The following is a 143,440-nucleotide window of genomic DNA, read 5'->3' as shown; positions in this document are numbered from 1 at the left end:
ATTATTTGGGGTTACAGGCTGCCCAGATGCCTGGACCCCTTTCTTGGGAGCAGCATCCCTTCCTGAACCTGCAAGAAATGTAGCTATAACCATTCTCTACCCTCTTGCTCTACGCCTTTGGCAGGTCTTTTAAGCGCAGTGGTTTGCCATGTAATAACTATGATCTTTTTTTGTTTTAAGGAACTGGCGCTTTCACTGATTAGTGAAACATTTATTTTTTCTTAGCCATGAAAACCAATGTATTATCTGGCCTAAAACTATGCTAGCTATTTGAACTAGTATTGCTTCTTATACTGTTTAGTTGTTTTTTTGTCGTATCTTGTGCTAATAGAAGGAGGGGAAGGCAGGACTGGGTCCCAAGGGTACCTAAAGGGCAGGCAGGGCGAAAGACTGTTAGTACTAGCCTCTTTGGGGGTAAAGGCTGCCTCAGGAGACTTCCTTGTGAGTAAAACCTACTCACGTGTAGGCCAAGAGTGACGGAGAGTTGGTATGCAAGGAGGAAATGGAATAATAGGCTAAAGCAGGAAGAAGAGACAGGTGAGAACCAGCTGGCCAGAAAGGCCTGAATGGACTAAAAGGGAGAGGGACAGGCTCTCCCATGGACCAGGGAGTTGGCATTCCTGGCAGAAGACCAGCAGGTTCCCCTCTTGGGACCTATATGCCTCACTACCTGTCCCTGTAGTAAGGGTCCAATGGCTAGGGGCAGTAAGTAAGTCCTTTAGGGAGCAGGACCAGAGCTAGGATTGCTAGCCCAAGGCTGGTAACTGGCAAAGACTCACAGGATTGGGGGAGGGGGGCTTGCCAGTGATGTTAACACCATGATGGTGATGCTCTAGCATTTGTCCAAAACTCTGTGGTTTAACTAGGTTGTGCCAGAAGTACATAAAGGTGTCTGGATGATGATTGTCACCCCCACCCCTATTTCTCACCACCATCTAGGGTTGCCAACTGCCAGGTAGTAGCAGGAGATCTCCTGCTAATTCAACTGATCTCCAGCCGATAGAGATCAGACCACCTGGAGAAAAATGGCCGCTTTGGCAATTGAACTCTATGGCATTGAAGTCCCTCCCCTCCCCAAACCCTGCTCTCCTCAGGCTCCGCCCCAAAAATCTCCCACTGGTGGCAAAGAGGGACCTGGCAACCCTACCACCACCCAGATGAGCAGTGGCCGGAAGGACTGGGGCGGGGGAAGGTGTCACACTGAATCTGGAGACCTGGCAAGTCTGACCAGATCCTTAACAGTCAGGTGGAGGCAGTAAGGGTGAGGTGGACCCCCAGGCTATAGTCAGGCAGGTGAACCAAGGAGTTATGTCAAACAAATTGTGCAATAAACGACAGCATTAATGGTTCTCCTGGTGTCTGCCTTTTATTGGAGAGATGGGAAATGATGAAAGGCCTAGGTGAAAAAGGAGTCCCTGACCCAGGGGGCTTCACACTCTTATAAACAGTAACGTATCATGACGAATGGAGTGACTAAAGTTTTAGAAATGGGTCCTAGCAGAATCTTTGAAAAGGTAAAGGTCCCCTGTGCAAGCACCGGGTCATTCCTGACCCATGGGGTGACGTCACATCCCGACGTTTACTAGGCAGACTTTGTTTGCGGGGTGGTTTGCCAGCGCCTTCCCCAGTCATCTTCCCTTTACCCTCAGCAAGCTGGGTCCTCATTTTACCGACCTCGGAAGGATGGAAGGCTGAGTCAACCTTGAGTCGGCTACCCGAAACCAACTTCCGTCGGGATTGAACTCAGGTCGTGAGCAGAGCTTGGACTACAGTACTGCAGTTTACCACTCTGCGCCACAGGGCTCCTATTAGCAGGAAGTTAATGTTCTTGATTGTAATCCTGCACTTGCTTGGGCTACTTAAAATTATACCTCTTGACTCCACTGGAATTTGTTTTTTTATTATTATTTTGAGATATTTGTATCCTGCTTTTCTCCCCAATGGGGACCCAAAGTGGCATACAACTTCACACTCCTGTCCTCCTTCTTTATCCTTACGACAACAATCCTGGGAGGCAGGTTAGGCTACTCAGCCTAGGTCATTTAGTGAGCTCCCATGGCAAAGTGGGGGTTTCTATTAAAGACACCACATAGAAATTGCTGCAATTGTTTGTGGAGCTACAATGACACAATTTCCAAAAGCAAATGACATGCATACAGTATGATGAGCATACAAAAGCACAGCAAATCGTATGGATTTCAGGAGAGCTTTTTCAAAAGGGCTGCCTGTTTCCTCACGCCTTACAGTAAACATCGTATTTTATCTTGGCTCCCAGTTTCGTTCTGGATAAACACTCTTCAAACCTTCCGTCCATTTCTTTGTTCTGGGATTCTGAGAACATGCTTTTCCAATCGCCAACCGATCCTGTAGATGTTTAAAAATATATATTCGTCAAGAGGACATTTGATTAAGTAGGGATATCTGTCCTTTGAATTCTGCAGGTAATGATCAAGGGAGCCAATCTGCATATCGAGAGGAGAACCTGAACAGAGTGTTTCCCATTTGAATATTGCATAGCTATTCCACCAGATTGATTTTGCAGCTATGAAGTTATACACCATTCATCATTCATAACAAAGAAAACTCTCTCATAACTCTGATTAACTATAAAATTATAATATTTTCTAAAGTAGGTGTTATGCTTATTCTCATTTTGTGATCTTTGTTTTGGCCGTTAGTTATGGGAATCTTGTTTTGCAGGAATATTTGAGAGACTGGAAACATGGCAGTCTGGCTCTCCAGGGACAAACTTCACATTAATATTTTCAATGTGTCATCCTGGGATTCCTCAACCTGACTTCAAATCACCCCCCTACATATCAGCTGCAGGCTCCCTGCTGGGAACTCATTTCTTAAGCAACTCAGGCTATCCCACAGATGATGCTGGCAGTATCCCTACTCCTTTCAGGCTAGGGTTGCCAGCCTCCAGGTACTAGCTGGAGATCTCCTGCTATTACAAGTGATCTCCAGCCGATAGTGATCAGTTCACCTGGAGAAAATGGCCGATTTGGCAATTGAACTCTATGGCATTGAAGTCCCTCCCCTCCCCAACCCCACCCTCCTCAGGCTCCACCCCAAAAACCTCCCACCGGTGGCGAAGAGGGACCTGGCAACCCTATTTCAGGCCAGAGGAGAGGCCCTTTAAGGTTGCAGAGGAGGTAGAGTTGCACAAAGGTAAAGCCTGGGCCAGGAATAGAGTTGCCACGTCCTTCTTTGCCTCCAGCGGGGGGTTCTGGGAGTGGAGCCTGAGGAGGATGGGGTTTGGAAAGGGGAGGGACTTCAATGCCCTAGAGTCCAATTGCCAAAGCGGCCATGTTCTCCAGGTGAACTGATCTCTATCAGCTGGAGATCACTTGTAATAGTAGGAGATCTCCAGCTAGTACCTGGAGGTTGGCAACCCTAGCCAGGAATCCAGTCACCTCTGTCACACCCAGCAGGACCACACCCCTTTTCATGGGGCTTTAAATGAGCCCAGAGTTTCCCTGCCTACTGGAAATCCTTTAAAACACAGGAAGCAGAGTTGCTGAGGAGAATGGGCCAGACATCTACCTTACAGTCAGAGGAGAGGAGAGGAACAAGGGACAGAGGGTCTTGGTTGAGATAGAACCCCCTCCTCACCCAAATGACCGAGGCTTTGTCTGTGGCCTGCCAAGAGAGGGTGTAGGAGAGTATAGTGGCCACTTAGGAAAATGGGTGAATTTCTTTCCCCATAAAGATGTACCTTTGCGGAACAAGATGTCACCAAACGTTCCATGGGTTTCTGAGGCTTTCTCTTTCATAGCGGTGAAGGTGCTCTTCTCTACCACACTTTGAATCTCTTCTTCACTCAGAGAAAATCCAAGGAACTGGGCTATTTCTTTCAATCCCACATTCGGATTCTGTACGTCAAAACAAAAGACAGTATGTTAAGCGTATGTGTATTATACCTGGGGGACAACAATATTGCATCTGTTATATTACCATTAAAGTTTTAACTGGGTGCCAGTCCCGCTTCCTTTTGGCTTTGCAAATTTGCCCATACCAACCAACCAAATGTAGATTCAACCATCAGTCTTGCTTCTCTTTCCATATTCCATTGGTAGGGTTGCCAACCTCCAGGTAATTGCTATTACGACTGATCTCCTAAATTAGGCTGCACTCCAGTTTCAGCTGCCTCTGCCTAGAAAATCACAACTCTCCTTCTGGAAACTCTCCATTTCACCCTAAGAATTGGTGCTGATTCCTAACAACATTATAGTGCCAAAGAACGATGTTTAAAACACTGTTACCTGCAGCAAACAGTGCTTTTTGTGTTGGCCTTATAATATCTTGTTTAAAAAAAAAAACACAGGGTGGGCAATAACATCAGCTTTTGATATACTGCATGGAAGAAGCAGGTAACCAGGCAGGAATTTGCAGTTAACAGGAAGTTCCAACTGAAAATGTGCAAAACAGAAATGTTCAGGAAGGCATTTCTGTAAAGGGATTAGAACTGTTTCATAACAGAACTCAGGAGGTTGCTTTTGTAAGCAAATAGGATTATAGTTTATTGCAATGTTTATTGCATGTGTCACCTTGCTTTTACTGCACTGTCTTCTGCTTTTGTAACCAAATCTCTGCATTATAGTATGACATGCCTTGAACAAGTTCTTCTTCTTCTCCTTCTCTTTCTCCTCCTCCTCCTCCTCATTTTTTCCAGTTATGTAAACTTAGTTCTACTGCATTATTTTCTATATGTCTTATGCTGTCTGATGAATTATACAGAGTGAGATGGACAGACAGACAAAGACAGAGACAAAGTTGTACATATAACGATAAAATTATATATAATTATATATAATAATCCACCTTGGGTCTCAGTGAGAAAGATGGGCTATAAATGAAGTAAGTGAGTAAGTAAGCAAATAAATAAATAGTATGGCTTAAACATGCAAACTGTTTTAAAAGGATATCACATGGCAAATATGTATGCCTTTATCACAGATATGAAATGCACAAATAAAGAGCCTTTGTACATATGTTACTTCTTAGTATACTAAGAAACACCATATGAATTCCATACCACAGAACCTTACCTCCTTCAGTTCTTCATAACTGATGGCTATAATGTTTTCATCATCAGTATATTTGTCCCATTCTGCTACATAGTCAAAGTAGGAGCCCCAACCCACTGGAGAAAAATAAAAGGGATATAAATTGTATAATAACACAGAAGCTATAGCTTTAAAGACCAGCATTTTCAAATCACTCAATATTCTCAACAGTGTCCCTCAAGCACAAGTCAGCAGGTGGGGAGGGGAGAGGGGGAAAGAGAGGTGTGGGTCCGGGGGGTGGAAAGGAGCCGCCATTGCCGCTGCTGCTGGGGCTGGGCATTCAGAAACGCAATGGCAAACACCCGCGCCTGCAGTGCAAAAACCATTTAAATCAGGACAAAGTAGGATTGGGGAAACCAGCTTATGTCCCGGAAATGGGCGGGTTGAGCACGCGGTTGGGCAACGACCACGCGTGCTTACAGGGGACATTCACTATATTTTGTGGTAGAAACGGGGGACAAAATGCCCACGCGTTAACGCCCTATGATTCTATGATTCTGGCCAAAAAACAAAACAAAACACAAAAGCCTTCCCTGTGTCCAAGTAAGGCTGGAAGTGAGTAAAGTTTCCTGAGCCGTTGATCAGAAACTGGCCCTACAGTCAACTTTTTACTTCCCATCTTAATGCATCTGCAATGGGTAGGGTTGCCAAACTCCAGGTACTAGCTGAAGATCTTGATATGGTAAAATGGTTCGTGGAGGAGAAGGAGACCCAAAACCGTTGTTTACAAGAAAACAGTTATTTATTTGGAGCAGCTGCTACCCAGAGCACTAGCGAGTAAAAATCTCTGAGCCCCGATTGTACTGAGGAAGGAATATTTATCCAAATTCAAGATATGACAACCCATCAACATTCAGGGTAACGCTGATAGCGCTCCAGACATCGAGGCGGCAATAGAAAAACAGTTTCACCCAGTTCTTGTTATGGTTTACTGTAACCCTCCATGACTCTTGCCCCAATTCCTTAGCACTCAGACCTACAGAGATATTCTGCCCAGCAACAAGCGATTCCCTGGCTGCCCTAATACATTTCAATACATCTTACAGAAAGGAAAGAGATTATTGCAAATTGCTAAATCAGTGGAGCTTCCATAGTCAGGGGAAGTCTACCTGCTGTCACAATCTCCTCCTATCACAACTGATCTCCAGCCGATGGAGATCAATTCACCTGGAGAAAATGGCAGCTTTGGCCATTGGATTCTAGGGCACTGAAGCCCCTCCCCTCTCCAAACCCCGCCCTCCTCAGGCTCCACCCCAAAAACCTCCCACCGGTTGTGAAGATGGACCTGGCAACCCTAGCAATGGGGCAGCAACAAACATTTTCAACAGCTGCTTGAGTTGTTTGATGATGAGCTAAAACAGAACAAGTTACCAAGTTTCAAAAGTCAGAATCAAAAACTTTAAATCTAGTCTCGAACAACACGGCAAGCAGTGCAGTTCATGAAAGATTCCAGCAGCTGACACATGTTCCCAGCCACTAGCACCCAACAAAAGTCTTGGCGTCCCATTCTGGATGAACTGAAATTTTTGCACTATCTTTGAGGGCATCCCCAAATAAGTTAAGTATAGAAGTTGTCACATGGCCAAGGCTTAAGTCTCTAGGAAAGAGTGTAGCTGGCATGTCAGCCAAATCTGATAGAATACACTCTGTTGTAGCCACGGTCACTGCCTAGAGGCCCTGGCCTAGACAAAAAGAAAGGGGGGGGACCCCAGATCTAGGTACAAGAGATTTCCCAAATGGCAAACTTGCCTCTATATTATATTATTAATAATCACTGCAAAGTAGACAAGATACCTTTGCCATCCATAAAACTGGTAAAATAATCATCCCATCCAGAAGGAGGAAAAAACCCCACTTTGTTTTTAAAATGAAAATAAGATACCAGCGTGTCTTTGGGGTTTCGAATCAGCACCAGTATCTGGAAGATTAAGAAACACAACCATGCAGTTACAATTTTGTATCACATAATTATTTCATAGTATAGCTTATTGAGCACATCGCTAAGGATAAATTGGTGTCAACCAAGATCCTCCTTTCAGTTGCCTTTTTAAGGCCCCAAATGACTACCAAAAATATATTGTTGGCAGGTTGACTAGTAACATTGTTTTGGCTATGAACTTGATCTGACTCTTTGGAAAGCTATATTACACAGCCTAGGCCTGAGCAGACGGGGACCGTGTGATGAACAGTTGAAACACCTAAGTTGCATTGGGTCCTTGATAGAATCATCTTTGGTTGTGCATAAGACTCATGTTCACTTACCTTGGCTTTATTTTTAAAAACTGATGTAGGTAGTAAATGAGGAGACAGATGAGTAATGATGATTCTTCTGGAAGGTAATTTCTTCATCCTCTGTAATGAAAGAGGAAACAAGCACAAGTCAAGGTGGTGTTTAGTAAACTCCCACATCTTACCTACACCTTATTTAAACCATATACAACAGAAGCATTTATTTTTACATGATCCCATATCTGATTACATGCTCTTCACAGACATTGCATATGCATTGTGAACACTGTCTTCAAATGTAAACACAACCTCTATGTTATGCCAATTAGAGAGGTCTCCCTTTATTGGGGGAAATTAGCTAGGAGACTGGTAGAGCTTTGCAAGAGGTTGGCTTCGGGAATCTTTAGACCTATTTTTATGTGGATGAGTGCATCAGTGAAAACGGTTCTCAATAAAGAAGCTTTTATAGATTTTAAGGGTTTTATTAAAAATAATCAAATTTGTATACACACTCACAGTGAAACACACAAATCCTGATACATACCAGAACTAGGGCTAGGGACTATATAGGCATATGCCCTCCCTGCAGACAAACACCCTAATTAGAATTGACTGATACATCCTTCAAGAAGCCATTATGTGGAATTCTGAACACAAGTGAGAAGTCCAAGCAGATTGCAATTAAATATGAAGCACAGTAACATGTGATGAATATCCCATTGACCTCTACTGGCCCTTTACCTGATCCATCAGGGCTGCGTGGAAGAACATCGCACATGCAGAGGCGGACTGGAAAGCCAAAACAGTCCAGGAAGAGTTGAGTGGCCCATGTGGGGCATCTCTGCAAAGGCCACTCACTTCAGACCTGGCGTCGGAGAAGGCAGCAGGCAAGCCTAGGCCAGTCATCACCACTGCTGGTGAGTCTGTGCTGAACAGTCAGCTCGACTTGGTCCTGGCTGGTGAAGTCATGGAAGAAGGTGATGCTTGAGGTGACTCCTGACACCACTGGGGCTCAGCTCAAATTGTTCCTTCCTACTAGTGGCCCACAGGGAACTTTCCCAGTAATGTACAGGGCTAGTTCTTCACACAACACATAGTTAAATCATGGAACTCCCTGCCCCAGGATCTGGTGATGTTTGCCATCTTGGAAGGCTTTAATAGGGAAGTGGACATGTTCATGGAGGATAGGGCTATCCATGGCTACTAGTAAAAATGGATACTAGTCATGATGCATACCTATTCTCTCTGGGAATAGAGGAGCATGCCTATTATATTAGGTGCTGTGGAACACAGGCAGGATCATGCTGCTGCAGTTGTCTTGTTTGTGAGCTTCCTAGAGGCACCTGGTTGGCCGCTGTGTGAACAGATTGCTGGACTTCATGGACCTTGGTCTGATCCAGCATGGCTTTCCTTATGTTCTTATGTTCATCCCTGCTCATAGGTTATATGCAAACGTTTGCATGTCTGCAACATTTATCAGCAATATGTAGCAGGAAGTGAAATATGTTGCTCCTTACCTGGCACATTGGCTTTACGGTGCTTTTTTCTGCCAGGGGGAGTGCTCCACAAATCTCCAGAATTTTAGGATGTCATCCTTTGTTATATTAGAATTGGGAGAGCTCTCCTTTGTTTAATTAAATATGACACTGAGCTAGAAATTAGACTTCTAGAAATAGTAAACTTTATTTATAGAACAGTTCGGTTAGTAGGCCGTGGCTCGGTGGTAGAGCCTCTGCTTGGCATGCAGAAGGTCCCAGGTTCAATCCCCGGCATCTCCAGTTCAAGGGACTAGGCAAGGAGGTGATGTGAAAGACCTCGCCGGTCTGAGTAGACAATACTGACTTTGATGGACCAAAGATCTGATTCAGTATACGGCAGCCTCATGTGTGTATGTGTGGGCTAGTTATTACTATGAATGACATCAGCTTTGTTTCAGCTTGTAATCGTATCTGCCTCTGGAATCAAAATGAATAGCCCAAGTAACAAAATGGCTAAACCACTGGCAACAGCACCATCTGCCGACTGGCACTGAAGTTGCACGTTCAGACTACATTCTATGGCTATTCCCTGTCTGTAAGCTTCCAGTGCTAATGTACGCCAGGGCCAATGGTCGAAAGCACATTGGTTGTTTGCCCTCAGCCTCAAGTTCAAAGGGGGGCTCAGATTTAGATACTGTGCTAGGCCAGGTCGTCTCGGGTTACTGCCGGCTACCGGTCTTGAGAGCAGGCTGTTATCTCAGGGATGCAGGAATCCGGGGGAGTCCCGCCAGGAGCTGGAAACCAAGATAAAGTCGGCGTGCAGAGGGGAAGTCAAAAGTCCGGTCTAAGGGTCAGAAGTCCGTTTATCTAAGTCTAGGAGCGTCAGCAACAAAGTCAGAGATCCTTTTGCAGCAATTGCTTTCGCAACGTCTGTCTGTTCCAAGCCTGGGTTTAAGCTGTTTCTCTTTGCCTTAGTTCTCATCCTCAGACGACTCACAGTCTTGGAGCCGTCTCCTTAGAGCACTGGTTCCCAGCCAGGGGTCCGTGGACCCCCAGGGGTCCGCGAGAACTAAATTAAGGTCTGCGAAACAAAGTTATAAACCCATAATTAATTAATATTTTCAATTAAAAGTTCTCTATTATAAAATATATATATTCAAATATTATTCTAAGTTTAATGTTTCGCTAACAGTTCTGATTAAAGTTTATTTTCAAATTGTCGGAATTTTTATTTGGGGTCCCTGCACCGAACAAAAAAAGTCCTAGTGGTCCCTGGTCAAAAAAAGGTTGGGAACCACTGCCTTAGAGCCTGTAGACGCGCACTTCTCCTTTTACTTTGCAACTCCATTCTTCCTTTTTGCCTGTGCTGTTGTTGAGTGGCTTCAGGTGAGCTGGGTGGGTCCTGCTTCTGTGGAGTTACAGCTGCATCTGGTTGTGCCGAAGGAGGTGATTCTGTGTTTACTTCCAAATCCTCAGCAGGGCTGGTGTTTACTCCTACCTGTTGCCCTTCGCCCTGCCCTGCATTCTCAGCTGCCTGAGGTGCAATGCCCAATATTTCTCCCTGCTCAGGCTCTTCCTCTGATGATGCTTCGCCTGTTGAAGCCTGGGCCATGACAGATACTTGCTCATTTTTGGTATGTAATAAGTGTAACAACTTGTTTTTATGTGCATCTTTTCCATGTGCCAACATTTTAATTTTTCCTGTGGCCAGGGGCCTCAAAAACTGGAAATGGATTGGACCTCTCTGGACCTCTGAGAGGGCCCTGATGTGTACTGCTTTTATGATAAGAAGCAAGTCAGCAAAGGGAGGGGAAAGTGCACATAATGGATCCAAAGGGATCATCTTGAAGCAGCAGGAAGCAGCTGCTTTGAAATTTTACCCCACAGTCCCTAAAACCGTACTTTTCTTACAATATAGGAAATCAAATTCCCACTTCTTTTATTCTACAGTTTTGCTCATAATTCAAGGAAGATCACGAAACAACCCCATGTGCAAAAGCCAAATCTTATAGAAGGGAAGTATCACATGGTTCTTCTCATCCTTTCGGACAAGGCATTTCTAACATCAGTAACATTTGTGTCATGCTAACCTTGAATTTATCTGGATCTCCAAACTCAAGGCGCATAGCTACTTCCAATTCTTTTTCAAGATCCGTTATTTTTTTCATCTCTTCTTCTGTATATTTTGCTGCTGTATTTTCCAAGTTGTTTATGATGTGATCGAGCCAGTTAGTGCCTGAGAAATATGAAAAATGTGGAAAGTATGCACTTGGGGCTGGTGAACATGTCCCACCTGCATTTTATGATGCTTTAAAAAATGATAGCACATATCCTTCTTAGCAACATGATCCATGGCTTCCCCCTTGGACCTCTGCTGTTGTTTCCCACCATTTCAGTAACGGCACAGGTTGCTGTGCTTTTGAATCCTAAGACCTACTGAGCAGGGGTGGGGTGCTACTGACCATGGTAATGAAAGTACTACCACAGCAGCTTCTTCATTGGTGATGGAGACTAGTCACAGTTGCCCCAGGACAAGAAAATGGGCAAGTATGGGGCCGTGACTATGCAGGTCTCATGGGCACTTACTAGAGAGTACTTGTGGCGATGGCTTAAGTGATAAATGATACACTCAGTCTGCAACATTAAAGGTAAAGATAAAGGTCCCCTGTGCAAGCACCAGGTCATTCCTGACCCATGGGGTGACGTCACATCTCAACGTTTCCTAGGCAGACTTTGTTTGCTGGGTGGTTTGCCATTGCCTTCCCCAGTCATCTTCCCTTTACCCCCAGCAAGCTGGGTACTCATTTTACCGACCTCAGAACCATTAGGTTGTCTTTCAAAGTTTTTATACATTTTATGGCATTCACCTGAACCTTTGGGGGAGAAGGAAGGTACTTTCTTCTCCACTCCCTCAACAGTTCCTTGCCATTTGGTGAAATTCATGGGAGTTTGTTTTTGGAAATGAATTATTTAGTTCTATGCAATACCATCTACCCCCCCCCCAAAGGTAATGACTAATATTATCGTAGTGTGATCCCTCTAGTGTGCAAGAAACTATCCTTCCACAAGGTGAAATAGACTAAAAATCGATGATGAAATAGACTCCCTTACAAATTGGTCTGATCGGAAACGGGAAGCACAAAAGATAGCTTAATATTGGGGACATATTATCACATGAGGAGGGCAATCGGAGGCAGACAAAAGTAATAACAAGTGACTTCCCCTACCCTTACATTGACTGGGTAAATGTGTGTTCGGGTTGAGAGAAAGACACAAAAGTCCTAAATACTACCAATGATTATGCCCTGGAATATTTAGACAGACAAGAGGAAGGCAATCATGGACAGCAAAAATTCTTAAGGAGATGGACAATTCAGTAGTGATACTATATATAATTAAGGATGCAATTTCTCAATGGCATGCATTTTATATCTGCACAGCTTCTACGGGACATTGTGTCTGAGGAAAAGAGGGAGACTCACCAGTTTTAGGATATCCTGCCAGGATTATATCATCTGTCCTGGCTTCAAAGGATTCAAGAGCTTGGAGAGTGCCCGGGTTGCAAACTGCAGCAGGAAACAACACTCCCTTGTAGGAAAACATCATGTCTTCGGGGGGTATCCTGGCACCCTCAGCTAAAACCTTATTCAGAAATTCAACAGCAAGTTTCCCGTTCTTAGGCATTTTTGTGTCTCTTACAATAGGAATCAGATGCAGCCTCACCTTAAGCTATGATCTTCCTGAACTGGTCAATATCTATATAAAGGTCTTATGCTGGCCAATGGCCGTAACAATAAATGTAAAAATGTAATGTATATAAAAGTCATTCAGAAGATACTAAATCTAAAAGCTGTGTGTGCAGGGAGGCACCGAGGGAGAAAAGTTATTATATAACTGAAATAAACTGAACTAACTGAACTAAAATAAACCTAGCCTTGGCTTTCCTCGCTGCAGATTCACTGTGAACTGGCATTTGCTTAAATCTGGATTGCTGTGCTGTTTCTCTTGGAAGAAACAGTATTATGAAATGCTGACGCAGAGGTTATTTTTTTTTTTTAATAGGAAGTTAAACTTGACTGGAGTCAGAAAAAAAAAAAGATGAGGACAAAGAGACTTCTCATCAACTGTGGCAAAAGTTAATGAAATCCAATAACGGCCGAGGTGAAAAAGTGCAGTATGTGGAGGCACTAGGTGGGGTTCAGGGTTGCCAGCTCACATTTCCGATGGCAGGAGAAAAAAATGCCCATTAGGCCAACAGTGTGATATAACATCTGGTGAACACTCAGAAGTGATGTCAGCCCTCTCTGTTTATCACCAGAAATGCTAGCTTTTACCTTAGTGATTCCTAGAGAGATGTTGTGAGGTTCTCCAGCCAACCTCGGCAATCCCAAAAAGCCACTCGCTCAGACAGGTAGGTCTAAAGCAGGTAAACGTTTATTCAGGATCCGCAGATACAGCATGAGCAATCCACGGGTTCAAAGCTGCTAATGGCAAACCAAACTACAAAGCATAACTTTAAGCATGGAGTCATCCCAAGTGCAAAGCTGAGCGGCCTGGGAATTAAGAGATAACAGTGCCTGGTAAGAAGCAGGGAGCAAGCAAGCCATAATACTGACATTGCCTGCTAGAGACTCAAGGTCAGAGCAGGGGGGAAGGAAAGGAGGGGGAACAGCTTGAACAGTTCAGAGAAACAAAACCAAAGGATAACATATGAACAGGAATGGGCCTAACTGTTGGAAGGAATGGACTGTGCAATGTCGCTTAATGCAAGCACAGGCTCTACTAGGCAGGGCAGTAGAGAGTTAGTTAGTATAGGGGTAGATAGGACCTTTTTTCCTTTTAACCACTCCCACTACTGTCCCTTTGTTACCCAGAATGCTACTCTTAGGGGTTTTCCTCTTCCTTCCATTTCCTTCCTTCTCTCTCTCCTCTTTTGTCCACCATGAGGCCTGGACATGTGCTCTACAATCTCTCTCCATCTTAGCTTAGTTAGTTAGTTAGAAGCCTTTACTCTGTCTTTCCTGTCCAGTATGGAGTTCACCTACAATAAAGAACTTCTATTTCTTCTCTAAAATTATAAGCCTGAGTGTGAACTTATTCCTCAAGCAGCCAAACTATAGACTTCTGCTGTGCACAGACTCAGCTCTGCTTTCACTAACTCATGTTAAAAGCCTGTCTGGACATGACTCCAGACAGCACGACCATTTCAGAGAAACAAAACCATTAGTTACACTTGAACAGTACAACCACTAGATACACAAGAACAGGAATAAGCATGACCCTTGGCATGACTCTTGTGGCATGCCTCTTGACATAGATACACTCGAACAGCATGACTCCTGTGGCAGGACTCTTGGCATGCCTCTTGGCATGATTCTTGACAGATGTGATGTCACATCCTGGTTTTTCTGGAAGTGACCTCACATCATTGCCAACAGCTGCTCCTCATGTCCCCATCTTCCCAGTCTCTCACTGGTGGCCAGACCCTAGAAGGAACATGTACGGTTGCCAACTTTGACTTGGGGAATTCTTGAAGATTTGGGGCGTGCCTGGGGAAGGCAGAATTTCAGAAGGGGAAGGAACTAAGCAGGGATGTGATGCCATGGGGTTCACCTTCACAAGCTACCATTTCTTCCACGGAATCTGGTCTCTGTAGACTTGTAATTCTACAATTCTACAATTACAAGTCACCGATTCTCAACTTAATTTGCCGTTTCGTTTTGCCCGTGTACAGAAGACCGCACGTGCGCAATAAGAACCTAGAGGCCCCGCTCACCGCGCATTATCTTCAGGCCAAACATGCAGACCACGAAATGCAGTTTTTCGTGGCCTGGCAATATCAGTACAAATTACACCAACATCAGGACATTGACAAATTATTATCCCAACAAGAATGTAGATTCATATTTTTATTTGATACTCTGATGCCTAATGGTTTAAATACAGGGTTCGATCTATCCAGTTTCTTATAATCATACAGCATGTTTACTATTGTTGTGCTTGTTGTCTCTTTTCACACTTTGACTTGATGTAATGTAGGACACATGGCTATACTTGCTCTTACACAGAAATTAGCTTCACCTGTTATTAATGAGATGCGTTCCCTTTAAATGTGAGGCAATGCTTCTTGGGTTTAGATGACGCAGATTCGCCATCCACCATTACAAGGGAGCTATGAGCTTGTCCATTTAGGTATGCATTAATTTTATATATTCATTGAATTATATGTTATTAGATGCTAAAAAAAACTCCTTTACTTATTACTTATGAGCACTAATGCAATTTTACAGAACAAAAGTTCTGCGGATATTGTTATAGTGGACTGCCAATGATGACAAAGCGGTCTTGTGAAATAGGAGACTACCGGATACCTATTTTGGTGTTCACCTATACAGCTTTAAGGACTTATTTACAAGCTGCAAGGACTTGTATCCCTTCAATCGGAATTGTGATGTGTACTACTACAGTTAGTGCATTTATGTTTTCTTGCCCTACGTTTATTTCTGCATTTTGTGCGTGTATGTACAATACAGTGATTTAATTATCAATGAAATTGTATTTGTTTTTTGCCGTTAGTGCTTGAGAATTCCAGTAGTACCTGGAGGTTGGCAACCCTATTCATTGTATCCCAGAAGTCTGGTAAAATGATTCTGAACATGTGCCTTATGCTCTTCCTCTTTCCCTAGTCTACATAGGTGTAGAAAAGTCATAGGTGTAGAAAATTCATAGGTGTAGAAAAGTCATTTCCATTCTCATTCTTTCAGAGCCTGTTCCTTTGGAGATTTGGGGCTTTTTAACTGAATCAAAATGACCAGTTTGTCTATCATATCACTATATTTTTGGCAGGGTTTTTGTTTTTGTTTTTTTGCATACAGTGTGGTTGCCGTAATTAGTGAACAGTATGCAGCTTAGGCTGCAACCTGAACCCACCTGTCCTTGGAAGTAAATATCATTTTCTGCCTATAGATCTGGATGTCTGACTGGGTGAGGTGTGGGTAAAAGGTACATGGAAAGAGGCCTCAGTGGTTCATTAAAAGGAAAGTTTATGATACAGGAATGAATTGGGACAAAGACTGCAATTTTGACTATAAAAGCAGCTTGCCACTGGTTTGCTTTGAGAACAACTGTTGGGTGTGGCTTTACTGAAGTGATGGTGGCATCAAAGAGGAACCAAAGTATGGTGGGATGTTATATTCAGTGACTACATCTTTGTAAGAAAGGAGAAACCTGAAGAAGCTATTTTGTGACTCTGTCAGAGCTGCACAATCTAAGAGTAAAGAGGATCCTTTGTTTCACCTGCCAAGTGGGTTCAGCTGCAAATATTATAATTTGGCTTGCCCAGGATCAGTAGTAGATTAGTGTTAAACTTTTTATTCTTGTTTCTCTGGGATGCTTGAAAGAGACCATGGTAGCTTACATTAGGATTGCCAGGTCCCTCTTTGCCACCAGTAGGAGGTTTTTGGGGTGGAGCCTGAGGAGGGTGGGGTTTGGGGAGGGGAGGGACTTCAATGCCATAGAGTCCAATTGCCAAAGCAGCCATTTTCTCCAGGGGAACTGATCTCCATCGGCTGGAGATCAGTAGTAATAGCAGGAGATCTCCTGCCACCACCTGGAGGTTGGCAACCCTAGCTTACATGTAGGCTTGCCAGCTTCCTGGTAGGGGCTATAATTCTCCTGCAATTACAAGTAATGTCCAGAAAGGGTTTAAAGATACCCCTTAGTAACCCACGGGGTGTGGGGAGAGGTGAGGCCTATTCTGGCATTTCGGTCAGGCTGCTGGTAATATGGCAACAATCTGGTATTTCGGCAAAATTCATTGATAGAAGCTATTTTTACCATAGGGTTTTTGCCCAAATACCAGAATGTTGCTGGCAGTGAGATGACATCACTTTCTATAAGTGCCGGAAGTGACATCAGCATGGTGCTGGCAACACTGCCCTAGGGCTCTTTTTGATGAAATGCAGGGCTACGCCTCCCCTACTCACAGTAAGTCGCCCCCGTCGGCCAGCTGATCGGTGGCTGAGGGTGTGGACCAGAGTGGGAGATCCCATGCCCATGGCAGGGGTCTGGCAACCCTATGTCTATTCTACAGTGGTAGAGAAAGTTGGCATATAAAAACCAACTCTTCTTCTTTGTCTTTGTCTTCTTCTTCTTCTTCTTCTTCTTCTTCCTCCTCCAAGCCACATTATGTGTGAACCAGCCCCTGAATACCGTCCAGGACTAAAATGTGTTCCTGGGTAGAAAGTATTGAATAGAGTATATTTTTCACAAGCTGCACCGTCCATATTCCTCTCTTTAAGGAACAGAAATATAGGATACCAATTATACTTAAATAGTTATGATTTACATCTGTGATAGAATTGCTGCTGTGACTACAAGGAAGGGGAGCATTTTCTTTCATTGGTATTTTTAGATGTTGGGGGGGCGGGGGAAGCATAGGAGAGAGTAAAGAGCAAGGCAGTTTGTGAATTTGTCCCATAAACTTGCAAGGAGGTTGCTTGGCTGTACAGAGTTCAATAGCTCATGAGCTGCTGCAACCGCACCCTTGTGTACTAAAGATATGAAGTTCTCAAACTGTTTTCTCCAAGCCCTGTCCTTGAGAAGTTCAGACCCCTGTGGGATCACTCTGGCTATTATTTATCTACAAGCAGAAAGCTTCAAGGACTTGCAGGAGACATCTCATCCCCCCTCCACCATTATTTCATCTTCCCCTTCCTGAAAGCCCCCATAGTCTCTCCCCTTTTCCAGTTTCCTTCTCTCCTTAAGGTTGCCAGCTCCAGGCTAGGAAACTCCTGGAGATTTGGGGGTGGGTGGAGCCTTGGGAGGTAAGGTTTGGGGAGGGAAGCGACCACAGCAGGGTATAATGCCATAGAGTCCATTTTGTCCATCTGTCATCTCTGTCTGAGCAGTTGTAATTCCAGGTGATCTCCAGCCCCCTTCTGTTAGAAAACACAAAAATGTGACTCTTCAGTTAGCATAGCATAGCATACTCAAAACTGAGTTCCACATCTACCCAGTTCCCAGGTGACCCTCAATGTGCAGATTTTTTTTTATCCACACACTTGGGCCAAATTGGCCATCATGTATCTGATAATATCCTGGTGAGTATCCAGATACTATGTGGGTTTTGGAGACCTAAAAACAGAATTATAGGTCAAAGCAGCATCTTGAACTGGGCTCAGTAGCAGACTGGAAGTCAATGTAGATGACACAGAATTCAGTGGTAAGTGATCATTGTAGGTGGTTCTCATCTGAATCTTGACTGCTTCATTGTGGATAGTATAATATTCTGCACTGGATGAAACTTCTGAATATCTTTCAGAGCAACCCCACATGGGTTGCATTACAGTAGTCTAAACTGGATATTACTAGAGCAAGTATAACATTGACTTTACTTTTACATTTTAATTTAAGTCATAGCAAGCCACTTTCCTTTCATGAGCTGTATAGTTCTGAAACTACATAGAATGGAAGTCCCCCCCACATTATATTTATTCAACTTTTATGCTTCTATAATGTTAAAGAGAGTTCATTCAACCTGTCACAATTAAGTTTTATTTTCTCTAGTAATATTCATTGGGATCTTGATATAAATGATAAATGAATTTTCAAACAAATCACCACTCAAATGAACACAGAGACCAAAGTATTCCTTGAAAGACAGAGGTACTCGCCAGTTTTGGGGTATCCCACTAAAATCACATCATCACTCCTGGCTTCAAAGGCGTCAAGAATTTTCAGGGTTTCTGGGCAACAAGTCAAAGCAGGATATAACATTCCATTATGCAAAAACAGCTGATCTGAAGGAGCAAGATTTTTATATTCTGTCCACGACTTTTCAAGAAGTTCATGCATTTTTGACCGAGCCATGATTGTGCTTCTTCCAAATATGAAACTACGGGTATTTGGAGCGGATAGAAATTTTGGCTGAGTATACGAAATGGGCAAATATAATTACAGAACAACTATCTGAGAGAGATGGAAGAAAAAATTATCTACAATCCCAAGGAAAAGAGCTTGTGTTACTAATTAACTGAGTCACTGAACTAGATTTGTGAAAAGTAAATCGAGCTTTTCTTTTTCTTTGCACACATTCAAATCTCTCTCTCCAATGGAGAGGGTAGCCAGTTCTCTATTAGGAACTTTCAGAGAAATATGTGTCTTTAAAGGAAAGAATCTTGGCTTGAATAATAAAAACAAGTTTCTTGAAATGTGTCCAATGTTCCAGAATTACTCAAAAACATAACTAGAGGAGACTTCTCTTGTTTCATTTTATTCCATGAGGGTTCATGGGTAAACTTCCAAAATGTGTGTGTACGGTATGTGTTTTACATTTGGAACTCCAAATCAAAGGGAAATACTTGAAGTTCTGAGAGCACAACAGTTTCCAGGAAACTCAATAGATGCAAGCCTTCCACTTTGAGAGATAGATTATGGATTTTGAATTGATTAATTGTGGACACAGACTGCTTTTGTGGCAGTAATCCCTTAACGAAGGTTGGGTGGAATATATATATGTGTGTGTGTGTGTGTGTGTGTGTGTAAATACTGAAAATATAATTTATTAGAAGCGCTATATAAAGGTTAAAATTATTTAAAAGCATTAAAATAGCACAATGGCATTTCCTGAGGTTGATAACTGTAACCACATACCAAACGCGTTTCAGCCTATAGGGCCTTCATCAGTGGTTAATTAAAACCTTTGTTAAGACTGCACACATTTACAGAAATAAATTAATAAATACATATACAAACAGTTCAAACCTAACCAGGCATGTTCATAGGTTGTAAAATCTATTCCCAATTACTCAATCATCTGGTCAGATAGGTTCTAGTTGTAATACTGGTTAGTATACTGTAACGGGCCCTGATGTAAATGGAGAGTAACATGCCCATGGAATCCCATATAAATCTAAAATGTATAAATAAAGAATAATGTAATGCTGTGATGTATTAATGTATGCTATTCAAGGCTATTCAATGCGTGTTCTCAGTACTTCTCTGAGATAGGCACGGTGCAGCTGCAAGGTTATGAGATGTATAGTTGCCTGCCATGTGAATGTGTAATCATGTAAAAAGATATCAGCACTAATTATCAGAAACGAAGGGTTTCTCTTCCTCTTTTGAGACAAGCTAGTAGTGCGACTTAGTCCACTGTCTTGGAGCAATGTCATTACTTAGGAGGTCACTAGATGAGAAGCAGATGGCTCCTCAGTAAAGTGCTGACTGTGTGAAGTAAAGGGAAAAGAGAAGCCTTGGTTAACTTTTCCTACAGCTGCTTAACTAGAGGAATAAACTATTCTCCTTATTGACAAAGAAGCAGTGCTAAAGTATTATCAAAGACAAGGACGGCATTCTATCAGAACCCTCCATTCCAGGGGTACTGAGGCACCAGAACCCTCCATTCCAAAGGTACCATAACCCTCCTACAGGTGAAGGAACCCAGCACTCCAAGGGTACCCCTACACTTTGTAGGGATAGATGCCCTGCCTCACATTGCAGGAGCATCTAATCCTTAGATCAGATAACCTTGATCTTGAAAGGATATAAGCTGGAGTCAAACAGCCAGTAGGTAGAATAGTTAGTTGAGGACAGCATTGCTGTCTGGCCATTGGCTTTCTCCATCTCTTGCGTGAAGATGTAAAAACTGAGTGAGTTCTTGGAGGACAGCGCTGGCTGTCTGGCCATGGCTCATTCTCTCATTTCATATCTTGTGTGATGTGTGACTCTAACATTTCACAAACTTCTTGTGAGATTGGAAAAGACTCCTTTTTGAGGGAGATTCATTTCAAGATGACTTGCTAAGGCTGGATGTCTGAAATGGATGCTTGCAGACTATTCCTTCCTATGAATAGGATGGAGACTCTTAGAATTCCTACTAACCTTAATGTGGGTCTAAGAGTAATGGGATCTTTCCATATTTGGAATACTGACATCTCATTTATTCTAGCAAGGATTAATGAGTTCTCACTAAAAGATCTAAATAGTCTGGCTTGGCTTTCCTTATAAAACATGGGAGTTTTATAACTGAACCCAGAATCTGTCCCCAAAGTTCATTTCAGTAGCCCCAAATCATTCTCACTTGTGTAGCTATTTAAGACCCCATCTTCCACAATGTATTGTGGTTCTTGCCATCACATGTGGATTATTTGGGGTACAGGCTGCCCAGGTGTCTGGATCCCTTTCTTGGGAGCAGCATCCCTTCCTGAACCTGCAAGAAATGTAGCTATAACAATTCTCTACCCTCTTGCTCTACTCCTTTGGCAGGTCTTTTTCTTCCCCCTCTTGAGTGTAGTACATTGCGCAGTATGTGCAAGTGCATGCATGCATGTTTGTGTGCATATGTTTGGAATAATTGGCTTCTTTTTGTGGGTATTCTATTGCAGGGTATTGGACTGACTTTTTTTTAAAAAATGTATTTTTTGACTGCATGAGTTTGTTAACATGATTATTTTTGTGATGGTACCCTTAAGAAACTTGATATCTGTTCTCACTCTCGAGATTCTCAGTATTCCTTCCAAACATGCAGAACTGTCTTATTACTTTCTTAGCAGATCCATAATAGTCATTTGCATGAATCACTGCCCAGATCAGAGGCATTCCTTTATGCTAGATATAGAACCTAAGCTAGCGAGTCCTTTAGAATAAAGGTAAAGGTAGCTAAAGAAGGGTTGTTTTCCCTTGTCCTCAAACTATTTTAGTGTGTCTTTGGGCAAATGCACACTGACATGATTATTATACATATCTTCATGACCATGGATTGTGGTAATAGCCATGCAACAGCTTTCCTCCTCTTCTTTGGCTGCATTTTACAACATCTGGTATGCTACATCCCCTCCTTTAAAATGTATTTCTGCAGGAATTAGTGGTGGTGGTGTGTTTTCAATATTTCCAATAACTGGGGTGTAACAGTCCCAGCAGTCAGTGGCATAAGCCCTTTTCAGATGTTACCATTTGGGTTCTCCTACTTCACATACTGGGGGAGTGTGAGTCAAACTACAAGTGATAATGCACCCATGTCTGACACAGGGAGGTCACTGCCATTTTGGAGCCTAATGTGGGTGATTTTAAAAAGCCACGAGGTCTGAATCGCAGCAAACCGAGGTGCTCTTGTCCCCCCCCCCAAAAATGCCTTTTCAAGCGCTGAAACAACTGTGGGGCAGAGGGCATTTTGGCACTTGAAGAGGAGTGGTGGTGAGGAAATAAGAGCACCTTATCCTACTGCACTCCCCTCATGGCATTTTTAAATTGCCTGCATTAGGCTTTAAAATGGCAGCGACATCCCCATGTTGGACATATGGACGCCATGGCATCTACTTTGGCTTTGTGCTACCTGTTAATAGGTGCAGCTGCCATTTTGTGTCTTTCTTGTTGTGTTCTGTATAGGATTGCCAAGACAGTATTTTAGGTCTTTGTTACATTTTAGAATTCTCTGTGTACTTCACAATTTTATATTGGGAGACTACCAGCCTGTATCACTAGTGTCCTGATCAGTTTTTTTGTATTGAGATACAGCCTGGCTGTTTTTTTAAGTTTTCTTCAAGCCATTTCTTTCCTTTTGTTCTTTTACTTTTTTGGCCTGTGTGCATCTCTTAAAAGCTGCATATTATTCTTGTCTCTCACCTAAGCATTCACATGTGTAGAGAGGTAGCCTGTCTGCTTTAAGACTGTAGCAACAAAGAAATATCATCTACCCAGAAAGACTCCAGAGCCTCCCAGCATTTTGGGGTATGCCGGACAATGTGACATACAGGGGACCACTATCAACCTTAAGTAAACTGTGGAGTATCATCCTGGATAGCATCCTAACTTTTCATTCCAGTACAAGATACCGTAGTGAGTGCAAACATGCATATGATGGAGGTATGTGGCAGGTTCATACTCCCAGTGTAGTAGAGATTGAAAGGGAAATAATCAGAAGAGGGAGTGGGAGATAGCTTTATAATGCCTTATTCCCTTAGCATGTGTCATGACATGAACACATGAACGCATGAAGCTGCCTTATACTGAATCAGACCTTTGATCCATCAAAGTCAGTATTGTCCACTTAGACCGGCAGCGGCTCTCCAGGGTCTCAGGCAGAGGTCTTCCACATCACCTACTTGCCTAGTTCCTTTAACTAGAGATGCCGGGAATTGAACCTGGGACCTTCTGCATGCCATGATGTCATGTCTAGCTCAATGTCTGAAGCTTGTCACTGTGGTCCTCCTGTCTCCCCTTTTCTCTTTCTTGCTTTCCTTCCAGCAATCCTTGTGGGTTCTCAAATACTACACTGATCAGGCTAACAAGCAGAACGGCATGAAAGAACTGTAGGGGATACTTGCAGTCCACTCTTTGAACTCTTAAGGGATAGAATCAAAGTTATTGGTGATCAACTGGAAATTGGCTTTTCTTCTTGGTGTCTCTGGGGAAGCCTTTGGGGAAACTGGGCTTGATTTTCAATTTTGTACACGTGAAAAAATATGACCCTGGACCTTTTGAAAAACATTAGTGTAACACTTCCACTTCCGTTGCTGATCACCGTGGCAGCACGATTCTCGAGCCCCGATCAAAGTGGCAAGGGAGGGAGGGAATCCCCCCTCCCCCGAACAACAGCCACGGCTCCCCTTGAAGTAGAGGGGAAGCTGAGCAAGCGGCCGGCTCGCGGCTTGCCCTTGATGCGCTCCCTGCCTTGGAAGCGGCGGGGAGCGTTCGGGCGAACCAGCGGAGAAGCAGGCGCCATTGTTCTCAGGCTGATCGGGACGGCGGTTTAAAGGCACGGAAGAAACAACAGGTTTTTTTTTTTTTTTTTTACTCTTTTGATGTACAACTAGTGATTCACGGGGGTGTCTGGTGGTATAACTCATAGGGAGAAGCAAGCTGGTTTTTTTTTCTATACTTGCTAACGAATACAAAAAGAAACTTGGCTTTTTGCCAGACTGTGGCGCAGTTGAATTTCCTGCTCTGTTGACTCTGACAGTTTTAAGAGATATCCAGCAGATTTATGATCACTGAGCTGGCTCTTCAAGATTGACTTTACCAGTTAAATGCTCCATTACTGAGATTCTTTGAACTGATGTTGTGAGACTGTCATCTCTCCCCCCCCCCCTCTCCTCTCCTTTGGATTACAAATGTTGCATTTTTGAGCCCTTCAATGGGAGATAAAGAAGGAAAAAATAAAAAGGACTCAGAAAAGCACCCTAAAGTACTTATTAAAGACCCCAAGACCCTTCAGACTCAATTATCTATGCAAACAAAAAGAAGACCATCTCTCACTAGTCCAGCTATTTCTCCAGATTCCTCCCCAGTAACAGGATCAACTTCTTTGGCAAAAATGACTAAGAAAGCTGATGCCACGCTGAATTCTTTGCAAGAGCTGCTAACAAAAACACTTCAGGAAGTGACATCAGTTAAAACTGAAGTGGTTGAAGTCAAAAAAGAAGTGACAGAAGTAAAATCTGAAGTTGTCTCAATGAAGCAAGATATGGACTATGTAAAGCAAGGTCTTAACCAGAATACTGCAGCTATCTCAACATTGCAGGACTCTATCTCAGCTTTGACTGTGAAGCAAGACAAGTTGGAGGCGAAACAGCAAAAACAAGCAAAGGAAAATAAAGAAACCAGAAAAAAGGTTGATACTATGGAACTTGTACTGGAGGCCCGCCAGGAACGTGAAGAACGGCAAGAGGATAATGTGGCGATGTTAGAAATGCGGATAAAGGAGAGCTGGATTCGTATTCGCGGATTTAAAGAACGGACTGAAGGTTCTGACCTGAAAGAATATTTGAAAGTGCTCCTGGCTGATTTTTTGCAAGAAGAAGAAGCAATAGTGGAAGGGATGATAATTACAGCTTATAGAGTCAACTCTGCTTATGCAGCCAGAAACAAAGTTCCAAGGGATTGCTTGGTACAGCTTTTTTCAAGATCTCACCGGGACCTGATACTAAATAAACATTACAACAATCCTTTAACAATAGAAGGTCAACCAGTGAGACTAATGAAGGAGATACCAGGGAGACTACTGAGAAAAAGAAAGGAGTTTGCAGAATTGGTGGCAAGGCTGAGATATAATGGAATACAACATAGATGGGAATACCCTCAAGGAGTCTCATTTATATTCAAAACAAAGAGGTTCAAACTTACTGACATGGCTAAAGTTGATCAGTTCTTTCGGAGATATGAAGGAGAATTAAGTAAACCACCACAACAACCAATTAAAGAACTGGTTGAAAAGAATCTTACAGAGAATGAGAAGGCTGCAGAAGCTTCAGGAGGAAAATCTCTGACGGAAGAAGAGGACACAGACTGAATTAGGGTCTGAGGATTTATGAGAAGGAGATGGGGATACTATTGGGGGAGGAGGGGGGGAAGGGGTATTATACCTGGGGGAAAATTTGAGTTACTAACCAACAAATGATGAAGATACTATCATGGAATGTTAATGGTTTAAACTCTCCAAATAAGAGGAGAAAAATATTCTATCATCTACAGAAATCAAAAGCTAACATTTTTTGTTTACAGGAGACACATATTTTAACAAAAGAGGTTTTAAGATTAGAACAAAATAAATTAGGTAAACTGTTTACTTCATGTAATGATAAGAAAAAGGTTAATGGAATAGCTATGTACATTCCTTTAATATTTGAACCAAAGATGTTGTATAAAGACAGGGAAGGGAGGATTTTGATGGTAGAGGTTCTGTGTGGTTACCAAAAAATAGTATTAGTCGGTATATATGCACCTAATAATAACCAAAAATTATTTTATATGGATCTAATATCGACATTGGCTGAATATGCTACGGAAAATATGTTATGGATGGGTGATTTTAATGGAGTAACAGATCCTCGTTTAGACAGATCAGCAAAAAAAAAAACAGGGGAAATTTGAAGGTAAAATACCTGGTATTTTTGATCATTTAACAGAACAATGGGAAATGTTTGATGCGTGGAGAATGAAAAAAGGTAATAAAAAGGGATATACTTTTTACTCTTCAAGACATAACTCTCACTCTAGAATAGATATGATTTGGCTATCTAAAGATATTATATGCAAACTAGATGACCTTGAAATTTTACCGAAGGTTCTTTCAGATCATAATGCACTGTTGTTGCAAATGAATTTGGGAATTAAGAAAAACAAATCTTGGCATATTAATGAATATTTATTAAAAAATAAGAAAATTACAGACAAAATAAAAGTAGAAATACAACATTATTTTCAAGATAACATAAATAAAGGCACATCTGAAGATGTTGTCTGGGATGCGGGGAAAGCAGTGATAAGAGGCATTTTAATACAACAAAACTCGCGGTGGTTTAGAGAAAGAGAGTCAAAAAAGAAAAAAATACTGGAGGAAATTAAACAGGCGGAAATACAGTTAAGAAAAGCACAAACCAAATTACTTAAACAAGAACAGATTGATAAAATAAAAACTTGGCAACAACAATATGAGATTTTATTAACTACCGATATAGAAAGAAAAATATTATATAATAGACAAAGATTTTTTGAACATTCAAATAAACCAGGCAAAATGTTAGCATGGCAACTTAAACATAAAGAGAGGAGAAAGCCAATATTGAAAATAAGGAAGGATGGAAAAATTTTATTAGATAAACAAAAAATTACAGAAACTTTTATAGATTATTATTCTAATCTTTATACACAGGGAATAGTTTTAGAAAAAGAGATAGAAAAATATTTAACACAATTTGTATGGGATAAAATCTCACAGGAACAGAAAGAATTATTAGATGCAGAAATAACATTAGAGGAGTTAAAATCAGTAATAAAGAAAAGTAAATTAAACAAAGCACCAGGAGAAGATGGCTTCACAAATCTTTATTACAAAACTTTTATGGATCAACTATCACCAAATTTATTGAGAGTTATGAATAATTGTATACAGGGAGGATCCATTCCAAATACCTGGAAGAAAGCAAATATAGTTTTAATACCTAAACCAAACGCTGATTTAATGGAAGTTAAAAACTATAGACCAATATCATTATTAAACAATGATTATAAAATGTTTGTGATGATTTTAGCGAATAGATTGAAGAAAATTCTTAATAGTATTATACATGAAGACCAAGCAGGATTCCTTCCGGGGAGGTTAATCAATCAAAATGTTAGAGTTGTGTTAGACTTACTAGAATATGCAGAATTTGATAATACACCTTTTGCAATGATATTTTTAGATGCAGAAAAAGCGTTTGACAATGTAAATTGGAATTTTATGAGGAAAGTGTTAGAATATATGGGTTTTGGTGATAAATTTCAAAAGGTTATTGGAAATATTTATACTTGTCAAACTGCTAAGCTAATAATTAATGGAGAATTATCATCACAATTTGAAATACAAAAGGGCACCAGACAAGGGTGCCCCCTTTCACCACTGTTGTTTATTATTATTTTAGAGGTATTGATGAGAAAAATTAGAATGAATGCAGAGATTGTAGGTTATAAAATAGGGAGAAATCATTATAAAGTTAAGGCATATGCAGATGATTTAGTGTGTTTTTTAACTGATCCTATTACTCAGATAGCTGAATGGAGCAAAATGATTGAGGTTTACGGAAAACTTGCAGGCTTTAAAATAAACAAAAATAAAACTAAAATATTGGTCAAAAATATTACACTCTTGCAGCAGCAGGAATTAGCGAGAGTAACAGGTTTTGGTATAGAACATAAAGTAAAATATCTGGGAATATGGTTAACTCCTAACAATTTTAACCTATTTAAAAATAATTATGAAAAAACATGGCAACAAATAAATACCGATTTGACAAATTGGGAAAAAATACCCTTATCATTGTGGGGTAGAGTATCGGTGATTAAAATGATGGTATTACCCAGGATGCTTTTTTTATTTCAAAATTTACCGATTATTAAGGGGTTCAAAGTTTTTAAAATTTGGAAGAAGGATATTCAAAAATTTTTGTGGGGAAAAGGAAAACATAGAATAGCGTATAAAAATTTGATTCAATTAAGAGAAACAGGAGGATTAGGTTTACCTGACTTGCAACAATATTATGAGGCTTCCTGCTTTCTCTGGTTAAAAACCTGGATTAAATTAGAAAATTATCGATTATTAGAGTTAGAAGGGTATAATCTTCGATATGGCTGGCATGCATATCTGTGGTATGAAAAGGAAAAGGTAAACAGAGATTTTAAAATTCATATTATTAGAGCTGGGTTATTTCAAATTTGGACAAAATATAAGAAGACTTTAGAAAATACGACCCCGGGGTGGATTAATCCAATAGAAGCTTATATGAAGAGGGGAAAACAATTAAACTTAGATATAGAGATATATAGGGGTATTATTGAATGGAAGGAGAGTAAATGGGCTTTAAAAAGCAGGGAAGAATTAAATATAAAAGACTGGTTTTTATATTATAAACTACAAGATATTTTTAATAAAGATAGTAAACTTGGATTCAGTAAAAATAAATCCGAGTTAGAAAAGATATTAGATAAAGGAAATAAAGGATTGATTGGTAGGATGTATAAATTATTGATGACTATTAATTTAGAACAAGAAAGAATTAAACCAGTCATGATCAAATGGATGCAGGATTTAGGATTCAATATAGACCTGGATAAATGGGAAAATTTATGGAAGAGGGAGTTTAAATTTACAATAACTAATGAAATTAGAGAAAATCTCTATAAAATGTTTTATAGATGGCATATAACCCCATTTATGATATCTAAAATGAACAGTCAAGATAAAGGAATCTGTTGGAAATGTGGAAAAGAAAGAGGAACTTATATGCATGTCTGGTGGACTTGTAAAAAAATCAAAAATTTTTGGAAAAAAATAATAAAAGAAACAAATAATTTGATTAATAGTAAAGTGAAAAGAAAACCATTATTTTGTTTATTGGGAATACCCACAAACGATATTCATGATCGGGATAGGATTATTTGTCAATATAGTTTTGCTGCTGCAAGGATTGTGATAGCGAGAGTATGGAAACAAACAAGTAAACCCTCAATTACAGAATGGAGAGAGAAAGTGTGGTTATATATGAGGATGGCCAGATTAACAGAAATTCTGCATGGAAATGATTTGGAAGAATTTAAGTTAACATGGTTTAAGGCTACCTCATATTGGGATAAGTTGGCAAAAATGGATTTTACTTTGTTATTTAGTGAGCTATAGAAAATTATTCTTTAAGCAATATTAGAATTTAGATAAATAAATAAAGCTACCGGACACTTCTATGGAAGTCATGGTGATGGGTCACTTTTGGTGGGTGGGGGGAAAGGGTATTTTTCTTTTGATGAATGTATTAAAAAATGAAATGTATTCAATATGTTATGTGAATACCCTTTTATATCTATATATGTATTTTTTTTCTTTTTTTTCTTGTTTCTTTTTTCTTTTCTTTTTTTTTATATTGTAAAATTCAATAAAAAATTAAAAAAAAAAAAAAAAAAAAAAAAAAAAACATTAGTGTAAGAAGCGAGACTAGAGGCATGCAACAGATGCCCCGCTGGAGGAGGAGAGTCTCCACACTATAGATGTTACTGGTTTGGAAGAGTTGGGGACTGAGGGATGTCATCTGAACCTTTGGAGAGAGAGAAAAGTACCTCCTTCCACACTCCCTCAATAATGCCTTGCCATTTTGTGAAATTCATGTGAGTTTGTTCTTGAATTATTTAGGTCATTCAGAAGATACTAAATCCAAACATTGTGGCTTTTATATGTGTGCAGGGAGGTGCCGAGGGAGAAAAGTTATTATTTAACTGAAAGATCCATCAGAAAGTAACCCTGGCCTTTGCTTTCTTCACTGCAGATTCACTGTGAGCTGGCAGTTGCTTACATCTGAATTGCTGTGCTGTTTCTCCGGGAGGAAACAGAATTACGAAACTCCGAAGCAGAGTTTATTTGTTTTCTCCAGGAATTTAAACTTGCCTGGAGACAGAACTTGAATTTTTTTTTATTTCAATTTCTACCGATAGTTCTTAGGGACAATGCCCTAAAAAACTGGCAACAAAGAATCAATAAATTTGTATGGGATGCGAAGAAACCAAGAGTAAGATTTAAAGTGTTACAAGTGTTGCAGCTCTTTTGTGCTGCTCACAGCAAGGGCAGTAAAGAGTTATTTTCTCAGTGTTATTTTCGGATGTTCCTCTAACGTATTATCTGGAATGGTGTGCTTGCAACCCTCCTACGCAATTTTTGCACTGCCTCAGTTGGAGCCACTACAGATAGCCAGTTTAACATGTGGTTCCTTGGTCTGTATGGCCTTTTCCACCATTTATTTGCTTCAGGTTTAGTGCTGTTGGGAAGTATTTTTCCCTGCCGGCCCACAGCATCGTGGTGCATTTGTGTATCTCCCAGGTTTCCCTCCACTTTGGCCTTTAACAAACAAATCTGCTTTGCTGCGAGGTTTGGGGAAAGATTGCAACAAATCCTGGAAAAGTCCTGCCCAAACAGCAGCAATTTCCCCTGATCCTGGTAGCCATTTTCTCTCCCTGCCACTATTTTTTTTTTAAAAAGGTTTATTTTTATAATTAAGGGGATACAGAAGGGAAAAAAAAGGGAAAGGTAAAAACCGTTTGATATACAAAAACAATAAAGCAGATTCAATGGAAAAATAAACTTAGTCGAATACAATACCATATGACAAGCATGAATAATAATCAAGTAAAATAAAATATATCTAAATATGTAATTGTAAAAGTATAAAAATCAATCAGATTATCTACCTATCACATAATAAAAGTGTATTATGCCGTTTGAAAACCCAGGAGTTACATGACGGACGGTTGGAACATAGTGAATAAAATATTTTTTTATTTTTATAATTGGCAAGTGAACATTAGAACCATGTGTGTATCATGCTCTGTAAATTCCCAGCCTTTTTAAAAAAAAAGCCTCTAGGCCCTTTTCCTTATGGAAATATGAGGGGAAAGGCATACCTCTGCAATGAAAGAGGCTAGAGACTTACCCCTTTAAAGATGAAAGGAATTCAGAGAAGCTGATACACAGATTGTTATAACATCATAATGATATAACGGTAGTCAATTGCCATTAAAAAAAAAACCCCAGAAAAGCCCCAGTGGGAGAAGGTAATAGCTGCTGCCAGGGGGCTGGGGCAGGAAAACTATAGGGAAACCTGTCATGGGGAAGCCTCACTTCCACTATGTTGTATTGGCAGCTGTAGCAGCAACAGGGAAACTACACAAACCTGTGTGTTGTTTATACTTTGAAAGATTTGAAAACTCGCAGTTTTCAAAAAAAAATTGTTTGGTTTTTTTTTGTAGGAGTGGTTTTATTCATGGTTTGATGTTTTAGGGGATTTTTTTAATTTACTGCAAAACTACTGTGCTCTCTTTGAAGTTTTTTTTCATGTTTTGTGTTATGAGAATATTGCGTGTTTGTAGGCTTAATTTTAATCCTAATGTATTAAGTGAACCTTTCGGGGGATTGCATTCCCCTCTTTTTTTATGTCTTGGGGGAACTGTACGTACATGCATGCAGATACACGATAGTGGCACCCTTAAATAAGCAAAATGGACATGAGTAAAGAACACATGTAGTCAGGGCCAGCCCAAGAGGTTTTGGCATCCTTGGTGAACAATTATTTTGGCATATCTTCCCCTCCCGTCAATATTTGATATTTTAAGATAAGAGATAAAATTAGAGAGAGGGGGAAAGGAGAGAGAGAGAGACTCTATATGTAAGTAGAACATTTTATTAACATTTGCAAAATTCTTCAACTTTTAAAAAATACATTGAATTAGCACTGTAAAAGGAGGCAATAGGCCAGAAAAAATTGCACTTAACAAAATTGGTTCAGGTTTATTTATTGATGATAGCCAAAGGCAATCTTAACATAAGAAATCACAGAAATTTTAAAAACACTTAACAAAGCTGATTCTGTCCTAGGTGAACAATTACTTTGGAATATATATCCTCCCCCTCCCCCAGTCAATATTTGATATTTTCATTTATAAGAGATAAATTTAGAGAGGGGGGAGAGGGAGAGAGAGAGTCTATATGTAAATAGAGCATTTTATTAACATTTGCAAAATTCTTCAACTTTAAAAAAATACGTTGAATTAGCAATGTAAAAGGAGGTGATAGGCTTAAAAACTGTATTCAACTAAATTGGTTCAGGTTTATTTATTGCTGATAGCCAAAGGCAATCTTAACATAAGAAAGCACAGACATTTAAAAAATACAAACAAAACTGATTCTGATTGATTCAAATTAATCTATTACCGTCCTGCCACGAGAAATCTAGAACATGGTTGTCCTCAGCCCTTACAATACACATCGTACTTTATCATCTTCCCCAGCTTTGTCCTCGCTACAATCTCTTCGAATTTTCTATCCATTTCTTCATTTTGGGCTTCTGAGAAGACATTCTTCCAGTCACCCACTATACCTGCAAATATAAAGTATAATAACTATGATGGTGAAAGACAGAAATGTCTCTTCCTTGAATAAGTACTATTATCGTGTCATGGCTAGGGCAGTTTTCTCTTCATACCCATCCAGTGCCGGATTTACGTATAAGCTAAACAAGCTGTAGCTTAGGGCCCCACTCTCTTGGGGGCCCCAAAAAAATTTAAAGGGAAAAAAACTTGATGTACATTTCCAAAATATAAGATAAAAAACAAATAAAATAAAACCTACATACAGCAACAGTGTTTTGTGTTGTGTAGGCTCCTATGATGTAAGTAATGGGCCCTGCCTGCTAGCCTGCTCCCTAAAATATCACTGGTTTGCTCATTTCTATATATAGGGTGCCTACATTCTGCATAACATATTTGTTATGTGTGAATGGCTTTAGATACCTATTAGGTCCATAAATTACCATATAGCATATATTCAACACAAAAAACAGTGACAATTTGTTGTTGACAAAGGACAGCTGGACATATAAAGGGCCCCATTACCTTCAATAGCTTAGGGCCTCATCAAACCTAAATCCGGCCCTGTACCCACCCCATCACTTTGTTTCCTCTTTTGACTGGATCTTGTTTTATATGTGCTCTGCAATATAATGTAACACACCCTTCTGATGAAAACCTAGTCTTTCTGACTTTTTTTTGCAACAACTTCCTCTTCCCATCCCCTTGCCTTTGCTGTTTATAAGTTTGTGCTAACAGAGGTTAACTTGTCTCAAGAAAGTGGGTTGGCAAGTGTGCCTACAATCATTTCTTCCTTAGGATAGTATTGTAACTCAACAAGCCCTTTCTTACTAGGTGATGTGTCACATCCATATGTTTAGTTCTTGAGTTGATCTTCTCAATCTGTGCAAGTTTTATGCATCTTTGGTTGTCTTCAAAGAGTTGTACTGGTTTGGGTTTGGGTATCCCAAAGTCTTGCATTAGTCGCAGTATCCATTTAAGTTGTCTGCATGCTTCTGCTGTGGATACTGTTATGCCAGTTAGAGGGGTCTCCTTATATTGGGGGAAATTAGCTAGGAGACTGGTAGCACTTTGCAAGAGGTTGGCGCTGGGAATCTTTAGATCTATTTTTACGTGGATGAGTTCATCAGTGGAAAAGGTTCCAACAACAAAGCTTTTATAAATTTTAAACAGCTCTGAAATGAATGGGGTATTCTTCCCATCATTCAAGGGAGTCTCTATCTGCAAATATTTTGAAAGAATTACAGGGTCGTCCTATGTGGTGTTACACCCTTCTAAATCCATGGAAGTCAATGGGCTTAGAAAGGTACATCTCTACTTAGGATGGAATAGCCAGTTCTTCATTAGGCCCAAGAGAGTCCAGGAAAAGTTGTACCATGCAGATTTGATTCACATGTATGTCTACCCTGATTATTTTTAGCTAGTAGACTTACTTTGTGTATGTGTGTGTAAAATACCATCAAGTCACAGTCAATTTACGGCTACCCCAGCAAAGGGCATTCAAGACAAATGAGGAGCAGAGGGTGTCTTCCTCTGCAGAGTCTTCCTTCCAAGTATTGATACAGCTTAGCTTACGAGATCTGACCAGATCAGGCTATTCCCTACCTGGTTTACTTCATACTATAAGATATGTATGAACAGAGCAACCTAAGATGGACAACAAGCTATAGACAACTGATCAGTCCCATCATGTATATAAGAATTTACCTTTACGGAAAAGAATATTCCCAATTCCTTCATTAGTTTCTGCAGCTTGATCTTTCATGGCTTTGAAAGTGGTTTTCTCCACAATGGACTGAATCTCTTGTTTACTCACAGAAAAATCAAAGAATTCAGCCATCCGTTTCATTTCCAGAGCTGGATTCTGAATAAAGGAAAACAAACAAGTGCATTGCTATTGAATGGAGTTCACCTTCATTCAGAAGACATGTTTATTTGTATTTTAAAATTAAAGCAATAAGTTGCTTTAGGAGCTGTTGAATCTTTTGTCATTTCCAGATATGAACTTGCATACAAATGAGTATGATGTAGTTCACAAAGGCATTCTAAAGGTCAACAGGCTGAAATTGTTTGATTATTTATTAATAACTGATCCTGATTACACAAAGGAAAAGAGAGAAAGGCTGAGCTAATAGATCCAGAGGTTGAATGTTAAAAGTCGACATTTCTGATATTTAGGAAGCACGCAAAAACCATCAAGCAGAAATCCTGGTTTAAATCCTCTTAGTATTATTTCTGGGATAGCATTTGATTAACATGATGTGTCCAAAGTAAAAAAATAATAATGCTCACCTCTTTTATTTCCTCGTAGGTCATAAACATGACATTTTTGTCATCCAGATACTTGTTCCACTCAATGATATGGTTCAAATAAAGACCGTAGGGCACTAAAAGGGAAACAGGTCAAGGATTTCCATAAAATCTTAATAAACTTTCCAATATTAGGCCTTAGTTTTAAAAGTCATGTCCTTCATGCACAAAATCATGAAGCAGTTTCACATGTGATGTGGAATCACCTACAATGGAGTTGTATAAATCATGCTTCTGGTGTAAATTCTGCATGAATAACCAAAGATTCTGCATGAACAACCAACACATCATTGCCCATAGGAGAGGTGTGCAAATCTTCCTTGCACATTCCACCCAAAGTTTAAAGAACTGAGCTTCTTTTGAGTCAAAAGGGGATTCTTTCGATGGTTTTTCCATATGGCCTCTTAAACTACCCAGAGGGTGGGAGAGAATGGGGAGATGTTAGAGGTAAAAAGCAGGGAATGTCCTAAGAAAGTGTATTGACAGCTATATGAAGTTAAATCACAGTGGGTAGCCGTGTTAGTCTGTCTGCAGTAGTAGAAAAGAGCAAGAGTCCAGTAGCACCTTAAAGACTAACAAAAATATTTTCTTGCAGGGTATGAGCTTTCGTGAGCCACAGCTCACTTCTTCAGATACAGCTAGAATCTGAAGAAGTGAGCTGTGGCTCACGAAAGCTAATACCCTGCCAGAAAATATTTGTGTTAGTCTTTAAGGTGCTACTGGACTCTTGCTCTTTTCTACTACATATGAAGTTAAAAACAGACATGTTTTTCTTCTGCTTTGTAACACTGCCTCTGTATGCATGAAGCTGAGAGGAGTGGTGCTACAAAACCCAGCTGGAGTTTCTACATTCAGGCATCACAACAAACCACAAGCTCTCAACAAACTGAGGTTCACAGCCCATTCCTGAACTCCAAGGACAAAAGTCCTCAGGAGGCCAGGAAGGAACTGCACCGGTGTTGGGGGCCCCCGCACCGGCACCCAGGCTACTTACACCGCCATGAGTAGCCCCAACGTCAGCAGGGAGGCCTGGATGCCAGTCTCCCATGCTGCCATGGCAGCGCTTGCCCAGGGACACTGGCTGGGCCTTCTGCTGGCATCCCACCAGCATAAAGGCCTGTGCCGGTATTCCGGAGAGTGTCCTGGCATCCCAGGAGGCATTCCTTGGGTGTGCCGGGGGCAGAGATACCTGTCCCTTTTCTGCCCTGGACTCCGGCACTGAGAATGGCGGTGCTGTGACTGCTATTTTTCAGGCACAGCCTCGCTATTCTCTATGGGCCATTTTGCCCCATTTAAACATTAAAAAGCATATAAAAGGCTTTTTAAAGAATTTTGGTGGCCAGGAAACGGGTTAGGAAGCGCCACCGCGGCACCTTGTCCATGCCGTCTCCTGCCACTGAAAGCTTAGGAATGGGCTGTCAGAATCTCAGTTTCTAAACTTGGAACCCATTAAAAAAATACACTGAATGTGGGTGAGCGATTATGTGTGTCACCATAATGTGCATTTAGTATGGGGCTATTAAGCTACTACGGATAGCCAAAATAGGATTTACAATAGGAGAGCAACCAATGAGGTGCACATACACACAAACACACACATTCACACAAAGGTCATCCTATTTTCCAGGTTTTCTATAGAAACCTAGAAACTTCAGACACTTCTGCTAGGTTTTCTTTAACTTTCGTTATAAAATCATTGCAAATTGCAGTAGAAAGTCTATGAAATTACACAGTAAAAAAGAATGAGACCCTTTGTGTTCTTACTGCAGTTGCATTTATCCCAGAATTGACCGGAAAGGTTAAAAGAAGACGCAAACACACCTTTTCCACTGATAAAGTCTGAAAAGAATTCATCCCAGGATTTTTGGGTTGGAAACAACTTCATGCCATTTGCAAAATGTAAGTAAGAGACAGCTGTGTCCTTTGGATTCCGAAACAAAACCAATATCTATAAAACACAAGCACACATGTTAAAATGCGTTCCAAGAAACAGCCAGTCGAGAGCAGGGTTTTAAAAGATTCATTTGGGGCCAACGCGTCCGTGTGCTCTGTTCTCGATCTCCTTCCGTTCTCCTCAAACGCAGCGTGCTCAGGAATACTTCCCGGGCTGGTGGGTCATCCCTGTGATAGGACAGAATGCCAATTGCCGAACAACCTGAGGGATCTTTCACATAAAATCTTCCCACCCACCCCCCGTTTTTGCGCCAAACTGCAGTGTTTTCCCTCCAAGCTTCCTTGTGACATGATTTGCCATTTGTCATCTTTCTGTGGTTGCAGGAACAAAATCTGCATGAACAAAATCTTAAACAGAGCACTTACCTTTGCCTTCTTTTGATAAATTGATTTGGGTAGTTTTTGAGGAGCGAGATGGGTTTTTACCACTCTTCTGGAAGGCAGTTTCTTCATCCGCTTTAAGAGTTTGGCAAAAATATGTCAGTAAACATCTCTGTGTGAATACTATTATTTATTTATTTATTAAAACATTTATAGTTCCGTTCCTGTAGATTCCCAAAGTGGTTCACATAGTGCCATCAATTAATAATACAACTTAATCCCAAATTAACCAACATATAACCCAAAAATATTTACATCTCAATGTTACAGATGGTTTAAAGCTAATATGTCAAAACTAGAAAAGTTAAACATATTGAAGCAAGGGGGGGGGTCAAATTTGCTATCTCAGTGTAAAAGCTTTCCAAAACACAGCAGTCTTCACACGTTCTTGGAAATTGGACTAAGAGGGTATCAAAATGACAGTTTGTTGCATTGCCACTATGAGTAAAATCCCATCACTTATACCATTTCATACTCCTTTGCCACCGCTACAAGCAGGATTGATTACATAGATGGAAATTAGATAGATTACATAGATTACATAGATGATCATGTAAAACTTGGGGAGGGCTGACATTAAGAAACTTGAAGAACATCCTATACAGACTGTACACATCTGCTTGTTCTTCCTCACTACTGCCGAACTTGGCTCATTGTGTATAATTTTGTTGTCTTCAGGCAGCCCTCCTACAGGGGTCGAAGCCAGCATGTCCATTCACAGCACAGTGCCAACCTTCTTCAGAGACTACAGCAGCAGCAGCAGCTGCAGTGACCAGTGTGTATTTTGATGCTCTGCTGTGCAGTTGCTAACTCTCTTTTCCTTTTTTGGTTTCTACACCTTTGCAGGCAACTTAACAAGTAGTTGTTTGACCATCACAGTTATACCTATCATGGGTGTGCTGTGACAGCTCTACCTGTGATTCTGTAGTCTGTTTGTTAGGGATACCAGCAGGCAGCAGTCCTGAAACTGAAGAATGCATTCGTGGGTGGTTCAGTATGGACAAGATAACTACCGGGCATGCTACAGTCCTCCCTGTTCCAAAGGTGAATGTGTTCCTCCCTTGTTGCGTTCTGCATTTGAGTAGGGCCATACTGATGTCAGAGAGGCCTTTTGGCATCTTTATCCATATATGGCTGACCATGGGCATCACTGGGATTGGTGAGGTTTGGAAGAAGTGAATTCCAGTGCAGTTGCTATGCACTGGAAATTGTGGAACCCCCTGCCGCAGGATGTAGTAACGGCTGCCAGCTTAGAAGGCTTTAAGATGGAGTGGACATGTTCATGGAGAAGAGGACTATTCATGGCTACTAGTAAAAATGGTTACTAGTCATGATGCATACCTATTCTCGATAGTATCAGAGAAGCATGCCTATCATATTAGAAGCTATGGAACACAGGCAGGATGGTGCTGCTGCAGTCATCTTGTTTGGGGGCTTCCTAGCAGCACCTGGTTGGCTGCTGTGTGAACAGACTGCTGGACTTGGACTGATCCAGCATAGCTTTTCTTATGTTCTTATGTTCCCTGCAGGAAGAGCATAGGATACTATTGGGTTGGACCCAAAAATCCCTTGCTTTAGTATATTTCTGCAGATACTGACCTCAAATTTTGCTGGATCTCCAAATTCTAAATATGGAAATAGTAATAATTCCTTTTCGTTTTGCCCTGTGCATCTCTTTTTCCTTTCTTCTTCATCATATTTTCCAGATGCAGCTTCCAACTCAACTAAAATCTGACCAACCCAATTAGTACCTGGGGCAATGCAGAAAATATTGTTAGAAAACACAAACATGTGACTTTTCATATATGCAGCCATAGCAGACTCAAAATTGAGGTCCACAGCACAGTATCTGTGAGTTCTGATGGCATGTATATGGGATGAACGCAGCTCTAATTTAGTGGGCGTTGGATCCTTATAACCAGAAGACTTCAAAATGGGGTTGTTTGCAATTAAGTATATATTTGGTTTAGAAGGTTTAGTTGCATTTGAAACTGTCGAGTGTATCTTCACCATAGACAGACTGCGTCATAGCAAAGTAGAGTAAGAACTGTGCTACAACCATTGTGTTCTAAATATGTGAAAGATGCCTATTGCTTCACTAACAGGCCCAGGCCCATAGCAGATGCAGTATTCCATTATTTGTTCCCTGCAACAGTGTGTAAACTCCCCCAGGTTGGCAGAAACATCTACCCAGTTCCCAAGTGGCCCTCACTGTGCAGATTTTTTTGATCCACACACTTGGGACAAATCGGCCATTATGTATATGATAATGCCCTGGTGGACATTCAGACAATGTTGAGGGTTTTGGAGACCTAAATACAGAATTATAGGTCAAAACAGTATCTTGAACTTGGCTTAGTAGCAGACTGGAAGCCAATGCAGATGACACAGAATTCAGTGGTAAGAGATCGTTGTTGGTGGCTCCCATCAGAATCCTGACTGCTTCATTGTGGATAGTATAATATTCTGCACTGGATGAAGCTTCTGAGTAGTCTTTCAGAGCAACCCCACATGGATTGCATTACAGTAGTCTAAACTGGATATTACTAGAGCAAATATAACATTGATCTTATTTTTACATTTAAGTCATAGCAAGCAACCCTCCTTTCATGAGCTGTATAGTTCTGAAACTACATAAAATGGAAGCCCCCAACCCCGTTATATTTATTCAATTTTTATGCTGCTATGATGTAGTAGTAGTAGTAGTACATTAATTGCGGCATTGCGCCAATAAAGATTAAGAACATAACAGCAATGTTACCACGGGTACATTGATATTATTTAAAAGTTATGTTATATTAAATTGAAAGAATAAATATAATTAAAATAATTTACAGTTAGGTAAAAAATAAACATTTTGACACATATTTTTTTAAAAATCCCTCTCTTCTTCGTTTTCCGTAATTTCTTTGGATTTTATAATAAAAGACTTTGACAAAGTTTATAGATTGCTGCACAGAATTTGGCGACCTCACTGATTTGGTGGGGATTTTCCTCCAAGAGGAGCTTCCTAACCTGAAATTTATCAGAATATCCTGAAATTTTCTCAGACATTGATCGAATCAGCTTAGAACGGGCAACCTTGTGGAATGGGCATCTAAGAAACATGTGATGCAGTGTTTCACTTCCCCAGAATTGCATGGACAAAATCTCTCTGAGCTTGGGATCTTATTATACCTTCCCTGTAAGACCGCAGAAGGTAGGGCTGAACACCTGACTAGAGTGAATGCCCTTCTGTGGGTGTGGATTTCCAAAATGGAAAGGTAGGCAGCTGGGGCCAAAATGTATCTAGTCATAGGGGCGGACATAAATCCAGGTGCCCTCAGCAAGTCAGACTGCCTTTCAATATCATTAACTCTCTGGGTTATAATTCTCTTTGTTTGGTCTCTACCCAACTTCAGCAAAGCCTGGGGGGAGAGACCCAGACTCTCCAATTTGCTTTTCACAGCCTTTTGCCATTTGGATTCAAATGTTGCTATGAAATTAAACAGAACTCATTCAACCTGTCACAATTGAAGTTTTATTTTCTCTAGTAATATTCATTGGGACCTTGATATAAATGATAAATGAATTTTCACATGAATCCCCATCCATACGAACACAGAGACCAAAGTATTCCTTGAAAGACAGAGGTACTCACCAGTTTTGGGGTATCCCACTAAAATCACATCATCACTCCTGGCTTCAAAGGTGTCGAGAATTTTCAGTGTTTCTGGGCAACAAATCATAGTAGTATACAACTCTCCATCATGCAAAAACATCTTATCTGAAGGAGTGACATCTTTACTTTCTGCCAACGACTTTTCAAGAAGTTCACGCATTCCTGCCAGAGCCATGATTGTGCTTCTTCCGAGTCTGAAACTACTGGTATGAGAGTGGATAGAAATCTGAGATGGAAGAAAAAATGATCTACAATCCCAAGGGAAAGTGCTTCTGTTACTAATTAACTGAGTCACTGAACTAGATTTGTGAAAAGTAAATCTAACTTTTCTTTCTCTTTGCACAGATTCGAATCTCTCCAGTGGAGTGGGTAAGGTAGCCAATTCTTTATTACGCAGGAAATTTCAGAGAAATGTGTGTCTTCAAAGGAGAGAATATTGGCTTGAATAATAAAAACAAGTTTCTTGAAATGTGTCCAATGTTCCAGAATGACTCGAAAACATAACTAGAGGAGACGTCTCTTGTTTCATTTTGATCCATGAGGGTTCCTGGGTAAACTTCCAAAATGTATGTGTGTGTTTTACATTTAAAACTCCAAATCACTGAGAAATACTTGCAGTTCTGAGAGCACAACAATATATGCAAGCTTTTCACTTTGAGAGAGAGATTATGGATTTTGAAATGATTAATTGTGGACACAGACTATCTTCTTTCTTTTGATTGTCGTTAGTCAAAGTACCACAATATGTTGAGCCTGAAGTTGGTTTTCACAATATGTCCAGTTTTTCCTATAAACTTGGTTATCACTAAATCAACAGCTGTATGTTATTTTTTTCTGGACTAAACCAATGAAAGCAAGCACTGCAGGTAATAAATAAGCATAGTGGATATAAACCCTGACCTGGGTAGCCCAGTCTCATCAGAACTCAGAAGCTAAGCAAAGCCTGGCAAGTATTTGGATGGGAGACCTCCAGGGTGGTGCTGCAGAGGTAGGCTATGGTAAACTGCCTCTGAACGTATCTTGCCTTGAAAACCTTACAGGCTCGCTGTAAGTCAGCTGTGACTTGATGACCCCCAAAAAAGTGGTTATAAGCAAAGCAGACTAAAAGACCTCTGCATCACAGGCTAGGTAAATTAATAACAGTCAAAAATAGTTAGCAAACAGAGACTGAGCTCCCATTGGCAACTGACAGGGCTTAACCTCATATTACACTGCTTCCAGGGCCATCCTGACTCTGCCCCAGTCCTATCAGGCTAGATGGGTGCCAGGACTTCTGTATTCACAAGTTCCAGTGAGCTGTGAAACTTAATTCTCAAGTGCAGAAGGGTCTTGATTTGGGTTGGGACCATGACATACAAGGAGAGGGGGTTTGAATATCTATATGTCATTTCCTCACCTGAAAAGATCCTGGGGAGCCACTGGGGGTTACCGCACTTGTATTCCCAGTGATGTATTAAGAGTTTGAAAATGTTATAAAAAATACTGTTCGCATTTTCTATGTATTCCCAACGATGTATTAAGAGTTTGAAAACATTATAAAAAATACCGTTCGCACTTTGTTTGGCCCCTTTAGCTGTGAAGACGTCTTCCAACCATTTGTAAGCCGTGGTATCCAAAAACCCTTTTAAAGCGATGTCTTTTACAACATTTTCAAACTCTTAATACATCGCTGGGAATACAAAGTGAGGTAACCCCCACTGTTTGCTCCATTGGATGAAATGTATGTGAGCTGGTGGATTACATGTAAATTTCCCCAACAGGGAAAGGAGCAGCATTCCAAGATCAGGTCATTTTAGGTCAGGAAGATAGTGTGAGGGAGGGCATATTCCTCCTTTCCCCATCTGCATTGGGCCCCATGTATCTTACAGTTTCAGAAATTGCTGGGAGAACACAGAATTCCCAGAGCCATCTATTTTGGCAGGACCAGGAAAAAAGGGTAATGTGTGGTTAAGATGAGCAGGTTGACTTTTCTGGGAGGCAAGACAGTGCCTTCTGAGCATTACCCTGGAAAGTGAGTATAGAGATTGGTCTAAAGTGCTCTATGTCTGGTTTGCTAGATAAAGGCATCCTAATAGGGAAATGCACTTAATTATATCCAGTCTGAATCTATACCCTAAAATACTTTATCAGTATTTTTTCAGATGTACTTGGGACCTGGATAGATATTCAAGAATTTCAGCAGTACCAATATCCTAATCCTGAATATTCCTGGACACATTCTGCCTTGCTCATGACTTTGGCTGGCTCCAATATAATCCCCCCACCCCCGTAAACCTGCTCTCAAACTGAAGGTCATCCCAAGTAGAGGCTTCATTTCCCACACTATGACCATCTCTTGAAATCAGATTTTTGATGACCATAATAAAGGACTGTTCACAGGATGTCATTTGCCACCAAAATAAATGTTTTCTGTGCCTTATTTTTCTTGCATTTAAGCTGTTATCCTCAGTTTGGAAGCTAATTTGCATAGGCATCATGCTATGTGCCTCCATATATGAAGAGAGCTCCCAGGCTTTGAAGTGCCAGCCTGCCAATCAGCTCTTCTGCCAGTCCTCAGCAACTTCTGAACCTGAAAACTGATGGACAGCTCGGCTCGCAAACGCCTGGAGGATGGGGGCGACCCCTTTGCTGGCCCATAATGTTGGACCCCCTGTCCCAAGGTTCACCAAACTTTGGCAACCATCTAAGAAAAGTCCCTTGCAGCCATGCGGCAAATTTGGTGACTCTATCTCCAAAAATGCCCCCATAGGAGCTTTGAAAAAATTCCCATAGACTATAATGGGCCTGAATTTTTTCAGTAAACTTGAAAATAAGCCAAATACCCATATTTACTGGTATAGGTATTTGGCTTATTCCAGGTTTACCCCCCCCAAAAAAAAAAATTGGGCTCAATAAACTTGAACCTAAAATTTACTGTATTTTTTTTTTGCATGACCATAATTGTGTCCTTTCTCTTGCTTCCCGTGGTTCTTTGGGTATTCTCTGGTTTGACATAGGTTCTGTTGGGCTTTTTGGTTATTTATTGCATTGGAAGGCTTTTGCCCAATGGTTGCTTGCTCTTGTGTGTTTGGCTAGTCTTTGCCCTGGAGAAAGCATGGCATTTTCCCCCCTTAGGAAAAATGCAGGCTGGTTGCGGGCTCCTTGGTCCAATTCACTCTTCTAAACTGAAGATGGCATGACTTCACAAGCAAACAACTGCAGTCCCCACAGGGTTGGGCTGTGCAACCCATCATAAAAACTTAATCTAATGTTTACCTTTGTCACTTTACTTTTTATTGGTATGGCCTGAATCACCAGAGGATATAGCTTGAAACACCCCAGGACCACCATATTCCTCCAATGAAATCCTTCCTTCTTTTATCTCTTTAGCCCCCTCAAGGTGATTCTGGAGAGGCAGGGTGCAAATGACCAATAAATCACCTAAATAAATCACTTAAATAAATAACAAGCAAATATACAAACAAACCAGAGCAATCTTCATAGCAGAATAAGTTTCTACCTATTGACTAGAAATGAAATCATTACCAAGCATATTTTAACAGTCTGATTACTGTGATGCAATTAATTAACACTTCGAATATGTTAATAACATGTGAGCGGCTCAACAGAATGCTGAAATGACAGCAAAGCGCATGGGCGTTATAATATAGCAGAATCAGTAGAGCACATTCTTCTATATTGCCTCCTGTGTTATAAACAACGTCTAGAACTAATTAACCCTCACATTATGCCCTTAAAAAATCCAGCATATGATGGCATCACATTTTTATTAGCAGACACGGCACCTGTTGTTTCCGAACATGTGGCAGAGTTTCTGACAATTGTTATTAAAAATAAATAAAAAAGGGTAAGGAAATAAATAAAACCAACTGAGTCAATTTATAGATACTGGGTACCAATAAATAAAAGAGCACTGGTGCTTGTGATGTTTTATTGTTTGAAATAATGTTGCCAGCTATACAGCATATTGCAGAGGCAAAGACAGAAAGGTTTCTAAACTGTTTCCTTCAGACAGCCATGATGCCAGCAGATCCGAGTACTTCTTTCCCCATAGTTTCTCATCTGAGAAGGGTAACCCAAACTTTACTTCTGGCTATCTTTCATAAGGTGTGGGGATCAAATTTCTTCAGACAGCTGGACACACAGTTGATTTATAAAATATTTTGTACATGTATTATACTAGAGACTGGGAAGCAAAGCAATGTTGATGAGGTAGGATATTTTCGACTCTGGATTATATAGTGAAGTAGTAACGCTTGGCACATGCTGGCTGGAGATGGTTCAGTTGTCCAGCAGGTGGAGATACAAAACAAGGAAAGCAAATTTTGGAAACATTTATTTATTTTATCGATTGGTTCTTTACATAGTTCAGCAGGCCTAATAATATGGCAGCAAATCAAAATTTCAACTTCTGGAATTTTGTGAATAGTGTTACAACATGCTGGTCAGAAACAATATCTATTTGCAGTGCCTAAAATGTTTTTGCTTGAAATCTACTTTAACAGTTGTTTTAACTACAGATATGCATATGCCTGTGTGTCTGTTGCTATAGTCTACCTTTAATTCTAAGGCTTGCATATATGCAAGAGACTAATCAAATGAAAGTGTCACCTACATTGTATTTCTGAAAGAATATAGAATGACAGTCTCAGTATATATGTATAGCTGAATCATGCTGGAAGTTTTAATAGGAAAAGGTAGATATAGTTTCTACTGCCCTTTCACACAGAAATTATTATTATTAAATGCATTCCAAGAAGGTCTAGCTCTTGCTGCCTTCTGAGACAACGTATGATCATTTCTGAGTTCCCTCCAAGATGCTGTGGGTCTTCCTCGATCTTCAAGGCTTGCAGTAAATGTCGTACTTTATCTTTTCCCCCACTTTGGTTCCTCCTAAACGCTCTTTAAATATTGTGTCCATTTCCTGATTGTTTTCTTCATTGAAAAGTGTCTTCCAGTCACTTACACCGCCTGAAAATCAAGGAAATATATTAAGGTGACTGAATATTTATGAATTTATCCATCTGATTTGAGAGTCATGAATTTGTTACTACAAAGTGTCCCCATCAAGTCTACCGTATTATCCTTGGCTCTGTGAAGAAGGCAATAACTGATTGTACAAACTGCACTACAAACGCCTCAGATATGCTTTTGCTGATAACTGACCCAAGCATGCAATGCCAACATAAAGACAATAAATAATACCAATAATAATGACAATAATAAAGTGACAGGGTTCAAACATCCTTAAAACAGGTGCACATTAGAGATGGTATTGAATTTCATAGGGTTGCTTGCTTGATTGGAATTGCCCCAGTTCAGTCTTGTTCCTGATTTATGTTGGATTTCCTCTCAAAACTATATGCATTTTTCAATATTATTTAGGCATCAATAAATCAGCATTATATATAAACAAGTGGGGGGGCAGCAAAAACTTGCAGGGGGCATCTCATTTTCTCCTTCCCCACTATTTAATCTTTCCCTTATCTGAAATCCCTCTTAGCCTGTTCCTGCCTTCTTCTCTCCTTCCCACCCCCTATCCAACCAACCTACCTTTAACTGCCTTTCTGTCTTCACCTTTCCTTCCCTCCTGTTGGCAGCCTCTCCCCCAAAAACTCTGGCCAAGTTACGCAGTACCATCTGAGCTTGGCCCAGCTGTGTGGCAGGGAACCTGCAAGGACTTATGGGGGGGGCACCTCACTTTCCCCTCTATAACCTGCCACACAGCCCCCATATTCTCACTTTTCTCTGCTTCCTTCTCTCCTTCCCACCCACCAACTAACCTACCTTTTATCTGCCCCCCATCTTCAGCTCTATTTCTTATTTATTTACCTCATTTATATCCCACTTTTCCCCACAATGTGGACTCAAAGAAGCTTACATCATTCTCCTCTCCTCCAATTCATTATCACAACAACTCTGCAAGGTAGCTTAACTGGAGAAAGTTTATCCAGTAAGCTTCCACAGAAGAGTGGGGATACAAACCTGGTACTCCAGATCCTAGTCTGAAATTCTAACCATTGCATCACACTTGCTTTTGTGGGGTGGCTGCTGTTGAACAGTAGCAAGCATCCAGTCCTCAGTGAGTCATGCAAGTCACATTATATCAAGTCACCAATGGTTGCAGCCATGCCTGGCCTCAAAGGCCAGAAAAGCCCTGGAAAGGGTCCTACCCCCTGTCTTTTATGGACAGAAACCGAGGCTTGAAAGCTAGCAATACAGTTGTAGTTGCTTAGCAACCCTCACAATTGCCACTGAGAAGGCATTTCTTAAAGCAACAGGGGCTGCTTCTATCATTTTGGTGTTTTTTTTTAAGCTGCTCCATTCCCCCCCCACACACACACACACAAACCTAGGGCTTTTTTCAGGTTGATAGAAAGATCTGTGTTATCCGTTTATGGTTATCTGAATTTAAAAATCCATGAGAAATAGATATACAAGCAGGGACTCACAAGAAACTTGCAGGAGCAGTCATCTTATTCCCCGGCCTTTGTTTGCTTCTTCCCCTCTGCCCTCTTCTCTCACTTTCTCTTTCCATCTGACTCTCTTTTTCCTTCCCCCCAACACTTACTGTAACTCTTTCTATCTCCCCTCAATGGCTACTCTTTCTCTCTCACACTTTCTCCTTCCCCAATACACCAGCTTGGTGTAGTGGTTAAAAGTGGTGGTTTGGAGCAGTGGACTCTGATCTGGAGAGCCGGGTTTGATTCCCCACTCCTCCACGTGAGCGGCGGAGGCTAATCTGGTGAACCACGGGCAAGTCATGCTCTCTCAGCCTCACCCATCTCACAGGGTGTCTGTTGTGGGGAGGGGAAGGGAAGGTGATTGTAAGCTGGTTTGAGTCTCCCTTAAGCGGTAGAGAAAGTCGGCATATAAAAACCAACTCTTCTTCTTCTTCTACCTACTGTCAATCTTTCTCTCATTCCCCCTCCCCCAACACCTTCTGCCACTCTCACACAAGCACTCTCTCTCCTCTTCTCCATTCCCCATCTCTCTTGCTTCCCTGCCGAACTACTGCTTTCTGCTCCTTCTCCCCTGTGCACAGCACCACTGCTGGAAAGGCAGCGATGTCAGGCCAGGTGACAGCAGCAATCCCCCCTCCCTGCAGCAATGGTGGGCTTGGTGGTGGTGGCAACAACCTTTCTTCCTCCCCCCTCCCACAGCATCACCACCAGAGAGGCAGAGATGGCAGACCTGGCAACAGCTCTCCCTTCCTATGTGTGGCGCTGCTGCAGTCTCCCCCTAGGGTTGCCAACCTCCGGGTACTAGCTGGAGATCTCCTGCTATTACAACTGATCTCCAGCTGATAGAGATCAGTTCACCTGGAGAAAATGGCCGCTTTGGCAATTGGACCCTATGGCATTGAAGTCCCTCCCCAAACCCCACCCTCCTCAGGCTCCGCCCCAAAAATCTCCAGGTATTTCCCAACCTGGAGCCAGCAACCCTACCTCCCCCTCACACATTGTCACAGCTGATGAGATGCAGTGGTGATTCTGTGCAAGCACAGGGAAGTGCCTCTTGGGAGGTTTAATCCTCCCTGTCCATTTTGGACTGAGGGTAGGTCCCCTGAGCATGTGGGGAAATGTCCATTCTTTCCACCTGTCCCTCATACACAGACCTAAGTACCCACAAATGGGGCCACGTTGAGAATTAGATTTATTTATAATAACATACTCGTCTACTTTAAGAAAAAATCGTCATTATCAACAATAAAAACACACAGTCCGTAATGGCACTGTATGGAAACAAAGAACAGGTCCTAACAATAAGCTACATACTCCCTCTGTCTCAGTGACCTTTTCAATTTCTTCTCATTCTTTGAAAATGTTGTATTCCTTTGGTATATACTGCATAAAATACACAACACACACACACACATACTCAGCTGGACAGCTTTGTAGTGTCTTCTCTGATTTTGACTGAATCCTTGATTTTTAGGCAATTAAAAATGTTCAAAAGCCATTGATTCAGGTTTCTAATTAATAGTCCTCGTTGATTTGCCCAACCTAGGAGAAGAATTGAGATATTCATCGGTTCTTGTAGGCTGTCCGGGCTGTGGGACTGTGGTCGTGGTATTTTCTTTCCTGATGTTTCGCCCGCAGCAGTGGCAGGCATCTTCAGAGGAGTAACACTCCTCTGAAGATGCCTGCCACAGCTACGGGTGAAACGTCAGGAAAGAAAATACCAAGACCACAGTCACACAGCCCGGATAGCCTACAAGAACCGATGAACTCTGACCGTGAAAGCCTTCGACAATAAATTGAGATATTGATTTGATAAAAACAGGATTGGAGATTTCCCAGTTGTCTCAGTGGCACTTTCAGAACATTACCTTTACGGAACAGGACATCTCCAAATTCACCATGAGTGGTTTTGGAATTATCCTTCATAGCCTTGAAAGTGCTCCTTTCTGCAACACCATGAATATCTTCGTCATCTAGGTTCAGGCCTACGAATTCGGCTATCTTTTTGGCTTCCCTAGCTGTGTTCTGCAATAAGAAAAGAAAAGCAATATTTATAAACATTTTATGCGTTCGTTGAAGTAAGCTATGTCATGTAAATTTATATTCCAACAAAAGGAAAATCTGGCTTGCTTAGGCAAGGTGATGATGCAGAACTTGTTGGCTTCATTTGCAACTGCTGTGCTGATTAGCGTAGTTTGACGACGCTGCAGTTTGACCAAAGCAGAGAGGCGTACTTTTAGGTATCTTGAATGTAAGAACATAAGTGTAGCCATGTGGATCAGAACAACAGTCCATCTAGTCTAGCATCCTTTTCCTAATAGTGACCAGTTAGATGCTAGAGGGAAGCTCACAAGCAGGGCCCACCTTCAACAGCCCTTGCCTGCGGACTGCTCCCTAGTATATGACCATCTAGCATTATGGAAGAGGGGGGGAAACTTTTCTCTCTATCCAGTCCATCTCCACCATGCAAAATTTTTGTAGACCATTTTGTATGTCAACACTCAGCTACCATTTTTTGTAAACCAGAAAGCCCCAAACGCTTTAGTTTTGCCTTGTTGGGCAGATGATGCAACCCTATAATCATTTTGGTTGCCCTTTTTGGCATTTTCCTCCCAGCTCTTCAATGTCTTTTTTGAGATGTGGTGACCAGAATTGTACGCTGTATGAGTTTATACCACCAACTTGAATAAGGGCTTTGCTAAACAGGCAGTTTTATTCTCAGCCCCTTTCCTGATGATCCCTAGAACAGAATTTGCCTTTTTATAATTGCTACACTATAGTGATTATAATTTGCCTTTTTATAATCACTACAGTATAATCAGTCAATATTGTCAGCAAGCTCACTACCACAAGCCCAAGGTCATTTTCTTGCCCTGTCTTGATGCACCTTGAGTCTCAGGGAGAATGGGGCAGTATGGGATTAGCTGGTATCTTTAATAGGTCTGAGCAGGATTGGAGGTGGTTGCCAGATTGGATGAGGGCAAAGCTGTTTTTTTCACCTGCTCCATGCTGTCTCTGTGAACAGAGTAGGGTTGCCAGGTCCCTCTTCGCCATTGGTGGGAGGTGTTTGGGGCAAAGCCTGAGGAGGGCGGGGTTTGGGGAAGGGAGAGGCTTCAATGCCATTGAGTCCAATTGCCAAAGTGGCCATTTTCTCCAGGTGAACTGATCTCTATCAACTGGAGATGAGATGTAATAGCAGACCTCCAGCTAGTACCTGGAGGTTGGCAACCCTAGACAATCAGGACCCCCCAATATAATTGATAAGATGAAAACAGGCCAAAAGGGGAGGGAAGGGAGACTAGCCATACTATAAACCATTGCTGCCCTCAACCATAGGCTGGCAGAACATCTTGGTCTTACAGGCCCTGCTGAACTTTATCAAGTCCCATTTAATTAGTATAATTGTAGCAAACGTTGCCTGAACATCATGGTAACTTGGATCCACCAGAGCATTTCTGTAGGCAGCAGGATTTCTGCTTGTGGAGCATGACTTTCTTACCTCCCCCTTCTTCTGCAGCTCAAAGTGACCCTGAAATGCTCTTTCTGGCAGCAGGGGATGCCCAGGAACATATCAGGGAGCATTTGGGGCAGCAGTAAAAGGCAGGAGCCAAGACAGCTGTGCTCCACAGGCAGAAACCCTTCTATCCACATAAACACTCTGGTGGATCCAGCTTGGCATCTATAAACTGTACTAACCCTACCTCTTTAATTTCTTCATACGTTACTGCCATGACATTCTCTTTATCAATATACTTGCTCCACACACAAAGATATTCAATGTAGCTTCCCCAGGGCACTAGTGGAAATCAGAAAGCATGAAGCAGTGGTTAGAACAAGACCAGTACAGGCTTTTAAACATTCAATATCTTCACAACAGTTCCAGACTTACCCATCTCCCAAACAGCATGGCGAAGCACAGCAAAAACTGTTAAACTGTGAGTCACAATTTATGATGGTGCTCTTGCGGGGGGGATGTAATATTTCCTCCTAAATGTTACCTGTTCCTCATTTTTAGGAGTTGCTTGAAATTATCTGTTTCACCCTAAATTCTTCATTGCCAAATATCTTCTCATCTTGCAGAATTATAATTAAACTAGGGACAAATATATGAGTTAAAAAAAACCCAACAACAATATTGTCGAAGGCTTTTATGGTCAGAGTTCATTGGTTCTTGTAGGTTATCTGGGCTGTGTAACTGTGGTCTTGGTATTTTCTTTCCTGACTTTTCGCCAGCAGCTGTGGCAGGCATCTTCAGAGGAGTAACACTGAAGGACAGACACTGAAGAAGAGACACTGTCCTTCAGTGTTACTCCTCTGAAGCTGCCTGCCACAGCTGCTTGCGAAACGTCAGGAAAGAAAATACCAAGACCACGGTTACACAGCCCAGATAACCTACAAGAACCAACCAACAACAATATTGCTAAGTATTTAGACTGCCTAGCTATAATAATTCATTTTTGCATTGTGTGTGTGTGTGTAAAATGCCTTCAAGTCGCAGCCGACTTATGGTGACCCCTTTTGGGGGGTTTTTCATGGCAAGAGACTAACAGAGGTGGTTTGCCAGTGCCTTCCTTTGCACAGCAACCCTGGTATTCCTTGGTGGTCTCCCATCCAAATACTAACCAGGGCTGATCCTGCTTAGCTTCTGAGATCTGACGAGATCAGGCTAGTTACCAGTCTATAAGTAACACAACTGATTGTGACTGTCTACTGAATTTGCATTAACTGGATTGTATAGGCTAGTGATTCCCAATTAGTGTGTCACAAGGGGCTGAAACCCTCCTTGAAAAACGTACAGTGCAATTCTAAAGACAGTTACTCCAGTCTAAGCCCATTCTTTTCAACTGGCTTAGACTGGAGTAATTCTGCATAGGATTGCACTGTAAGCCACCATGGATGCATCTACCATTCTGTGCACCCCAGTGTGGGAAGGCCTTGCGTAGCATCATTTCTTTAGAGGTTCTCAGTACAAGAGGATATGGTATCTAGAACAAATGGGTTCAACCGTAACACTAAATGTTTGGCTCTGGGGAGAAGCTACAGATAATATACAAAAATTGCTAAACAAAGCCTTGCAAGGTTCTCTATCTATTCTATATGGAAGAAATTCAGGTTGTTACTTATAATCGACTTCTCACCCCTTATGAGCTTGGATGCACAGCTTAATGTGGTGAGGGGGTTTGTGTGAGTCAGCGAAGCTGAGAGCAATATTGTAAGGAGTTTAGACACTGTCAAGAGGCAAAACTCCTAGCAGAGTCACTCAAGGAGGAATGGTCACAGCTGCGTCATCAGATTAGGATGCATCTACCCCGTTCAGCAATCAATGGCCACATGCGTAGAAGAGAACAGATGGTTCCAATGATGATGATGGTGGTGGGGTGTGTGTGTGTGTGTAAAGTGCCGTCAAGTCGCAGCCAACTCATGGCGACCCCTTTTTGGGGTTTTCATGGCAAGAGACTAACAGAGGTGGTTTGCCAGTGCCTTCCTCCGCACAGCAACCCTGGTATTCCTTGGTGGTCTCCCATCCAAATACTAACCAGGGCTGACCCTGCTTAGCTTCTGAGATCTGACGAGATCAGGCTAGCCTGGGCCATCCAGGTCAGGGCTCCAATGATGATAGAGGTGGACAAATCCTAAAGGGTAACTATGGGGCAGCAGCAATAATGGAAAATGACAATGGAGGAGCATCTTTCATAGACAATGGCAGTACCACTTCACCTAACCCTAGTTAGCATTGCACAGAAGAAGGCAATGGTAACCACTTCTGATCATCTCTTACCTCAAAAACCCTATGATGAGACAATCCAAAACAAAACAGATATAATGCTAGAAGATGAAACCCCCTGGTGGGAGAGCACTCAATCAGCTCCTGGGGAAGAGCTGAGGACAACTATGAATGCCACTATTCTTAATTATGCAACTGGACTAAAGCTTAGAAGATGTTCAGTTGTTAACATGAATGGATGCAAAAGGAAAGTCTAACCCAACAGTTTGACATATGTAATAGGAACATGGAATGTGAGAAGTATGAAACGAGGTAAGTGGGAAATTGTGAAACAAGAAATTGAATGTTTAAATTTTGCAATCTTGAAAGTGAGTGAACTAAAGTGGACTGGATTAGGACATTTTCAGTGAGAAAATTACTAAATTTTTCACTCTGGGAATGACAAACAAGAAATGGAGCAGAAGAAAAGAGCTGCTGTAATTGTAAGGTGAGATGTAGCACATGCAATTCACAGGCTATAATGCAAAATCTGACCTAATAATATCAATCGCACTTCATGGAAAGCCTATCATCATAACTATCATTCAAGTTTTTGCCCCAACTACACATGATGATGTGAAAGAAATGGAAAGCTTTTATGCAAGTGTCCAGTAAGAAATTCATCACACACCTAAACAAGATGTGCTGATAATCATAGATGACCGGAATGCAAAAGTAGGAAACAACGCAGAATCATATATTGTCAGAAAATTTGGGCCAGGAGCACAAAATGAAGCAGGAGAGGGACTCATAGAAGACAGCAAAATGGTCAGAAATTAACAGTGGCATTATACCCCTGTTAATTTAGGAAAGTGTATGATAATGTATCTGACCAATGTTGCTAATGCCTTCATGATAAAGATTCATTCTACCACATATGGTGAACCTGCCCTGTTATAAAACATTTCTGGAAGAGAATATGTAAAGTATTGTGAAATCATAGCCTGTAGAGTAGTTTTGGAACAGAATTAAACCTGAAGAACAGACCAAGCTTGTGATTCTCAATAGTATGTGAAGGAATCGGCTGGAATAAATGTGGTAATTTACTTAATTACTATGTAATTAGAAAGTTAGAAATGGACATACTTTTTTATGAAGAATGGGACATATATTGCAAAAATTTATATTGTTTAATGTTTTTCTTTTTCCTATTTATTTATTTATTTATTTATTTACTTATTTATTTATTTTTGCAGCCACACTGTGTGTAAAAAGGTAAAGGCCCCCTGTACAAGTGCCGGGTCATTCCTGACCCATGGGGTGATGTCACATCCCGATGTTTACTAGGCAGACTGTGTTTACAGGATGGTTTGCCAGTGCCTTCCCCAGTCATCTTCCCTTTACCCCCAGCAAGCTGGGTACTCATTTTACTGATCTCGGAAGGATGGAAGGCTGAGTCAACCTCGAGCCAGCTACCTGAAACCGACTTTTGTCGGGATCGAACTCAGGTCATGAGCAGAGCTTTTGACTGCAGTACTGCAGCTTACCACTCTGCACCACGGGGCTGCGTGTAGAGGATTATTATTCAAGGAGTAATTTGATTATGTTAAGTTTTGTCTTATGTTGTTTAATTTAAAAAAATTAAAAAGAAAGAAAGTCACCATAGATGCATCTACCACTCTGTGTATCCTAGTGTGGAAAGGCCTTGTTTAGCATCATTTCTTCATTTATTCCTTTGCTAATATATGGGATGTCACATTTCCCCAAGGAAGAATGTGTGTGTTGTGCATTAAGTGCTGTCAAGTCTCTTCCGACTCATGGTGATCCTATGAATCAATGTCCTCCAAAATGTCCTATCTTTGACAGCCTTGCTCAGGTCTTGCATATTGCGGGCTGTGACTTCCTTTACTGAGTCAAGGAAATCCTACGCTGCAACTGATGAGGATGGGAGAATCCCAGGAACAGCCTGACTTTCTGAGGCAAACGGTAGACAATATTAACTGGGCTCTTTTGCAACTGCGGAGAGCATGTTTTTCCATTATGCTAGAGAGGACCGAAAACATGGATCTATACCTCCAGTGCTTCCATTTAGTTTTCATTTAAAAACCCATCTGTCCTACATATCAGAATTTTGAAGAATCCACATTTCATTTAGAAATACACATTTCATCTAGAATAACTACAAAAAGTCAGTGCAGACTGAATATTAGGGCCAGCCCTTTAGATGCCCTGGCAGTGCCTTGTTATGAGTAAAAAGAGAAAAAAGTTCAGTCCATTTTGCTCAAGAGCTGCGTCATTAACATCTCAAGCTTCCTTGCCCATGAACTGGAGTCCTGGGCATTGGCCAGTTCTTATGCAGAGCTTAAGCAGTCTCTCCAATTAATTTCTCTTGGTCCCTTTAATTGGAAAAAGTGAGCATCAGCAAAGAAGATATGGGCATCTCCAAGGAACTGCTGAATCAGAATCTATCTATCTCTAGAATAATTCTAGTCAATATACTTTCTCCCCTCTTCCCCTAAGATGTTTATGAGACAGCCACACATTTGTTCATTGAAACACTGCCCATTTTCTTTTCATTCAACATTAGTTGACCACAAGGATGATCTATTGTCGAAGGCTTTCACGGTCAGAGTTCATTGGTTCTTGTAGGTTATCCGGGCTGTGTAACCGTGGTCTTGGTATTTTCTTTCCTGACGTTTCACCAGCAGCTGTGGCAGGCATCTTCAGAGGAGTAACACTGAAGGACAGACACTGTCCTTCAGTGTTACTCCTCTGAAGATGCCTGCCACAGCTGCTGGCGAAACGTCAGGAAAGAAAATACCAAGACCACGGTTACACAGCCCGGATAACCTACAAGAACCAACAAGGATGATCTGTTTGGACTGTTTATATATGTATATGTGTGTGCATGTGTGTTAAACATGGATAGAAAAAAGAATTTCTACTTTGTCCTTCCATTAAAGCTCGGAAGTAGTCGTTGAAGTTGTCGTAAGGGGGATACGGAGAAAAATTGTTTGAAAAATGGAAAAAAGAAGCAGCTACATCTTTTGGATTCCGGAGCAGCAGCAGAATCTAAAAAACAAATAAATAAATGACATTGAAATAAAGTGTGAGAAAGGATGGAACCATGGTTGTCTATATGAGATCCTATTGACTTTATCCCAAACAACACATTTTCCCCAGTCCTTTTACTGTCTTCTCTGGGAGTAAATCACATTAGATTCAGTGTGACTTACTTCTAAGTAATGCATAGAATTCAACTGCATTGCTGATGATGGATGAGCCTCTCATATTAGAATAAAAGCCCAATGGTGGCTGATTTGCAAGACCCACCCTGCCTCTGAATCCCCAATCTCACTATTTTTTTGTGATGGCAGCTACACTATACCAATGGTCATTGCTGCAGCAGCAGCAATATAGAAGTTAGATAGGAAAGTCAGCACTAAGTCTAAAAGGAGAAACATCCCCTTACCTTACCCCAGTGCTGGTACTGACACTGAATCCTATGGGAATTCTATACCGACAAATATATGCCCAAGCCCTTAAAGGCAGTTGTACATATTACAAGAACATACTGGCAGAGGAATTATGAGTGACATCTGAATCTTCTGTTTGCACTTGCTTATGATGAAATATATATATACACACACACATTAAAAACCTGAAAATGATAAAAGAAATACTTGTAGCTTTAAGCAACAGATTCCTTCAGCAGCTATTGCTAGGCATCCACAAAGTTCCAATGGTTAGTTCTCTCAGTAAAAGGCAGGGGCAGGGGCAGAGTCCTTCCCAGGTCTATTTTGGCATTTGAGGAAGGACTCATTGGGGCCAGGCCTGATTAGGGTCCAGGTTGGGAAATTCCTGGAGGTTTTGTGGTAGAATCCGAGGAGGACAGGTTTTGGGGAGGGAAGAGGCCCCAGCCAAATCATTTTCTTTAGAGGGAAAAATATCTGTCCTCTGGAGTTTAATTGTAATTCTGGGAGATCTCCAGGTCCCACCTGGAGGTTGGCATCCCACCTGGAGGTTGGCATCCCTAGGCCTGGAAGCAATCTCCAGGTGCGTTGATGCCACCTAATTTGTATTACTCAACTAGACCTAGCTGCTTGCTACTGTTTAATAGCAGCCAATAGCAGCCATCCTATGAAAGTCAGTGCAATATAGCAGTTAGAGCTTCAAAGTAGGTTCTGGGAGACCCATGTTCAATTTCCCACCTTGCTGTGGAAGCTCACTGGGTGATTTTGAACCAGTCACATATTTTCAGTTTAACCTGCCTCACAGGGTTGTGGAGTGAACAAAAATAAGGAGAGGAGAATAATGTAAGGTGCTTTAGTACTCACGGCTTTAGTACCCACAGTGGAGATAGGTGGGGTAGAAATGAAGTAAATAAATAATCAATATAGCTGAAGATGGGAGGTAGATAAAAGTGGGTTTGGGAATGGCTGAGAAGGAGAGAATGAGGCAGGGAAAGGGGAGAGGATATGGGGTTGCCAGGAGGAGGGACAGAGGAAATAATGGGGGATAGGGAAAGTGAAGTGCCCCCCACAAGTACTTGAGGCCCAGTGACTGGCACCACACAACTGGATCCCAGTCTTCCTAGGCTGAGGCTGCTGGGGTGGGGGCGGGGAGAGGGAAAGCTCAAGGCAGATAAAGGTAGGTTGGCTGTTAGGTGGGAAGGAGATAGGAAAATGGCTGCTATGGAGGGTGGAAGGGTTGATAGGTTGGGAAATACCTGGAGATTTTGGGGGCTGAGCCTTAGGAGGGTGGAGTTTGGAGAGGGGAGGGACTTAAATGGGTATAATACCATGGAGTCCACATTCGAAAGTGGCCATTTTCTCCAGGTGAACTGATCTCCGTCACCTGGAGATCCGTTGTAAGAGCGGGAGATCTCCAGCTACCATTTGGAGGCTGGCTACCCAAGGTGACTTTATGGTATTGTACCCTGCTGAGGTTCCTCCATTCTCCAAACTTCCTCCCTCTTCAGGTTTAATTCCCAAGTCTCCAAGAATTTGCTGCCAAACCTAACCCCATAAGTCCTGCCTCAAAGGCCGAAACTGCTCTGGAAAATGGCCTGCCCTTCCCTCTGCCTTTTACTGATAAGAATAAGGCTTGGAAAGCTGTTCTGGTGGCTTAGCAAAGACCATTGAGGACATTCATTTCTTAAAACTATAGGTGCTACTTCAGTCATGTTGGAGGGTTTAATCCCCCTCAACACATTTTTTAGATTTCAGATTTTTCTGCAGAACTGTTTTTTCCCCTCCCCTTAAGTCTGTAGCGGGGTCTGTCCCGTCTGTCCATGGCTCCAGGCTCTGGATTTATGTATACACAGTCCATGTTGAAAATTAGATACATTAGATGTTTTGATATATCCGCCCTGACCTGGATGGCCCAGGCTAGCCTGATCTCATCAGATCTCAGAAGCTAAGCAGGGTCAGCCCTGGTTAGTATTTGGATGGGAGACCACCAAGGAAGTCCAGGGTTGCTGTGCAGAGGAAGGCTGTTGTGAATTGAGGCGATGGATTCTGGTTTGAGTTTGCATGAGTCAGATAAAATTGCACAGAACAAAACAGACTGATACTTTCTGTTTAAAATAATCAAAAACTTTACTAATAGGATAGGGATACATAAAAAAGGGATACATACTGGGATACATAAAATAAGAAATCCTTTCTACATTGTTAGTTACCTACAAACTTGCTAGATTTCTCCAGCAGGAATCTATAGCAGGAAACTCGCTTCCTATACCCAACAAAGGTACTGGCAAACCACCTCTGTTAGTCTCTTGCCTTGAAAACCCCATAAGGAGTCGCCATAAGTCGGGTGTGACTTGATGGCACTTTACACACACACACATTGATATATCCAGCTTCAGATAGTAACTGGACAATAAATGGTTATAAACAATTGTGGCAGCCACTCGGTCATCATTGTGTGTCATGATGTAATGATGATGGTTGCAAACCTGGCTTTGTGGGGGGGTTTATGATGATGATTTATTGGTCATGGGCCATGTGAATTGACCACTGAAAGTATTAGCAACGATTTGAATTACTACAAAATGTAATACAAGGGTCACTTACTTTGGCTTTATTCTCAAAGACAGATGTTGGAAGCTTATCGGCACGGAGGTGAGTAAACATAACTCTTCTTGAGGGATAGGTGTTCATCCTCTTTAAGAGCCAAAATAAATAGGCAGAATATGAAAAGCAAACAATCGATTAGAGAAAGCACAGACTTTTCTTTACTCTTTGTTCACAATGTCCCTTTGGCTGTCTGCCGCTGGCAACACTGATTAGGCAATATGGGCCTTTAATCCTACCTTTTGAAAATTCTTTTTAACTCCTTCAACTTGTCAATTAATACGTTTCTTTCTAGATGGCAAACCTTAATACTTTGGGGGTAAACATTTGCTTTCTATCACAATATTTAAAGGTTATGGATGGCTCACTAAAAGCTTCCAAATGTTTTCTTTTAAAAGTTCTAGTTAGCTGAGGAGATGGGAATCATCTGTTGTGCCATCACTACTAAAAAGTTCTACCAGATTGAAATTTTTTTGGTGAATCTTACAGATGGCTTTACACATTCATACGTATATATAGGGTTGCCATGTCCCTCTTTGCCACCGGTAGGAGGTTTTGGGGGCGGAGCATGAGGAGGGCAGGGTTTGGGGAGGGGAAGGTCTTCAATGCCATAAAGTCCAATTGCCAAAGCGGCCATTTTCTCCAGGTGAACTGATCTCTATCGGCTGGAGATCAGTTATAAAAGCAGGAAATCTCCAGCTATTACCTGGAGGTTGGCATCCCTATGTATATATGTCAGAGCCAAAGTGAGAAGCAAATTAATTAAAGATTCTGTGGCTTAAAAAACATTGGTAGACCTGGGCTCTGAGTCCAGACTCAGAGACCAGGTCTACCAATGTTTTTTAAGCCACAGAAGCTAGTAGACCTGGCCTCCTGGCATTGCCAGGGGAGGGTGAGATATAAATAAAAGTTGTTGTTGTTGTTATTATTATTATTATTACTACTACCACCACCACCACCTTGGGCTCCAACATGCTTTCTTCTTTCTTCCCATGCTTACCAATTCTCTCTCTGAATTTTCTGGTTTGTAATTAATTGTAGTTTTCTGTGTCATCTATACTGACCAAACTCCAGTTAATGCAAGCCATAGATGCTTGCAAGCTAGAACTGTGAGCCATAACAACTCAATCAGTCCATTGAGAATCATTCTATGATAGTTGGCCTCACCAAATTAAGTACAATAGTGATATGGAAACACTTCTAAGGAAGTAATAAGGAGCAAGGGGAAGAGAATGAATGAAAGACAGGGTTATACAGGGTTTGTATAACCGTTTTGTTTTACAGTCTTTAAAATCTTTGCAAACTATTCAGTGCTAACCTTATATTTTTCAGTATCTCCAATTTCAAGATAGGGAAACTCTGCCAGCAGCAGTTCTTCATTCAACTTGTGCGGTTCATGTTTCTTTGCAGATGTTATTACTAAATCTGTAACTATCTGGCCAACCCAGTTAGTACCTGGAAAAACAAAATGAAGAAAAAAAAACTGGAAATGGAACATTGTTGAGCTGATGACCTTTAAAGATACTTGAAGAACCTGCTTATTAGTGACAAAAGGGTCAGTATGTTTCAAGAAATTCTGGTTTTGAGTGGCTCGTGTGAGGGTAAAATGTAGGAGAGGACAATGGTATAAGCCAATTTCGGGGCCCATTTGGGAGAAAGGTGGTGTAGAGATGAATGAATGAATGAATGAATAATTGAATTTTTTTAAATTGTTAAATAAACCCAAGGTGGTGTAGAGATGAATGAATGAATGAATAATTGAGTTTTTTAAATTGTTAAACAAATCTTTACCGCAGTGGGAAAGGCCCAACAGGCATTCTAACAAGCTTTCTAACTAGAAAGTGGACCGATTCTGAGAGCCCATCTTGCCCTCATGAAAGTTAGAAAAAGAATGCAAAAACAGGAAAAGAGGGAAGGCAGCCGGAAGGAAGGATGTTCCAAGTAGCAGCCAACTCATAGGGTTTTCAAGTCAAGAGATCAACAGAGGTGGTTTGCCATTGCCTGCCTCTGCCTAGCAAACCTAGACTTCCTTGGTGATCTCCCATCCAAATACTGACCAGGGCTGGCCCTGCTTAGCTTCCAAGATCTAACAAGATTGAGCTATCCTGGGCTATCCAGGTCAGGGCTCACTTGTGAATAATGGTCCTTAAGATCCTAGGAAATTCTTGGCAAGAAGCAAATTAATTAATTGAACTCTTTTTGCTTTTTAGCTTTCACAGACTTCAGGCCAAACCACACATGAAATCAGAAATCTCAATACATGGACTACAGCTGTAAAAAGCAGCCATGAGGGGCCTTAATGTAGATGAGGAATGCTGCACTTGGGAAGGGGGGGGTAACTTTTCACCCCTGCCTGTTTCTTAGAAATTACCTCCCTAAGCTGCTTTGAGCTCCAGGAGAGAACAGGCACAACACGGATATGTAGGGTTGCCAACCTCCAGGTAATGGGAGAGGGAAAACGACACTTCTGTACAATTATCGGGAGGATAAGAAACTCAGTACAGGAGCGAATAATATTAGAAAATGGCAAAATATATTGCAGCTATACACTTAATTCACAATAGTAGTCTCAATGACCATTCACACATATAAATTGTGTATAATGCAAAAAATCAGTGATAAGACAAGGTAAGTACACATCAATTCACAATTCTTCTATTTTTGTCTTTTTATCACAGAAGCAGATGTATGCAGACGTGAGGATGTCAATGGATACGAGTTCATCAAGAGGATACGATGGTTTCGAAGTCAAAAAGTTCGAATCTTCATCAGTCCTTCCTACACATTACAATAAATATATCCAATAATTGCTGTTTCTTACAAAATCATTTAAAACAATTCATTTGTAATAAATAAATAAATATTATACTTACATCACAATAGTCTCATAATTTCCTATTACAACTGATCTCCAGCCGATAGAGATCAGTTCACCTGGAGAAAATGGCCGCTTTGGCCATTGGACTGTATGGCATTTAAGTCCCTCCCCTCCCAAACCCCTCCCTCCTCAGGCTCCTCCCCAAAAATCTCCCACCAATAGCGGAGAGGCACCTGGCAACCCTACGGGTATGTCCTCCTTCCCTCCCAGCAGGGCTGGATCTAGGGGGACCAAGGGGGTGCCTGCCCCGGGTGGCACACAGGTTTTATTTTAGAAGTATATAATACATGAAGGGTGTAAGTTTGAACTTTTGCCCCCCTTCAAAAAAAAATGTGGATCCGGTCCTGCCCCCCAGTGCTTAGAGCAGTCCAAGACGGTTATTTCCAATGATGATAATAGTGCAGGGGGAACCAAACAACACATCCTGCTCCTCAGTGCCACGGCCCAATCCATATTGTGTCCTCCCCCAGGTGCTTTTTTGCAGCTGAAATACACATGTGCAGATCTGATCATGGATCTCCAGCATCATGTGTTGCTCATAGGATGGCCAGTCTCCAGGTACACGTCCGTGCGTATCAAGATCATACACAGAAACCAATATGCACAAGGAGTATAACAAAATGCAAAAATGTATTGCATGCCAAAAAGCAAAATTTAAATCAACTATGTACAAACAATAAGATACAATAAATGTAATTATGAAAGTCCCATGTCTGACACTCTCTCAAATCCTCTTGTTTTACAAGTGCAGGTCAGAGACTTTTCTATTGAATATGTTCTGGTGTAAAATATTGTCGAAGGCTTTCACGGTCAGAGTTCATCGGTTCTTGTAGGCTATCCGGGCTGTGTGACCGTGGTCTTGGTATTTTCTTTCCTGATGTTTCACCAGCAGCTGTGGCAGGCATCTTCAGAGGAGTAACACTGAAGGACAGTGTCTCAGTGTTACTCCTCTGAAGATGCTTACCACAGCTGCTGGTGAAACATCAGGAAAGAAAATACCATGACCACGGTCACACAGCCCGGATAGCCTACAAGAACCGATATTCTGGTGTGCTCCCCTTGTCAGGGAGGAAGAGGAAGACGGCCGGGCCGTTTCTAGTTCTTCATCAGTCCCTCTTCATATTCATTTTGTATCTCATGTTACAAATTCCAATCCCTTCCTAGGACAACTCTCAAAGGTTCCCAGCTGGATACAATCAAGTTGGCAAAGGTTCCAAGATGGATATTGGTGGCAAAGAGGGATCTGGCAACCCTAGTTGCTCAGCTCTGAATAACTGGATATATTTTAGTAGGATGGGCATTGATTGCCTGTCATTAAACTTTGTTCTAGCAAGCAACACTTATTCCCAAACATCCAGTAATACAATCATGAAAAACAAACTTCTGCTACCACCAAAATTCAGAATGGGTGGTAGAATCCATAACTTTGGCTTCTAAGAAACAGATTGGCTTACAAAAGAAAAAAAGTTATACACATTTTTCTCTCACACACACATATACGTGCAAAACTTGGGATCCATCTTTGGACTGCTTTGATTAAGCATTCAGAAGCTAAGCAGGGTCAGCCCTGGTTAGTTTTTGGATGGGAGACCACCAAGGAATACCAGGGTTGCTGTGCAGAGGAAGGCACTGGCAAACCACCTCTGTTAGTCTCTTGCCATGAAAACCCCCAAAAGGGGTCGCCATCAGTCGGCTGCAACTTGATGGCAATTTACACACACACACACACACACACACACACACACACACACAATTATATCTTTATTGGCTGCTAAGATTCTCTCTTATCTTCTCTTTGTGTGTGTGGCCTTGGGGGATTGGACATAGCTTACCTCCCTCAAGCACTAAAAAAAAAGCTTGGAAAGGAGGAGCATAAGCCATAATGACAGCTCAGGGCTTGGAGCCGGGGTGGCCTTGCCCATAAGTTCAGGGATGTGCAAAGAAGATCATGGCAGATGCACTTGCCAGAGGCATGGACAGACTGCAGTTCAGCCGCGTTGCATTTGGGCCTGGTGTGGCCACTTTGCTGATTTGGCTGGCATGTCCTGGTATGGAGCTTGTCAGAGGCACTGAAAGAGGCATAGAGTGCCTGTTGGCGTCATCCAGATTGAGGAGCCTGGTACAGCTACCTTTCTTGTTTGGGCTGGCAAGGTCTCTCATGGATGTGGGCCACAATGCTTTCAGGGGAACCTATGGCATGGACTCTATTGGGGACTGGTGGGGTAAGCAGCGAGATGGCCCCCCCTTGTGGCAGTATTAGTGTGAGTCATAAACTCAGGGGTGCGCAAAACAAGAGGGGTGCCTGACTCTTCTGCATCCCACCAATCGCCCACACTGCAAATGGGTTTGGAATGGGGTTTTGACCTGCGAGCTCTCCTTATTCTGCATCTATAGGCCAATTTATTGGCTACTGGGATTTTCTCTTGATCTTCCAGTTTCTTCTCTTTGGGTGAGTGGGTTATGTGTGTGTATCCATGTGCACATCCTCGTTTTTTGTGTGTGAATATGTATCCTCTTTTGCTTTCTTTTCCTTTTATCAGTGTGCATCTGTGATACAAATTATGTCATTGTACAAACAAAAGATAACCACAGATAAATTATTTAGATGTACAGATACTATAAATGAATATCCTGGGGAAAGGGTTGTTTTTTTAATGGAGTGGGAGGGGATAAAAGGTGGTTATTTTTGCTTACTTTTGATGTATTTTAATTTTAAAAGTATCAAAATAAAAAAGAGGAAACCCTCCTTTAGAAAGTGCTGGAGTTGGCTGATGTGTCTATATGATCAACATTCTGCTGAAACGTTTTAAGTCCGTCTTTGCAACTCTAGAGCTTTAATTTTCCTGTTATTTTTTCAAAGAGCAATCTTGAGTAGCTTGAATGTTACTCTGCCCCTGTCATATCAGCTGCAAACTTTGGACTTGCAACATTGTCACTTAAATTGTGACTTGTTAAAAACCCTTGCACTATGTTTTGTCATAATGATATGCATGTGTTGAACAAAAAGTACCTTTTTGTTTGATTGTTCTCTAAATCTGTTCTAGTACATAGTCCCAGTGTTATCATGCCTATACAGTTGATTCCCAAGCTTTCCATAGAGTGCAATCAGAGGAGTGTGTATTAGCTATGCTAAGATGGAATAATTAATAATTAAGAACAATTGTGCAAAGTTATCTGTGGTTTAGTTGGTTATTGACTGATAGACTTTGGAGAGTTTGTTTTTTCTTTTTCACAGCAGTTCTAGCAGCTTCTTATGTCTCTGCATATTCCAATAAAGTAGCAAGGAAGCCCATAGAAGCTGATAATGGGGGCATTGGTCACTGGGGCAAAAGTCAGCCTGAGCAAACTGACCCACTGAATCAACTGTCACACCCTCACATGCGGGAGCCTGAGAGAGGTGACAGCCCTACCAGACCATTGGCATCTCTTAATCAGCATGGCATCCATCTTTCGTGAACTGATTCTTAGGGCTGCCGACTTCCATGTGAGGCATGGAGTTCTCCTGGAAATACAACTTATCTCCAGACTACAAAGATCAGTTCTCCTGGAGGGAATGGCATCTTTGGGGTATAGACTCTGTGGTTTCACTGTCCCACTGTGCTCCCTCCCAACTACCACCCCAAAATCTTCGGGAATTTCACAAGCCAGAGATGTCAACCCTTGTCCAGACAGATCTACCAGAGCTCGTCAGGCAACAGGCAGATACTTATACCTCAACAATCAATCTGTATAAACAAAGGTGGAAAGGTGGCAACAGAAAATGGATGAATTTGCGGTGATGGCCAGATTGACCAGTCTAATGAAACAGAAGACGACTGAAGAATTTCAACGAAAATGGGAAGGCTATTTGGATTATGTTAAACAAAAGGGATGGATTATTAGAAGTAAAATTTAGACCACAAAAAACAGTTAGAATAGATGGAATTTAGATTATAATGCTAATGCAGGAGATTTTTGAGATGTATGTTGAAACAGACTCCCCGAAGGAGTATAAATTGTGTGTGAATGTATGTGTAATTGTATGTTTGTTTGTATATTTTGAAAATTTTAATAAAACATTTATTTAAAAAAATCTGTATAAACAGTATAGGGCTGAACTCAATAATCACCTCTGAATTCTCAGTTCTGTTCACATACTGCAAAAGCCTCCCTTTTGACAATGTTTTGGGAGGAGTGAAGTTTGCCCATATTGAGGGAGAAGGAATTTGCCCTTTGGATATCTCAGATTAGCTTTTGTCCTAGTGACCAGTCCCCCCCCCCCAAGTATGCATAGCTGTAACGTTCATGTGTGTGTGTGTGTGGGGGGGGTAGATCTAGAAGACTAGGAGTGGATACTATGGCAAACAGTGCAAGATCTGATCTAGAAATGAATTTTAGAGATTCTCGTAGTTACACTGGAATAAAGGAGAACTGGACAACAGCACAGGATAAATTTTGGAAGATAATATACCTGGAAGCCCTTACAGCCCCACTAAAGCCTTCTCAGTTATACTTCACCATTTTATGCAGTGCCATCCTAAGCAGACTTATGCCCTTCTATGCTCATTGATTTCAATGGACTGTGACTTTGCTTAGGATGGAACTGGCAATGTTAAAAACCAAAAAAATTCAGTTATAGAGTATGGCTATGTAGTATGGATGCAAAAGGTGAAAGTGAGAACCACAAATTTTCCCACCTTAAACAATTACAACGCTAGTTCCAGGTATACAGACTATATACAGGTATATAGAGCCAGTTATACAGACAGTTTTCCCCACACTATTGTCAGTTTCTGTTGTATTTGGTCCTCTCCAGAATTACTGCCACTATTATTATTATTTTTTAAAAAACCTTCTAAATTATCTCCACCAGCCAATTAAATCAAGCCTAATACAACATGCTAATTCTTTTTATACAAAACAAATTATACTCACCAGATTTACAATATCCAGCCAGCATGACATCATCACTCCTTGCTTTGAAGGACTCGAGAGCCTTGAAGACCTCCAGACTGCAAAGAGCAGTAGGGTACATCACCCCATCATAAGTAAACAGCATCTCCTCTCGAGTCATCTTTTCACCCTCTTCCATTGCCTTTTCCAGGATCTCAATAAACTTCTTTCTGACAGGTGGCATTTTGTCTTTTTTTGCTGCTTTCTCTTCTGCTGGTCGAGTGATTCTGGGAAGAAAAATAGAGACGTAGCTTAACTTAAGAATACTTTCTGTAACTCAATGATTTCTTCTTTTAAGCATGAGCAAACAGTTTCGCCAGTCCCACAAACCCCTTGACCTGCCTCAGTGCCTGTTGCTCCTCCCACTCCCTCATCCCTGTAGGGCCCAAACTTTTGGAACTCCTTCACTCTTTGAATGTATCTCTGGGGTGTTTGAAAGAGCTGCTCCTTTCACAATATGTTGGCTTTTATAGATAGATGCTCGTTCAAAGTATAATTTCAATCGGACTGTTGTGAGGGTTGCTCATTTTGCAATAGTATTGTTTGGGCCTCCATCCAATGTACCATTTTGTCCAGAATCACAAAAAAATTCACACTCTGTGTCAGACATTGAAGGGGAAAGGGGGAGATGTTACTGTGGAATTACCAGCTTTTCATTTCATGCCTTACTGGTTCAGGGAATCTGCAGCAGGAGCCAAGGAGGGAGAGCCAGGCAGAAGCCCCTAGACAAGTTAGTCCCAATTGCTTGCTGGATGAAACTCTCAACAACCCCTCTTTTTGCGGTAGCAACATAAACAGTCAGCCACAAGTAAATATCCCACAGCTCTTATTCCTCCCTTCCCCTCTCCTTCCCCTTTCTCCTTCAGTTCTGTTTCCCAATACCAGTGTACCTCTTTCCTCTCTCTCTTCTTCCACCTTCTCTCCCCTTCTTAATTTTGTGTTCCTAGTCCCTTGCCTGTGTTGTTTTCATTTATTTGCCTTCGCCTTCCATTCCTCGCACAACTGCAGACCAAACGCTACGTGTAATCTCTTGGTCCATTAGTTTCATTCATACGTGGATGTTCTGTCTCTTGACACACTGCAGACTGCAGGTGAGAATGGTGACATTTTTAATGTCCCCCATGTAAAAACTCCCTACAGATAAAACATTAGCACCGCGTAAAAGCTCACTGCAGATAAAACATTAGCAGATCATGGAGAAAGATTATAGCCTAATCTTCTGCAGACTGTATGTGTCTTAATTCTTTTAGCAGTTTCACAGTGACTGAATTAAGCAGTAAAATTTGCACAAGTTTGAGGGGAAAACGCTAGATGTAATATGAACATGGGTCTTTTGGATTACTTTTACACATTCTCTCTGTCCCTCGCTGAGGGGTTCCGCCGGACTCCCACAAGCGGAGGCACCTACCTGCGGGCAGGAGTCTGTGGGGCATGGCAGGCACAGCGCCAGCAGCCCCAGCCCAATCAAAGCCCGTCTCCCCTCTCTCCCTGCAGGAGCCGACGGAAGGAAAGCCGGCCGCAGCCCAGCAACCGCGCCAGGACGCACGGAGGAAGTCGCCACCCACGCCCGAAGCTCCCAGCCCTGACAAACAGCTGAGCTGCGGGCGAGCAAGGGTGGGGCAGGTGTGAGCTGCACGGCTGGCTAGGAAGGGAAGTAATGCAACGGGGAAGGAGAGCTCCTTTCATGGACGTCCGGGGGTAGGGCAGAGGGTGGAAGGGGCGGAGCTTCTCTGGCCTGAAGAGTATAAAAGGCCAGAGGAGAGCTGTAGCCGGGGAGGAAGCAGGCTGTGACCCAGGCTGGCTGAGCATAGAGCCACCCGGGTAGCCTCTGAGGGAGAGGAAAGCTCAGACTCTCCCTCGGACTGGTCTGAGGCTGAAGAGGCGCCTCAGGCCCTGACCCTGTCCAGGCCAGACAGTTGACCCTCTCCAGGCCCGACCCTCTCCAGGCCTCCCCACCCCCCCGACCAGCCCTGCAGGGGGGGTGCTTCACACTCTCAGCTATGTGGAAGCCACATATGCACAATAATATGTGCCCTGCCGGGGTTCTCCAAACATAGTCTTGCTTGGCTAGGAAAACATTTATAATACCAACCACATCGGGAAGACTGATTGTCCCTTTGGCTCTGCATTAAGAGGCTGTGAGTGTTGCTTCGCCGAGCAATTCAGCTTGTTCTTCTGCAGTGATGAGGTGGCCTTTCTGAGTAGAAAAAAAAACGCCAGCTCAGTACTGAGGCTGCTCTGTGGGTGCCAAAAATGAGACACAAAGTAAACACATCCGTGACTGTTTGAATTAGATTGTGGAGGGTGTGATGGAAAGGACACTGTCCTGTCCCTGAAGGGAAAATCAGCCACTCAGATGAGCCCATGCTCCAGCATCCAGTCGCCTTCGAGAAGGGGGATACGTAAGAGGGAACACACGAGAAGGGGGAGTTGAGTTCTGTCTCAGGCAGAGAGCAGTGACCGCTCAGTTCTGGCTCAGGAAAAAGAGCAGACAGAGGGCGAAAACGCACGGTCGCTTTAGCCTCCTTTATTCCCCATTTCACTGGAAAAGACAGTCATGCTAGGAAAAGTTGAGGGCAGCAGGAAAAGAGGAAGACCCAACAAGAGATAGATTGACTCAATAAAGGAAGCCACAGCCTTCAATTTGCAAGATCTGAGCAAGGCTGTCAAAGATAGGACATTTTGGAGGACTTCCATTCATAGGGTCGCCATGAGTCGGAAGCGACTTGATGGCACTTAACATACACACATTCCCTGTTTCAGCCAGGATTCAGCCAGGATCGAACGCATGCGTTTCACCCAACGTGCGTTTGATCCTGGCTAAATCCTGCCTGAAACAGGGAATAAAGGAGGCTAAAGCGACCGTGCGTTTTCGCCCGGAGTGAAGGGTCGCTTTGCCTGGTAGTGTGGCAGAGCGGTTTAGCTCTATCTCTGGGAGAGAAGAGAGTGCTCAATCCTTAGGCCTGTCTCTGGTGATGAGCCGACCTTGTACAATTCAGACTGAGTCTGGGGAAAGGGCAGGCTGGTGTGGGTGGAATCCGGTGCGAGAGAGAGAATCCAACCTAGTGGCTAGTCAAGAAAAGTCTGTTTGTGCCTGAAAGCCTTGTAGAAAAGTCTAACTGCTCTCTGAAGTCATAACGAATTTAAATTTTTGTGCCTCGGCCAGGTTTCTGCTCTGTCTACCTGGAGACCTGTGTGGATGGCTTGTTCCTTTAAAACCAACCAGTAAATCGATACATCTTCTTAGTTGTTTATATAATCCAGCCTCAGTCATCTCAGTCATCTCCTTGTGCACCAGAAAATTTGCCACACGGCAGCGAACCCAAAGCCTATACAATTGCTACCTGTAGAACACTTGGAAACTGAAGGAAAGGTTTATAGTTCAAAACGAACTTAGATCCCAAAAACCGAACCTAGATCCCAAAAATTGAACCTAGATTCCAAAAATCTTAAAAGGCTGTGTGCATCCCCTCAGTAGGGAAAAAAAGGCTTGACAAAGTAAACATGTTCGTACCTGTTTGAATCAGATTATGGTGGGTAAACAAAACCTTTAAAGAAAGAATGTTTAGCAAGGGTCAAGAGAACTACTGGTTGAATTGAGGAGAACAAAACATGTGAGGCACACCTTAAGGAAGAGAATCAGTCTAAACCAGAATAGGCAAAGCAAGAAGGGAGAGCGAGCCCATTTATCTTGCTGCGTCGCTGTTAAACTGCACCTTTTCATCAGTGGTCGGGTCACACTGGCAATGTAGACTTGAAGTGGAAAAACAGTAGATAGGAAAAGGGATAAGGATCCCCCAGACTGCTTCTTCTCACAAATCACTAGGCTTGCCAGGCCCTGCAGCTCCACCGGCGGGACTTTTGCAAAGCTGTGGTGGATGTGTGTGGTGCGCGCGTGCGCGCACCCCATGCAATGCGCCTATGTCACTTCTGGGTTTACCCGGAAGTGACATGGATGCTCTAGTGATCCCGGCCGAAACTCTATGGTTTCCATAGAGTTTCAGCCGAGGTTGCCAGAGCGTCCGCGTCACTTGCTGGCCAGCAGGCAACCCAGTGGATTGGTGGGATTTTACCCACCACCACCAGGCACATGGCAACCCTACAAATCACCCCCTTCTCAACAGCTTTTGTTTACAAAAAAGCTTCTGCTGTGGCTTCTTTACCTGTCAACCAGTGAGACAGGGCTTTCCTTACAGTCAGCTATGTTTAAAATACTGGGTTCAGACTGAAAATAATAGTGTCTTAAGTCAGTGAAGCCTGGATGGCCCAGGCTAGCCTGATCTCGTCAGATCTCAGAAGCTAAGCAGGGTTCAGCCCTGGTTAGCATTTGGATGGGAGACCACCAAGGAATATCAGGGTTGCTGTGCAGAGGAAGGCACTGGCAAACCACCTCTGTTAGTCTCTTGCCATGAAAACCCCAAAAAAGGGGTCGCCATAAGTCAGCTGTGACTTGACGGCACTTTACACACATACACAAGTCAGTGACACAGGTTATGAGATTGAGCCAAAGCAGGTCTGCTCGAAAGTCCCATTTTATTTACTATTGCTAGATGTTTGCTATTGAAAATGCAGCTGTTTTTAAGGTATTTTTTGGTTTTTTTCTCAGTTTGGTTTTAGCCAAAGGCACACCCCCTAGTAAGGACCAATTCAACATAACTGTTTCACCCAGTGGCCATAACAGTTTTAGTCAGTCTGTGTTGAATTCAAGGCACCTCAGCTGGCTAAGTCAATGACATACATATAGAGTTTCTAAGTGCCTGAAGAGAAAAAAAAATGTCCTGCCTCTTTAACCAAGGCTTAATGGGATGTTATTTAACTGGTGATGTGTTTACCTCCATGCCATAAAAAGCTTCAGCTGCCAATTTCTACACAATGAAAAAGAGCAAGCGTCCAGTAGCACCTTATATCTGGCCAAGTATGAGCTTTCGTGAGTCACAGCTCACTTCTTCACATTAAGCCTCTACACATTAAGCTTCTACACAATAAGCCTATATTAAAAGTCAGGGCATTTTTCTCCAGGCCTGTTGGCAACCCTACATACAAATTACAGAAATTTGTGTTTAAATCCATCCCATATCAGTGCATACATTCAACAAACACTTGAATAAAAGTAACATGACACACTACAGTAAATCAATATTTGATAGACTGTTGCTAGATGTTTGCTATTGAAAATACCGCTGTTTTTAAAAGACTACATTGTCATTGTAACTATGTTACAAGAACGTTAGCAGTAATCTATAAACTAGGTTAAGCAGAGTATCTGGATTAAAGCTGATTTGTCCGTCGTCTTCAACAGGTTAGTGCGTGTGTAATAATCTGCCATTGCCATAGATATTTCTTTTGGCAATACCGCACATTTGACACTTCTTCCTGTCAATCTTGCCATATTCAAGATTCTCAGATGCCTCTGTGTCTACTGCATACACAGGTTAAGGGAAATTTCTAGCCAAATGAAAAGTGGCTCATTGACTGCTTTAAAGCTTCCCTTCTTCCTATGGCAATGTTAGGATCCTAAACAACCCTGGCCCTAAGGTAAATTGTGTTAATCTTTAAGGTTCTACTGGACTCTTGCTCTTTTCTACTGCTAATTCTTGAACACTAGCAGAGGAATGAGCAAGAAGAGGGTTGGTGGTAGTAATACTCAAAAGGCCATTGGGGAACTATGCAAGGGAGGTATGGATTACACATTCTTGGGCTGAAAGCCTTGCTTGCTGGGTGGAGGAAAGTGACAGAACTGAAAAAGAAACAATACTTAGACCTAGCTGGTCTCTTTGCTTTATGAAAATCCAAATGAGAAATGAAAGCAATGAACAAATTCCACAAAATTCCATTATTTCCCCCCCGTTTATTGCTCATTAACAACAAAGTCATAAGCATATACATATGACACATAGATGCCTAGAATTTATAAAAATACATGAAGTGTAAAAAGCTTATAATAAATTTATACATGTTCAACAAAATCTCTTAGGCTACATGCCAATGGGTGAAAACACGTGGTCGCTTTAGTCTCCTTTATTCCCTGTTTCAGACAGGATTCAGTCAGGATCGAACGCATGCGTTTCGCCAAACATGCATTTGATCCTGGCTGAATCCTGGCTGAAACAGGGAATAAAGGAGGCTAAAGTGACCATGCGTTTTCGCCCAGTGTCATTTACCAGGATAGTTTTGAAACCATTACCTGGGTTAAATATTTGGCGACCTGATGGATTTTCTCGCTATCTACCTCTAGGTCTGATAGGAGAAAGGGAAGATTGTACTTTGTTAAGATAGGTGTGATCCACATCGTAAAATTCCATTCTAGAATTAAGGTGGCTGCCAGAAGTTGGGTTTTAGCCCAACAAGATGAGGACTCTTTCGATGTTCCAATGTGGAGAGGAGACAGGTACAGTCACTGGCCAAGGAGAATTTGAACAGTGAAAGATATAATCCACTTCTCATCACAGTCATCGTCTGCTATTTACCTTATATCACATTAAGGAATTGATGGGTATGCCCTATACTTTGTACTTCTTTGTGGTGCAGCAACTGTGATAGGACTAGGACCTAACTGGTGTTTTCTGGTGTACATAAAGCAAAAGACTAGATAGTATACTACGGGGAGATTGTGTTTCAATCCTTGACTTGATCAAGATCACCAACGCATGTTTAGCTGAACTGAAATGAAAGAACTAAGTTATGTTCTCATGAGCCTTTCAAGCCTTGCAATACACCCCATACTTTATTTTTTCTCCTAATTTGGTCCCCCCCAAACGCTCTTCAAATGTTGTGTCCATTTCCTGGTTGTGATCTTCATTGAAAAGGTTCTTCCAGTCACTAACTCCACCTGCACAGAGTATCTGTGTTATTAACCACAATATTCTCAATACATTTTGATCAATCTTTCTACAGTTGTTCCAGATGTATCCTGATCCCAACATGTGTTCATTACAACGAAATCTTGCTGTTGCTACCACAGCCACTTTTATAAAATAAAATCAGATTGCTCAGGGCTATTTTTCAAAAAATGAGGGGAAAAGAAGCTACAAGACTTCGGTACAAAATGGAAAAAAATTGTTAATGGAATAAGCCAGTTGTGGCCAGCTATTTATCTAGTCTCAACAACTGAACACCACTTCTAATGCTACCATGATGCCATTCAATCTCTCCATTGCTTAGATCTAGAGACATCTTCCACGGACATTGGAGCATCACACCCCAAACAGTGGCCCCATTTGTTTTAATAGAAGCAGCAGCCCCATAGACCAGTGGGAATATGCAGTCACCTATGCAAGAGCTCCCTTTGCATAGCAGTGTGGATCAGGATGCATGTCTGAACATCTGTAAGAATGTAAGGTCTGAACTGTATCATACACAAATTGATGTATACATTATGTATACATTTTACCACTCTGCATGAAAATTGGTGGTTCATGGATCAATGGATTTAGAAGGGTGTACATCTGTTGGCATTGCATGGGGGTCGCTCATGGGTGATCATGGGAGTCATCCTATGTTTAGATGAGCAGTTATTTTTCAAACCTAATGTAAACATTGATTTTTGACTTTGGAGCTCTTTGGGAAATTACCTTTGCGGAAAAGGACTTTGCCCAATTCACCGTGGGTTTTCTGGCAATTTTCTTTCATAGCTTGGAAACTGCTTTTGTCTACAATTTCTTGAATCTCTTGCTCAGTTAGGTTAAACTCAAAGAATTCACTTATCCGTTTCACTCCCAAAGCTCTATTCTGAAATGAGGAAGAGAGGGGGAAAGACTGCTAAAACGGTAGGTGAGTTTAGTTTCAGAAGGCAGCTGCCTTGGGCTGCAGTAAAACAGATTTGAGTCCAGTCCCACTTTAGAGACCAACAAGAGTTTCAGGATGCTAATTTTCTGCCACAGGCATTTCCCCTCTGCTCTAATCTAGTTGATTACAGTATGCATGGTACCTTTGCATCCTTTACAAGCATTCATTACAGCACCTGCCCCACCCTCTGACTAGACTCCAAGATCTCCATTTCTACTCATGTCTGATGAAGGGAGATTTGACTCTCAGAAGCTTATATTCGTGTTGATCTCTAAGGTGCTACTGGACTCAAATTTAACCATATGAAATATTGTCGAAGGCTTTCACGGTCAGAGTTCATAGGTTCTTGTGGGTTATCCGGGCTGTGTAACCATGGTCTTGGTATTTTCTTTCCTGACGTTTCGCCAGCAGCTGTGGCAGGCATCTTCAGAGGAGTAACACTGAAGGACAGTGTCTGTCCTTCAGTGTTACTCCTCTGAAGCTGCCTGCCACAGCTGCTGGCGAAACGTCAGGAAAGAAAATACCAAGACCACGGTTACACAGCCCGGATAACCCACAAGAACCAATTAACCATGTGAGTTTAAATGAATGTCAATAAAACCCCACATAAACCTACCGCTCACTAATCTTTGGGACATCTTACAAAAGAAGAGCAGCACATTTCTATACTCAAATAGATGTATCTTATACATTTAAGAAATGTATAATGGGAGACAATAGAGAGAGAAAGAAAAACACAATGTAAGAAACAAAGCACCCCACACACGCGATAAATCTTAACCAATAAACAAAAAAGGGGAAAGGGAGGACTTGCCGTCATATGACTTTATTTGCTTTAAACACTCCAAAAAGTAAGAAAGGTGATTCAAACCTAAATTGAAAAAGTTAAGCAATAAGTAGAGATCTGGAAAACAGGTATTTTATATTATTAATAATAGTCTTGTTGATTTAGCACATTTCCTGTAATTTTCATTCTCTCTCCCTAAAGCCAGACCCTATGGCTGAAAACACCATTTCTGGAGCATCTGGAATGAGACTTAAAATTTCTTAATTGGCACTGCATTATAGCTGTGGGAGTTGCCTAAATATTGGTGGAGGAATTGTTTTAGTGGAGCCATGCTTACTGCATACCATGTTCTGGTACTGTTCTGGAAGCACAACAAAGAAATTTACAAGAGGGTCTTTTCTACTTTCCATGGGCAACAAGGTGGAACCCATCACAATGAACACTAGGCATTTCATCAGTAGAGGATGATACAGAGATTGGTTAGCTTCTACCCTGAGATGATATGATGTCTACAGAACCCAGTTATACAAAGTGTCAAGGAACTTTGCTGACATTTCTCCAGCATATACTAGCTTTACTGGCTGTGTAGTCCAGGATCTTCATCATTGCTTGAGATCGAAACAAAGGAAGAAGCTTGTGCATTGTAATATTTGATGCGCAGTGCAAGGAATTTGGGTGCTGTGAGTACACAACATGATTAACCTTCATCTCAAATCAGTGCTTACATTACCTCATTATCCCAGTTCCTTAGCAAATCTTCACAAAAGTGCAGCGTGTCTTCCACACAGCATTACACTCACCTCTTTCAGTTCCTCATAAGTGATTGTCATGATATTTTCATCGTCAGCATGCTCGTTCCATTCAGAGACGTAGTCAAAATAAGAGCCCCAGGGCACTGGAAGTATTCAAAAGGAAGTAGCGTTGAGGATTAGAGTATTCTTTTGCAATTGGAATGCAATGGGGTTTGCTAATAAAGCATAACGTATTTCTGTGAAGATGCAGCTGCAATTCAACCCTCTCCTCTTCCTTATCCATTCCACCCCTTCTATTTCCACCTGCTCAGAGTCTATCCAGGCCCTCTTCAATGTGGGAAAAATTTCAAACTTGGCCATTCTGAACTGGAGACAAAAAGCAGCAATTGGTGCAAGGGAAAAATATTTAATAATTAAATTTGCCTTACACATCTAGCATACGCTTCCTCGGGGGGATCTTTCTTAACTCAATCATATCCAAGCAAGCAATGATTGTTTCAACTGCTGCCTTTTGTCTCCGTTTGGTTGGGTGCGGCCCTCTTTTCTTTTGGTTCATTCGGAATTGGATCTATGTGAGCAGAGATGCCCTCTGTTTCGATGTACCGGGGACTGGGATCACCCAAGTCAGGGAGCAAATTTGATTGCTTTGAAAGAATTTGAAATTTGGGCAACTGGTACAGGTATAATCGTCTTAGTCTCTGGTACAGTGATTGATGTCATTGTTGAATCTTTAGAGAGATGACATTTAATCTATTGTACTTCATTGTTATTGTTTTTTGTGTGGTTTTGCTGGCATGAAGCTGCTTCTGTTCAATACATTTCTCCAATGCTCTGATTGCAAGCAACAATAAAACACAGTAACAGGCTAAAATTAAAAGAGTAAGAACAGTATTGTTGATATTTTAGTTGAATTTGAAATTGATGTTCTAAAGCCTTTTTTCTGCAGTCAACTGCCAGTTACATAACTGGAGGGGTATCTATATCTATATCTGTAATTGAGGGGTAGCTGCTACTGACAAGATAAGTAAAGTGCTAGTTTTGACCAAGTTATATTGTTCAAGCTTTCAGATTGGTCTAAATTAGTTCTTTTAGCTTCATGGTACCCAGTGCCTTTTGGTGGCACTGGTATTCATGGAAGTTCATGCATTTATGGTGCCACCCTAAACAATGTTACACCCTTCTAAACCCTTATACTTCCACAGACCTAGATGGGTGTAAATCAGCTTAGAACTGCACTGTTAACTATGGGAAAAAAGAAAACATACTTTGTCCACTCATAAAACTGTTGAAGTACTCATCCAAGGAGGGGTAAGAGGGAAGTGGAGCCAATCCATTGGAAAAGTGGTAAAAAGATGTAGCTACATCTTTTGGATTTCGAATGAGCAGCAGAATCTAAAGTAAAAAAATACATATATAATATTTCAAGAGATGATGAAGATAAAATGGTAGTAGTAAATTACTGCCAGAAAATGAGTATAGGAGTAACAATCTGATCTCCTACATCTTCAAATATTTCATCTTCTCCTTTTATTCTTAATCACACAACTATCAACCAGATTTAAAATCTCTGATGTTGGCTTTTCTTAGCCACTCAATATTCATTTCAAATCTGTTTATCAGAACAATCACAAAAATCCCCCGCCCAATTCCTTTTTTTTTTTTTTTTTTTTGTGAATGGATATTCTCTAACATACAGTTTCAAAAGCAAAAGATTCAAAAGGAGAAGATCGCAGTGTGGTCTGTTCATAAATCCCATTGATGACAATGACACAATTGGGCTGCTTCCCCAAGAGGAGTCTTGTTGCCATAATGGTCATGTTGCCGATGTGATTGTTGGACAGCATCTAAAAAGAGCACTTGTGAAAATCTGCATCAGATAAACTTAATATGCAAAATGGTTATATAAGAATTTGACTTGGAACAGACCAAAGAAATCCATAACCCATTTTGTAATTCCATGTTTCACAAATCTATCCATGAGTGAGAAAAGCCATTAATTCATTCAGTCTAGAACTTCACGTTGATTGAGATATGTACATGAAGATCCCACACGTGCATATTAAGCTATTCTCTTCAACAAAAAAGGCGTTTGGTTGTGCTCTTCCACTTTTGTGCAAACTTTCCTCACTTTATTGAGGTAAGGCTCCTTCCTCAGCAGACAATGGGTAGGATCCCACAGAAGATTCTTTTGTGTAGAGACAGATTTCACGGTTATTCACAGCAGTTAGATTTTTGATGAAGGGAGCTTTAACTCTCGAAAGCTTACACACTGAAAATTCTGTTCATCTCTAAGGTGCTACTATTGGAAATGGCAATAACGTGTGAACTGGCAAACAGAACACTGGAAACTAACTTAATGCAGCAGATCTTGGAAGGAACTGATGTTCCATCATACACAGGGAGACACCCTTTGCTGCTCCTCCCTTCTCTGAAGTTTGCTGTATGTACTGGAAAGCACACAGAGCTTTCAATCTAGGATACAGTATGAAATAACTTAACATTTTATAGCATGTCATTTTGATGAGGCAGCAGTGCTGAGAACAGGGGCTAGCATCCAGCATGAGGGAATTTTAGGCTGCAGATGGAGTGGAGAGAGATGAGAAAGTTGCGCTCTACAGGTGGAAATCCTTCTGCCTACAGAGATACTGGTTGGAGCCAAGCTGAGCAGTGGAAATGCTTTTGCTTCTCGTTCCCCCATAAAATGTTGACATCTCCTGAAGAGACAGCTTATGCCTTTCTGTTTTTATGTGAAGAGATACAAGCATCCCCTTTCAGATGTAATGGAAATGCAAGGAATGGGAAGCGAAGCAAATTGCACAAGTAGTACACATTTCCTCAATTTTGGGATGATAAAGCTCCGGTTCAAAGTCTGTATGTGCATGTGTCCTGGTTGTCATAGGCAAGTCTGATAACATGCAGTGAAACTGCTATATTGTAACAGAAGCTCAAACCTTAAGTATATCTTCTACAGTGACTTCAGCACTGCAGTTCTCACCTTGGCCTTGTTCTTGAAGACAGATGTGGGTAGATTACGAGGAACAAGATGGGTAAACATGACTCTTCTGGAAGGTAAATTTGCCATCCTCTTTAATAAATGGAATGGTGGAAAGAAAAAGAGAACTTAAACAATAGTTGAATGATTCATCTGTATTATTATCCTGTACAATAATGGCTATTTGGTGTTAGAAGAGCTGGTTACAAAGTAGATCTTTTCTATCAAGGAAAACATCATTTGAAGGCTATTCAAAACAGAAAGTCCAATATAACATAGATTTTTATGTACATGATCAAGAAAATTACATGTTATGTTGAGAGCTCCATGAATGGCCACCTGAGGTCTTTTATTTTAACAAGTCATGTTTGGTGGAGCAATGGTGTCAGATCTGGAAGACTCAGGCTCAAATCCTCACTCTGCCACGGAAGCTCACTGGATGACCTCGGCCCAGTCCCTCTCTTCAGGTTTATCAACAATACACAAAGAGTAGCCATAAACATTTCTTAGCATGCAGAGCACCATCAGTTCTAGTCTGTGGGACCCTGTTGTATTTATCTTACTTGAAACCTTGGTTTGGCCATAATAGACAACAACAATCACTAAAGTCCAAGAAATGCCAACAGGGGCTCTTGCTTTGTACATGTTTTCATTGTTCTAAGAGTCTATCTTGGTATGAGAACTCTGTATTCATACGTTCAGCAGATTCATAATGAGACATTAGAAACTATTGTTTAAGATTATATATGCTTCAGTGTACCCATCCCAGTGTGCCCATGCCAGTGGATGAAAGTTCTTGACAATAGAGAGAAGCAACTAAAGTTGCCTTCAGCTGACCTTGGCTAAGTATGTGGTTCAAGCCTTTCCATTATCTACTGGGTTCCTTGGACTAAGATATTTTGACACCATGTCTAGAAAGGTCTCCGGCTGTAGCTCTGGTGAACAACTCATTGTGGAGAGTGAATGGGAGGACACGGAAACTTTTCCTCTTCTCTCTGTCTTAACATACTTCTCCCCATATACTGCCTCCTAGAGTGTCACTTTTGATTTAACAAGTGTGAGAACCTTAAGATTAATTCAGATTTATGTGTCTCTGTTTCACACAGTGGCTCATGGAGATTTTGTCCTAAGCAAAGGAAAGTCACTGAAATAATTTAGAGCTTCTCTGCATGGTTTCAGACAGTGTTCACCTGATATTTCTCAGGATCTCCAACTTCAAGGTATGGAAATTCTTCCGCTTCATCATCTGCACTGTTTGTGTCTTCATTATTCTTTGCAGCTGCATCTACCAAATCAGTTAAAATCTGGCCAACCCAGTTTGTACCTGAAGAAAGATGGGTAACATGGATTCAGGTAGAAGGATATAAGCGTGCCAAGGAGCACAGAAGTAATAATTCAAAAAGCTATTAAAAGAATGCACTGGTGAATTATCTCTAATACAAAACATCACAATTTGTAGCAAGTCTATGAATATTATTATCAGCAGCTAACACCTCTCCCTGGATGATGAATCCACATGCCAGTTAAGATCCAATCAGCACTGACACTTTCACCTCTGTGTCAGGGTAAGTCAAAATGTGCCTAGTCAGCAACCCACCTATTGATGTATGGCTTAGGAAGTGCTGGTTTATGATAATTTTGGACCAAATAGTGGTATGTAAACAATTGAGATGGGGGGATGTCCACAGGATCCTTTCTTCCCAAGATGGTCTCTATTCATAAATTATTGAAATAGAGTCAAACCAGAAGAGATTATCAAATTTACAATCTTGAGTTACCTCTAACAGCGCATTCCTGATCCTCCAGGGCAAAAGCCCTTAGGAGGCCAGGAAGGCATTACACTGGCATCTGGGCCTCCCACGCCGGCATCCAGGCAGCCAAAGCTGGCATAAGTGGCCTGTACATTGGTTGCGGGCCACTGCCATGGCAGTGCCACCCCAGGACACCGACGATGCCTTCCACCAGCGTCCAAACGCCGGCAAAGGCCATGCCAGCATCCCGGGAGGCGTTCCCAGGGCATAAAGGCCTCCCGGGAGGCATTGCCGGGGCGTTACGGTGCTGGGCGGGGGCGTATCTTTTAGGTGGCGTATCTCCTTTGGAGGCAGCGCAGCCGCATTGCCTCCTAAGCCCAGCGCAGGCATTCCGCTCAGGAACGCACTATCTGGTACTTTTGTAAATTATCTGATTCCCAGAAGGTGGGATTCTCGTACATGCTATATATTTAAACTAAGCTTATTTACTTCGATTATTTATATTTAGGGGGGAAGAGAAAAGTGGCACACTAGGTTGAATGAACATGTGGCTTGTCAAATATAATTGCAATAGTTTGGAATAAAAAAAAATTCCCTTAATCCCTCTCAGCTTCTGCCGCTTGAGCTTGTGGACAAGAGTATAGGATCACACATTCATATCATGATGAAAAATGAGAAAGAAATTGTTGGGACCCTCCTTGGTTTCACTGATTTTGTCAGTATGGTACTAGAAGATGTTACAGAGTTTGAGATCATACCTGAAGGAAGAATAATCACAAAATTAGATCAGATTTGGCTAAATGGCAATAACATAACAATGTTGGTTCCTGGAGGAGAAGGACTAGAAGTGTAAATATGTTCATGTTCCTCTTGGTGAACTTAAATATTCTGCGGGAATATTTTCAGAAAACAATGGTGTTTTTGTTTTTACATTTAAAGTTGATATTTGGATGTAAGTAAAACTTTCCTTTTCAGGGAAAACACATCTTTAATGATGACTTTGTAAGTTAAAATCATGACTTTGTTGTAAAGCAAAATATGCTGTTTGGAGTTTTGGAATAAAGACTTTTAAAAAATGTTTTAAAGTGTGCCTTTTCAGGAGCTTTTTTTAAAAAATGGATCCCTTTCAGTGGAAGTTAAATGGGCCAATTATTGGTAAAATTTTACCATGGGTGCAGGACAGTTCTTTTTACACATGCTTTTAACTGATTTATTTTTATCTATCCTGCCAAGAGAGCCCCCGTCTCCTTTATTAATATAGTATTGTGTTTTAAAAAATATTTTACTGTTAGGATTTCCAGGTACTGTGGATTGTCTGACATGCTGTAAAATACCTTGAATTTAAGAAAGACGGGATTTAACCTGTTCAAATAACAGAAAACAAACCTTTGCAGCAAACATATCTCTAATTCTCAACACAACAGTAGTTTGACTTCAAATGTGGCCGGCCAACAAAATGCCCTTCTGAGTTCTGGTCTGAATCATTCTATCCATAACTGATCAGATATGAGCAAATATTGAGCTAAATCCTCTACGTCTTTTGTAGCTTCCTGGATGACCCTAAAGTCCTGCTGTACTACGTACTGTTGTGCCAGGTAACGCTATTCCAGGTATTGTTGTACCAGGTAATGCTTGCTTAAAAGAGTCCCAGACACAGCCGAGTTTTTGCACCAAACAGTTACATGGGGTGGCCCACTCATGGTGTTTGGCTGCCTCACAGTACAATCATTTTTGCTTGGCAACCCTCCCGCAATGTTCTTTTCCCTCTTGCACTCATGGGGTTCACCCCTACCACTCAAAAGTGGGGGGATCAGAATAATCAATGACAACAATGAACATGGGGTGAAGGAAACCAATGACAACATGCAAAAAAAACCCAAAAACAAATGCAAACAGCCATATGAGATCACTCCTAGCAACTATACAGAGCATCTTCTCTTCCTTTCCTTTCCTTTCCTTTCCTTTCCTTTCCTTTCCTTTCCTTTCCTTTCCTTTCCTTTCCTTTATCCCCTAGAAGCTTCTTGATCCATTGATCTTGAGCAGCGCAACTTTAAATCTAATGTTTGAGGGATATAAGGACTGAAATAATTCTTGCCACTGACAATGTAGCCTTGGGATCCCTGTCACTTAATTAAAAAAGGCATTATGTCAGACACAGAGGCATTAGATTTATATATTAAAAGGGGAGAGATATAACGTGATCGAAATTGCTCATAAAAGCGGCATTCCAAAAGGGCATGAGCTAATGAATCAATAGAGCCAGAAGAGCAAGGACAGGTCCTTTCTGGGTGTGGTTTGTTCAAAATTCCTCCTTGCATAACTATAGAGGAGTAGCCATTTCAGATGCTGGTGGGACCCATCACAATTCCATAAAGTCCTTCCACAATCTCAAATCCTCTCATTCAGCCTGATGGATTACTTAGATTTTCTTATTCCTTTAAAGTGGAGGAATGGTCCCTGTGAAGCATGTGTTCTACCACTGAGTTGACCCACTTCACCTTTTAGTATTTAGAATTACCTGGAACATTCATAGGAATCAAAAGGTATTTACCAGATTTGGGGTATCCGGCTAGAATCACATCATCACTTCTTGCTTCAAAGGATTCAAGGGCTTTGAAGATTTCTGGGCTGCAAACAGTAGCTGGATACAAAATCCCCTTGTAAGTGAACATCAGTTCTTCTGGTGCCATCTTTTCACCTTCAGCCATTGCTTTCTCTACAAGGGCAATGAACGTCTTCCTGTTCTTTGACATTTTTCTGTCCTCTACACCCTCACTTCACAATAGATGGAAAGAACTGTGGAGATGGCTCCCGGTCACCTTTTAATAAGGCTTGTGAGCATGAGAAAAAAAATCTGGCCCTGCTACACGTTTATATATAGGGATATAGCTACAAAGAGCCCCCATTCAGAGTAATTTAACATAATCTCTTCAACTTTACTTGGAAAGGATCAGACTCAAAAGGGGAGGAAACAAAGAATGTAATAGCTTATGTAGTCAAGACACCTATTTGATTTCAAAATATAACACTTTTAAAAACTGCATTTGAATCTGCTATGGTTCTCCTGTATCTAATATTGAACTGACTTTCATATGTGGATCATTAAATCCATACACCGGGGTCAGGTACAGAGTAGGGGGATGTCTGGACAAACCTGGTCAGCCCTCAGATATGCACAGGAATCCAAAAAGGGGAGGGGAAAAGAAAAACCAAGATCTCACAGAGCTATGTTGCAAAGTTTCAGCTGCCTTTTAGAGGGAATAAAAGGGAGAGGGATCTGTTGCTGGAGCCAGGTAGGTGGTGCCAGTGCATAGTTGGGCAGGAACTGGAGCCACTGCACACCAGGAAAAGCAGGAGCCACCGCCACTACCCATGCTGCCACATGAGCCACTCAGGTGGAGGCAGCAGTGCTGCAGGCGGATGAACTGGCTGATGAGTGGGAGACCCAACAAGGGAGTGGGGGGGATGAGATTTCTTCCCCCCCATACACACGTCTTATGTGTCCCCTGCTTGTCTTGATTGTAATTCCCAAGTATGCTTCTGTTGCTTATGTAATATCTTGGTTGTTCTCATTTCTGTTCTGTCTTTCATTGTGGTCTTTTCAAGTTCCCATCCCTTGCAATCAATGCCGATATTTTTTAAGACTGTTTGTTCCCCTAGAGCCATATCGAATGTCTCTTTAAATACTTTCTCAATCCTTGCTTGGGTTGACTAACTTCCATGGAACTCCAAAATCCTATTATTTATTGAACTGAACAATATGCCTGGAACCCTCTTCGTAAGGAGCTTTAAGGTGAGGCCAGATTTCAAACCGGTCAAATCCTGTTTCTCGGTTCCACACCAGACTTTCTCTGTCTAGCCCACACAGCCTATCGTTCTTTCCTTCCGGTTCCCATCACCAGATCTGATCAGCAACATAATATTTGCTTCAGTTTGATACTCATTGTTTGTTTGTTTGATTTTACATTGTGTGCACATCAGCAATTAGAAACAGAGCTGGAAGGAGCCTCAAGGGTCATCTAGTCCAACCCCCTGCACAACTCAGGAAATTTACAACTACCTCCCACCCACTCCCCCAGTGACCCCTGCTCTATGGCCAGAGGAAGGCAAAAAAACCAAAACACCCCTCTAGGATCCCTGGCCAATGTGGCCTAGAGGAAAATTCCTTTCTGACCCCAAAGCGGCATGTAAGAAGAGGCCACGAGAGCCGAATACTGACATCCCTTCCTGCCCGTCCTCTCATGATATGCTTAAGTTCACAGTTAATGCGAATACTGGTACTTGTCCACCAGGAAATAGCAGAAGCATAAGGGACTCAGTGTAGGTTAGGGTTGCCAGGTCCCTCTTCACCACCGCCGGGAGGATTTTGAGGAGGAGCCTGAGGAGGGCGGGGTTTGGGGAGGGGAGAGACTTCAATGCCATAGAGTCCAATTGCCAAAGCGGCCATGTTCTCCAGGTGAACTGATCTGTATTGGCTGGAGATCAGTTGTAATAGCAGGAGATCTCCAGCTAGTAGGGCTGTCAAAAAAAAAAAAAATTCGGTACAGTTCGGATTCGGCCGAATTTGACCCTTGTGGGCTCGGTACGTGCCGAAGTCCGAACTCCCCCGCTTCGGATCCCCGGTAATTCGGGGGGATCCGGAGTTCGGGGGAAAATTCGGCCGAAGCGCGCCTTCAGGGATTCCCTGAAGGCGCGCGGGGCCCCTTTAAACTGATCTGAGCCTCCCAGCTGGGAGGCTCAGATCAGTTTAAAGGGCAGCCCGCGCCTTTCAGCGGGCTCCCCTGAAGGGGGGCCAAATTGGCCGAATTTATTCGCGAACTCCCGAACTCGCTGAATTCGGCCCCCCCGGTTGCCCGCCAGTTTTGTGTTCGGATCCGTCCTAACAGAAAATCACCGAATCAGGGGAAATTCAGTTGATTTTCAGTTCGGACCGAACCGAATTGACAGCCCTACCAGCTAGTACCTGGAGGTTGGCAACCCTCGTGTAGGTATTGTGGGCACACTATATAGCAGCCTTTCAGAAGCTAAGCAAGTCAGTGCTTGAATGGGGGCCTACTTGGGAAACTGCCTTGATTTCTATGAGGGAATAAATGGGAGCTATAAATGCAGTTTTAATAACAGTCTTGGGTTTATCTATCAAAGGTGGCAGACCTTATAGCTGGATTCTGAAGACAGAGAGAATCTTAAGCTTAGCTTGAACCCAAATTTTAGGCATTCACGTGGTCATGTGCTTCAATGAGCATTCTTTTTTCATTGTCGTTATGGGAGGATTTTCTCACACACTGCAGCTGTAGAAGTGAAAATCTCCCCAACATTTCAGCCCTGTTACATCACTGTGGTATTAATCCTCTGTGGAGAAACAGTAGAGGATGGTGTCAGATTTTTGAAAGTTACATAATGAGCAGCAAGATAATAATTTATGGCTCATTATTCCAGAGATGCCCCAGCTGCAGTCAAAGTCAGTCCAGTCATAAGCCAAGGTAAAGATTTTGCCCGAAGCGGTGACTTGGAGTGCCATTTAGGCAAAGATTGTCCGAATTATGCCATGGCTGAACTCTCTAGTTCTAATTATTCACTAGCTCTAGTTCCTTGATGCATCAGTAGCCCCTAATATGCTCTAGGCATAGGGTTGCCAGGTCCCTGTTCACTACCGGCAGGAGGTTTTGGGGGTGGAGCCTGAGGAGGGCGTGGTTTGGGGAGGGGAGGGACTTCAATGCCATAGAGTCCAATTGCCAAAACGGCCATTTTCTCCAGGTGAACCGATCTCTATCGGCTGGAGATCAGTTGTAATAGCAGGAGATCTCCAGCTAGTACCTGGAGGTTGGCAACCCTGTCTAGGCATGACCATTTCTGCACGTTGCTTAGGGCAATATTCCACTGCAGCTTTATCTTTATCTTGGTATCTGAAGAAGTGAGCTGTGGCTCACGAAAGCTCATACCCTACCAGAAAATATTTTTGTTAGTCTTTAAGGTACTACTGGACTCTTGCCCTTTTCTACTACTGCAGACAGACTAACACGGCTACCCACTGTGAATTAGCTTTATCTTGTTCAGAATGGTCTGCCACCCCAGTTGGGTTGTCAGGTCCCTTTTCGCCACCGGTGGGAGGTTTTTGGGGCAGAGCCTGAGGATGGCAGGGTTTGGGGAACAGAGGGACTTCAATGCCAGAGAGTCGAATTTTCTCCAGGTAAACTGATCTCTGATGCCATTTTCTCCAGGTGAACTGATCTCTGTCGGCTGGAGACCAGTTGTAATAGCAGGAACTCTCCAGCTAATACCTGGAGGTTGGCAACCCTACACTTTAGGCAGCCTGCATGCAGTATGCGTTCCTCATGCTGTTTTGGAGATACCTCACTAATTCTTCATCCAGCCTCCCGAGACTGTTAACCTGGTATATGAGGAAATAGTGAGGAAGGAGGAGAAACCACTGTAACTTTTCAAAAAGCAGTGTTTCCAATTGTGTACCAAATATCTGGGGCAGGCGCAGATAACAAGTTTGCCAGCAGCAGGGAAATGATGTTGACAAGCCTTTACCCGCAGGCGGTGGCGGACCGGGTCTAAAAATATTGGTTGCCAGGAGATAAAGGGGTCCCACCCACAACTATAAGGCTATCATTTAATTTTTTATTAATTTTTATTTTTAACGTATTGTGTAATGTTTAAGGGGCCCCCGCTTCATCAGGGGCCCACAAGGCCCACTTGCCATCGGGCAAGCTAACACAATGACCAGTCCGCCACTGCCTGCAGGCCCATACGATGGAGAGGTGATGAAAGGAACTCCCAGATATTTAACGTTGGTCTTTAAGATTGCCTTAGGGTGTTTACAAAAACATTTGAGGGTGAAGATTAATTAAATTCACTATTCCCGTAACCTTTACAACTAGCGCTGAGAGATGGCTGGAGCGACAGCTATTTCACCCGAAATCATTGCCTAACGACCAGCGCAAAATTTGGCATGCTAGCACCAATGGGAATACAGGGCCAATGAAAAATTTTCCTCTAGAAGGAAACTCCATAATCAAAAAGTAGTTATGCATGGGTACTTTCACTCACGTTCGCTCCCGGTCTGTTTCGGTTGTTCTTTGGAGTTATGCATGCGTTTTCCATCCATTAGAGATGACCTCAGGCCCAGCCCTTGCAATGTCCAGGTTTTCCTATTCCTCTGTTAACCTTTGCTTCCAGCAAAGCCTGGGTGAAATCCCCATGCATAAGGCAAAGGACACCCAAGCTTGATTTCTCTCACAGCCAATTACAAAGCAGCGTGTCCAGAGGCGGGGATTCAAATACTTCCTGCTTCTTGCTTCCTCTGAGCTCTTTCTGAGCAAAAGAAAATCTTTTTAAAACCGAGGCTCAGATCCCCCCCCCACTTTCTTTTCAGATTGTCCTTTTTGTTGTTGTTGTTGTTCTTAAAATGCTTTTTTATGTGACAATTGAATTTGAGGGGAATTTTCTCTCACAGTAAGTTCTACAAAGTACGCCAATTACAAAGCAGCATTTCAAGGAGTGGGTGCTTGCTTTGAGCTTGGAGACTGCTGGTGCATAGATTCCTAACAGGGAAGTGTGGGTCCAGCAAGCAACGAACCTCAGGTAAAACTCCCATGCATAAATGATAATCGAGAGGTATGCTCTCTTTGGTCTTGGTTAATGAACTTTCAAAGTAATAAAAGGACAGTTTAGTGAAAGTAAAGTTCTATTTTATGTAGGTTGTAGGACAGGTTAAGTCAAATTCTGGGGGATCCCCAGGTCCCACCTGAAGGCTGAAATCCCTAGTTCCACCTCCAATAAATGTCCTTATTCTTGCCCAGATAGAACCCTTCCTTAGTTGTTGCTGTTGTTTTAAGTTTATTTAAAAGGAGCTAGGTGGGGTGGCTTTTAAGAACTGCCTTAATCCTTTCTTGGATTGATGAACTTCCAAGGGGAGCTTTCTGTACATCTGCTGCTTTCATTGACATATGAGTGCAGTGACTTCTTCTGAAGAAGATCTTCATAGCTCTGCTTTAGAAAGAGGAGGGAGGGAAGGCCAATCAACCTCCAAAGGTAAAAACCTTGTTCCCCAATGAGAAGTAAGCCAACCTCCACGTACTAGCTGGAGATCTCCTGCTATTACAACTGCTCTCCAGCCTATAGAGATCAATTCCCCTGGAGAAAATGGCCACTTTGGCAATTGGGCTCTATGGCATTGAAGTCCCTCACCTCCCCAAACCCCGCCCTCCTCAGGCTGCGCCCCAAAACCCTCCCGCCGGTGGCAAAGAGGGACCTGGCAACCCTAATGAGAACACTGCGGGCTGCAACAGGACTAGCTTACTCAGTTTATGGTTCTTTCCTTCCTGCTTTCATGGCATCTGCACTGGACAGGAGACCTTTTAATGCCATTAAAGCATATAAATAAACAGAAGAGAGAAGTATTTCCACACACACACACACACACACACACACAAAGACAGCATTTAAAAATCACCGCATTTGAGCCCTGTTGTATAACCATTTGCTGAGAACTGTGAGAGAATGCCATCCTGCTTTGCAAAAGCTTCATAAACAACGCAGAGAAGAAAGATGATACCATGTACACTACCAAAGATTTGGATTTTCAAAGCGTAAAATATATATATATATATCACATGGGCTGGTTCACCTTTAAACCATTTGATGGCCCTGAACATGCAGTGAGATGTTGGCTACCAATTTCTCACCGTGTGGCTACTTTCTTCACTCTGCTTCAGACTTTTTTGGAGCCGTTTATGGTATGGAGAGAAAGCAATTATTTGTTGCAAATTAGGGTTGGCAATATCCAGGTACTAGCTGGAGATCTCCTGCTATTACAACTGATCTCCAGCCGATGGGGATCAGGTCACCTGGAGAAAATGGCCGCTTTGGCAATTGGACTCTATGGCATTGAAGTCCCTCCCCTCCCCAAACCCTGTCCTCCTCAGGATCCGCCCAAAAAACCTTCCGCCGGTGGTGAAGAGGGACCTGGCAAAACTATTGCAAATATATGTTAATCTTTTGTAGCCAAACGGCTCCCATCTCCCGAACTGGATGCATGGCAACCCCGGAGTGATGTGTCGACACCGTTCCAGATTTGCAGCAAGCCCCAAACACTATGGAAAGGGCTCCCGCAAGGAACCACGGGCAGAACGACCCTCCGAGTGAACCAGAGGGAATCCATTTTCCTGTAATCCCGTTCGAGTGTCCAGCAGATGCCATTTTGCAAGGAACAACTAGTCACGTAGCCAGCCCCCCCTCCATCTGCATGACTAACGATCCATCAGAAGCCCCTGAGGTATCAGCACCAAAGAGATCGCACCTCAGGCAACCAGGAAGTGACTCACCCAGACACAGCTTTTTGCTTCTTTGGGTCAAACCCAATAAACCCATCCCGGGTCTCCCGGATCTCCCAGAATTGCACAAGTCCATAGGTTCAAGTTAGCCCATCTAAATCACCCATCACCCCACCCTAGCAGCTGACCATTAATGCTAGTGTCTGCCTCCAGGGTCTCCCGGGTCTCCCGGAATTGCACAAGTCCATAGGTTCAAGTTAGCCAGTGTAAATCACCCATCACCCCTCCCTAGCAGCCGACCATTAATGCTAGTGTCTGCCTTTGTTTGCCATGGGAACCACGAGGGGGTAAGCCCATCACCCCCCACCCCCAAAAGAGTATAACTGGGGTCGCTTTCAGCCATAAGCTATCCTTCCTTTCCCCCTCTCATACTTGCTGTCACTTTGTTAGTGTAGGCAGCGATGCTCGAACACGCAGGGGACCCCCCCGCCCCCTTTTCATTCCTCCCTGCTGCACGGAATCTAGGATGCTGTCTTCAGGATCAGGTGATTATTGCCCCTCTTCAAAGGGAAACATGCAACATTGGCGAACGTCTCTATTTTACCATCTTTATTCCATAGGCTCTGAATGTATGTTGTGTATATTCTTGTGTGTGTGTGTACATATTATTAAGTAAACCTTTTAAAAGAAAAACCACTGCTTCTGCCTTATTCATTGAAACATGGAATGGGCTCTGGTATACACAGGCTAGATCCTGAAGTTAAGCCTGTTGCCGGTTATTGATTTGCTAATTCCCCCATATAAATTTTCATAACCGAGCAATTTGGCTAATACTTTAACATAATTTCACTGCAAAAGCTGTGTGTCAGTTGTGCCTCTGGGAAGAGAATGCGGCTAATAACTATAAACAAATAACTATAAAACTATAAACCTAAAAAATAAATAATAAATACATAATTGTGGTGGATATTATTATTTTTAAGTGTTGGCTACTGCAGCTAGCCAAATCTACAGGTCTATTTGTTTGTTTGTTCGTTTGTTTGGTGCCGTCAAGTCACAATCAGCTTAAATCAGGCAAAACTGCACAGAAATGACATTTTGTATGTTCATCTACAGTTCTAAAGGCTGCATTTACACAGTAACCCTTTTAAATGGGAAAAATAGCCACTCTGAGAGTGATGCTTGCAATTCTTTATTGTTTACCTGTTCTTATATGCCACAAGACAGGACAAAATTATAGAAACTAGAATATGTGATGAAGTTGCATCTGTTTTGCAGCCAAGGGGGACATGTTTGCCAGAGACCAGCAACTTCATGAATTCATCATTTTGGGCTGAGAGTCTTACGTAAAGAAAAAGAATCACATTTGTGCACTTTAGGTCATAGTGTGGTTCAAATAAGCTTTGCCAGATTATCTCTGTATCCAAACATTTTCAGCCATTTTAGGACCAGAGCTTAGTATGCTTTGACTCCGAGGATCAGTAAACATACCAATATACTTTTTTTAAAAAAAAACTCTGGTTATTTGTTTCATTAAAGGTAGTCCCCTGTGCAAGCCTTGGGTCATTCCTGACCCAAGGGGTGACATCACATCACAACGTTTACAAGGCAGACTATGTTTATGGAGTGTTTTGCCACTGCTGATTTTACATTCATTCTTGCTTTTTTATTTAGCTCCTGATGGCTCATGTATACCTGGTCAAGAGTAATAACAATGTCAGAAGTACATCTAGCTAGGAGCTTTTGGCTACAGGCACGCTGCTCTTCAGAAGCAAGAAAAGGAGCACAGCCCTATCTGGTATTCCTTGTTTCAGCTACCTCATGTCTGCCTAGTAGCCTACAGCATGCCACCTTGTGGCTGCCAAGAATAATTGCACATTACACAATTGCACATTGTAACTAGCGGCATCATTTCTTTTCATGGACAAACTAGACTATATAAGCAGGAACCCATGAGGAAATTGTGGGGAAAGGGCATTACTTTCCTCCTGCCCTTTTTTCTTCCCCTCTCCCCATTCCCTCTCTTTCCGTCCCACCAAACCATCAGTCCCCACATTCACTAAGAGACCTGCAGAGGGGATTTCTCCCTCCTATGTCTAGGGTTGCCAACCTCCAAGTACTATACACACATAATATAACTCCTAAGCTGTCTAACTACCTAAATAATCTTATAACTACGAATTAGAAAACACAAACACAAACAGAACATAGAATTTCCTCAAGTAGGCTCTATAAGAATCCAACACGTACACAGGAAAACGCTAGACCCAGTAAACATAAAAAGAATTCAGTTCAACAGGTAGAGTTGGCCATTCAGAGATCAATTCAACAGGTAGAGTTGGCCATTTAAAGTCCACAGAAGTAGGACAGATCACTGCCTCCATTCATCATCGAATATGACTGATTGTTGGTTCCACACGAATTCCAGATGTGTATCAAATAAATTCCAAGCAAAGGACGTGAAATCCAGATATAATCACATTTCGAATGCTTCATCAGCCTGTGATAGACAACCGTGTATTCACAACTTGTTTGTTATAGCCCACCAACGCGATCGCGTCACTTCCAGTTTACATCCAGAAGCGCCACATCACAATGAGCCTTTTACCACTCAAACTGGGAGTTTGAGAGGTAAAAGGCCCATTGCAATGTGGCGCTTCTGGGTGTAAACCGGAAGTGATGCAATCACATCGGCGTGGTCACGTGCGCATGTGATCCACACTTGCAAGCCGGACACTGGATTGGCGGGCAATTGCCCACCAATCTAAGCGACCTGGCAATCCTCCAGGTGGAGCCTGGCGATCTTCTGGAATTACAAGTAATCTCCAGGCTATAGAGATTAGTTACCCTGGAGAAACTGGCTATTTCCCAGTGCAAAATGTTTGGCATTATAGCTGGCCTATAGTTGAGGGCAGCTACAGTCCATCAACAGAGCTGGCCTCCCTACCCCCTCCATGCTGTTACCAACTCAAATCAGGGGCCCTGACTGTTCCTCCAAGCCCACTGAGGCCCTATGCTCTTGCGATGAGCACCACTTGTTTTAATTATTCAATTGATTAACAAATGGGAACTGGCTTTTAATATTTTTAAGGTTTATTGTATACTATGGTTTTATTATATTGTATGTTGTCTTGATGATGTTAGCTGCCCTGAGCCTGGCCTTGGCTGGAGATTGAGGGTGGGATACAAATTGAATCATAAATAAAATAAATTATACCCTGCTGAGGTCCCTCCCCTCCCCAAACCAAGCCCTCTATAGGCTCCACCTCCAAAATCACCAGGAATTCCCCGAATCAGAGATGCCAATCCTATCTATGCACCTCAAATTAAAAAAAAGAACTGATTTTTCTTTAGTGAAATGTCAATGGGTGTAATATAGACCGAACATTATTTATATGTCTGCACAGTTAAAAGCATATTGAAAGCAGTTTTACTTTGTGGTGACAACCTACTTGAATACAAACACATACAAAGCAAGAAATTGTATTTGAGAAACTGAAATTTCTTTATTTTTCTTGATTCCTCAAAACCGGCAGTAAATGTCATACTTCATCATCTCACAAAGCTTAGTTCCTCTTAAGCACTCTTCAATTTTTTGGTCCATTTCTTGGCTCTGAGCTTCCGAGAAAATGCTCTTCCAGTCTCCGATATCTCCTGCATGCGTATTATTAACATAAAAGAATTAATTAAGAACTTGATGAACAAAAGAAATCTTTCCATTTTTAACTCTTTCAGGGTGTGGTGGGAGTGTGAAACCAACCATTCTAATATTATAAGCAAAGTATGGAACTGTGTGTAAAGTGTGCCATACTTGCCAGCGTAGTGTAGTGGTTAAGAGCGGTGGTTTGGAGCGGTGGAGTCTGATCTGGAGAACCGGGCTTGATTCCCCACTCCTCCAATGAGCAGCGAAGGCTAATCTGGTGAACTGGATTTGTTTCCCCACTCCTACACATGAAGCCAACTGGGTGACCTTGGGCAAGTCGCGCTCTCTCAGCCTCACCCACCTCACAGGATGTCTGTTGTGGGGAGGGGAAGGGAAGGTGATTGTAAGCCAGTTTGAGTCTCCCTTAAGTGGTAGAGAAAGTCTGCATATAAAAACCAACTCTTCTTCTTCTTCAGTCTTATAGGTTATAAGCAGAAGAGCCTCATGTGTTGCTGGAGGGCTCAATGTACCAGAGGAAGGCAACGTTATCCCCAAACAGCAAGGGCAATAGCCCTTTCAAGTGAATATGTGGAGATAGTGTCCTCTGTTCTCATTCCATGAGTTCAACATATTTATCTATACAAAGACTACACACATGTGTCTATACAAAGACTATACATATACAACATGTAAGGCTCTGTACAGATAACCAGTTGAACACCTCTGCAGATGAGATCCTGATTTTCCTTCTCTACAACTTCATTGAATGCCTCTAAAAGGTTTCTGAGAATATATAGATGTGATTATATTTTCTGTTAAAAAAGCAGCTACCAACTAAAACGTAATTTTAAAAAAAGTTTCCTTTCCTGAATTTGGGGAAACGTTTTGAAACTTTTAATAGCAAAGAAAAGAGTAAGAAACTCATCTGCAGAACATTTCTTGAAAGAAATCAGCAATCAAAGAGAAGACATCAGGCCTACTGGGTCCACAACAATGATTGCTAATGGAAATCTTTACGGAAGAGTATTTTTCCAAAAACGCCATGGGTACACTCAGAGTTCTTCTTCATTTCCTGGAAATTGTTCTGGTCTACAATCATTTGGATTTCTTCCTCATTAATAAAGAATCCCAAGAAGTCAGCCATTTTCTTCACTCCCATCTCTGGCTCCTGCAAAAGGGGAGGTATCTATTGGTGTCTTTCACCAGCAGGTGAAGGCCTTTTTGTTTCGTCTGGCATCCCCCCCAGAAACGTTTTTTGGCTCTCCTTCTGGTGTTGTTTCTTTATGTGTTTTTCACTGAATATTAACATTTTTCACTGTATTGTAATTGTTGAAATGTTTTAATGCTCTTATGTTCACTGTCTTGTGGACCCTGATTGGATGGAAAGGCGGCATAAAATGTTTTAAATAAATAAATGACTGATTGATTGAGTCAGTGGTCCTCAAACAAAATTTGTCATTGTGACATTGCTGTGAGTCTTGGGAATAAATATAATTGTTCGTCAAGCAACTGTCCCTCCAATGGCCCAGCAGGGGAAATTATAGCCATGAAGATCAAGAAAAAGAAAATAGCTGATATGGGCAGAACCTTGGATAATACTCACCCTCCTGTCCAGACTACCTGATAATATGCTTGGACTGCAATTGTCTTAAAAAGAAAAGTAGATTTGAGAAAGGGGATATTGAGGATGGGGAATCAAAGTTTTGAGCTTGATTAGACCATAACATAGTGTAGATGTTCTAAAAAAAAAAAGCATTGCAAATTGGTAACCAAAGCAGCCTTGGTTTAAGCAAATGTTTAAATGTTCGCTACAGATAATATTGATGTCAAACATCATGGTAAAAACCCTGCTGCTTACCATTTTCACTTCTTCGTAGGTTATGAACGTAATGTTCTTGTCATCAATGTATTTGTTCCATTCCATCAGATAATCAAAGTATGAGCCCCTGGCCACTAAAACAAAAAGGCCACATATCAATATAACTACAAAGATAAAAGGCAGTAATGAAAAAATAGCTTAGTTGCATTAATTCAATGAGTTAATCAAGCCTGCCAACATTTCTAGTGAAGAGTAACAAAGTCAAAATTGAATAATGAAATGAAACGTTAGTGATGGATCTTGAGTTTCATTGTTTGAAACCGAGCATAAAACTTGTGTTTTGCAATCAAAATAGTGAATAGATTTTGATACACATCTGTGGCATCTGACTGCAGCCATTGCTCTTAAGTAATAATGGTTATGTATTACTGACAGGATAGGGATCATCTCGTGTAATTACAAGACGAAGGGAAGGCAAGTTTGAAATCTTGTACACACTTACTTTGGAGTAAAACTACTGAACAAAATGGGATTTCCTTCCAAGTAAACATACCTAGAATTATCCTAATATCTAATTGCTGGTGGCACTATGGGATATAATTACTAATTTAGAAAAAGTTATAACAATGACTGCAATAGAATCATATGAACCAAATCCAGGCAGAAGAGAGAGGGATCTCAGCATTCTATATAATTATCATCTGAACAAAGACAAAATGCTGGCTGAAGGGGAAACTGTGGAGTGAAACTTAACTACTGGTTAGCCATACATAAAGTATCTAAATCAAGTGAAATCTCCTACCTTTGCCTTCTATAAAATCTCTGAAGAACTCATCCCATGTCCTGAATGAAGGAAGGGTGGGCATCCTGTTACTGAAATGGAAATAAGACACAGCCACATCCTTTGGATTTCTAATCAGCACCAGAACCTAAGGAAGAGAGAAGAACAACTCTTCTTGAAGTGAAAATAATCAATTTTAGTATTTTATAAGCTTGGGTATCTTGAGTGTTGTGAAAGGGCCTGTCAGTGGAAAGTTAATGGGTAGTCAAAGTTTCAGCAAAAGAAAATGTAGGTTCCTTGATAGTTGGGACATCTCATTCTTCCAAAGATGACGCCATTCAGCTACTGGGAAAGGAAATCAAACAGTCTGTACAGACTGGAGCGTGAATGTGAACAAAAAGAAAGGCAGCTAGCAGAGCATTGTTAGCAAAAATTGTCTTGCAGTGAATGAAATCAATGGGTTTAGACTACAGTAACTGTGTAGGATTTCATTGTGACACACCTTTGGAATGGAATTGCTCATTGAAAATCCTGAACTAGAATTGATAACTGTACTGCCTGTCTTCAGAATCAAATTGCTCCCATGATGCCCTAGTTGAACGATAGTAAAAGAACAGATATTACAAAGATCCCATGAGTGTTCAGGGCCTTCCGCCTGCTCCACAGGAAGCCAGTGAGAGCTTTTCACCACTCAGGAAAAATGAGATGTGCGTGACCAAACTGGACAACAGAACTCAGCAGTTCATGAGTTATAGTATGTGCCTTCCTAGCATAAAAGAAACCAATAGGAGGAAATGAATTTAGACTGCACATGCCAAGCAGTCCATTGGGTTTCAACTCTTCTTCAGCCTGAGTAAAGAGAAAATGATGAAGATAGGAAGGATTTTCAAGCTAACGTTATTGTAAGTATGTGAAAGAGTGGGACTCAAAGCGGGTTTTCCAGATTCGAGTCAGCTGCTCATGTGGAGGAACAGGAAATAAAACCTGGTTCTTCAGATTAGAGTCCACCGCTCTTAAACACTAAACCATGATGGCTCTCATTTATATGGATTGATGCATGCCAGTCCCACTGGACATAGGGCTCCCTTATCAAAACTGCCCTAATTCTTCAGTTGGCCACATGGCAGAGATGAAGAGTTTTATCCTGCACACAGGCTGAGCAAGTGGGTCAGAAAGTGTCCTATTCTATGTCAAGTATTTTTCAACTGATACCATTTCTGCTTTCTTTCTTTCTTTCTTTCTTTCTTTCTTTCTTTCTTTCTTTCTTTCTTTCTTTCTTTCTTTCTTTCTTTCTTTCTTTCTTTCTTTTTGGCTAAACAAGGAAATTTTCCTTTGTAGCATCACCTTACTCTGTAAGTCTTGAGGAACAATTGAGATAATTCCTTCACTGGTTCCTGAGAGTTTAAGAAAGCCTAACCATTTTTCCTGAGTGGAGAAAAGCTCTCGCTGGCTTCCTTTGGAGCCAACTCTCTTCTTTAAGGTAAGTCAATATTTTGCATTCAATATATTTCAGGAAGGTGAATGTCAAAGAAAATGACATCACCAAGTTGAGTGCATGTTCACTCAACCAGTCATTCCCAAACTGTGTGCTAGAACCCAACAGTATTCTGGGAGAGGGCACCTAGTGTGGCATGAGAAACAGAGGTTCCTGTAAACTAGAGTACCCACCACAATGACTCTCTCCATCTCTGCATGATTCACAGATAATTTATGTTTGTGACACATGAGTGCACTATTTGGGTTAATATGAAAGTTAGAAGGATGATATGAGGAAGGTTCCATCTTTTTCTAGATATTTCAGCTCAATGGCCTTTTTAGGATATCTGACTCAATTAATTTTCCACAAGTGTCTTTCATCTCTGACAATGTCTTGATTAGAACAACACTTACTTTGGCTTTGTTCTTAAAAATGGACTCAGGCAACATATGTGGAAGAAGGTGTGTTCCTAATACCCGTCTGGATGGTAAGTTCTTCATTCTCTACTTAAAAGAAATGAAAAATATCCCAATTAGAGGATATTTATCTTTCCCTGCACAATTAAAGTATATTTCACGGGTCATGAAGGAGTGACTGATTCAGAAGAGGAAAATGGTAAGACCAAAGAATGCATCAGGTTTCTGCAGTGTGACCATCTTCAGTCTTCTGGCTCCAACAGTTGGGAAGCAAAATTTGAAGGCAAGTTTACGGTGGTAAAGAGTGCTGTCAAGTCACAACCAACTAATGGAGACCTTGTTTGCCATTGCCTTTCATCACATAGGAATTTCTTGGGTGGTCTTCCATTAAACCCTATTGAAGTCCCTTTCCTCCCCAATACCCACCCTTCTTAGGCTCCATCCCCAAAATCTCCTGACATTTCCCAACCTGGAACTGTGGCAGCCCTGACGGTGATCCCGCTTTCCACATTCTGTATAGAGATTACAAGCTCTGATCAGAGATGATTTGATGTTTGCAAAACATTGTTCAAAATGCCTGTTTGCTGTTGAGTCAAGTGCCTTGCATATGATTGCCTTAACAATTTGCTCACTGTTACTTAAAAAGCAACATTGCAAATAGTTTTGCCTGTGAGCAGTGGCAGCATTCAGCATGGTGGTTTGTCTAGGGAACAACTACTGATACATGCTCATGGTCAACTCTACTAACATGCTGCATTTGCACAGGTGGCAGTATTCATCACAAGGCCCCAAGCTCGGTGTGCGAATGCATAAATGTTTTGTGATCAAACATGCCTCACACTAATAATCAGGCAGGCAAAATGAGCAAGGCTGAAGCATTACAGAGAAACATCACACAGCTTCCTCCCCACCATCACACAAACATAACTAAAACACCTCTTTGTATTTTATAATTTTTAGCATGTTTTAAAGACAACCGCAGACCTACAGGGTACAACGAAAGAGCTATGGGAATTTGCATGCCACCACACTGTTCTTCTGTACCTTACAGAGTGTCTCCATGTTAGCATCAACTACCACCAACTGAGACTCTTCACTTGATATGGCAGAGCAAAGTGGTGCATTACTATAACCAATTATGAAGGTGCCATCAAAAATATTCACACAACCCCCCCAACTCCTGCTACTTTTCTGCTGATAGGGAAGCTGTTTTGAGCTGTTCTGATGTTGCAAAGTTCTTGGGTCAGTGATACTCTCTAAGGTGGTGACTATATTTATTGTACAAGAAAACAAAGACAAAATTTAACCAACCTCAAATTTTCCTGGATCTCCAAATTCTAGGTATAGCAATTCATCACTTCCTTTATTCATTTCACATTGACTCTTCTTTATGGTTCTTACTAAGTCACGTAGAATATGGACAAACCAGTTGGAACCTGGGACAAAATTAATAATGTTGTGGGGGATTTACATCTGCACTTGCATGTTTGAGAAGTGGTGCATTTGTAAACACATAAAGTTATCCAGCTGGGACATGTCATATCTTGAGGGCCAGAAGTATATCAAGTGATTAGGTCTCTGCTGCTGAGACTTGTCAGATCTCATGTGTATCATTAGTTCCCATTGTCTTAAGGATATTTCTCATTATACATTTTATATTGTGGTTCAAAACTCAAACATAAAATATCTGTGCCAAATGAGAAATTCTGCATGCGTGTTCCAATTGCCACCTTTCTTAAAAATTCTCAGAAGTACTGACCAGGAAAAATTCAGGCCCTGTATATCCATGTATTTTGTTGGGAGGGGGGAACAGTGTCAACAGAACTGTACTATTTCCAATCGATGGAAGTCATCTGCATTTGGGAATTTATACACAACGTCAAAATATAAACTGAGAAGCAGCCCTGAGTTTCCAACCGTTTCCCTGTCCTTGGCTGAGATCACACTGGCATTTAACCAACAGAACAATCCCACAGACTTATGGGCACTTAAGTCTTCAGAAGGGAGAGTGGCATTTTCCCTCTGTTCTCTATCCCGCCCCCAAAGAAATACACTTTGCCCACAATGCTGTTCCAGAGAGTCCAAAATTTCAGATAACTCAGTGCGAAGGGGTAGTGGGAAAGCCCTGCTCCACAAATCACTATATACCAACAGAGTTTTTTTAAAAAAAAAGTTTTTTAGTGCTCAAGAGACTGTTCGCACAAGAGGAAAGGGAGGCAAATTTGCTCAATTCACTTCTTGGGTCTCTTAGTCACAGTATGGCCTTTCTGTTGGTCACTGTGAAGTAGGAAACTGGGGAAACTCCTCTTCAGCATAGGCCATTCACAGGATCCAGCCCACTGTTTTGGAGAACTCCTGTTACACTGAAAGAGCTTCAGTTACCACTTAATGTAAAAGAAAGCTGCATATTCACCAGTTTTAGGATACCCAGCTAGGATAATATCATCATTCCTGGCTTCAAAGGACTCAAGAGCCTTGAAAGTTTCTGGGCTGCAGAATACTGTAGGAAACAGAACAGATTTATAGGAAAACAGCTTATCCTTTGGGAGAATATCTTCAGCCTTGGCAATAGCTTTGTCTACAATTTCAGTGAATGTCTTCTGATCCGAAGTCATCTTGCCTTCTTGAATTCCCGATTCTCTCTAGGAAGACTCAAACAGGCTCTCCTTCAAGATATTAAAACTGGTGAAGAAAACAAAGAAAGTGATTCCTCTTCAGTAGCTAACTGCTGTCCCAAGAAAGGTGAAGCCTTTTAATCAAATATTTCCACTTTAAGGAAAGTGTCCTGTGCTTAATATGTCACATTTGGATTTCAGAAAGTAAACATTGTTTTGCTAGTCTAGCCTAGTCTACAGCATGGTGTAGTGGTTAAGAGCAGTGGACTCTAATCTGGAGAACCGGGTTGATTTCCCCATTCCTACACATGAAGCTTGCTGGATGACCTTGGGCTAGTCACAGTTCTTTCCAAACTCTCTCAGCTCACCCCACCTCACAAGGTGTCTGTTGTGTGGGGAGAGGAAAGGAAAATGATTGTAAGCCAATTTGAGACTCCTTAATAGGTAGGAAAAAATCAGGGTATAAAAACCAACTCTGCTTCTTCTTCAGTTCTACTTCTTTCATTAAATTGGGGTCATCAAAGAACTCAGCCCACCATAGCAGCAGATGACATCGCTAGTCAAGGTTTCATGGTGAATGATGGGAGCAACAACATGAGGAAAACTGTGGGAGATGGGGAGTTGACTTCACCCACATACTTCCCTTGGCAGTCAGGGATGTTCTGGGCCTGCATCCTGGACAATGTGATTGACAGAGGCAGGAAGATGAGAAGGTGAAAAATACCAGAGACAACAACCAATAGAAGCAATTGTGTGGGTAAGGTGCCAAATTGCAAGTATTATTTTTTATATTTTGTTTTGCAAATGTGGAAGGTTATTATTTTTATTTATTTATTACATTTCTACCCTGCTCTCCCCAACCCAAAGGTCGGGTTCAGAGCAGTTTACAGTCTAAAAACACAATAAAACAATAACCCATTAAAATAATTTAAGATAATTTAAAATAGCCCAGTAATGCTAAGTAAGGTTTTATCTTGCGATCACAGAATATCCATATGAAAATCCCTGATAGTATATACTGTTACCCTAAATAGGCAGTCTCCACTTTAGCTGGGGAAATTAGCTGGAGGCAGAGAACAAGAGGGGATAGTCCTGTGTGAAAACTCTCAAATGAGCAGGCAGTTGTATACCGGTAATTAAAATATGGTTTTAATAAAGAATAAACATAGTAAAACAAGAAATATATTTTAATCAATGAGCATATGCACACAAAGCATATAAGAGCTGACTAAGAGAAAAGGGAGGAAGTTGGATAGGGTTTCAGTGATGGGGGATAGCTACCAGTCTTGAAGGGACATCCGGGGAAGGCAGCTCTGAAGAGGAAAACAACCAGCGTTTCCAGGAGCAAAGGAAAAAAGGGGTGTATGCACGGATCCAGAATGTAGACACACTATGAATGGCTAAAGGACCAATATATATACCCCAAAATGGGTCCTGAGGTGATATGAGGTTAGCTCGCTGGAAAGCCAGAGACAAAGAATTTATTGCTTTTCAAGCGTTCCAACAAAAAGATAGGGGAGAGCCTTGATGTGGTGTCAGGACCCAAGAGAAAGCCTCTTGAATACTGATTGATTGGTGGGATGGGTGCACATAAGGTAAGTAATGGTCGGGTTGGAGTACTAATTGGATCACCTTAGGGCAAGGGTGGGCAACCTTTTTTCCGCCAAGGGCCATTTGGATATTTATAACATCATTCGCGGGCCATACAAAATTATCAACTTAAAAATTAGCCTGCTATATTTGGTCAAACATTTAGCCAAGAGGCACGACCGGAGACAGCTCCGAGTGTCTGCCATGTTTCTTCACGGCCCGGGTGGGAAAGGGTTAACACAGTTTCTTGGGCGGTCCTAGCAGCTCCATAGCTAACAACTCTTCTGCAAGGGGAGGGAAAGGTTCCTTTTCTCAGCAAAACAAACTCACATACTCCTTGAATAGAGGCTATTCCTGTCCGCGGGAGGGGGCCGATCGCCAGTCTTAGATCCTTCTGAGCTAGAGAACTGCCAGGACCCACAAAGGGCCAGACCAAATGATTTCGCGGGCCTTATATGGCCCCCGGGCCTTACGTTCCCCACCCCTGCCTTAGGGTGACACAATGGAGATTTGCTAGCCCCATTGTCCAGCCAGGCACATCTTAGGGCCAGGAGGAAAGTTCAGCGGCCAACAGCTTTCCTGGCCAGGTTTGGCACTCAAGATGGATCCCAAAACTCTCAGAGAGGCATCCATTTTGTGGGGAGCAGTGTCTTGCTCTTATCCCAGCCTTTGGCCCCCGTGTCTTTGTGGTACCCCTTAGCAGGAAGAGGGATCTGGCTGCTTACAACACTGCGAAATAACAGATAGATCTGGAAGTCCACAAGATTAAGTAAAGACCTAACTCAGTAGCAGAACAGCTGATGGGGAGGGAGTCACTGGACCTGTTTCTATGAAATAGTAATCAGGAGCCAAATGAAAGTGAACCATGGTAGTCTATATAAATTCTTCACATGCCGGTATGTTATTAAACAAACTCAATAACAATCCTACAGTAAATGCAATGATAGCAACCTCTTTAAGTGACCATTTTAATACTAAAACCAGTTCAAAAGCTGCAGAAGTATTAGTTAAAATGTTTGTCAAGGTGAGGAGCCATAATATAAGAGAGAAAATAAGTCCCCTTTAAAAAACCTATGCTAATAAAACAAGGGGGGTTACCGCACTTTGTATTCCCAGCGATGTATTAAGAGTTTGAAAATGTTGTAAAAAACATCGCTTTAAAAGGGTTTTTGGATACCACGGCTTAATACTCTTAATACATCGGTGGGAATACATGGAATACATGGAAAGTGCGAACAGTATATTTTATAATGTTTTCAAACTCTTAATACATCACTGGGAATATAAGTGCGGTAACCCCCAAGGATAGCCAAACCAAGTGGAGGTTTAAGGCTTAAAAATTCTCTCACTTCCTGCATGAACATGGGAGCAAGCCAAAGGAATTTTATTCAGAAGTCAGTTTCATTTTATTCAATGCAGCTTTACTCCCAGGAAAGTGGTCTTAGAAGTGCAGTCTTTGAGGCCCATTGAGCCGGCACAAGGCTGCAGTTTGCATTTTATGGGCATATGAACTTTGTCATATCTTGGTTCCTTATACCATGCGACCTTCAGGGTTCAAAAGAGTTTACAATGTGAAAAATCATGTCGTAAAATAATAACATACTGTAAAAACTAACTTAAGATAATTTGAAACATTGAGTAACAATAAAAAAACAACTTAAATAGGTAAAAACTATGAAAACTACCTTGAACGGAAAAGCCTTTCACAAACTTGGAACGGCAATGCAAAGCTTCCTCCAAGAACCAAGCTTCATGTGAGAAAATGGAGCCGATAAAATCGTATAACCTCAGGCCCAGAGAAATCTTAAATCTGGCAAGATTCAGACTCTGAATAATAAAAAGCTGCCAGCTATTAACAATACATAAAAGCAACCTAATACGAAAAAACACACCTAAGATGGCAAAAACCATGGTCATGTGTTCATGCCAATTGTTCCACCTGGGAAAGGCCAGGAAACATGAACTACAAAGCACTGAAACAAAATCAGTCATCAGATTAGGAATGCAATATTAGAATACGTTCTGGATTATGGGCACACTTTATAGCATTTCAGGTTCGTTGCTCTGGAAAGTATTAAGCTTCATGGATCAGTACAGAAAATACACTCTTATGTAAAGAGATATATTCTGATTTACCCATTGAACAATATGCACCCTTATCGATTAAACTGATAGGTTAGGAAGGCAGTCCTGAGGAGAGGGGGTGAAAGCTCTCAGGGAGCTGCATGACTGCTATGCCAGCATGCCTTGGAGAGACGAGGGCATAAACTGGAGAAATGCTGACTCAGCACCACAGCGCCCCACTGGCGCACTGCCAACACAATCCCCTGTGCCGGTGGGAGAGGTAGCAAAAAACCGCAGCACTGTGGCTATATAAATAAATAAACAGTACAGTGTGGTACAATCACTCCCTTAGCTAATCTCTATCATTACACATCAAAGGAGCCACACATTAACAAATCCTATTATAGATTTTTTATTGTTGCACAAAGCTCGAGTTACTGTTACATAACACCCAGTTACTACTTATTACACCTCACGAGTTATACATGACTTAACTTTGGATCTACAAGTCCAGAATAAACTGCAGCACAGCGCTAAATTGTGCAAAAATGAGAATGACAAGACAGGCAATCGGTTAAAGACCTATTTCACATCCAAGTTTCTTCAGTTGCCATTATGCTCGCAGGGGAGGTGGCAGCGGGGCTGTAACTGTGGGGGGTGCGAGGACGACAGCCGCCACCTCTGTGGCATGCAGAAGGGGTGGCATAACTGCCTCTCCTACCCGGCACAGAGGTGCCTTCTGCTGCCCTCTCTGTGTGCCACAGGGGCTGTGGCTGCCCTCCTATTCCGTGCTAGTTACAGCCATCAGTGGCAGTGCAGGGGTATGGCAGATTTTAATTGTCTCTCTAAGCCACCCCGGTCTGGGAACGTCCCCTAGAACTGGTGGAAGTAAAACCAGCAAAACCCATAGCCCATAGGTGCTCATGGAGTCCAAAAAATACATCCTTCCCCCCCCCCACAGCCACCATGCCTGGTGCCCTGGGAAGCACAAGATGCCAATTGGTGCCATGTCCAGCGTGAATTGGCCCCCAGTTGAGCCAATGGTGGCACCTGGCAGGCAATATAAACCCCAGTCAATGCACACTCAGGCTGTAGAAGTGGTATTAGTTACGGTAGACTCCATTAGTTGTGGTCCCTCCCAGGAGTGATAAGGGCAATGTGGGTATTGGCAATGGTTCCCACTATATTTGGAAAGCCTGTGAATAATGCTATCGCTTTACTCTGCTCTGGTTAGACCTCAGCTAGAGTACTGTGTTCAGTTTTGGGCACCACAATTTAAGAAAGATGTAGACAAGCTGGAACATGTCCAGAGAAGGGCAACAAAGATGGTGAGGGGTCTGGAGACCAAGTCCTATGAGGAAAGGTTGAAGGAACTGGGTATGTTTAGCCTGAAGAGGAGAAGACTGAGAGGGGACATGATAACCATGTTCAAGTACTTGAAGGGCTGTCATATAGAGGAGGGTGCCAAGTTGTTTTCTGTTGCTCAAGAAGGTCGGACCAGAACCAACGGGTTGAAATTAAATCAAAAGAGTTTCCGTCTAGACATTAGGAAGAAATTTCTAACAGTTAGAGCGGTTCCTCAGTGGAACAGGCTTCCTCGGGAGGTGGTGGGATCTCCTTCCCTGGAGGTTTTTAAGAAGAGGTTAGATGGCCATCTGTCAGCAATGCTGATTCTGTGACCTTAGGCAGATAATGAGAGGGAGGGCATCTTGGCCATCTACTGGTCACTAAGGGTGTGGAGGGGGGAGGTAGTTGTGAATTTCCTGCATTGTGCAGGGGGTTGCAGTTGATGGCCCTGGTGGTCCCTTCCAACTCTATGATTCTATGATTCTATGTATTGAATCCAGCATGGATGGGGGCCAGCTTGGCCTCCTCTATGGAGAAGTGCACATGCTCTTGCAGGCACAGCAGCATAGTAACCAGGAAGCTGTGAAGCCAGTGGCTTGCCAATATGTGGGACACCTCCACTACCTTGGCCACAACATCCTGGAATGAGCTTGTGTGAGGAAGTTGAGGAAAGGCAACACCTGCAGGACAGGGATAGCCCTGGGGAAGGGTTGCCACCTCTGGGTTGGGAAATTACTGGAGATTTGGGGGGTGGAGCCTGGGGAGGCAGGGTTTGGGGAGGGGCCTCAGTGGAGTATAATGCCATAGAGTCCACCTTTCCAAAGGGGAAAAGATCTCTGTAACCTGGAGACTAGCTATAATTCCAGGAGATCTTCAGCCCCCACATGGAAACTGGCAACCCTAGGGGGCAGGGACATGGGCCTGCGGTGCTAAGCCAAGCTCCCTGCAGAGGGCTCAAATGGCCATCCTGTCCAGGTGGAACCACTCCAGGCAGGTGCCATCAAGTAGCTGCACAGTGTACTTGGGCTCATGGTAGCGTCTGTCAATGGCACCTTTTGTGGCATCACTGTGGGAAGGCAGGAGGTTGACCAGCCAGATCAGGGACGGAGTTCATTCCCTTGAGGCTAAGTAACCTGGAATAATGAATGGAAACAGAAAACCAATTTGCATTTTTAGCTTTTTGTTTTAAATCTTCCTGCTTTGAAATTCCAGTGCAGAAACAGAGGTGTAACATTTCCATTCCTTGTTCATACTTTAATTTCAGGTTAAGCATATACCTATGCTTACAAAAAATTAAAAGGCTGCAAAGTCACTAAATACATTTCAGTAGCAAGGCTATGCCTTCCTCCAAGTTGCACCCGCCACATCACATGAGAGAAGAATACTGTATAACTCGATTGAGGGCAGCACTAGTACACAGCAGGGTTTTTAAAAAATGTTTTGTGTTTTCTGAGTCTGGAAAGGCCCTTGGACTTCTCTGAAAGAAAATAGTTTTCACTTACATCCCAAGCCTTAGCTAACATTAAGCTCCGTTCAAATAAATGTGACTTATTGCCTCCAAAATATCTTTACGATAAGGCACAACTGCATCTTTTTCATGTCCAGATTGACCCGATTCCCATGTTCAGTTTGTGGCTTAGTTAGTCCCGCCAATAGAACCCTGTGACGGTTGCGTCACTTGGAAAGGCAGCTCTATGAATTTCTATGGAGCCATTTCCCAGGCGGTTGGTGGGTTTCAAACACAGCAATGAAACGCTTTATTCTCTGTGCACTGGCATGATTTATATCCTTGGAAGAGAGTGAAGTTGCTTCTCATATAGCTTTGTGGCTCTTTATGCAATGGTATAAATCCACAAATACAGTATCTAAATGGGCCTTGACAAAAACTAGGAATATTTCAAAGCAGACCTTAATTTCTTGCAGTAGAAAAGAGCAAGAGTCCAGTAGCACCTTAAAGGCTAACAAAATTTCTGGCAGTATATGAGCTTTCGTAAGCCGCAGCTCACTTCTTCAGTTACCCGAAGAAGTGAGCTGCGGCTCACAAAAGCTCATACCCTGCCAGAAATTTTGTTAGTCTTTAAGGTGCTACTAGACCAGTGGGTGCAAACCTATGGCATGCGTGCCAGAGGGGGCACTCAGAGCCCTCTCTGTGGGCACGCGCGCCGTCGCCCCAGCACAGAGTTCGCCTGAGTTTGTTACTAGAAAGCCAGAGGGACGCGGGGTCGGGCTGCTCCCGTCCCCCTCTCCACGCATGCCTGAGGGCATTTCTCCCATCACCCACCCCTCTGCCCAGCAGCCCAATGGGAGCGCTTCCTCCCTCCCCTGTCACATGCAGCGTGAGGGTGCGGCGCAGACGGCAGCCTGTTGAGTCTGTGGCGAAGGTGATTCCCGTGGTGGGGTTGGAGAGGAGCTAGATTGGAGGGGAGTATAGCTCACAGCGTGGCATAGTGTCAGCGACATAGCTGGAGGGGAGCAGAGCACTCGGGCCACAGCACGGGCTTTGCAGCGCTTCCCACCTTTCAGTGAAATCCCCTACTAAAAGAGGAACACCCACTTACCCAGCATGTAATTAACCTGTGGAACTCCTTGCCACAGGACGTGGTGATGGCAACTAGCCTAGATGCCTTTAAGAGGGGATAACCTCAGTACTCAGGTTAAATTGCCTTGTTGGCACTTTGCAATAAATAAGTGGGTTTTGGGTTGCAGTTTGGGCACTCGGTCTCTAAAAGGTTTGCCATCACTGTACTAGACTCTTTCTCTTTTCTACTGCTACAGACTAACACGGCTACCCATCATGATCTATCTTAATTTCCTTGTTTCGTTTAACATCTTCCTGGTTCTTATTCCAAGGCAATTATTACATTTTTTATTACTTATTTATTATCATTTGCATACCATGCTGTCTGGTGGTCAACTCTTTGGGTCTACTCTGAGTAACAAAAACGTTTTGTCAGTTGCATGCCTACAAACGGGGTGCGTGTGTGTAAAGTGCCGTCAAGTCGCAGCCGACTTATGGTAGTCATCCAAAAATGTATCAAGCTATCCATCCATACCTAAAGGGCAGTCTGACAACATACCACTGGGTGTCACTGTGGACCGAATAAAAGAGCTCTTCACTATATTTTGAAAATTGCTGTTCTTTTTATACAAGGATGGAATACAGCGCCTAAACTCAGTGTCTGAGTCATGTTCAAAAAACTGTGCATTCACCTTTTTGCAGTTAAGATGCCATTCTTTGTGACCCATTACTCACTCTGTGGGTAGAAAGCGTGTTTTGCACGGGACTGCTATGGTCAGCTGCTGTTCAAACACACGTTATTAAAAGAAAGTGAGACGTGCATCCATCACTTTATTTTTGCAGATAATCTGGGACATAGAAAAGAACTGTTTATTTTTGTAACTTTAAGGGACACATTCCCTGTCAGAATCCATGAAGATTTCTGAAAATAGTTGGTAAGTATCTGTTCGTATATATTCATGCATACTCATATAAAAACTTTATATATACTCAGAAAATTAAGTGATCTGGTCAACTGCCATTAAAATCAATTCTTTTTGTACATTGAAAAGAATTCTAACACCAAACAACTCTGGGATTAGAAGCTATGTTTTTAATGGCTAAAATCTGATAGAATTGATTGTTCCCTTTCATGAAATTGATCCCCCTTTCGTTTTCCTTCATCCCTCTCACCAATTTGATCGCATTTTCCTTAAAGTCCTCAAACCATACACAAGGTTTTCATATAAACCAGTAAAACAGCTTCTTGCAGATGCTTTAGAAATCATGAGCACTTAAATTGAATAAAACTGATTCACGGTGCAAAGCCCTGTGGGGTGTCTCTAGTCCAAGGCCACTGAAATCAATGGGCTTAGAGTGACTCTACATAGGATTGCACTGTCCAGATTGCCAATTTGTCTAGTATGAAATTTCACTTTCTGGAGAGAAGTGGTAAAGAGCTGTGATCAGATACATAGTCTGTGATGTATACATAATAGTTACATGTGCAAACCCTGTGGGCTATTTTGTCACTTTCGTAAAGGTTATTGAAGGTATCAGTTCAGTCCAGATCCCACGGCTTTAGCTGCTTGGACTGTGGATGTGTTCACCTATTAAATTGTGGCTCGCCCTTTTATTTAACTAGAGGAAAGCCTCAAGAAATGATGGGTTTATTGCTATTGTTATGCTGCGCCTATTAATTCAGTTCCATCTCTCCAGCTGCTGGGGTGGGCATATTTGAAGTTGCTTTGTAATCCAATCAAGTTCATTTCTTTTGGGGAGACCGCCTCATGTGTCACAGCAAGAGTAAACAAGATTAGTCCCTTTAGTCGCTTAAAATGAAACTAAGGAGAGGCTTACAAAGGAAACGGTTGTCCGTTCTGCTCTATGATTGCTATTGAAGCCCACTGCAGGCAAACCCCCACCCACAGAATCCTTCTGCAACCCAAAACACTAAACTGGAGTAGAGGACACATTTCCCTTTTCTTTGTGTTTAGTAGAAGAAAAGGTACCTTTTACAGCCATGCCACGGCAGCTGTTCTTCTATATGTTTACCTTCGGGTTGACAACCTCCAGGCACTAGCTGGAGATCTCCTGCGATTACAACTGATCTCCAGACGATAGAGATCAGTTCACCTGGAGAAAAGGGCCGCTTTGGCAATTGGGCAATATGGCATTGAGGTCCCTCCCCTCCCCAAACCCTGCCCTCCTCGGGCTCTGCCCCCAAAACCTCCCGCCAGTGGCAAAGAGGGACCTGGCAACCCTAGTTTATCTCCTAGTACAATGATAATGTTTCATGGGGATGGAACATGAAATTGTTGCCTGTTGTGGGGTGACAGAGCCTATGTGATTTTCAGGTGGTTGCAGACCTTTGTCGCAGCCATACATGGAAACATGACCCCTGGGAAAGCTGTTCCCTCTACACAGTTGTAATACTTAGACAGTCCCTGTGAGATATATGAATGGGTCTTTCCTCTGGAACCTACATTATCCAAAGTAAAGTTAGTTAGGGCACACCAGAAGGATTGCTCTGCTCCTCCTTCCAAAAGGATGAATTCCCATTCTCCCTTGAGGAGTTTCAGACTAAGCAGAAGACCTTGTTATTTCTGGAAGGCCTTGGAGATAAATTGACTGAGGGCCTATTGGGGGCATTGTGCCTGAAGTTGTATGCATTGGTGGTTTTTAATTTGATGCTGGCTTCTAATTGAATTATATTGTTTGGTTTTTATGTGTGCTAAATGCCTCAAAAGATTTACTGAGAGATCTGATACCTTTTGGATTTCTTGTTTGGTCAAGACCAGGGGTGTTGAACTTGTTTGATACAACGGCCGGATATGACATAAATGTCACTTGGTCGGGTCGGGCCATGTGTACCATAAAATGTAATGCAGGGTACCAGACATACAAACTCGAGCCTTATGTTTTGTTTTGTAATATTTTTATTGATAAATTTTTAGGGTACAGAAATAAAAAGGGAACTGGGGAAAAGAAAAAGGAAAGTGACTAAATTTCGATATCCCAAGTTCAGTCAATAAGAACTTTACATATCCCAAAGACAAATTAATCTATTATATGCTCAATCAAATAGTGTACCATCTGATGATCATTACATAATCCTACACAAGTATTTACACTGGTGATATACGTTCTTTTAGGTTTTAGTTTCTGATTAAATCTAATTGCCCTATTAAATACAATTAACTGGTTTCAGACACCATGCATAGAATCATAGAATAGAATCATAGAGTTGGAAGGGACCACCAGGGTCATCAAGTCTAACCCCTGCACAATGCAGGAAATTCACTACTACCTCCCCACCCACACACACCCCTAGTGACCAGAAGATGGCCAAGATGCCCTCCCTCTCATCATCTGCCCAAGGTCACAGAATCAGCATTGCTGACAGATGGCCATCTAACTTCTTCTTAAAAACCTCCGTGGAAGGAGAGCTTACCACCTCCCAAGGAAGCCTGTTCCACTGAGGAACTGCTCTAACTGTTAGAAAATTCTTCCTAATGTCTAGACGGAAATTCTTTTGATTTAATTTCAACCCGTTGTTTCTGGTCCGACCTTCTTGGGCAATAGAAAACAACTTGGCACCATCCTCTATATGACAGCCCTTCAAGTACTTGAACATGGTTATCATATCCCCTCTCATTAGTCTTCTCCTCTTCAGGCTAAACATACCCAGCTCCTTCAACCTTTCCTCACAGGACTTGGTCTCCAGACCCCTCACCATATTTATCATAAAAGGGTTGCCATTTACGCCTTTGTTTGACACCCTTGATCTAGACAGTACAATCCACTGAAAAGGCAACCTGAAAAAAGAATCTTAATGCCTCCAGTCTAGAAACAAAAGATCCCAGATGGTAGGCTTTACACAGAACCAATCTGATTATGATAGCAAAAAGAAAGCAAGAGAGAGAGCTTTTCAAAGTATCCTGTTCAAAATCCTATCCACTATCTCTCTTCTTCAGTTTCACCACGTCAGAAATATTGAGATGATAATAAAGTTGCTTCAAGATTTACTAAAATAAAATGTGTGAATATTCCTAAAGCACTACACAAGAACTAAATTTTCCTATTAAGATCTTCTGGCCCAGCAATTAACTCAATATAACCATGAACCTTTACATTTCATGATGATCACAAATTTTCCAGCTTGGGGGGTGGGGAGAAGATTCAAAGGGCCAGAAATCTGGGTTTAAAACCCAGGCCAGCTATCGGTTCCATGGGACAAGTCAGTATCATTGAAACAGTCTGTAAAATGGGAATAACAACCAAACTCCGAATTAAACTATGAATTACCCATGAGAGCCATAAATGGATCACCAGATTAAAAGCAGCTACATGGAAGGGGATGAACCTACAGCAGTGCTTAGTGGTATGGGGATGAACCACCATTACAGCAGTTCTGTTTCTGTGCTAACCTGCTGTCCGACTGGCTGTCCAAGAAGAGGCTACATTAATGCATAGTTTGTTGTTCAAGCCACTGTGTGCAAATGCACATGCACCTGCACAACTGCAACTGAGAAATAATGCTGCATGGCTAACACAAGAATATTTTTGCTGACAAGCAATGTTCCACACCTCTAATTGGGTTTTTTTTTGGAGGGGGGGGGTTTAAAGCACCACTAAGACAAGATTCTTCAGACACATATTTTTGCAAGTAGGTCCATGTCTGCCCTTAATCTTTGCTGCTAATAATACAACATCATTGTATAACCATAAACAATATCCATCAAGTTAGCTTTAAACTAAAGTTGATGACTCAGGCGATAATCCTAAACCTGTTTACCAGGAAATAAGTCCTACTGAAGTGAGTGGGCTTTTTCCCCAAGTAATAGATCAGTAGCTTATTTCTGAGTAAATATATTGAGGATGAAACTAGTAGTCCTTGGTCTTAAATGGGTGATACTTTAAACAAAACTTATTAGGAATGGAGGATGAACTCTGAATGTGGAGCTGAGGAAGCTGCCATGTAGCTATGCCACCATATTGTACTTTGGGTGGCTGACAGTGCATTCCTGAGCAGAATGCCTGCGCCAGGCTTAGGAGGCAACATGGCTGTGCTGCCTCCAAAGGAGGTTTTGGCCCCACCAAAACCTCCTCCTGGTGCAAAAAATCCGTGCAACCCTCATAGGGGTTCGCTTTGGCCTCGCCACCATTAAAAAAGCCAGTGCAGAATTCAGCTGTCTCTGCATGAGTTTAAGAGGTGGCAGGCAAAGAAGAACTAAACTGAACCCATGTAGAGTTCAGAGGTGGCATGGGATTTTTGGTGTTTCATAGACCCGAAAATTTCCAGAAAAAGCAAAACAACAACAACAACAACAAACATACCTGTACAGGGATTTGGCTTTTGTCAGATTTTTTGGAAAAAAATTGGGTGTATTAAACCCAAACTTAAAAAATACCATCAAAAAGTGGTGCACACCCCTACTTAGCCTCCTCACTGGGAAGGTTTCTCCCTGACCTATCCTTAGGGTTTCCAACTGCCAGGAAATAGCAGGAGATCTCCTGCTAATTCAACTGATCTCCAGCCGATAGAGATCAGTTCACCTGGAGAAAAATGGCTGTTTTGGCAATTGAACTCTATGGCATTGAAGTCCCTCCCCAAACCCCACCCTCTTCAGGCTCTGCCCCCAAAATCTCCCACCGGTTGCGAAGAGGGACCTGGCAACCCTACCTATCCTGGAACTGGGCTTGAGTTCCCATGTGTGCTCAGGGTTACCAGGTCCCTCTTTGCCACAGGCGGGAGGTTTTTTGGGCAGAGCCTGAAGAAAGCGGGGTTTGGGGAGGGGAGGGACTTCAATGCCGTAGAGTCCAATTGCCAAAGCGGCCATTTTCTCCAGGGGAACTGATCTCTGTCGGCTGGAGATCAGTTGTAATAGCGGGAGCTCTCCAGCTAGTACCTGGAGGTTGGCAACCCTGCGTGTGCTGCTGTGCAAAGTTATCCAGTCATACCAAGGTGCATGTCTCCAAAACATTTATGGTCCGACTCCAGGTGACCCAAAAGGAATCTGTCTTGCCCCTTCCTGACAGATGGGCAAGTGGTTCTGTTGACCTGGCTCTTTGTCCCCATAAACGGGAAGCCAGCCTCTTCCCTGCCTGAAACCCAAGGCATTGATGGCTTTGCAGGGCCTCGCAGATGTTGATCCAAGCACCCTGCCTTCCCTCGCCATAACAGCTTCCACCCGACAATCATTCTCCATGGAGGTCTCATTGCTGCTGCCTGTGCAGAGGCAGCTGCAGTGACAACATAGTGTCTGCTCTAAACAGTGGTTTTGCACTGCACTTTGCTTGCCCCCGCCTCCCCCTGGGGCCATTCCCACCCCCAGCACCCCCACCCTAATGATTTTTCAGGGGGTTATTTTTAAATGGTAATTGACTTATTGCTCTAGTGTTAAGCTACAGGTATTCCTTTTTTTCAGCCATACCAATTTTCAGCCATAGCAATATGTCTAGGGTTGCCGGGTCCCTCTCAGTGGAAGGTTTTTGGGGCGGAGCCTGAGGAGGGTGGGGTTTGGGGAGGGGAGGAATTTCTTTTTCTTTTTTGCCTGTTTCTGAATTTGTTTATTTTTAATCCTCGAGGCTGCCCCAAGCAATATTTATCTCCTCAACTCTGTGAAGCTGGGAAGTTTTTCTTTTTCTTTTCTTTTTTTTATTTGAGGATTTTTTGGGTACAGAATAAAGGGGGAAAGCGGGAAGGATAAAAAGGGTACAGAAAAAAACATGCATAAGGCAATATTCTCATATCTCGAACATTCTCCCTACCACCCACCACTGCTGTTTCTTCCCAGTTCTCTTGATCTATAAGGAATACTTCTTAGTCTACAATGTTCTTAATTGAACAACTATTGTTATGCTGTTCCCTCATTTATTGTCTCTTTGTTCACTCCATTTTTACAGGGAGGGGAGGAATTTCAATGCCATAGAGTCCAATTGCCAAAGCTGCCATTGTCTCCAGGTGAACCGATCTCTATCGGCTGGAGATCAGTTGTAATAGCGGGAGATCTCCAGCTAGCACCTGGAGGTTGGCAACCCTAAATAGCAGCTACCAAATGTAATTCCACATGGATTTATTTGATAGGTTTATTCACCACTTCCTCAACACAAACTCATCCAAAGCGGTTTATATAAGAAGTCATAAGAGCAACAATCCCTGAATAACATAGCAGGAGACACGTCATAAAACACAAGCAGCACAGCCTAGGAGAAGAAAACCCTCATCAAATCGCCAAACCAGAAGATTGCAAAACCCACGAACAGGAAAAAACACAGGTGAGACTAGACAAGAGAGGGAGAAAGAGAGTACATAATAGAAACTAACAAAGCTATGCAAAAACTGTGAAGATTACAGCACTTCTCTTCACCTGGAATTTGGATTGCTTAGAAGCATCATTTTACTCTCCCCCTGCCCCTGCTCACCATTGAGTAAACAGAGTCCCTGGTTCTTTAAACTTGGCTAAAGACAAGGAAGAAATAGACATTTGGCACTCTATTTGAACTAGGAGCTCTCGAAACTAATTCCCACAGAAAAGAATATGAGCTGATAGGAAATCTGGTGGGTCTCGAGTTAGCACAGAACTAAAACAGAAAGTCCCTGGAGTTTATGAATAATTAGGGGAAACGGATAAACTTAAGCTGAATTATAATAATAATAACACTTCACCTTAGGAGCAGTGCTTCCAGGGGCTCAAAGCACTTCACACAGATCTTCCCAACAACCCTATGAGGTAGGAAATACACTTGGCAGTATTATAAACAATACATTATTCTCCAGCATCAAAATACTTTTTGGATATAAAAGCTGTACACAATGTAGCTTGCTGTGTTTTTTTTAAAAAACATAAAATACTTGCAAAGGTAGAGTTACATAAAGAGAGGAGGGAAAGTACCGAAGCTCATTAAGCACTCACATTCCAAGAAAGCTTATTTTCTTTTTCTTTTTAAAAAAAAGAGGTGCTCTATTGATCATCGGAAATGTTTGCACATCTTCCATTTTAAAGCAAAATGCACAACACAAATTCCAGTTTTATTCCAGCCCTTCCTTTAAGGAGCTCAGGTCAATGCACATGAAGCTCCCCCCCCCTCTTTTAAAGAAGAACTGTGAGAGATAGAATGGAAACATACAAACCTCCCTTCCTCCTCTCTCTCTTTTATTCCATGATAGATAGCCGCGTTTGTCTGTAGCAGTAGAAAAGAGCAAGAGTCCAGTGGCACCTTAAAGACTAACAAAATTTCTGGCAGGGTAGGAGCATTCGTGAGTCACAGCTCACTATATTCCAGACATTCTTTCAAAGAGCTTGGGGCATCAGGTATGAACCCGCCCCCACCCCCAGATGAACTCAGACACACATATTTTCTAAATCAGCCCCAAGGACCCCCGAGATTTATTCTGCCCACTGAGATTTTTAAAAGGCAGGAAGCACTTGTGTGAAACACAAAGAAACTATTTTAGGGGTGGGAAAATACATTTTAATTTGGTTTCCTCTTCGTACTCCAAAAACCTGAAGAAAGGAAGTTGATTTCTCCTACTCAATGCCTTATGGTTAGGGTTGCCAGGTCCCTCTTCACCACTGGTGAGAGGTTTTTGGCATGGAGCTTGAGGAGAGAGGGGTTTGGGGAGGGGAGGGACTTCAATGCATAGAGTCCAATTGCCAAAGTGGCCATTTTCTCCAGGTGAACTGATCTCTATCGGCTGGATATCAGTTGTAATAACAGGAAACCTCCAGCTAGTACCTGGAGGTTGGCAACCTTACTTATGGTACAGCAAAACTTGATTCAGTGAAGTCTCTTAGGAAATACCACTAAATCTTTGACAAAGCAAAACCCTTCCGTGGGCAGATGGCTCCCGAAAATGTCACATGTAGAACACTAAGACAAGAATTTTTGAACATTTTTGAATATTGTGATAGTAATCACGTGTGCCCTGTACACTTGTTGGATATAATGTCAGGATTATTCAATGCATGTAAGAAGGTGTACATTGCACACAGGTTGTACCTGTATTCAGCGTAACCTGTGAACAGGGCAGCTTGTTTTGAAGACATCCAATGAGCCAGATGCTAAGGAGCTCTTCTGCTCGAGGAGAAATCTTCCATTCCAAATGAGTTTTCGGTTCGCAAAAGGACTCTTTCCATTTACAGCAGGAGCCGTTCCATAGAACTTAGACTCTTTCCTCTCGAAATGGAAGGGCATCTTTGGATCCGATCCAGTGTTTTTTAACAATCCATAAGTGCGTCGCAGTAAGGAAGACTTCTTGTGAAGTGTTTACCCTTTGCTGATATTGGAAAAGTGTATAGATTTGCTTCCTTGAGATGGAAGCCTCTGAAGGTAACGGAAGTGGCTCTGAGCTGCAGCAGTAACCATGGTTTTATCGACTAACTCACTAGATAAAAGCAGAAAATCCATGCTAATTGTGAGCACATGAATATCACTCTGCCTCAGGATAGCAACAGCTAATACATTCTCTTAATGGAAACTTTCAGACAATTAGCATACAGAAATGTGACAAATGTAGCCCTTTTTGACCTCCCAGCTCATCCATTAGGCACGTCAAACAACATTTATTACAACAGTTTAGCCTTGTGCCATTACACAGTACACAACATCCAAGGAAAAAGGCTAAATTGTTAAGAAAACTAGTATACTTGCAGAATTAATACAATAATAAGCCCAGTCTTTAAAATTTAAAAAGCCAAAGTGTAGGAAAAGGCAGTTATGGCATTGGTCTCCACCATTTGTAGCTTTTTGGCTTTCATATTTCTTTAGTCCCCTTGGCCATTGACATGTAACCCTTGGCCTTACATGTCCCTTACACACAACAAATTTAGGGCGGTTCACATAAATCAACTGATTGCGCGACTTGCCGTTTAAAATGTGAAGTTGAAAAGCATTGCATGTGAGGTGATATGGAAGTTCTCTCTGTGATGTTGATCTGTGATGGTTCCTTAGGGGTTGAACAGGCATGTATCAAGAAGCTTGTACTATTTGCCTTTCTAACTTCAATAACAACAACAATAACAATAACAGTGATACATCAATGTGCTTTAAAAAAAAAACCAATCAAATCCTCCTTGCCACTATACCAAGACTGTGGTTGGATGACTTAGCTGTTTGTTTGTATAAAGATATATATTTTCTTGAAGAGGCTCTAAGAGCAGAAACTGCATGTTAACATATGATTGATTGATTGATTCATTCATTCATTCATTCATTATACTTTATTGTGGTCCTTGACCAGTATTACAAAGTTAAAACATCATTAAAACAACAATAGTTCAATACAACAACAACAAAAATAGCTGCACAAAGATGGGTTTAAAACTCTGCATTAAAATGAGGTCTAGCCAAAGTCACCCAGCACATTCCTTTCTCTTGTCCATGTGGTTTCCTTCAGTTTGCAGTGCTAACCTTCTGAAACAGTTGTTAGGAATTTCTTTAAAGCCGAGATCATATGGACCTTGGTTTATCCGCTGGCTGTGGGGAGTCTCCTGATCAGGGAATGGAGGATAAAACACAGGCATTCATCCCATTACACAGCCCATTATGTTTTAGGACTCTGTACACCAGTGAACACATACTTTTCAAGCTTTTCTCAGAAGGTGCATTTTTATACATGTAATAAATTTGCTCTGTGCCCAAGGTCGGAGCCAGAAGAGTCTCTCAGTGTTGCTTTCCTTGTATTTGGATATGAACCCCATTCCTGTCTCAGTACGCTACTAAGCTTCTCAGCGCTGTACAAAGTGCTGACTCCTCCATTCAATTGACGGCAACATAGCAACTCTTCTTTTAAACAAGACCCTTATTTCTTTACAGCATTGCAAAGAAGTCCAAAAATGCTCACCTGCCGAACGTTACTTTCATAGCAGCGCAATCCTAAGCACGGTTATACTCTTCGAAGCCAGTTGACACTATTGGTTTCAGAAGGATGTAACCTTGCTTGGGGTTGTACTGGACAAGAACAGCATGTCGGCTCAAATATATCCCACCACTTACACTATCAAAATAACAGCAAATTTTGCTCAATTTTCAATATGCTCTATTCAATGACTCTATTGACAACAACTTTCCCTATACTTATAACAACTATATACACTATACAAATGTTACAGTTCTAAAGTGTCTAAGAGACCCAACGCATAAGAATACGCACCCATAGAAACCTCATACGCTGGCAGGAAAAATGCGACCACTAAACAATAAAGCAAAGAAAATACTAGAGACTATCCTAAGAGAACAACACGACGTCTGTGACCCGTGCGATAAATTGTAGCACCCAGCTAGTGTTGCGTAGCCGCTAGTCCAGAAGGAGTTCAAAATCAGCGGCAAACCAGAGCTAGGAACGCTCGTGGATTTCAAACGTTCAGAGGAGCGAACACTAGCTGGATGCTACAATTTATCACACGGGGCCCGGACATCGCGTTGTTCTCATAGGATAGTTTCTAGTATTTTCTTCGCTTTAATGTTTAGTAGTCGTATTTTGCCTGTCAGTGTATAAGGTTTCTATGGGTGCGTATTCTTATGTATTGGGTCTCTTAGACACTTTAGAATTGTAACGTTTGTATAGTGTAGAGTTGTTCTCAGTATAGTGAGAGTTGTTATCAATAGAGTCATTGAATAGAGCATATTGAAAATTGAGCAATATTTGCTGTGTTATCCTTGATAGTGTTAAGTGGTGGAATATATTTGAGGCCACGTGCTGTTCTTGTTGGGTAACATAGTTATTTTCGCCATAGGTTTGTTTGCTTTGGGATTGTATGAGTCAATCACTGTACATCAGTTGTTTGAAAGAGAAGACGTCTACCAACTTTTTCCCCGTTTACAAAAGTTTCTCAGTCTGGCCGTCAAGAGATCATTCTTACTTGCCAGGCACTACGCCAGTGGTTCCCAACCTTTTTTTGACCAGGGACCACTTGGACTTTTTTGTTCGGTGCAGGGACCCCAAGGTTCAAAATAAAAATTCCGAGAATTTGAAAATAAACTTTAATCATAACTGTTAGTTAAACATTAAACTTAGAATAATATTTGAATATATATTTTTATAATAGATAACTTTTAATTGAAAATATTAATTTATTATGGGTTTATAACTTTGTTTTGCGGACCTTAATTTAGTTCTCGCGGACCCCTGGTTGGGAACCAGTGCACTACGCGTTGAGTGGCTGTTTCCACTGTTTCCTTTCATCCTTTGCCCTGTGAGTCTTGGGTATGCAAAAATAATACCTTAATTACAGCTCTAATTTCTCTAATGCCCTAAAGTTTAAGGTGGTGCTCTTAATGTGAGAGCACATTAAAATCAATGTGAGAGCACATTAAATGTGCTCTTAATGTGAGAGCACATTAAAATAAAATCAAAGTAGACAAGCAGCACTACTTGGCTCTGAAAGAGGGGAAGGGAGAAGTCCCTTACTACCTTTCATTTTCATTGGATTACAGCACGCCTCCTTTTTAAGGATGAGGGAAAGAAGGCGAAGAGGAGCTGGTCATTTGAGGGGTTGTGGCTGTGGCTCAGGGGCAGAGCATGTGCTTCGCATGCAGAAGGTCCCAGGTTCAATCCCTGGCATCTTCAGTTAAAGGGACTGGGTATGTAGGTGATGTGAAAGACCTCTGCCTGAGACCCTGGAGAGCAGCTGCCAGTCTAAGTAGACAGTACTGACTTTGATGGACCAAGGGTCTGATTCAGTATAAGGCAGATTCATGTGTTCATTTCTGAAGAGCGGCCAGTGAGAGAAAAGTCACAAATACACATTGTGCCCACAGTTAAATTTGGCAGCCAGGCTGGTTCTTTATCAAATTGGTTGCCAGATTCAGTTTGTAATTTAACATGGGGAAACCAGTTTCGACTTTCTCTGGCTGGGTTTCCCCCCCTCCCTGCCACTCCTTTCCCTCTTCCTCAAGCCTTTTCAATAAACACCATGCCAAGCCACACATGCCCTACAACAGGGCTTCCCAAACTCTCACAAGATTCAATTCTCCTGCAAGAGTTCAGCCACCATTTTGGATTGCAGCCAAACCACTGATAGATTTTGGAAAGGACATGCATGGCTTGCCATTCTGTTTGTTAAAGAGGCCAGGGGGAGAAGAGGGAAGGAAAATTAGCTCCAGGACTTGCACAGAGACAGGTGGGAAGACAGAACCCCGGTCTTGCCTACAACTTTGGTGTTCTTCCTCCTCTCCTCTTTTCTCTCTCCCCCATTCCCAGCTGGGGTGGAGCCACCTGTCCTACCACCAAGCCTGCTTCATTCCATCTCACCAACACAGAGTACAAAAGCTAGGAGGGAAGCAGCCAGCAGAGCAAGTCAACCAGAGGATTAAAGTAGGGAGAGAGACTGTTAGGGTTGCCAGCTGGCCAAAAGGAGTCAAATGTCCTGTACTTGTTAATAGAGGCCTAATGTGTGGAAATGGGCAGCGGATAGGGTTGGCAGCCTCCAGGTAGTAGCAGGGGAGCTCCTGCTATTTCAACTGATCCCCAGCCGACAGAGATCTGTTCACCTGGAGAAAATGGCCACTTTGGCAATTGGCCTCTATGGCATTGAAGTCCCTCCCCTCCCCAAACCCCGCCTTCCTCAGGCTCCACCCCCTAAACCTCCCACTGGGGGCAGAGAGGGACCTGGCAACCCTAGCAGCGGAAGGATTTCATGGCATGGGGGAAAATAGCATTCTATGAAGCCCATATTGAAGGGATGGGACATTTTTCTCCAGACCGGTCGGCAACCTTCGTTGGCAGCTCTAACCCTATCCCCTCACTTGGAATGGGCCTCATTTTTAACCGTACGCAGCATGACTTCATGCGTTATGAGATGCAGTGGCAACAAGCAGAAATCCAGCTTCCCGTTCACTGCGGGCCACAACGCAGATGGGCAGCCTGGAATCATGAGCATGGAGCTCTGTCTGGAGTCTCCTGCTCAATGTGTGACTCAACACACTGAATACAGCCCCCTAGCTATTTATCTCATCTTTTCCTGGGCAAAAACAACAAGTTCATCAAGTCCTCCCAGTGCTGTTAGCTGTGTTCAGTTGAATGGCCTCCAAACTATATAGATCACCATCATGGTGATACTGGCCCTACGTTTTGCCCTGAATTTATATTCTTTTCACTCTCCCTGCGCTGAACCACACTCTCCTTTAAATAGGTTTCAGTTCAAAAGAACTGTTTTTATTAGATTTAACTACTAAGAAATGAGTTTGGCCCAGTGGTTTCACCGATGTGCTTTGTGTTAGTATTTCATTTCAACCCACTCACAAGACGTTCATCCCAGGAAAATATGGGCTTATCTAGAAAAGCTACAAACCTAAAAGATATGAACCTCATAGATCAGCCGCCCTCCTTCTCCCCTGCTTTCTTGGCTTCTACTTCGTAGGCTTTTACTGTATTTTAAATGAAACTCCCAGAGATTAAAGCAGCTGAAGCCTTCTGTAATCACTTTTTCTGCTGGATTTATTCAGCCTAGACATGTTTCTTTAGTGTAAAACTCTGCTTTAGTAATAAACTGCCTCCACTTCCTCCCCCTTCTCCTGGAGGAGATGTGTGTGTGTGAGAGAGAGAAAAGAAAGAGAAAGGGAGAGGGAGAGAGAGATGGACAAACAGACAGAGATATCATGTCAGAGGAAGAAGAAACATTGGACTGTCATTTCCACCATGAGTCTGTTCTTCACAAACCAGTCAACACTGTTCCAGTGCTACAGGCATGTTGCATTAAAAGAGAAGACCCAAACGTTAGGTGGATATTTGCGCCACTGAAATAATCATTGTCATCTTGAATTTTTCCATTTGTATAGAGGATGTTTCTGTTCTGGCTGTTTACCTTCCCACTGTTCACTGGCATTAGCAGAGGTATCCTTCCATGACTTTCTTTTTTAAAAGTGCTCCAGTTTTGGGCTATTTTTTTGATAGCGTCAAGTCAATATTCCCCATCCCCTCACTGCTTTTAAGCAGCAAACCTTCTAATTCTTCATTCATTTCTGCACTCTAGTAAAGAACATAAGAACACAAGAAAAGCCCTGCTGGATCAGACCAAGGCCCATCAAGTCCAGCAGTCTGTTCACACAGTGGCCAACCACGTGCCTCTAGGAAGCCCCCAAACAAGACGATTGCAGCAGCACCATCCTGCCTGTGCTCCGCCGCACCCAAAACAATAGGCATGTTCCTCTGATCCTGGAGATCAGAGTTTTGGCTAACTATGACTAGCTCGAAACTCTTAAGCTCTCCTCACATTTATATTTCCCCTCATAAACTACATGCTCAGAAATTGTACTGATTATCAATAGTGTAATGACTCAATAAAGGAAGCCACAGCCCTCAATTTGCAAAATCTGAGCAAGGCTGTCAAAGATAGGACATTTTGGAGGACTTCAATTCATAGGGTTGCCCTGAGTCAGAAGCGACTTGACGGCACCTAACACACACATCAATAGTGTTATAGTGCCAGCGGAGTGCGAAGATTGATAACGTCACAGAAATCGTGCTTGTGTTTTCCAATACCAAGGGGGAAATGCAACAAATTAGCTCTTGGGGAAGTTGGGAGAGTAACAGGGAAGAAAAGTATGAGAAAACTGTTACTGATGCCTTCTGGAACTGCCTTCATAGCTGTGTGATTGATGGCAATTGTGCCACAGATGACTGGTGTGGAACCACACCCAGCTATTCTGTGGAGTGATTTTAGTATAAATGTTATTTAATGGAGAAAAATTACAATGAAGACCCTGCAAGCCAATCAGAATGGACCAGTGGTTGAGTTCAAGCATGCATGTTCAAGGTCAAATTCCACATGATCTTCTGTGACTACAACTCCAAATATGTGTTTTAGCCCTTAAAAGAACCTGGTGTATGTGTAGAGGGGGTGATAGGAATCTGGGCTGTGGATATGGAGAAGTGAATGTTGACTCTTCCCCCTGTACTGTTCTCTTCCCTGCTGCATTAAGCCCTGATGTGGAAGAAAGATGGGCTAAGTATGGGTAAATGTCTTTTCTGTCTACAGGAGCTAAATGAAACCCCAAACGGGAAGTGGTACAGGGGAGAGGAAAGGCTAAACTCGGCCTTCCCAGCACCATCCTCCAATTTATGCCCCACAGCCAGTCACAGAATATTTGTCACGTAATATTGCCCTCAGCGACTGCAACATTCAGGAATAATGTGCATATGTGTAAAAAAAAAGCACAACACTTTTTATAAGATGTTATAATTAATTATAACATCTTATAAAAAGTTTTGTGCTTTTTTTTACAAGACATAGGGTTGCCAACCTCCATGTAGCAGCTGGAGATCTCCTGCTATTACAACTGATCTCCAGCCGATAGAGAGCAGTTCCCCTGGAGAAAATGGCTGCTTTGGCCATTGGACTCTATGGCATTGAAGTCCCTCCCCTCCCCAAACCCCACCCTCCTCGGGCTCCGCCCCCACAAGCTCCCGCCAGTGGCGAAGAGGGACCTGGCAACCCTAACAAGACATCTGTTTTTGAAAACATAGTGAGCCTAGAGCCAAATTCTTGGATGGAATTTCGAAGGGAGTAAATGTTTGTTCTGAAATTGATAAATTGATTTTTTTTACTCTCTTACTCTGATTCACATGTCACCTTCAGAATGTCTCAGTTTGCCATTGCAGACAGGAAGATTAGCGCTCTTGAAGCTATTAAGGAAAAATTTGTATAGGAAAGCAAATCAGTGCAATATTTGTTTTAGTAGAGATTCTGTATGAAATAGTTTTTATCCAGGCAATGCATATTAATACCCTGACCTGGATGGCCCAGGCTAGCCTGATCACGTCAGCAGCTAAGCAGGGTCAGCCCTGGTTAGTATTTGGATGGGAGACCACCAAGGAAGACCAGGGTTGCTGTGCAGAGGAAGGCACTGGCAAACCACCTCTGTTCGTCTCTTGCCATGAAAACTCCAAAAGGGGTTGCCATAAGTCGGCTGCGACTTGACAGCATTTTACATACACATGGACCACCCTTAGTAGGTAATAAAGAGGTGGCATTAAGTTTGTATAAGAAAGCTATACATCTCTCTACAGCCTCGGTTTATTTTTGAGCTTATCTATCTCTTCTACTGCTTTTAAACCTCATTTAAATTTCTCCCCCCACCCAAGTGCTAAAGTGAATTTATTTCTGAAGTCTCCTGGCCCAATTTTTTTTTACTTCTATTAATTAAGATAAAAGATAAGACTACAGTCAACAATAGCCATGCAGATTAGCTTTGGATTAACAGATCATTTCAGGATACACTTCAGGATCACTTCAGGATACAATAATTCCATATTAACATACCACACCCTATTTAGCACATTATCTTGATACTTACAGGACAATGGTTAGCACATTACCTTTGTTACTTTTTGCAGGACAATGATTCAGCTCAACCCAACCCCCTTCTGACTATATATTACTCTTCCTACACACTTGACACTGAGAGACACCGTCTTTCAGTGTTACTCCTCTGAAGATGCCTGCCACAGCTGCTGGCGAAACATCAGGAAAGAAAATACCAAGACCACGGTCACACAGCCCGGATAACCCACAAGAACCAACAAGATAAGAGCATTCCTTCTTTATCAAACCAGAACTCATATCAGAGATAAGACTTTTATCAAGTTAGCTGTAAATCTATTAAGATCAGAGCGGATTCACGCAACAGAACAAGAAAGGGGTTGCCCTAAATCGGCTGCGCCTTGACGGCACTTTACACACACACAATGTATATGGATGCAAAATATCGTCCAAGGCTTTCACGGTCAGAGTTCATTGGTTCTTGCGGGTTATCCGGGCTGCGTGACCGTGGCCTTGGCATTTTCTTTCCTGCTGCTGGCGAAAACGTCAGGAAAGAAAATACCAAGACCACGGTTATGTTGATGCAATTTCCCCCCTTTTTAAGCTTTTTGTACATTGGTAAGGATATTTTGGAACGGCCCATGGCCAAACAAATCAATGAACTCTCTCTCTCTCTCTCTCTCTCTCTCTCTCTCTCTCTCTCTCTCTCTCTGTGTGTGTGTGTGTGTGTGTGTGTGTGTGTGTGTGTGTGTGAACTGGTTCACAATGGGGGGGTCACAAGTAGGTAGCCTTATAATAACAGGTTTTGATATACTGTCATAACACCTCGCCGGAAGTTCAATGGTGAAGGGCACAGTGGTGGGTGGTAGGGTTTAGGCCGGGTTTAGGGCACTGTAGGTTTTTTTTTTTTTTTAAAGGAAAAAGATAGTAAATAATATAGTATTAGTAGTGCTCTGAATATGTTTTTTGTGTGTGTGCGTTTTATGATTTTTGTGGCTGTTGTATTATGATTTTATGATGATTTTTTTTGGTACGTCTTATTATAAAAAAACAATAAAAATTTAAATAAATTAATTACAAAAAAACCAAAAACACAAGTAGGTAGCCTCGCCTAGGGCGCAAAAACGACCGGCACCGGCCCTGTGTTAATAACGGGGAAGCAGCACATGATTTTATTATGATTTTTTTGAGTATGTCTTATTATAAAAAACAATAAAAATTTAAATAAATAAATTACAAAACAACAACAACACACAAGTAGGTAGCCTCGCCTAGGGCGCAAAAACGACCGGCACCGGCCCTGTGTCAATCACGGGGAAGCAGCACTGTTGTATTATGATTTTATTATGATTTTTTTTTTTGGTATGTCTTATTATAAAAAACAATAAAAATTTAAATAAATTAATTACAAAAAAAAACAAACAGAAGTAGGTAGCCTCGCCTAGGGCGCAAAAACGACCGGCCCCGGCCCTGTGTCAATCACGGGGAATCAGCACTGTTGTATTATGATTTTATTATGATTCTTTTTTGGTATGTCTTATCATAAAAAACAATAAAAATTTAAATAAATAAATTACAAAAAAAAAACAAACACAAGTAGGTAGCCTCGCCTAGGGCGCAAAAACGACCGGCACCGGCCCTGTGTCAATAACGGGGAAGCAGCACATGATTTTATTATGATTTTTTTGGGGGTATGTCTTATTATAAAAAACAATAAAAATTTAAATAAATAAATTACAAAAAAAAAAGTAGGTAGCCTCGCTTAGGGCGCAAAAACGACCGGCACCGGCCCTGTGTCAATCACGGGGAAGCAGCACTGTTGTATTATGATTTTATTATGATTTATTTATTTATTTTGTATGTCTTATTATAAAAAACAATAAAAATTTAAATAAATAAATTACCAAAAAAAAAAAAAGTAGGTAGCCTCGCCTAGGGCGCAAAAACGACCGGCCCCGGCCCTGGGTCAATCACGGGAAAGCAGCACTGTTGTATTATGATTTTATTATGATTTATTTATTTTTTTGGTATGTCTTATTATAAAAAACAATAAAAATTTAAATAAATTAATTACAAAAAAAAACAGAAGTAGGTAGCCTCGCCTAGGGCGCAAAAACGACCGGCACCGGCCCTGTGTCAATCACGGGGAAGCAGCACTGTTGTATTATGATTTTATTATGATTTTTTTTGGTATGTCTTATTATAAAAAACAATAAAAATTTAAATAAATAAATTACCAAAAAAAAAAAAAGTAGGTAGCCTCGCCTAGGGCGCAAAAACGACCGGCCCCGGCCCTGGGTCAATCACGGGGAAGCAGCGCCCACCCACCCCCTAGCCCACCCCCAGCCCCTAGATGAGCCTCCCCAACGAGGGGGCGGGGATTCCGGGAGGCGAGGGATGAGGGCGCGCGCTGGTTGGCTGGGCGGCGGCGGCCAGGGGCTGCCCGGCGCCGAGGCTGGCGCTGCACCGCCGGGCTGCATTCCCCCCCGGGCGGAGGCGCAGGGAGGATGCTCCCGGCCAGGCTGCAGCAGCAGCAGCAGCAGCGGCGGCCGGGCGGCTGGGACCGCTGGCGGGTGGGCGAGCGGCTGCAAGCCGCCCTGGCCGGCCTCCAGGAGCTCCAGGTGCTGCGGGAGAGGCAGCGGGCGCGGGTGAGCGGGGCCTTGGCCGGGCAGCCCCCGGCCGAGGGCGGCCAGGCTCGCGGCAAGGAGCGGCGGCTGGAAGCCACCCTGGCTGCCTTGAAGGAGCAGCTGGTAAGGGAGCTCGCCCGCAGGCGCCGGGTCGATGGCCTGGCGCGGGTCGTCTCCTTGGGCATCTCCTGGGCATGGGGTAGGGGCCGCGGGGGGCGGGTGGGGGGGAGGTGGTTCGGCCGTTCCTGCATCGTGCAAACAGGATTCTGGCTGCTGTCATCGCATATGGGAAAAGTCCCTTATGGATGAATGGTATTTGGTTTGGAATTATCCCAAGTAGCGTCTCTGTTTTGCAGGTAGGTCAAAAGTGACATGCAACATGTCCTGTTATTTCTCTGTGCATCGTCTTCCAAAATTTTCCGATTTTTTTTTTTTTTACAAGTCCACCATTGATGGAAGGAAGCGCCCTCCGCTTCTGAGCACTTCCAACAATGTGCTTGGTTGGATTTCTACATCTTTTGGAGATCTTTTGGCGCTAGATACCAGGCGGATGATGCTGATTCGATGACCTTCGGCAGGTCATGAGAGGGAGGGCATCTTGGCCATCTTCTGGGCACGGAGTAGGGGCCACTGGGGGTGTAGGGGGGAGGTAGTTGTGAATTTCCTGCCTTGGGCAGGGGGTTGGACTAGATGACCCTGGGGGGTCCCTTCCAGCTCTATGATTCTATGGATGTATGTTCCTAGAAAGCCGGCCGAAGGGCTGCCGGTGTCTGTTTTCCAGCCGGGACAGGGACGGGCTGGTGCCAAACCGATCTCTCCTCTGCAGCCTGTTTGGACTCCGTGTCCTTCGGTTTCTCCAGGTTGCAAACCACTTCCTTCATTATTTCGTTAATCCTTTTACAGGATTCCCCCCCCCCATAGCTATTATTGAGACATCAGCTCTTTGAAGATTTTGTCAGCTGCTCGGTTACAGAAGTACACTGTATGCGAGGCTTGTTACTTATAGCGCGTTTTGTACGAAGTGTTCTCCATCCTGACGATCTTCTGCTTGCCTTTGCCTCTCAATTAGTTAATTGTGGAACTCCCTGCCCCAGGATGTGGTGATGGCTGCCAGGTTGGAAGGCTTTAAGAGGGGAGTGGACATGTTCATGGAGGAGAGGGCTATTCATGGCTACTAGTTAAAATGGATACTAGTCATGATGCATACCTATTCTCTCCCGGATCAGAGGAGCATGCCTGTTATATTAGGTGCTGTGGAACACAGGCAGGATGGTGCTGCTGCACTCATCTTGTTTGGGGGCTTCCTAGAGGCACCTGGTTGGCCACTGCGTGAACAGACTGCTGGACTTGATGGGCCTTGGTCTGATCCAGCAGGGCTTATGTTCTTATGAAGTTCTGGGGAAAGAGGACTGTTGCCTGGTATATTGTAAAACGGGGCTGCTCTGCTGAAAAGGCAACGCGGGGAGCAGTTCGGAGAAGGGTGGTGCGAACGTGTGTGTTTAAAGCAAGGGATTCAGTGAAGTGGTTCTGTATGACCAGGGACCCTTCTTTTAGCAAGGAGCCATTCCAGAGGTCTTAGCTCTGTTGGTCTGCTGAAGCAAAAACAATCAGGAATCTTGTGACTCCTCAAAGATTTATTGGGGCATAAGCTTTCGTGGACCGGAGCCCAGCATCTGATGGAGTGGGCTGCAATCCAGGGAGGTTTATGCCACAATAAATCTCTTCCCCGCAAGTCTTTGTTGTTGTTGTTTAATACAGAAAGAATCCCCGCATCTTCTGCCTTTAAGGGTTGCTCTGACATTACACTTTCCCAATTGCACTTACAGTACTGTGCGTGTGTGTGTGTGACCGTCATGTAGACATGGCTTTTTGTGCAGGAAGAATGTGAAACCGCTCTCGTCCCATTTAGTAATGCGTTTGCATTAATGGCTGCACACTTTGCCTTGAGTCTGGCACAATCTTGAGGTCAGTGAGAAAACTTGGGGAAATGTATCGCCTTTGATCCGGTTATAGTCAATATTTGATTCTTAGAAAGTGTCAGATCCTTTAAAAAGATCATCTTAACTTTGGCTTCGGCCAATCTCAGCAAATTGTCCAATGGAGGCTCCAGTAAGGGTGCAACTTTGCAGTTCCCCAAATATCCTTTCTCTGGTCCTGGGCATAAAAACAGAAAGGGAAGATTTTTTAAAAACCATTCTCCCTGAACTTATGCCTCTATTTAAGCTGGGCTGAAATGGTAAGCATGTTGACACTATGATCCTTGGAAGAAAACATTATTGAATGGAGAGAACTGCATAGAATTAGACTCTTAGAAATTTTCCATTACACTAAGGAGGCTTTCATAGGCTACAGGTAACATTTTCTGTTTTGGGATTCCTGGGAATGTCCATATTTCAAGCATGTTAGAACCTTTTATGAACACGCTTTTATAGTCTCACTTTCTACACAAGTTTAGATGCTGTGAAGTTATCAGAGGTTGGGATTTCTAGCATTTTAGAGTTTCAAATTATGGTTTGTCTGTGGGGGAGGGGAGAGAGAAATGATTGAAGCTGACATACCGAAGCAATTGGGCTGTTCCCCAGGCAGCTTTAGCAAATGGGTACTTTTAAGTCTTCTAACAGTTGCACTGTTAGCTGCCTTGAATGAAAAATAAATAAATTTGGATATATATGTATGTGTGCATATATATATATACATATAGATAGATGTGTTTGAGCATGCGCATATATATCAGACAGTGATTTTGTTCTCTCCTATGCAAATAGGCGGCTTCTAAGAATAAAAAGAGACTGTATCAGTCTCCAAACTCCGTGTCCACGTGGCTAGTAATTTAGTTTTCTGTGATACTAAAAACAGTTGAAAGGATAACTAAGTAGTGGATTAGTACACCAAAGGAAAATTCCGCTTTAAGCATTTTAGAGATGTCACAGATATACCCTTTAATTGACTTTTGCTTTAGGGTTTGACTTGTTTTTAGTGCACTTTTAGATGCCTTGTGGGTTTAGAATAAATACATTTGGAGCGTGACTTGCTCTTAACTGGACCATGTGGGGTACAATCCACACCTCATCAAAGTCCACAGCAGACGTCCCATTAGATCGCAACAGCTGCAAACTGCATCCTTTGCCATTTCATTTTGGAGAAGGAGTAGCGCAAAGGCATGCCGAGGGCTTTACCATCTGGAGTATCACTGATAGACTTGCAGAATGTTAATTCCAGATGGGTAGCTGTGATAGTCTGTAGTAGCAAAATAAAACAGGAGTCCCATGGTACCTTAGAAATGAACAGAAATGTATTTCAGTATAAATTGATGCAAGTCAGAGCTCATGTGTGCAGTGTACATCCATTAGGTTGTAGCAGTTGTGTACATAAATGGATTGATGTAATGGATGTACACCATGCACTGAGCACTATTGGATATTTCTGAGGGATACATCTTGATGAAACTCATTTTTTCACTTCTCATTATTTCAAGTCCAGCTACCAAAGAATATTTTGGATTAAAATACAGTGATAGACTAAAAAATGGTATAACAGAAAGGGTATTGGAGATTATCTATCCTGACTCTCTCCAGTGAGGGTCAGCTCTTCTAGGGTGACCATCTAATCCAAAGAAGGTAGAAACACACCTAACCATCGCTAACCTGCATGCTCATTTATTAATGTGCAATCTCCCCCTCACAATAAATAGCACTGAGTGTACATAGTCAATGCTGTTTTATTCCCTGTCCTAACACTAGTACTCACACATTGAAGAGGATTAAAAGGAAGTTTTAGGGCAGGCAAAATCATGTGCTTCTTGACACCCTGCAGAATTAACTTAATTCACTGCTACAATATGTGGGAATAACCACTGGCTGAGATGGCTGCTCGACAGGATAAGATGGTAATTATTAGCCATGGTAGCTAAATAGAGCCTCCAAATTAAAATGGAGGATTTCTCTGAGTAGCAAGTGCTATGGACAAACACAGAGATTTCCTTTATGCCTTGCTTGTGGGGTTCTTGGAGGAAACTGGCTGGCCACTGTTGGGAAGAGAATGCTGGATTAGATGGACCTTTGAGTTTATCTACTAGGACTCTTTTGGGTAAGGCTGGGAGGGAAACCCCAAAATTTGGAACACAGATCCATATTATTTTAATGCCAAATATCAGAGCAGATTAAAGAGATCTTCGAAAGAATGGCTAAAGTGTTGTGTTTCGCGCTTGTCTGCCTAGGTTCAATTGTACTTCACACATGACTTTTTCAGGGTTTACACCTAAGATGTTTTATGAGCACACCAGGCAATTTAAAATACAGATGCAACAAAGACATGCTGTAAGGTGCATTTATCACTGTGTTGTGATTGGGCAGTAGGGTTGCCAACCTCCAGGTACTAGCTGGAGATGGTGGCGAAGAGGGACCTGGCGACCCTATTGGGCAGCTGTCCCGGTCAGAAGTGCACACAGTGGCAAACCTCAGTCTGCTGCTGCAAAATGTGTGACATTGTCAGCTATGAAGCTCAACCCACCTTGTAGGGTTTTTATGAGGCCAAAACATCATTTTGAGCTTCTGGAAAGATGGGCAGGTCACGCAAATACATAAATGTTAACAATGCACCAATGAAACAAGCCTCAGTGCTACCTGAGGAGAGGTCAAATGAAGCACCAATCATATTTGCGATGAAGCAGATGTTACCCAGTACCCAAACAGAATGAGTCAGACCCAGAGCTGGCCCAGCTGTTGAGCCTTCCCAAAAGACATCTTAAGCTCTTTGGAACATTTAAAGGGGTTGTTAATTCTTTTCTGAAAACTCACCCCATCTGAGAGTTCCATATTAGGGCATTATCTGCAGACCTGAGAAACTGAATTGCTTTCTCATGGGCTTTAGGATTGATAGGCTACATAGCAGCCTTCCAGCTTTCTACAGTTCTTATCTGCAAATACCATAGGTTTTTTAGAACAAAGAGGAAAACATTTTTTTTTATCCCTTATCTTTGCATTCCATATAACAAATCTGTAAGGAAAGTCAGTATTATTTTCCCCATATTGTTATGTTGCATTGATGCTGGGGTTTAGTGGTTTGCCTAAGACTATTTAATGAAGTTATGGCTAAGGTAATATTTAAATTGAGGTTTTCCTGAGGCTTAACTTTTAGCCACTACACCAGCTGTCAGATGTTGTATGTATGTGTGTGTCCGTAATCTATAACATGCGTAGAAAAATGTTTCCATAAAAATGCTTATAATTGTATGTGTTACTCATACATTTAAAAGGATCAAGGCAAACTGTAGCTGGCAACTCTTACATATTTTGCTGTTGGCGCAAAATGCATAATCAAAGGAGGAAAAAATGATGGAATTTGCATGGCATCCGTTTAGTTTTCTTTACCCCTGTATGTTTTTGTGGAAGGAACCCCCGTCCATCCCTTATATTAGGACTGGAACTCATTCCTGAAAGAAAAAAAAGAATGCAATCGAAATGTTATAGACTTTAATCTCTCCAGTACTAGCAATTACACACTTCAGTAAACACCAAGTTAATTCAGAACTCTCTCCTCCCCCCTTATTGGTGTCAGACTTGGCCATCAGTTATCAATCAGGTGTGAAAACACAAAGAGTATTCCACTAACAGTAGGCCATTTTATCAGAAATCATCTCAGAGTGAAAATTGGCTTTAACCTTCAGGGGATGCTTAAACCCCACTTCTGAAACACTGCAGTAAGCATATCTTGATTAGAGTCGAAATGCCAGCACAAGTGTACTGCCAACCACTTGATTACCTGTCGTTGATAATTCAAACTAATGACGCCACTTAATTTTATTCGACCCAAAGGAGAATATGATTTAAGGCATTTACTGCTTGCTCAAGGCCAATGGGTTAACAGAAACACCCAGTGACCTCTGACCAAAGCAATCCATCCCTTCTTGACACCTGCAGTGGCTCAGTTCTATGTGTATTTTGTTCCAAAGAAGACTTCCAAATGGGGGATTATCTTATCAGGAACTGGCAGGGTAGGGGAGATGTGTTCACCTTGTTCTCATTTTTGTTGGGAGTGACAAAGATTTCTACTTGAATCATTAGAAATATATGGACTCCCTTCCCTGATAGAATGGTATCGCCTATAGGTGGTACAGTGGTGGAGATAATGACATAAAGGGCGAAAACGCACGGTCGCTTGAGCCTCCTTTATTCCCTGTTTCAGCCTGGATTCAGCCAGGATCGAACGCATGCGTTTCGCCCAACGTGCGTTCGATCCTGGCTGAATCCTGGCTGAAACGGAATAAAGGAGGCTAAAGCGACCGTGCGTTTTTGCCCAAAGGCTACTTTCTATAACAAATAAATACATTTTATTTGCGACTAGTATGCCAGATAAAACAGGTAAAAAAGAAACACTACTTTCTATTATCTGTAGATACTCTGATCTACCCACAGTAGCGGTAGTATTTTGTGGGTCCTTTTTGTGTTCACAACTAGTTTTAGGCCTCACAAGCCAGTTTTTGTGATGCAACCTGGTCAAATGAGCCCACTGTGCAGCCTGGGTCACAGCCTACCTCCTACCTGGCTACAGCTCTCTTCTGGCCTTTTATACTCTTCAGGCCAGAGAAGCTCCGCCCCTTCCACCCTCTGCCCTCCCCCCGGAAGTCCATAAAAGGAGCTCTCCTTCCCCCGTCACGTCACTTCCCTTCCTAGCCAGCAGCGCGGCTCGCACCTGCCCCGCCCTTGCTCACCCGCAGCTCAGCTGTTTGTCGGGGCTGGGAGCTTGAACGAAAGGAGGTTAGTAGCGGGCTAGTCATGTGATTCCACGCATGCCGGCGTTCCGGTAATGTAGCGAAATTTTAAAAAGCGGTTTAGCACTGAAAAGATCGCTAGAAAACAAAGATTGCTTAACCCGTTTTTTTGTGCTTAATTCGCGCCTAAGGTGGGTCCGATGCGCAGCCCTTGGACGGTCATGCGTTTAGACCACGGGAATTCGCTACTTTTAAGGCACAAAGGCGAGACAAATTGGCCATGCGTTAAACCCCATTGATGTTCAGTGTGGCTTGCTGGAATATATTGAAAGATAGGGAATTATACGTTAGAATTATACATCAGAACTGTAGTGTTTTTCAGGGCGTGGCAGTTTGCAAGCATCCCACATCAGCTAGGTTTTCTCAAGAAAAATATGTGGCAATTGCACCTAAAATAATTGTATGGTCCTCACAACTGAAAGCCTTCTAGGCAGGGACTATAAACAAAGAGTAACTTGGCTATCTGTCTAAAAATGCAAAAAACAGAGCAGGGGGCTATCAAGTATTTAACAGACCATAGAGTAGACCAGGCGTCCCCCAACATGGTGCTCAAGGGTGCCATGGAGGCCACCAACACCTTTCCTGGTGCCCACCAAGTGTCTTTAGAAAGTGGGCGGGGCCAGGTGGAGCTTTTGCCCAGCAAGGCTTCTGATTGGCCACTGGAGAGTTGACTGATGGTGCAGATTTTTTTTTTTAAAAAAAAATTTTTTGCTTTAGCAGCAGCTGTCACCACAGCACAGAGATCTTCACTATGTGACTGATGGCAAGCATTTTGTGGCCTTGCCCTCCACACCACGTCAGAATCCCAAAGGTACCCGCAAAATGTTGGGGATCCCTGGAGAAGACAATACTGACTCAGTCAGCGTGGTGCAGTGGTTAAGAGCAGCAGACTCTAATCTAGAGAACTAGAGAATCTAGTTTGATTCCTCACTCCTCCGCATGAGCGGCGGACTCTGATCTGGTGAACTGGATTTGTTTCCCCACTCCTTCACGTAAAGCCTGCTGGGTGACCTTGGGCCAGTCACAGTTCTCTCTGAACTCTCTCAGCCCCACCTACATCACAAGGTGCCTGTTGTGGATAGGGGGAGGGAAGGTAATTGTAAGCAGCAGTAGTAAGTTTGACTGATTATTCCTTTTGCCAACCAAAGACATACATGAAGCTGCCTTACACTGCAGAAGAAGAGTTGGTTTTTATACCTTGCTTTTCTCTTCTGTAAGGAATCAAACCCCCTAGTTCAGGGGTCGGCAAACTCATTAGTCAAAAGAGCCAAATATCAACAGTACAACGATTGAGATTTCTTTTGAGAGCCAAATTTCTTAAACTTAAACTATATAGGTAGGTACACAGTTTATTAACTTAATAAATTTTAATTAAAGTTTTAAGTCTTAATTAAACTATAGGTACACTGAATAAAACTTTATATCATACTTAATAGTGATCTTATTTATTGATAAAAATTAAATTGTAAGTTTCTGCCATTTCCCCCTCTCCGTCCGGAGTCCTCGTCTGGAGGCCTGGTCTACCGCCATAAAAGCCTATTGGTGGACCTGGCCTCTGGCTGAGTCCCGTTGGGAGGCCATGTCTACCCATTGGCTTTCTTGGCAGTAGACCTGGCCTCCGGAGGCCCATAGAAGCCAATTGGTAGACCTGGCCTCTGAAGGGGGACTTTTTACCCCTCCTCGGAGTCCAGGTCTACCGCCAAGAAAGCCAGTGGGTAGACTTGGCCTCCCAATGGGATTCAGCCGGAGGCCAGGTCTACCAAAGGAAGCCCACCCTGCCCAACAGCTGATAGGTGGGGGGGCAGGAACCACTGAGCCGCCAGCCCAGCAATCACGCGGCTAGAGGGGAGGGGAGGCTTTAGCCTCCCAACCATTGAGGGAAAGGGAAAGGGGGACCCGGCCATTCTCCATGGCGGGGGGGGGGGGGAGAGACAGCTCGCCTGCTCTCTCTCTCTCTCTCAGGCGCACTGGCTCCGCAGCCTGGCTGCCGGCGCGAGTGGCCGCAAGAGCAGGGGCTCTGAACCAAGTTCGGAGAGCCGCACTCAACAGGCCAAAGAGCTGCATGCAGCTCTGGAGCCATAGTTTTGAGACCCCTGCCCTAGTTCTCCAGATTAGTTCTCTAGATTAGAGTCTCTAGATGTTGGTGAAAGACCTTTCTCATCCTGAGACCCTGGTGAACTGTGACCAGTGAGAAGATAAAGCTGAGCAAGATGGACCAATAGTCTAACTTGGTATAAGGCAACTTCATAAATTAAACTTTGTTCTTTTTTTCTGTTTTCTGCCGTCAAGTCACAGCTAACTTATGGTGACCCTGTAGGCAAATGACGAGGTAAGAGATGATCAGAGGTGGTTTGCCATTACCTGCCTCCTTGTCCTGACTTTGGTGGTCTGTCTTCAAATACTGACCAAGGGCAATCTTGCTTAGCTTCTGAGATCTGACAAGAGCAGGCTAGCCTGGGCTATCCAGGACATAGCTGCTTTTGTTTGGGGGGTTACCGCACTTTGTATTCCCAGCGATGTATTAAAGAGTTTGAAAATGTTATAAAAAACATCGTTTTAAAATGGTTTTTGGATACCACAGCTTATAAATGGTTGGAAGACGTCTTCACAGCTGAAGGGGCCAAACAAAGTGCGAACAGTATTTTTTTATAACGTTTTCAAACTCTTAATACATTGCTGGGAATACAAGTATGGTAACCCCCTCCGTTTTCTAGGCCACCCCTAGAAAACTGCCAAAAGGAGCTGTGTCCTGGATAGTTGTAACCATGGCTTAGAGACCATACTTTGCATATAGATGTCCCGGGTTCAGTCCCTGGCATCTCCAGCTAAAAGGATCTCAGATGCCGAGGAGAGACCTTCCTTTGTCTGAGAGTCATTGCCAGTCAGGGTATACCAATGGTCTGACTCAGTGCAGTGCTGTTTCATATATTCAGTAATTTCTCAGTAAAGAATTTTTAGCGGGGGGAGGAGAAAGAACCCAAAATGTTTCCAAGGTTTACTTTACATCTGGAAAAGCCAGTGGCAAAGCTTCTGTCCATAACAGATTTAAAAATGTGCCCTAGCTAGAGCTATGACTTTTGCACCTTGGTCTGCACTGTTGCAGAATGCTCTGTGCTTTTTTAAACCGCTCTTTGCAAACATCAAAGTTGAGGTCACAATTGTAGCATATATGACCTTTGCGGGTGTCAAAGGGCCTTTTTTTGTGTGCCATCGAGTCACAGCTGACCTATGGTGACCCTGTAGGGTTTTCAAGGCAAGAGGCATTCAGAGGTGGTTTGCCATTTCCTGCCTCTGGGTCACAATGCAGGTATTCCTTGGAAGTCACCCATCCAAATACTAACCAGGACCGACCCTGCTTAGCTTCTGAGATCTGACTAGATCGGGCGATCCTGGGCTATCCTGGTCAGATAACGGGGCCTCAGACTTTCTCAAAATTCTACTTAAACCTCTGAAAGAAAGAAAAAATACTGATTTATGATGTCTCTTGTGTTGCTGGATGCTTCCAACATGGGCCTACAGTTGGCCTGCAAAGCCAACTGCCTCCTCATTGGGCAGCATCTCGCAGATTTTGCATCTGAATTGCTTGATGGTAAAGTAATGCACACAGTGTTCTCTAATAAAATTCAGTTCTGCTTGCTTTTCAAAGATCCTGGAGTGGACGCTAATCTACAGAAATTTATGCCGGAATAAAAAAGTGTTGGTCTTTAAACTGCCTCAAGGCTCCTGTTTACTATTCTGATTTCCGGATTACCCTTGTGAATATCCAAGACTCGGATGAATGAATACAAGCCATGTTTGGTCTTTAGAAGTTAATAAGAAGTTTGGCGTTTCTCAGAAACCACCTCCGTCCCCACGGTGGGAGACAATGGGGAAAGGGAAAGGGTTAAGGAGGCTGGTGTAAATGTTACGTTGGTTAAAATGCTGTAAAAATCACAGACATCCTGGAGGTGCAGTAAATTATCTTTGAATACCTGGGAGCCTTGTTGAACACTTTGTGGCCTCTTTGCCATTAATCAGAAACCACAAAGGGAGGGATTGGTTGGCAAAACATTAATCATTAAGCAATTAATTCCAGCAATGAAAACAAAACTCTGGGCCTTCCTGAATGGGTGAGACTAAGGGAAATATAAAATACTCCCCCCCCCCTGCCATGCACTGTTCAAAAACCACATAAAAAATTCTAAAAGGTAATGCGCAAGTATTAAATCTGTATCTTTCTAGCTTTAAATATTTAAAATAATGATGCTGGTTCTGAAATTTAATAAATTTTGCTGGGCCAATGCAAACTTGTCAGAACGGGCCCAGTAACATAGATAATATCCCGCAGGAAGGAAATTTTGGGAGACTGTACCTCTTGTAAAGCACTGTCCTTTAAATGCTCAGAGGCTTGGGGCATAACCACACATTGATATTGGTAGCAGATGTTGTTACACTGGCCACTGATACGGACAACAGTTTAGCTTGCATTGTTCAACAGGTTTTGCTGTAGAGCTGCGCCCTGCATCTGATAAAATCTTCCTTATTACTTGGCAGAGTGATGAAGAAGTTCTCCCAGTCTGGGATACTTTGGCCCTCTCAGGGGTTCTCAGGCAGTTATGAATATGAGTAAGGAATAAGGCTCTGAAGGTGTATATGATCAATAAAGATTAAGCCTAGGGTTGCAAACCTCCAGGTACTGCTGGAATTATTGAGATATAACGGACAACACACAAGTGTGACAAAGTGTATCAAAGTGTATCAAGTGTACAAATTAACATATAACAAACATACAATATAATACAAAACTCTTTCAAAGTCCAAGGTACAAAATGCTAGTTTAAGAGCCAAGCATCAGTGCAGTGGTGTTTATTTTGGTTGCTTAACCTCCAGGTACTAGCTGGAGATTTCACATGCACACATGAAGCTGCCTTATACTGAATCAGACCCGTGGTCCATCAAAGTCAGTACTGGCTGCTCAGACCGGCAGTGGCTCTCCAGGGTCTAAGGCAGAGGTCTTTCACATCACCTACTTGCCTAGTCCCTTTAACTGGAGATGCTGGGGATTGAACCTGGGACCTTCTGCATGCCAAGCAGAGGCTCCACCACTGAGCCACACCTCTTGATGGCTCTCCAGGGTCTCAGGCAGAGGTCTTTCACATCATCTCCTTGCCTAGTCCCTTTAACTGGAGATGCTGGGGATTGAACCTGGGACCTTCTGCATGCCAAGCGGATGCTCTACCACTGAGCTACGGCCCTTCCCCAAGGGAGAAGGAACCGCCAATAGAGATCAGTTCCCCTGGAGAAAATGGCCGCTTTGGCAATTGGACTCTAAGGCATTGAAGTCCCTCCCCTCCCCAAACTCCGCCCTCCTCAGGCTCCACCCCAAAAACCTCCCGCCGGTGGTGAAGAGGGACCTGGCAAGACTCATTAAGCCTTGAATCACCTAGCTCGAGTTTTGTGTTTTCGGGCCAGGAATCGAAAAGCAGCTAGCGGCGCTGGTGTTGAAGAAAAGCAGTGAATGTAGGAAGGGTTATGCATCCAGTGTCTTCCTTAGCTTTGCAAGTTGGCGGATATTTCATAATTTGCTGACTGTCAAGTCAATCAGGCTGAGAGTGAATGGCCCTAAATTGCCCAATAAACTTCCTGGAGTTGAACCTAGACATTCCCAGCCATAGAGTGATGACCATGGTGGCTGGCTCTTCGAGAAAATAGTGAGTGATATGATGAAAATGCACTTTTTATTTGCTAGTGATGCACATATATAGCAGGCAGATTCGGGGTCCACTCTCTCCCCAACTTAGTCAATAGCCACTTCTTCGAAGTGGTATCATAGTCATCAAAATTTAGCGCTTTTAATTATTTGCCTTCCCGAAATGTGAACAAAGAATTTTTCCTGTTTCCAGTGAAATTCGGGGGTGGAAAACCTGCTCAGGAATTCTGCTTTAAAACAATTTTGGTGTTCTTTTTTTAAAAAAGAGCAAATAAAGGAACAGTAACTTCAAAAATAGTTTACCCGTCTTTGATCCAGAAATGTGTTAAACCACTGTAATTAAGTTGTAAGGCCATTTAGGTCTAGTGGCTTCGTTGACCTTTTGCCAGATCTTTTGATGAACTTAATCCATAGTGCGGAATTAACAGAATGTTTAATGAGGCAGATTATGGAATATTTTCATCGGCACTATGCTTTCTTTGAAGTCTGCTCAGTTCAGCCTGAGTTCCAAATATCAGAGCTATTTTCCCCCTTCCAATCACAGAGGTGGCTCCCACAGGTCCTTTGAGGGGTTTTTTTTGTGTGTGTGTGGCTTGTCTCATAGTTCAGGGAGGTTGAACACTGGTTGAAGCTAGATGCTACTGAGAATGTGTCCCTCTCCTGATGCCATCATACTCAGTTTTTCCACCCAGGAAAATTTGTGAGTGTGACTCTTCTAAGTGCCACAGAATTACTTTTTGTTGCTGAGTGTGATGGTGGTGTTGCATTCCATATTTTGCGTTATTGGATGGTTATGAATATTTAACAAACAATGGAAAATAGACCATTGCTATATGGAGGTGTCAGATAAGTTGGTTTCTGGTCCACTTGAGTGGTCTTGTAACATTTTCTGACTGGGGTTATTATTTCATATATGTTGATTATACCCACTGCCTCTAGGTTGCCCTAGGCATTGGACGATCCACAGGAATGTTCCATTCCTTCAAAGATTAATTTTGTTTCAAATGAACAAAACCCACCAGCTGGTCTTTAAATCTTAACCTGACCCTTTCTCCCCTCTCCCATTGCTAACAGTCACGTCTGAGAAGACAAGATGTTGGACTAAAAAGCCACCTGGATCAGCTGGACCAACAAATTAGCGAACTAAAGTTGGATGTTGGCAAGACCTCCATTGACTACCTTGACAGTGACAGCAGACCCAGCTCAGGTAAACGGGGCGGATTCATTTGTTGGGGCTTGTACATGAATCATGGCAACTCAAACTGTATCTAACCATGCATTCCTGAGCGGAATGCCTGCTGTGCTGTTTGGAGGCCCAGCCAAAACCTCCTCGTGGCGCCAAAAATCTGTGCAACCCGCATAAAAGGTGGCGTATCTTGCCCCCCCCCAAAAAAGGGAGCATTCCCAAGCCGTAACAGCTTAGGAGGCCACCTAACGGCGGCCCCACCCTTAGGCCGGCGCCGTGACGCCCAGGGAATGCCTCCCGGGATGCTGCCGTGGCCTTTGCTACCGTCTGGACGCTGGCGGAAAGTTCCGTTGGCATCCGGGCCTGCACTCCAGCGCTGGGGCCACAAACGCCGACGTACGCCGCCTGGACGCCAGCTCTGTGGGCCCTTGCGCCAGCGCAGGCCTTCACCAGCCTCCAAAGGCCTTTCGTCCTGGCCACCGGCGCGGCTCAGGAATGCGCTGTAAATGTCCAAAACACTCTCCCTTGTCTGAAATGGAACCTTGTGGGGGGGCTTTCTGTTTCTTTTAATCCTACAGGCTTCTATGAATTGAGTGATGGTGGCTCCTGCTCTTTATCCAACTCCTGTACATCTGTCTTCAGTGAATCCATCTCCTCTTCTCATGCCAGTCTGCTGCCCGGTTCTCAGCACCTCAAAACTTGTCTCAGCGTCCTTGATTACCGTCCCAAATCTGCAGATGAAACCACAGTGCACAACCAGTTCCAGAAGCAAGGAATCTATTCTAGTGATGGATGCCAAATCAAGGCTTGCCCAGATATTTCTGGGACTCCCACCAGGTCTAAGCCACGACCCGTTTCAACAGGTAATTATTCTCATATCCTGATGAAACTTGGTGGGAAAGAAAATACTAAGAAAGCAGTAGCAATCACATGTTAAAAACCGCCGTTGCATGTCTATATTTTTAACTAAAATATTTATATCCAGCCTCTGCACTAAATTGCTCAAGTGGTTAATAACAATAAAAAGGCAATAGCAATCATTATACAATGTAATCAATAAAAAAGTATAATCCACCAAACTTGTTAAAATATAACAAATTGTAAAACAGATTTTAAAACAGAAGCAGCAGCAACAATCATAGAATCATAGAGTTGGAAGGGACCACCAGGGCCATCAACTCCAACCCCCTGCACAACTACCTCCCCCCTCCACACCCCTAGTGACCAGAAGATGGCCAAGATGCCCTCCCTCTCATCATCTGCCTAAGGTCACAGAATCAGCATTGCTGACAGATGGCCATCTAACCTCTTCTTAAAAACCTCCATGGAAGGAGAGCTTACCACCTCCCGAGGAAGCCTGTTCCACTGAGGAACCACGCTAACTGTTAGAAAATCCTTTCTAATGCCTAGATGAAAACTCTTTTGATTCAATTTCAACCCGTTGGTTCTGGTCCAACCTTCTTGTGCAACAGAAAACAGCTCGGCACCCTCCTCTATATGACAGCCCTTCAAGTATTTGAACATGGTTATCATATCCCCTCTCAGTCTTCTCAATAATTAACTAACAGACAGCAACCAACCAAAATACAACCAACCAAGAGTACTGGGGATGTAAAGGACATGTAATTCAATTAAAACCCACTTGAAAATAAGTATTCTAGGTCTGGTGCCAAAGTGCATCAGTAATGGCAGTCATCTATCCCTTGCGGTCACCTGCCTCAACTCAGAAGATGGGATGATGATTGAAGCAGCCATGTGGGCTCCTGTCAGGGGAGGCGGTCCCTCGATGT

At 42.4% G+C, this 143,440-nt stretch overlaps 7 protein-coding genes across 7 annotated transcripts in view; 2 read left to right on the top strand and 5 right to left on the bottom strand.

The window, feature by feature from the left end:
• Window positions 1–2,233: 2,233 nt before the first annotated feature.
• Window positions 2,234–12,463, bottom strand: LOC130481214 (sulfotransferase 6B1-like). The gene is made up of 7 exons (XM_056853962.1): window positions 12,262–12,463; window positions 10,870–11,015; window positions 7,335–7,424; window positions 6,867–6,990; window positions 5,055–5,149; window positions 3,722–3,878; window positions 2,234–2,364 (listed from the first exon to the last, which is right to left on the bottom strand). The coding sequence occupies exons 1-7, from the start codon at window positions 12,461–12,463 to the stop codon at window positions 2,234–2,236; spliced, it is 945 nt and encodes a 314-aa protein (XP_056709940.1).
• Window positions 12,464–32,038: 19,575 nt separating this feature from the next.
• Window positions 32,039–40,638, bottom strand: LOC130481212 (sulfotransferase 6B1-like). Its single transcript, XM_056853960.1, has 7 exons — window positions 40,443–40,638; window positions 38,402–38,553; window positions 36,788–36,877; window positions 36,290–36,416; window positions 34,451–34,545; window positions 33,866–34,022; window positions 32,039–32,169 (listed from the first exon to the last, which is right to left on the bottom strand). Exons 1-7 carry the CDS (start codon window positions 40,636–40,638, stop codon window positions 32,039–32,041), a joined length of 948 nt encoding a protein of 315 aa, XP_056709938.1.
• A 4,640-nt stretch (window positions 40,639–45,278) lies between these two features.
• LOC130481217 (sulfotransferase 6B1-like) lies at window positions 45,279–66,707 on the bottom strand. The gene is made up of 7 exons (XM_056853966.1): window positions 66,501–66,707; window positions 60,027–60,163; window positions 58,709–58,798; window positions 55,577–55,703; window positions 50,629–50,723; window positions 48,796–48,952; window positions 45,279–45,434 (listed from the first exon to the last, which is right to left on the bottom strand). Exons 1-7 carry the CDS (start codon window positions 66,700–66,702, stop codon window positions 45,304–45,306), a joined length of 939 nt encoding a protein of 312 aa, XP_056709944.1. The 5' UTR covers window positions 66,703–66,707; the 3' UTR covers window positions 45,279–45,303.
• Window positions 66,708–73,200: 6,493 nt separating this feature from the next.
• Window positions 73,201–83,338, bottom strand: LOC130481213 (sulfotransferase 6B1-like). Its single transcript, XM_056853961.1, has 7 exons — window positions 83,137–83,338; window positions 80,025–80,158; window positions 78,838–78,927; window positions 77,108–77,234; window positions 75,891–75,985; window positions 74,090–74,246; window positions 73,201–73,347 (listed from the first exon to the last, which is right to left on the bottom strand). The coding sequence occupies exons 1-7, from the start codon at window positions 83,336–83,338 to the stop codon at window positions 73,217–73,219; spliced, it is 936 nt and encodes a 311-aa protein (XP_056709939.1). The 3' UTR covers window positions 73,201–73,216.
• LOC130480066 (U6 snRNA-associated Sm-like protein LSm5) lies at window positions 80,786–81,508 on the top strand. Its single transcript, XM_056852487.1, has 2 exons — window positions 80,786–80,920; window positions 81,160–81,508. Exons 1-2 carry the CDS (start codon window positions 80,786–80,788, stop codon window positions 81,436–81,438), a joined length of 414 nt encoding a protein of 137 aa, XP_056708465.1. The 3' UTR covers window positions 81,439–81,508.
• Window positions 83,339–93,386: 10,048 nt separating the features above from the next.
• LOC130481215 (sulfotransferase 6B1-like) lies at window positions 93,387–100,614 on the bottom strand. The gene is made up of 7 exons (XM_056853965.1): window positions 100,413–100,614; window positions 99,311–99,435; window positions 97,997–98,086; window positions 96,128–96,254; window positions 95,365–95,459; window positions 94,520–94,674; window positions 93,387–93,519 (listed from the first exon to the last, which is right to left on the bottom strand). The coding sequence occupies exons 1-7, from the start codon at window positions 100,612–100,614 to the stop codon at window positions 93,387–93,389; spliced, it is 927 nt and encodes a 308-aa protein (XP_056709943.1).
• Window positions 100,615–127,886: 27,272 nt separating this feature from the next.
• The window catches only part of DACT2 (dishevelled binding antagonist of beta catenin 2), a 19,182-nt gene continuing 3,628 nt past the window's right edge, over window positions 127,887–143,440 (top strand). Inside the window, exons 1-3 of the mRNA XM_056853319.1 lie at window positions 127,887–128,129; window positions 141,539–141,671; window positions 142,229–142,513. Coding sequence (XP_056709297.1) covers window positions 127,887–128,129; window positions 141,539–141,671; window positions 142,229–142,513 — 661 coding nt within the window. The remainder of the gene's footprint in view (window positions 128,130–141,538; window positions 141,672–142,228; window positions 142,514–143,440) is intronic.

This window comes from Euleptes europaea, chromosome 7 (genome assembly GCF_029931775.1).
Source record: "Euleptes europaea isolate rEulEur1 chromosome 7, rEulEur1.hap1, whole genome shotgun sequence".
Lineage (NCBI taxonomy): Eukaryota > Metazoa > Chordata > Lepidosauria > Squamata > Sphaerodactylidae > Euleptes > Euleptes europaea.
The sequence above is the reverse complement of the archived record's forward strand: the minus strand, read 5'-3'. Positions and strand labels throughout refer to the sequence as shown.

Excerpts from the sequence above, each read along its gene's own strand:
- LOC130481214 (XM_056853962.1), bottom strand. The coding sequence starts at position 12,463 with ATGCCTAAGAACGGGAAACTTGCTGTTGAATTTCTGAATAAGGTTTTA. Across the intron at positions 11,016-12,261 it reads GGCAGGATATCCTAAAACTG|GCACTAACTGGCTCGATCAC; the intron begins GTGAGTCTCCCT and ends CATATTTCTCAG. Across the intron at positions 3,879-5,054 it reads GTTATGAAGAACTGAAGGAG|AATCCGAATGTGGGATTGAA; the intron begins GTAAGGTTCTGT and ends TTTGACGTACAG.
- LOC130481212 (XM_056853960.1), bottom strand. The coding sequence starts at position 40,638 with ATGGCTCTGGCAGGAATGCGTGAACTTCTTGAAAAGTCGTTGGCAGAA. Across the intron at positions 38,554-40,442 it reads AGTGGGATACCCCAAAACTG|GTACTAATTGGGTTGGTCAG; the intron begins GTGAGTACCTCT and ends GCATTGCCCCAG. Across the intron at positions 36,417-36,787 it reads TTTATCAAAAGAAGGCAAAG|ATATTGGTTTTGTTTCGGAA; the intron begins GTAAGTGCTCTG and ends TGTGTTTTATAG.
- LOC130481217 (XM_056853966.1), bottom strand. The coding sequence starts at position 66,702 with ATGCCACCTGTCAGAAAGAAGTTTATTGAGATCCTGGAAAAGGCAATG. Across the intron at positions 58,799-60,026 it reads GAGATACTGAAAAATATAAG|AGGATGAACACCTATCCCTC; the intron begins GTTAGCACTGAA and ends TGGCTCTTAAAG. Across the intron at positions 50,724-55,576 it reads AGCTTTAATGGAAGGACAAA|TGCCCTGGGGAAGCTACATT; the intron begins GTAGAAATTCTT and ends GATTTCCACTAG.
- LOC130480066 (XM_056852487.1), top strand. The coding sequence starts at position 80,786 with ATGCCTTCCACCAGCGTCCAAACGCCGGCAAAGGCCATGCCAGCATCC. Across the intron at positions 80,921-81,159 it reads GGGCGTATCTTTTAGGTGGC|TTTGGAATAAAAAAAAATTC; the intron begins GTATCTCCTTTG and ends TAATTGCAATAG.
- LOC130481213 (XM_056853961.1), bottom strand. The coding sequence starts at position 83,338 with ATGTCAAAGAACAGGAAGACGTTCATTGCCCTTGTAGAGAAAGCAATG. Across the intron at positions 78,928-80,024 it reads GAGATCCTGAGAAATATCAG|AGGATGGCAAATTTACCTTC; the intron begins GTGAACACTGTC and ends CATTTATTAAAG. Across the intron at positions 77,235-78,837 it reads TCTTCAAGAACAAGGCCAAG|ATTCTGCTGCTCATTCGAAA; the intron begins GTGAGAACTGCA and ends TTTTTACTTTAG.
- LOC130481215 (XM_056853965.1), bottom strand. The coding sequence starts at position 100,614 with ATGACTTCGGATCAGAAGACATTCACTGAAATTGTAGACAAAGCTATT. Across the intron at positions 98,087-99,310 it reads GAGATCCAGGAAAATTTGAG|AGAATGAAGAACTTACCATC; the intron begins GTTGGTTAAATT and ends TCTTTTAAGTAG. Across the intron at positions 94,675-95,364 it reads CCTACGAAGAAGTGAAAATG|GAGCCAGAGATGGGAGTGAA; the intron begins GTAAGCAGCAGG and ends CCCCTTTTGCAG.